The 144,179-nt window shown below is 39.4% G+C and overlaps 4 protein-coding genes across 5 annotated transcripts; 2 read left to right on the forward strand and 2 right to left on the reverse strand.

The window, feature by feature from the left end:
- The first annotated feature begins 390 nt into the window (after positions 1-390).
- Positions 391-27,205, forward strand: LOC121381218 (zinc transporter 1-like). 2 transcript variants are annotated; one of them, XM_041510423.1, is made up of 9 exons: positions 391-585; positions 7,438-7,631; positions 9,229-9,469; positions 10,885-11,100; positions 15,123-15,264; positions 23,550-23,593; positions 24,452-24,531; positions 25,032-25,214; positions 25,795-27,205. In XM_041510423.1, the coding sequence occupies exons 2-9, from the start codon at positions 7,461-7,463 to the stop codon at positions 26,062-26,064; spliced, it is 1,347 nt and encodes a 448-aa protein (XP_041366357.1). In that variant the 5' UTR covers positions 391-585; positions 7,438-7,460; the 3' UTR covers positions 26,065-27,205. The 2 variants fall into 2 exon arrangements, with proteins under 2 accessions (XP_041366357.1, XP_041366356.1); XM_041510422.1 differs by having other exon boundaries at positions 393-898.
- A 22,930-nt stretch (positions 27,206-50,135) lies between these two features.
- LOC121381901 (zinc metalloproteinase-disintegrin-like MTP4) lies at positions 50,136-93,655 on the forward strand. Its single transcript, XM_041511303.1, has 18 exons — positions 50,136-50,462; positions 59,673-59,890; positions 75,825-75,917; positions 76,294-76,447; positions 77,308-77,428; positions 80,999-81,074; positions 81,863-81,940; positions 82,328-82,476; positions 83,371-83,414; positions 84,059-84,170; positions 84,678-84,848; positions 85,850-85,985; positions 87,345-87,464; positions 87,908-87,959; positions 89,656-89,805; positions 90,651-90,977; positions 92,328-92,591; positions 92,637-93,655. The coding sequence occupies exons 1-18, from the start codon at positions 50,390-50,392 to the stop codon at positions 92,684-92,686; spliced, it is 2,388 nt and encodes a 795-aa protein (XP_041367237.1). The 5' UTR covers positions 50,136-50,389; the 3' UTR covers positions 92,687-93,655.
- A 12,192-nt stretch (positions 93,656-105,847) lies between these two features.
- On the reverse strand, positions 105,848-108,754 carry LOC121381659. Its single transcript, XM_041510998.1, has 3 exons — positions 108,635-108,754; positions 106,437-106,575; positions 105,848-106,006 (listed from the first exon to the last, which is right to left on the reverse strand). The coding sequence occupies exons 1-3, from the start codon at positions 108,748-108,750 to the stop codon at positions 105,848-105,850; spliced, it is 414 nt and encodes a 137-aa protein (XP_041366932.1). The 5' UTR covers positions 108,751-108,754.
- A 1,128-nt stretch (positions 108,755-109,882) lies between these two features.
- LOC121380737 (A disintegrin and metalloproteinase with thrombospondin motifs adt-2-like) lies at positions 109,883-111,711 on the reverse strand. Its single transcript, XM_041509695.1, has 3 exons — positions 111,596-111,711; positions 110,778-110,827; positions 109,883-110,176 (listed from the first exon to the last, which is right to left on the reverse strand). The coding sequence occupies exons 1-3, from the start codon at positions 111,688-111,690 to the stop codon at positions 110,058-110,060; spliced, it is 264 nt and encodes an 87-aa protein (XP_041365629.1). The 5' UTR covers positions 111,691-111,711; the 3' UTR covers positions 109,883-110,057.
- Between the last annotated feature and the right edge of the window lie 32,468 nt (positions 111,712-144,179).

Raw genomic sequence — 144,179 nt, forward strand, 5'->3', positions numbered from 1 at the left:
ATATATATATATTGTAGGGCCTATAGGGACATCTCGAGCAAGTAGGCCTAGCCACGTAAGCTTAACATTTATAATCACAAATGCTGGTAAATGCTAACTTTCTTTATTTCATTAAGAGTTCCCGCTGCCTGAATATTTGAAAGAAGCCCCCTCCACTACCACGTGGCTTCGCACCTGTTGTGCACGCGGTGTCGGGATTCGCCCGGCGCCGTCTTAGTGTTGACCCCCCCCCCCCCCCCCCCCCCCATAAATCACTGCACACGCGCCTTGATTTATGTCCAACTGTGGTTGGAGGGCTATTAGCCTAAACAAGTATACTAGTTCACACCGTCTATCACAGCAAAATAAACAAGAACAAGAATGAGAGCAAAACGACCCACGCAGTCACGCATAAAGGAGAAATAAAACACACCGACAGGCACAGTGCGGGTGCAAACGTGTTAAATTAATAGGTGGGAGACCTACAATTGGAGTTAGTTCCCCTGACAATTGACGTTTGGTACTATTACTACTACTACTAGGCCAATCGTTCGGAGAGACCTGTTTCCAAACTTCCTTTTGATAATTCTGTTTAACGTTTTTCTGGTAAATGTTTTTGTGCGTGTATTAACTAATTATGATCGGGGATTCATCACAAATCACAGCATAATGAACATTCCGGATATTGATGTTTTTAATTCAACTTTGCACACAGACCTTAATTTTTTGGTGTGCCGGGTGCAGACACTGAGACAGTTTTGTTATGGTGACTTTTGTAGACATTTTGGTGTCGCGTGAATAATCTTGTGTTGTGTGCAAAAGAAAACGACTTTATATTTTTTTCGTTAATCCAGTTTTCAGATGGTCATTTTACGTTATTCAGGAAAATAGATTAGACGTCTTTTTTTCAGCCTAGAAGGTAAGTGCCGAGTTTCAAATAGGATATCATATTGGATGTATTGTATTATGTATAGCCTACAGCGTCAGGGACGGTTGTAAAACGTGTGTAACTTAGGCCTACATGCTACACTGTTACTGTAGAGATGTGGTGAATAGACTAAAACGATGACCATCATGTTTCTAAATTAAAAAACTAAAAACACTAAATAATTATAATCGGACTGCTTAAAAATAAACAAACAAGCGGTGTGTGAGTGGGTAGGCCTAAGTCACAAGTGCCAAATCTGAATGCTGGTCAACTCTCCCCAAAACCAACTCGCCCCAGTGTTCGCACAACTTGTCCCAAACTTTACTGTCCATAAGGAGTCCGGTGATTTCGCCACCGGTCGATCTCGCCCGGGTGATCTAGCCGGGTGAAATAGCCGTAAATTCCATATACTGCTGGGCGAAATCTCCGTACTCTATATACATATAAGCAGATGGGAATGTCACTGTTTATTACAATAAATTGGTTATTATAATAATATTTAATTAATGTTTTGGGTTTGATACTGTTCTTTATTCCCAAGCTTTTGTTTTTTCTGTCATTGCTTTTGTTCAGTTTACTCCATATCAGCAAGGTTGGGCGAGATCGCCGACGTTTTGTGTACCATTTCATTGTACACTTACTTTATTATTAATAGACATATCACATAGGCCTACATCATAGTTCCCTACGTCAAGCTTAATTGTTTAGAACATTTATTAAGCAGAAATAGCGACAGTCCCTTCAATTTACATACACTATATGTATATACACCCCAAAGTAGCCTAAGTCCGGACAAAACTACGGCGATTTCGACCAGCTTTAACCAGCAGGGGCCTTACGGCGATATACAGCGATTTCGATCGGCAGAATACAAACACTAGCTAACACTTTAACAGGCAAAGACAGAAAAAAAGGACACATCACACATTGTTCGTATCATTTCATGCAGTAAATGATAGTAATATAAACATTTTAAATAATAAAATTCCTCTTTAGTTAGATATATATAGTACAGCGATTTCGCCTAGCAGATATGGAATTTACGGCGATCTCGCCAGGCGAGATCGCCCTACTTCGTCCATAAATAATGGTAATGAAATTAAAAATGGATGTCTACAACTTTGGTGTCATTTTATTGGGGATGCAGTGAACTCCTAGATGCAAACTAATTCGTATGAACTGAAAACTCGTATTGGAATACGAACTCGTATGTAAAAAAATAACGGTAAACTTGTATGGAGATGTATGGATATGCAGATATACTTTGATATTTCTCTTAAATGTGTATTTTGTATGTACATGCTTCTTATTTATGTCACCATCAGTCAACTATTTGCATGTCGTCTTGTTACTGGTCGGCGACAAACCACACAAGGTGTGTCTGCCATGGTTCCGAGTGAAGGTTTTTTTGTATTGATTTCAACTTATTTTCGTGCTTACATCCAATTACGGTTCAAACATGCTGTCCTGGGCACACACCTCAGCTATCTGGGCTGCCTGTCCAGGACAGTGGATTAGTTGACCAAGTTGTTAGTTTGTTAGTAGTTAGTGAGAGAGAAGGGGTGTAGTGGCCTTACAATTACCCATTGAGCCCTTAAGTTTAAGCTTAAGAACTCGCTCTAGGTTGGAGCCGGTACCAGGCTGCGAACCCTGTACCTACCAGCCTGTAGTCCGATGGCTTAACCACTGCGCCACTGAGGCCGGTCTCCGAGTGAAGTTAACTGGGTGGATTTTGTAGCAACTTTTTATAGTTTTAGTTTTAAGCATTGAATTCAGTGTTATGTTAAATTACTCTGATCCGCCGCTGGAGCATAGGTGTCAATTTAATAAGTAAACAGATTAGTTTAGGTAGAAGTGCTCAAATACAGGGCATCATCTCGTGTCAGACTGATGTCAAAAGAATATAACGGCGATGTGTAATCCGTTGTTACCGGTAATTGATGAACAAAAACGGTAATAAAAACCAATCAAAACACACATGTCATTAGACTTATTTTCTGCGACAGAAACCGTAAACAATGCATGCATCTTTTGCGTTTCTCACTAGCTCGAAATTAAAAACCACTAGCCATGGACGTCGGGCTTACGGATTTGTCAAACTCTGCATAAAAACTACACACAAGTTGCTATACAGTATTGGATATATATGCATTAACCTACACACTGAAATGATACACAGAGTGGGAGGTGTAACCTGATCACTGTGTACCTGTGTTATTGGTTGTCTCCCATTTGTTACACACCTGCATAGTCCCAGTTCTTACATAGTGAGCTTACGTTCTAATCAAGCAAACCCCTATAACCTTAGTAGAACAGTCTTGTCCAATTCACCTGTTCAGTTCAATTAAACTTTATTCCATCAAACCAATCACATTGGTACATAATACATGTATGCATTTCTAAATTGATATGCATACTGTAAATCAGGGAAAAAAACTAAAAAAATCTAAGCACATGTGATAAATGTTTACAGTGTGAATATCACATATATATATGACCATAGTATGCCGTAATATTGTTAATGTAATATCTTAAAGTGTTTGGGGAATATGGAATTCTTTCTGTGGTAGAACTAAGATAGTAGTAGGGGTACAGCTTTCAAGCCATTTCGGTCTTGGACGTTTTGGCCCCTGTCAATTTTTGGTCCATAACCATAGTTGTTTCATATTTAATCAATGTTTGTTTCATTATTTATTTTAGATATTGTTAATTACTTTGTGTGCAATGCTTTGTGCTATTAATTATCAATTGATTTCTGACAAAGGTGTGTGTGTGTGCGCTTGCATGTGTTTAAGTGTAAAAAGAGTTTACAGATGTACATTACAGATCTTTGTAAGCAAACAATTCATATTGGCAGGCCATTTTAATTATTACATTAGAAATAAACAAAAATGTTTCTTTGGTAGGTATTAACATGCATATATCCCAATTATTATTTTATTTTCCATAACATATTTATCTTAACATTACTGACATTAAACATAACTTAACCCAATTAATTTAGCCATTGTGTGATAATGAATTAAGAGGCCATTTAGCATGTTAAGAGTAATCATGTTTTTAAAAGGTAATTAAATATGCCAACTACATAATTACATACATTATTTAGCAATTACAAACAATAATGCTTCAAATATTGTATATGGGGCCGAAACGTCTGGGGCTGAACATGCACCGGGGCTGAAATGACCTGATACCGGGGTACATTATAAGTGACTGTTGAATACCTTTTATAATCTTACAAAGATTTGTTTTAAATCATATTTAATGAGCAAAGGTGAGTTGGATGAGATAAAATGCATCTAACAGTGACACTATATTCTGTCCCATCATTCTATAAATTTTTGTTGTTGTAAATAACCTGTTTGATTTGACGTAAGAAGAAAATTAAAAGTGTTTTGGAAATAAAAAACACCTATTTTTGTGTGCAATTTACGAATCAATCAGCTCAGACATAAATAACTTGTAAATTCCATAGTATGAAAAAAGGCATTTGCTGTGGGACGGACTATATAGTAACAGACACAAATGTAGTAATCTCTTTAATATATATATATATATTATGTAAGTACTCTTATAACAAACTGCATGGGACCAGGATTAGCAGTTCGTTATAGCAGTAGTTCGTTGTAAACATTTACAGAAGTTAGCAGTTTTCATTCAGGAAGTCGGCCACTTTGGATTTTTCAAATTTAAACACCATAAACACAAGAATTAGTGGGGTGGGTTTTTTTAATATTTCATTTATTATCACCAATGGAGGCAAATATGCAAATAAATACAGCATGATGAATCGGCCGGATTCAATAGCTGATATAATTTGGAAGTTGTAAATTGCCTTCATGCCTTTCTTTTGAAGGAAACATTTGCCTTGGCATGACTCAAACTTAAGAATTTGTGTTCTATGGCAATTTTTAAAAGAATTGCTATAGGTGAAACGACCCACCAATTGGCAGTTTTTAGCCTGCCTGTGGCAATTTAAAAAAAAGTGACATTTACATAAATCAACATGACTGAAAGGTTATTTTGCTGTATGTAGACATATTTCAAATGTGCAAATTTATGTTAAATATTAGCAGATAATGTACACCAGGTGTATTTTTTTTTCCGTTGTTGAGGTGCTTTACCGACGACACAAAGGTGCCGTAGCTGATGCTCTCTACCTATGGCAGTTTATATCTTAATGGTGACAATTGTTAAGTTCGAACCCTGCCTTGGTGTCATTATTTCTATTATTAAACTGAAGGTAACATTTGCTGTGCCCCCCACGGAATTAAAATTTGACCCCTGGTGTTCTAGGCTAGACTTAAAATAGGAAGTAAAATACATTTAGTAGGCAGAAATATATCTGTCTTGCTAAGAAAACAGCCTGCTGAAAATGGGATGAGAGGAGGTTTTACTTTTAGGATTAAAGCCTCTAAGAAAGTTGTAAACAGATTTTCGCTTTACGCATTCACTATTTTGAGCCCTGATGCAGGGTTCCTGCCAAAGGGTACTGAGGGTAAATCATGTACAGTAAAAATCTTGGAAATTAATAGCTGTATTTACTTTTTTAATAAGATAATTGCTGTTTAAAATTTGCCAAAGGGCATGAAATGCAGTGACTTATTTGAAAGCATTTCAAACTTGATCTGTTTTGTTTTTATTGCGTACCGTACTGGTACTCTTAAATTATTTTTTGCCAGAAAGCCTGTAATGTACATGTATGTACACATGTGCATGCATTTGACCCACATGATGTAGCTGTATCCAAATCTGTCAGTCAGTCTACTGACACATAGCAGAGATGAGTGACAAAAGCTGTCACCAAAGGGAAACTCTGAATCATATAAAATGTCTGAGGGTGGGGGAGAATTATGACCCAAACAAATGAAAAAGGATGTTATATACATGAAAAATATATATCAGGTACATGCATGTATATGTCAAACATTTATGCTACATGTAGCTGTAGCTGAGGCTACCTTACAGGTACCACACACATATATTATTGCCTGGTACTTTGAGGCATATAACAATTTACAGTATATATTATGTACATATATGCAGGCATTTGGACCAGAGGATTCTGTGCTCCTAAATAAACATTTCCCTTTGCAAAGTGCATTACACACAATCATCTCTTGCTTAAAGGGATAATCAGGCAAGGGTTTTGGACTGATATGCATATATTCAACAATATTTACTCAATTGCTTAATATCAACAAGTATATTAATAGTATGTTTTAATTAATAAAACAGTATATGTATATGTATAACAAGTGCAGCCATTTTTCTTCATCCCATTGAGGGAGCGGGATTTAGCTCAGTCGATTGTGTGCTCACTTGAGGTGCTTGTGTCGCAGGATCGAACCACCTTGGTTCCATTTAACTGATTTTTTTTTTTCTTGTTCCAACCAGTGTACCACAACTGGTCAAAGGGCATGGTATGTGCTTTCCTGGATGTGTGAAAGTGCATGTAAAAAAATCCCTTGAAACAAGAATACCGGTATGTTAATTTTTGTGGAATAATGAAACAGACTTGCATAGTGGCTACAAAACTAAATGACTCTCCATTGATATAACGTACAACAGTGATATAGTTCAGAAACCGACATGACTTTACTTAGTTAATTGGTCCATTCTTTCAGTTGTCGTCACGTGTGATTTCTGTTTGAAAGGTGTGTATTTGGTAACTTATATTACCAGTCTTTGCAGTTGTCTGGTACTTCAAGGGCAAGACTTAACTCAGTGGTAAAAGTGCTCGCTTGATGCACGGTCAGTCTAGGATCAGTCCCTGTCGGTGGGTCCATTGGGCTATTTCTGATTCTAGTTAATTGAAGACACAACAATGGTTATATGCCATTGATTAAACCAAAAGGATAGCAAACAATAATAGTTAGCATGCACTTTACTGCGATTTTCTAATAAATTCAAGATTTCTGTGAGCTGCATAATGTCAAGATTTGGCAAAAACATTATTTCATTTGTTTATACACTTAAGCTTATATATGTTTTTTTTTCTTCTGATATGATGACCTCACTAAAGTTCTGTCTCTAATATGTCACTTATTTGTTTGCTAATATTTAAAATAATTTTATCATTTACAGTAATTGAATAAAACAATTGATTGAAATGTATGTTGTATATATGCTTTTGTTTAATCACATGTCGAGAATGAAGTACTTGATTCTCGACAACATGTGATTAAACAAAAGCAAATATACCGCATACATTTTAACTTACATTCTAAAATGTTGTTAATCCATTGTCATAAATATATTATGAAAATAAATAACGGCCATACCCTGATCAAAATCCTGGGGGGGGGGGGGGGGGCACTACTACTTTTTATAAACAATGAAACACTATACAAATTAAACCCTGAGATGTGTATGCTATTTTCTTGAGTTAAAAGGGGAAAAAGTGAGATTCTTAGGGGGACAACTGCTGCCCCCCAAAGGGTACGGCCCTGAATAATTTACATACATGAATGTGATCTTTGTAACTTTGTATATATTTTTATACTTGTTTTTTTTTTTTTTTCCAGATTGTAATACACATTGAACCACAATGGCTTTGACGAAAACATGTCGTCTTATCACAATGCTGGGACTGACAGCCAGTTTCTTTCTGGTCGAGATTATAGTAGGATATATTACCAACTCTGTGGCACTGATTGCCGATTCATTTCACATGCTGTCGGATGTTGTAGCACTGATTGTTGGATTTTCCTGTGTCAGGGTGAGTGACCACTGTAGAACAAGGATGTGGTGGTTTTCTGATCAGTTACAATTAATTGTTCATTAGTCAAACTTTGTACAGATATTAACCCAGTCTTCAATGTTCTTTTTCATCCCTCTAAATCGGCGCCCAATGTGTGCTTTCACAGACCTGCATGGATTTAAAATGTTATGGGAAACGCTTATTTGGTTCCTAGCTTTGTGATAAATCAAAACCTCCGGAAACTGGTTTTGTTTTTGTAAATATGGTAATAGAGGATTATGTTACACGATACTAGAACTGATCATTTCCTTGAAATTCAGGGACCTGCTTTCATGTCCATGGGAAAGTTGGCAAACAAAGTTGAAAGATTTCAAATAGAAAGATGCCAGATTGGCAAGAAATAGATGGAATTCAAAGGAGAGAAAGGAAAGGGCGGAGTTGGATAAAAAAAAATACCCCCCCCCCCTCCCAAAAAAAAGCATGTATCTACTGTTGTAGAATAAGTATTTTCCGTATGTATTTTGTTAGGAATTATTGAAATATTGTATTGGCTATTTTATTATAATACCCACCTGGTAAATGTATGTATGTCCGCACAGTCGTATCAATTGCAATTTAACATCATCGTCCCAGGTCTTAGTCTGTGCATTCCCATGCCGTTGAGTTATGTTGGAAGTAATTGCAAGATTTTACATTATTTGAAGGTGGGTAATAAATAAAATGCTATGTACACTTGTTTTATCTGGATATCATTTTTTATTAAATTCATAAACATTCCATGATATGACCATTTATACACACATACACACATGGATGGAATATTAAGAAAAAGTATATAATTTTAGGGATAATGTTGTGGTTTAGTTGTTGTTTTTATGTGAGTATATTGACAGGTGTCACCCATCTATTATAATTTTCCACCAATGAAAACAGACTAGGATTTCAGACATCATGGGAAACACTTTTTCAGTTCCATGCCTTGTGATCATAGGAACCCATCGGAAACCGTTTATATTATTTTTGTTTAATAGTTGTACTCATATAATAAACATGGGAAACAAACTGTCTGTTCCGTGATTTTACCGACACAGTATCGGAAGCGATCGTTACTGTGAAAACATGCAAAATAGCAGAATAATATGTATGATAAAGAAAAATTATCCTATAAGTTATCCATAATATCCACGCCATTTGATATTTACATGGATATTACAGGGAAGTTATAGCCCAATATAGGATCATACATACTTGGTTAATAATGTTTTGCTGTCGATGAGTCATTTGTTTACAGCCAACTTGACTTGTATACCTCCTTGAGTGTAACATTTGTACCAATCGGGATGACGTCATATTACTGATGAGATGACTTGAAAACTTATTTACTAAATATAAAATTAAAATGTTATTTTAGAAATGTTATAGGATAAATAAGAATTCACTACTCATGTTTTTTAATATATATAAAATATCAACCATGTCTAGTTAATCAGTATTTGCCGAGGCTCTGCCGAGACAAATACTGATTACCATAGACGATGTTGATATTTTACATATTAAAAAACATGAATGATAAAGACTATTTATTATTATTATTAATTTTTTTTTTTTTGTGCAGATAGCAAAATGGCCAAGCAAACGCAACACATTTGGATGGATACGAGCAGAGGTGCTAGGTGCCTTGGTGAATGCCGTGTTCCTATTGGCTCTTTGCTTTTCCATTTTGGTGGAATCTCTGAAGAGGCTGGTTGAACTTGAGAAAATTGATAATCCCAAACTGTTGCTGATCGTGGGAGCCGCTGGTCTGCTGGTCAATCTAATCGGCTTGGTCCTATTCCATGATCATGGACATAGCCATGGTTTGTAGTGTTTCTATTGTTGGTTCAGTTTTATTTTATTTTAGAAAAATTCCTTGTTCTTAAAGTAACAAGTAATGTATAAGCAGCATTCTGCAGCTAGAACTAAGTTTACATAGTTTCTTCATTCAGTTCAGACTGGACATTTTGAACAGTTTGTACAAACACTGACCTGCTTAATGCTCTGTGTTTGTTTTTGGCCAAGAACCGTGTTCACTATGCACTCAACTACATGTAGTTGAGATGTGCAAAACTAATGTAAAAACCCATTCTCGACTACAGTCGAGACGCGACCAGTTTTCCTAAATGCAGCTGTCAAAATTCACAGTAGTTATGTATTTTGATTCTGTAAATGATAGAACCTGTGTTGAACATGTCCAGTGTATTATAGTCTGTTCCAAATTACATATGTTTTGCAGTAAAATTGTAAATACATCTCATATTTCTATCTGTAACAGGTCGTTTATTGTCATTTTTTCTACCGGTTGTTTGAATACCATAACAGGTCATGATAATACTGACACATTTTTATGGTTTTTATTCCAGGGATTTTCATAACTAATATATAAGATTGAAAAATCACTTGGGTATAATTTTGGTTAGTACTTTAGTACTCACTCGATTACACGTGTTTCTCTGTAACCTAACTAGCGTGCCATGTGCAAAAATTACATATTCAAACAAGGTCGGATCAACCTGGATATATAGGCCAGTGGCAGTGAACCAAAACTATTGTTTACAAGTTTCGACATTGTTTTATAATTTATAATTTTATTTTTATAATTATATATTATATATATAATTACATGTAATATAATGAAATACAAAAAACAAGATATGCACAAAACATTAATATGGTGTAAAGTTATATAAAATATGTACCAGCATGTATTGTTCACGTGACACCTAGCACACCTAGAATTTTCCAAAAGTTGTCAGTCACGATTCCTTATAAATTGCAAACTTGTATTATACTTGCATTTGCAGCTAGCAAATGCGATGTCCACTAAACTTCCCCAGTTAGCGATAGTAGGAATTTGATTTGTTTTAAGGTAAATTAAGACTTAAAAAAACCTACAAGTAACAGCCTAAAAATAAAAACCAACAAACAAAATTGCTGAAATATTGGTGTGGTGACTCCCGCTCCTGATGCCCCAGTTCCAACGCCTCTGGTTCCATATTGAATAACAATAGTGATTTTCTTCCGAATTCTCTATACAACATGCAAGAATTTTCCCCCCCGTTTCGGCACCCCTCTAGAATATTTTCTTCATCAACCTACATCTACATGGATATAGTTGCCTCATCCTGAGATGTCATTTGTAACAGTTTACAAAACTGATATAAGTGGGCCTTTGTTCATGTGTTCATTAATATTTTTTATTATTTTATTTTAATTTTTTGTTGAACATTTGCAGGTCATTCTCATGGTGCAGGAAATGACCATTCCCATGGGGGCAAGAAACACAGTCATGATGCTGTCCACAATGGAGCTGACGAAATCAAGGGAAAAGATGAGCAAGTGTCTCTTGTTATGGACCATGTCGGTGATGTCAGACAGGCCGATAACATTTTAACCATTGACACAGCCCATGACGATGATATTTCTATAGAGATAGAATCCCCCAAATTAGGTACATTTAACAAGTTAATACTTTGTTTTCAATATTGGCCGGTATCTCACACCCACAATGCTTATATGTGGTTTCTGCTAAGTTTTATTTTTCAGGCCAAAATCCTGTCAAAACCCCTCCCAAAAATCCTAACTTGGTTTGCATGGTAATGTTTCGTGTGTATTTAAAAAAAAAATATATCCGCATAATCCCGATCATATGGTATTTACAAAAGTAATATTCATTAGTTTTTTTCTTATAGTTATCGCAGATCTGTTATTTATTTACTCAACTTTTTTCTTTTTAATGCTTTTTTACTTCCATAAAAAAAACCCATATAAACAGTTTTCATTTGCATCATGTAGGGAAAAAATATCTAAACTGATTAATTATTATTAATATAAAATACTATATATATACATGATGAAAATAGAAAGGCCAAATTGAACATAGATGCAATTAGAAATATTTATTATTATATTGGAAGAGTTGAATATGAAAAAATCCATATTTTATAAATTTGTAATTACAAAACATTGGTCACCAAGGTTCTCGTTCATCCAAAAATATTGAGAGTCCATTGACTCACGACCTTATATTTTGAGAGTCCATTAGGAATGTAGGAGAGTCCACATTTGAAGATGAATTGATATATCCAATAAAATATCAAGTGAATTGTATAACAACTGACAACACAGAAACATTGACATTTAAATGGTTTTAGCCCATGTCGTAATAAAAAGTACATGAACATGAATATTTTTTTTAATTAAAATGTATGATCAATATAAAACAAATACTAGGTAACTCATATATATTCAACTAATAATGACACAAAAGAACTCAAATACATATGTATTTATATATTATATATAGAATGCCCCACATCCAAAATATTTTCACTACCACCTTACCAACATCTTAAAAAAAAAAAAAAAGCTAAAATACAATTTCATCATTCTATCAAGGTTACTAATTCAATCCACACACTAAAATGTGTTGTATTAAACTTTTGTTTGTAATTATAGCAACAAGTATCTTCAACCAGATCGATATAACAAAACATAATTGGTGACTATTATTAACATTTTGCCAATTGCGAAAAATAAAATATTGTGAAAGAATTTTTGGCTTGGCGAAAAAAAATTGCGAAAGATAAGCGCTGTTTGCATGTCCACGTGGCCAGTCTACTATTCAGTAGTGTACTGCCAGCTGCTTGTCGTAAAGCTAGAAAACGTGATTAAATAAAATGAAATACTGTTTAAGACAAGTTGCATTTTTTATATTAAATGTTTGATTACTAGCAACAACAAGTTTTACTTTTTATTAGTCATGTTTTGTTGTACTGGTTAATGTTGTAAATCTGGGTCACGTGATTGAGTTCATTTCCACGAAGTGGGTGCATTGATGAGGAATACATATTGTTTCTCACTTATATACAACCGATTGTACCAATTAACACTAATTTCCAAGAATTTTTATTAATGTTGCCGATTTACTTTACAGTAAATTCAGATGTTTAAAAAAAAATCGTATTGAAGTTAAATAAAAATAAAAATATACTGCTTCCACAGGGACGCACGTGTATGTAATATGGTGCGTCCCATCCTTCATCGCTGCATCAGGGACCCGGGACTCCGGGTCCGTGAGAACCCTGGGTTTTATAAAGAAGTACTTAAAAAGGATGTAGTGTGGTTGCAGAGGAGGACAAAATATCCCTACTGAATATATGATTTTATCCCACAATCACTGTATTCATTGGCATGATATAATGACTAGATAAACGTCTATATGTTTGGTCACTGACCAAAAATATAGGTCACATGACATAAGTCTGACTCAACTCAAGTATTTCAGACTAGATTTTCAATAAACATACTCTTTAAATCATTTGTTTTAGTACAGTAAATGAAAATAAATTTAAGTCTTGTGACAACAATACAAAACTTATATATATGTTTATGAATTGGAGTTTAGAAACGCTTTTTGAATGTGACAGAATGTAACTAGCGTCTTACAAAGAATGACATCATGTATCTTGTATGACGTCATACGGCAAAAGCCTTGCTAGGTTGATGATACTTAATTTGCTTACACAAAAATGGAATAAATAATGATTTTCCGACTATTCCTGTAGAATTGCAGGATGACATAAATAACTGGTTACTGTCTTAAGATATCGGCTTTATCCTGCTCAGGTCGAATGACGAATGCAGCTCGGCAGAGCCTCGCTGTATTCGCCATTCTAACCTTCGCAGGATAAAGCCGATATCTTAAGACAGTAACCAGTTACATGTATTCTCTATTTATTATTAAAAATTTTAAACTAATGGCAAGTGTGTTCTGTATTGTGATTGATTAATTACATTCTTTTTCCGGAATCAAATGAAAATAACACCCGGAAAGCTAATAATGTCATTAGAAAGTGACGTCATTAGCAATTGGAACAAACAAAGTAGACGGTTCAAGGGTCTACAGTTAGATGGTAGCCAATTATTTTTTTCAAGAAATACCAAATATACAGTTAGTACTGTAGAAAAATGATTCAGTTTACAATGGACTTGACCATATCAAGTTTTTCAATTTGCAGGTGTTATTGTCTATTTGATGCCCGCAGATGTTTCCTTTTTGACTGAAAGTTGTTTCCTAAGTGTATGGTTTAGCAGTGTGCGATTTTGGTTTAAAAAATTTAAGTGTCGTAAGGACTCTTTGTTCGCAAATCTTGAGAGCCCGCCACCAACCCAGCAAGCCATACATATGACCAGAAAATACACTAAATGTTTTGCATGAAACCATGAAAAAGATTGCTATTCAAGACTGGTTTTGAGATATATGTCGACTGTGTCATTTCGAAGAATCAATGTAATTTGTACAAATAACTTTTATGAGCTATGCAGCCAAGCTAACGAGTTTTATATGACTTGTGCAAGCTTCGGGCTCCTGGACTCCTTAAAATCACAGACTGTTTAGTATATGTGTATTTGTACATGTATGTTTGGATAGATCGATATGCATATATACATATACGTGCAGGGCATAAAATTTGGCATGTACAATTTTGTCGTTCATCTGCCGGTTTTACAAAACCAATATCAACATAAATGACAGATCGTTCGTGCAAATGCTGTAATCGCTCGTCAGAAAATCCAAACAAACGTGTGTTTGCTAAAATGATCAATGTTTTGGAAAATTATGTGCAGTGGGAAATCCCTGACCTAGATGTACGTCATAATATGTGCTTGATGGTAATGTTTTAACCAGCTTTTCCTCAATTGTTTAACGTGTCCAGCTATTTTCTTCATGACCACTGTCAACTTTCTTTACAAAATGCTACCTACGTTAACACGCCACCAACATATTTACAATTTACTGACGTCATGATATGCAGTGTTTTCAGCAAGTCACAGAACTTTTATGAGGAGTTTTTTAGAATATTATATTATATACTGATGCAATTTAATGACACTGATGAAAACAAAATATGTTTAAAAAAGACCCAGTAGATGCGTGTCATGAAAATCTGTCTCACTGCTGTTCCCAGCCAATGGAAATAAGTCGGCCGATTACATATTTTCTGCGGAGTTCGACACTTGTAGACTGATTCGGGTCTATTTATAGTAAACGCAATCACATTCTAGCGACTATACCTAGTGTCGGACAAAATGACCACTAATATTAACTTTGTGACTGTCAAAGCATGCCAATACATAGCCTCATCTGGCTCACACAAAGGTACATATACTTGTGCAGCTAACATCAGATTGATTTAGTTTAAAACCCATTTTGTCTGTCTCAAGAGCATGTACCATGTATGCACTGTGGTGTGTGAGATCCCATGCCAACAAATTAAAACTAACATTAATAAATTTTGGTTAAATTATATAAAGGTTTTAACATGTTTGACAAATATCTACAGATCAGTATTACACTAGTTTAAGCCTAAATTGAATTTTTTTTTTTTTTTTTTTTTAAAAGCTTCTCCCAATTATTTACACTTGCTGGTCTATAATATGGAAGTTCTTTATGATGATTATATATTTCAGCATCAAGTGGCCATCTAAACATGAAAGGCGTATTTTTACATGTTCTTGGAGATGCACTGGGGTCAGTAATTGTGATCATAAGTGCCCTTGTAATCTGGTTTGTAGAAGATGATTGGCGATTTTATGTGGATCCTGCTATGAGGTAAATCCATTACGGTTGAACTTTGTGAATATACTATAAATTATGAAATGTTAGGAACATAAAAATATTAAGTAAGGTATCATAAAAAACCGACAGGGCTATGACATTTGTCACAGTGATGTCATAGCCTACAGTGGTTTATATCGTAGCGCTATAAGATGACTGAGTATATCATTCATTAGTATATGTGGTTATATTTCTAAAATCTAACAAACAACTGAAGACAATAAACACCACTACTAACACTCATGTCATGTATATCCCATCCAATTTCCGGGGCACAATATTTTTAATCTTGTATATTGAGGTACACCAAATAGAAAAAAACAAAGTATCAGATGTAGGCAGTTTATTACTTTTGGCAGCCCATATATATAACATAATATTTGTTTTAACATAAAATGTTTATTTAAGAATTGACTGCAATTATATTTTGTTTCATGGAAGTATGAATTGACCGCAATTATGTTTTGGTTCATGGAAGTATGATCTAAACAAAATTATGTGCACACTTCATACTTGCATGAACCAACAAATAATTGTGATGAAATCTTGTAATAAAATATACTCAACAACGAAAGTTTAGCTAATGTTAAAAGAAATGGCATAACATTTATAAATTAACCTATTTTTATTAATTAGTATTCACATCTCAAATGTTCACCATTTACAAACAATATAAATTCATCAACCTTTGCCTTAACACAACAGGTGGACCTGGTTTTCTTTTAAGTTTATTCAACCATGGCAAATTTAGACGTCATAAAAGGTATTTGCTAAACTTTCGTTGTTGAGTATATTTGTGTATAATTTAACGAAACATATCTCTTATTTTTGTATTGTTTGTGTAAATGTCATTGACATAATATGGAGTAGAATACAAACATTGCTTCATATTATTTGAATGATGTCATTTGGTAAATGCATTTTGACCACAGATTTTGTTATATTGGAAGGAATTGCCCAATTTGTGTTATTCATATTAAATCTCAGGAATGTGAATGAAACTTAAAGAAAACAATGCTTTATAAAAAAAATTATGGGAACTTTCCTGTAATGTCTACATTTCTTTGACCCACTGAGTGTCATTTATTCGCGATGATTTTTTTCATCAGTGCATATGGAGTACTGTGCTGAAGTATTTTCGATTAATTTACTTTATTATAAAAAGTCCAGTAAGTTGTATTATTTAATTGTTTTGGTTCATGGATATATGAATGCAAAAACGTAAGCACCATTCAGCATTAGTCTTATTCAACTTACTGTGCTAGCACAACAAATATGCTATTCAACCTGAGTCATACCTACACACTGCAGAATTCTCTCCCTTGCCGGATATGCGCAATGCTATCCTTGCACGGGCTACCTGTAACTTCATTCTCAATTCTGCACCTGTTAAGCTTTGGCAAAAAGTTTTCTTTACTTGTAATTTTGTGTTTGTTTTTTTGGTTGAACTTGACATACGGTTGGTAGTTGGGAATTCTGTGTTGAATTTACCATGTCCGACGCGAGTTCGTTGACAGCTAGCGCACGGAAAGTTTGTGCGCGAGATGGTTGTCCATTTCCTTTACGACGTAAAGACACACACGTGTTGTGTCCGGACTGTCGGTCTTGTTCTCAAGACCGTCAGTGTGAGATCTGCGCCACGTGGTCTCCTGACCAGTGGGTTCGGTTCGGTTCGCAGACTCAGGTTTCGGGTACCAGCAAAATCTTGTCGTCTGCTTCGGCAGTAGTCGGCAAGTCGGACTTAGTGGGTAGGTCCCATAAGTCTGTAGACACTTCGAAAAGTGTCCGGAAAGGGGGGAAACACAAGGGTGTTTCTTCTTCGGTCCGTGTTACGAGTACAGTTACAGATACTTCGGGAGCGCCCCCCCGGGCTCCTATTGTGACCGTGGTACGTGAGCCGTCTTCGTTAGTGACGGCGCCTTCTTCTGTTTGTTTGGCTTCGTCGCGGGCGTCGCCATCGTCGTTACGGTTACCTTTACAAACAGAAGGGGGGCAGGGTGGAGTCGTCGCGGCACCGGTTTTGACGACTTCATCGGTTACCGAGCACATGCACTCCGTTGTGCATAGGTCCACTGCTTCGTCCGCAGAGCAGGTGGCCCCGACTTTGCCTTCGATTGCTGACAGTCGCTTCGGCACCTCATCATTCTCAAGGCCCGAGGAGAGTTCTGCCAGTTTGCTTCGAACTGAGCCAGTTGTTCCGATGCCGGGATCCGTCTCTGATGGCATCCCGACCGATGTTTACCGTTGGGTGGAGGACTCATCCCGTTTGGGTCCTCCGTTTGCATATGTTTACCCCAAGGGTCCGGTGACTTCGGTAGCAACGGACATCTCCTCACAGTTTGCACCGTCTTTGGTCCCTACCTCTTCGACTTTACTCGATAGAGGACGAGGTTCGCGCAGATACCCCTCGGCTGGGGGTACTCTGTGGCCGCAAACTCCGACCGTTCCGCACTTGGCGCAGGAACGACCGTTAGGCTTTCAGGAAACGTTGTTTCGGAGTTTTGTGGAATTTTTGAACGCTTCGCCTCAGTTGGGATCATTGCTTTCGCAGACGGGACCGTCGGGTGCGGCTCCCATTTCCCCCCCCCCCCCCCCTGGTTTTCCGCCAAAACCAGCAGAAACTGCGTCTCGACAGCAGTTTGACGATGCAGTTAGGGATTGTCGTTCGGTTCCTATTGTTTCCGTCTCGGGAGACGCTGCCCCAGGGGCGTCTCGATTAGGGGGAGGAGTCCATATCGATCTTCGGGATCCAGTGGACAGTGACCTGGCTTCAGAGGAAGCGTCGGTTGGACCGGATTCTGTCGCTGACCCAGCTCTCTCTCACTTCGGTTCGGAGGTAGAGGAGGAGTGCGATTATCCGGCGGTTCTGGCTTTTGTCAGGGACCAGGTCCGACAGGTATGCGGGGACGCTATACCTCAGGTTGAGGCCCAGCCTACATTCAAGGGTGTCTCCTTCGGGAACCGTTCTTTGAATTTGGTCACTCCTCGTGAGGAGTCGGGTTTACCACTTGCACAGGAGGCGCACAGTTCACTTTGTGACATTGATGTGTTGATCACTGGCAGTGATCGTATCCTGGGAGTGGGTGTTGATGAGTACCCAACGGCACTGCCTACGGGGAAAATCCTAACGGGAGCGCGCATTTTTCGTGCCGACTCCTATGAGACGTTGGGGGCGGATTTTCTCGAACATCCGGCGGTCGTTCCCGCTAGTGTCCGAGCCGCTTGTTCCCCATCGCCGCATGTGTCATTGCCAATCGCGGATCTGGAATCGTTCGAACGGCTGGCTAAGTCGATGTTCCAGGTTAATAACCATTTAGGTACGTTCCTATTTGGCTTGGATAAGGCTGTCGAGAGCCTTCCCGCGATGGCGAAAGGCTGTTTGGAGGCTGCGTCAAAAGCCTCTAAGCATATCGCTCAGTTATCTGGCCGATTGTTTGCGAACAGTCTTTTGTTACGGCGTGACCATTACCTGGCGGGTTTGAGTGCGTCAAACGTTGCGAAGACGTTTTTTCGTACACGTTCGGTACGGGAAAATTTACTTTTCGGTCCCGATTTTAATATTGTCCTAGACAAGGATTTGTCGCGACCAGTCCCGAACACTCGACCCTCAACCTCTGGTAAACGTCGGTCCACGTTTTCGGGGTTCAAGCCTCCTCCTGTAAAAAAGGCTGCTTTTTTACAGTCGGCTCAGATCCCTAGGGTTCCTGACACTAGGAGGCAACCAGGTAACAACCCGTCTTCCGCTAAGCGAGGACGCAAACGTCGTACTGCGTTCCGTTCTCAGTCCACCAAAGGCGTTGCGCCTACGGGTGGTAAGCGGTTGGGGTGAGGGTATGTGAACGATCGGCAGTTGCTTTCGGAGGTACCGTTAGCAACCATACCCGTGGGGGGCAGGCTCCGCCATTTCCTTCGAAATTGGTGCAAGCTGCCTGGTCTCGACCCCTGGGTTCTGTCGGTCGTTCGACACGGTTACAAAATACCCTTTTCTTCGAGCCCCCCTCTTACTTCCACTCCGAGAATGCCGCCGTTACCGTCCGCGGATCGGCGCGTTTTAGTGGAGAGTATGATTGCCGAGTTTCTCGACAAAGGGGCCATCCAGAGAGTCAGTCTGGACACTCCGGGATTTTATTCTCATCTTTTCTTCGCCCGGAAGAAAAATGGGGAATGGAGACCAATCCTAAATTTGAAGCCACTGAACGTCTACGTCGATGTTCCTTCCATGAAAATGGAAACGGTTCATTCGGTCCGGAACCTGCTTCAAATTGGGGAGTGGGCTGTGTCGATCGATCTGAAAGACGCATACCTCCATGTCCCGGTGCACAAGGCGTTTTGGAAGTTTCTGCGCTTCCTGTTCGACGGGAAAGCGTACGAGTTTCGTGTGCTCCCGTTCGGTTTGGCGACGAGTCCCCATGCTTTTACACGTGTGGTAAAAGCGGTGGTAGGTCATGTTCATTTGTTAGGGGTTCGAATGCATACCTATCTGGACGATTGGTTGATCCCAGCTTCGTCGCAACAGGAGTGTCAGACCAATGTCGGGGGTTGGTTTTGGACACGATCCTCCAATTGGGTTTTATTCCCAATTGGGTGAAATCGGAGTTAACGCCGGCTCAGATTTTCACATATCTCGGAGTGGTCTTCGATCTTGTGGTAGCGTCGGTTCGTCCCACCGATGCGCGTATCCACAATTTCCAAACGTCGGCGCGACGTTTGATGGGGGAGCAAAGTACTACGGTACGATCTCTCCACGTGGTGTTGGGCCACCTCGAATCTCTGGCCTCATTGATCGTGCGGTTCAGACGATTCAAACGACCACTCCAGTGGCATTTGTCCCCACGGTGGGACGGTCACAATTGGGACACGATAGTGCCTCTGGGCCCATGGTTCACTCATCCGATACAGGAGTGCCTGTCGGACAAGTGCATGTCCCTATCGGTTCCGTTGCACCCCCCTGCTCCGGATCTGATCCTGTTCACGGATGCGTCGCTGCACGGGTACGGGGCGCATCTGTTGGATCAACACATTTCAGGGGTATGGAATCTCTCCGAGAGGAAGCTTCATATCAACTGTTTGGAGATGGAGGCAGTGCATCGTGCCTGTCTTCATTTCCGGTGTGTTCTTCGACACCGTCGAATTCTGTTGAGATGCGACAATACGTCGGTAGTGGCATATCTCAATCGTTGGGGTGGAACCAAATCGGAGACTTTGGGTCGCAAAGCTCTTGCGATTTTGGAATTCTGCGACCAACTAGGGACCACTCTGTGGGCGAAACACATTCCTTCATCGGTGAATGTGTTAGCAGATGCCCTCAGTCGACATACCCCTGTTCAGACGGAGTGGATGTTGAACAAAGGGGTGGTCGCAGCGGTTCTTCGGGTGTGGGGCAGTCCACAGGTGGACATGTTTGCCACACGGTTGAACAACCAATTGCCGGTGTTCGTGTCCCCGGTACCGGACACATTGGCGTTGGAGTACGACGCGTTAAGTATGGATTGGACGGGACTGGATTTTTATGCCTTCCCTCCTCCTGTCTTACTCGGCAAGGTGTTGACCAAAGTGGTCCAGGAACCTTGTCACGTGACGTTGATAGCTCCTCTGTGGGTGGCGCAGCCCTGGTTTCCACAGCTCCTGTCACTGTTAGTGGCAGTCCCGTTCCGATTACCAGTGTTGTCCGATCTACTCAGCCAGCGACTGAGTCAGACGGTGTGGCATCCGAAGCCGGAGGTCTTCCGGTTTCACGCGTGGAGGTTATCAGGGCTTCCTTGCGACGCAGAGGTTTTTCGACAAGAATTGCGCATCTCGTCTCTTCAGCAAAGCGCAAATCTACCGAGTCGGTATCAGTTTATCAGTCACTGGCGTATGTGGGTTCGTTGGGCGAACGCACGGGATTTCGATCCCTTATCGCCTACTGTCAACGATTTAGCGGAGTACTTTCTGGCGTTGGTCCAAGAAAGGAAACTTAAAGTCACGACAGTGAAAAGTCACAGAGCTGCGATTTTCACTACTCTTAAACAGTGTGGATGTCGTGACTTTTCTACCAACTTGGTGTTGCATGATTTACTTAAATCATTACAATCCACGGTTGAACGACCTTCCATTATTCCGAAATGGAATGTCTTTCTGGTGTTGCATGCTCTTAAGGGTGCGCCTTATGAGCCGTTGAGGTTTGCTAGTCTTCGTGCCTTGACGTGGAAGACTCTGTTTCTGGTTTCACTGGCAGCTTGTCGTCGGATCAGTGAGATACATGCTTTTTTGCATGACTTGGTTGATTACAATTCGGACGGGTCTGTCACTTTACGTACCGACCCTATCTTTGTTGCTAAAAACCAGTCTCCAGGGGAAGAGTTTCCACCTACTGTCATTCACAGTTTATCTCGTACACTGTCATCTGATAACTCGGATAGACTTCTTTGCCCGGTGAGAGCATTGAAGTATTATTTGCAGCGTACGAAAAACCGGCGGCAGGGTAAAAAGAGATTGTTTATTTCTTATACCATTAGGCCGGGTGATGTCACAAAAAATGCTTTGTCTCGATGGATAGCAGCTACCATCAAGCTAGCATATGAGATGGCGGGTGATCATGTGTTACGGAATTTCTCTGTTAAACCACATGAGATCCGAGCCATTTCTGCTTCCCTGAATTTTCATGACTCTTTAGATATTATAAAGGTCATGAATGCAGGGGTTTGGAAAGGACGGCACACTTTTGACCGTTTCTATTTCCGGGATATGGCGGTTGGTCCTGACGGTACGCGTAGGATCCAGACAGTCATTGCGGCTCAACACGTCGTGTCTGTGCGCAGGGCAACGGAAAGGGGTCGACCTCTTTTCCGTCCGACTGCCATCGATTCACGCTTCGGACATGTTTAACACTCCACTCTTTTCTGAGGGATGGGTTTTTTTTTTGTAGTGTTGTCTACCGTTTCCTCTCCCTGGGGAGATGTTTTTCCTCCTTTTCATGGGGATGAGTTTTTCTTTTGGGAAGCCCCTTTTTATTCCCAAAAGTTTTTTGACTCCTTGTTACCGTATGTCGTGGTTCGTCCTATCTCCATGTCATTACTTCAAAGGAGCTTTTTGGGTACGGGTAAGTCCTCTATTTTCTTACCTCCTCCCATTAATGTTGAATTCACGTGCTCTAACGGTGTCATTGCACGTCCGTTATAGCATATTTGTTGTGCTAGCACAGTAAGTTGAATAAGACTATTAGAAAATTTGTTTCTAATTTTCATTATTATTCATACTTACCTAGTGCTAGCACAACAAACTATACCTCCCACCCACCCCTATGAGGCTTTCCCTCGGTGGGTGGACTTTGAACCGAGAATGAAGTTACAGGTAGCCCGTGCAAGGATAGCATTGCGCATATCCGGCAAGGGAGAGAATTCTGCAGTGTGTAGGTATGACTCAGGTTGAATAGCATATTTGTTGTGCTAGCACTAGGTAAGTATGAAGAAACCTTCATTATAAAAGCTATTTTGTTAATTTGTAGTAATAAATAAATTATTTAACACATGAATCAAACATGGCAAATATGATAATTAATGTAGTTTAATTGTGATAAAATGGTCAAATAAAAAAGTTACTTGTTCAGCCATCTTTTTCTGTTTGTGTTAATAGTTTATTTACTGAATGAATGAGAGAAAAAGACTCCATCGTATGCAGTAATATGGGATAGAAAAGTACACCCTCGGTGGTGAACATTTCGACCTTGGGACTCGGCAAGTCTTGTACCAGGTCGAAATTTCCACCACCTCATGTATACTTTTTCTTTTCCACATGACCACATATCATGGAGTCTAATAATCCTACATGACCGTGTATGGTGGAATCTTTTTCTCTCATCCATTTGATAAATGAACTATTATTTTAGATGCACAAAGATGTCAGAAAAAGTAACATCTTTATTTGACTATCTTATAAATAAATTACACTATTATATTTGCAGCATCTGTTTCCAACAAATTAACAAAATAGCTTTTATAATGGAGGCTTTAATGACAAAAGATGTATCTAGAACTGTTGTTTGGTTGACCTCGGATCACCAACTCTCATTAATATGACATCATATATTACCAACAACTTAATACTGCCTATGTTAAATGCAGTGACATAGCCTATGCATGATAGATTTATTCCGTATGGGTTGACATCATGGAATGAGTCTGTCTTGCATAGCTAGGGTTGGGTGAAAAACAAGTCTTATTACATGTATGTATTTCATTGTAGATTTTACATTCTGGTAAACGGCTTGATTTTATACCGTTTTAAAATTCTGTTTTCAGCATTATTCTGGTGATGATCATATTGTGTACTACGATTCCACTTTGTAAGTATTCAGCAGAGGTTTTTTTTTTCATTTTACAGTTAGACACTTATTAAATCTGGTATAAAATTAAAAACATTTTTTAAAAACTAAATATTGATTTTTAATACTGGGTTTCATTTGCTACAAATTATTAATTGTTGTTAAAATCAATGCAGTTAAAAATACTTTTGAAACAAGTTGGGTGGGTTTTGGGATTTTTATTTTTTAATTTGTAATGTCTAAGTTTCTTGAGCCTTTTAAAAAACCCTTTATAATGTATGTGTTATTTCAAATTATTATAAACAAAACTTTGTATGCATTTATTATAACAATAAGTTAAAACTATCTTATGCTTATATGTAGTTTCTTAGACACAGGGGTGCAGAAAGTACTTGCCCGCTTGCCATATGAGAGTAAACATTCTGACAGACGAGTTAAAAAATACAACTACTAGTCCGACGGGCGATCTGTCTTTTTCTGACGACTGTAAACCTCCACACACACCCTCTATAATTAACTATAATTACAAACTTTCTGCTTAACACAATTTACCCTATTATGAATGGACTATGTCACTAAAAACTTAATGTTATCCTTCGATAAACCTCAGAAATAGACATCATTATGTAAAACAGGTAATGGAAAGTATATTACAAACTGATTTATGGATATTTTAACTATATAAGTTGTGCAATTTGTGACTGTTATACATCAATAAATGCACAAAAATTGATAAACAATTTTTATATGTTGACAAACTTGCACACAGAATCATGTACGTGGAAAGTGGACCTACAACATGATTATTTAAAAGTCGTTTTTGTTTTGTTATAATGCCTTGATGATATGAATTTTTATTTTGACATTATTTAATTTCAGTTAAAGAATCAGCATTTATACTCCTTCAAGCAGTGCCATCACACATACGAACAGAAAGAATTCGATGCAAGTTGGAAAAGGTTTGTAGTGATATTCTTTTTGTTGAGTTGTAGGGCATTAATCGAGTACAAAATGAAGAGAAACTGAGTACAGTAGAGCAGTTACTTCCCTTCTAAGTACCTAAGGATTGTCTGTTATATATTTTACGTTCATCGGGGTATGAGCAAACAAAATATCTGAATCGAGGAGCCGTTCACACACAACTATTGGGATAATTTCTTTTTGTTCATACCCAGATGAATGTAAAAGAAATTACAGGCAATTCTTATAATTGAGTTTAAAACATTTAATAATAACACTAAAAATTAATTATTATTTTTATTTATTTATTTATTTTTTTGCTTCTAAACAATGCTCAATAAAACAAGATATTAGTGTAAAGTGATGTCAATAGATAAGACGTTCCTTGATGTTATTTTTCTTTGATCGATATGCTCTTTGATTAGTATTTAAATTTAGAATTGAAGACCTATTAGAAGTATGTAAACATTTAAGAAATTTATATGAATTTTATTTACAGCTTGAAGGTATTCGAGCGATTCATGAGTTCCATGTTTGGCAGCTAGCTGGAAACCGCATTGTGGCCTCCGCACATGTTAGTTGTCTCAATGTTCATGAATACATGATTCTTGCTAACAAAATCAAGGTGTTATTCCACGATGAGGGAATACATTCGACAACGATTCAACCGGAATTTATAGAGGTTTGTATTGATTTTAATCTAAAATTATGAATCTTTTTATGTAAGAACTGACGGTTAATGGATGTGATAAAGTCTTTATTTTTATTTTATTAACATTATTTATTTTTAATCTGATGTCAGCTTTTTTCTGAATAAATAATATGCTGCACAGAGTAGCTAGAATTTAATATTAAATGCTGAAAAATCACTGTGTTATGTTACGTCATAGAGTTTCAGCTTTGTAAAGATGATTTCCACTTTAGAAATACTGGAACTCACATGAGGATTTGTTAACCAGATGAAAAGCCGTTTTAAAATGACGCTACACGATACAAGTGCCTTGTATGAGAATAGTTGTGACAAGACTTGTATTGATTGCTATGCAATCAGCTATCATTGTACGAGGCAAATGTATTGTGTGGTGTCACCATTACCGTATTGAACAGTCACTTGATGCTTTATAATTTTTAAGTATTTTTTTTTTTCCTTTATAAATTTTCCCTTGTAATGTTTAATTTGCAGTTTAAGTAAATAACATTTTATTGGCTTCACCTTTTACATGAACTTGATCTCTCACTTATTTTTCTCTGATAACTTTCAGATTGATGAGATAGCAAATGGCAAAAACTGTGCTCTTGAATGTGGACCGGACTTAAAATGTTTCACGGACACCTGCTGTGGTCGTAAGCTACCCAGTAATAATGGTACTGGTCCAATGAAAAAAAGTGACAGTTTTCCCAGACGATCCTCGATCGATAATTCCTGTTCAAATGCAGTCACTGCCGAAAACAATGCAGATAACACCATTGCTAGTAATAATGCAGATAGCAGTGCCAATGTAAAATCCATCAGAGAAACAGATATGGTGTGATATTTACAATCGACAAAATCACCATCAGATAAACAATCATGGTGTGATAATTTACAGTCAACAAAATTACCATGAGAGAAACAAATATGGTGTGATATTTTAAAGTTAACAAAATTACCATCAGAGAAGCATGGTATGATGTTTCAAGACTGCAACATTCATGCTTCAGTATTTCTACTCAGTAATTATTTTTATTACATACGGAGCTATAAAATATATGTCTACTAAACCATAAAATGATATTTGGTGAAAAGTCATATTTTCACTGTATTTTAGTTACGGTGAAAATATAGAAATCATATTTATATTTTTGGGAACAAGTTCCTGATTCTGTTATCTCCTTTGTAACTTACTACGATTGGGCCCAGATTTTCGAAGCTGTCTTAGTGCTATGGTATCGTAAAACTATTGTACGATATGACATGCATTGATATGACTTGGCTTACAACAGTTTTACAGTGTCGTAGTGTTAAGATTTGGCCTGATTAGGTTAGTGTTTCTTCATCATATTTTAGTTTTATAATTACCAATGGAACTGATCGTATTTGAATAGTAAAAAAATATACTTTCAACAATACTGTTAAGTGCAATGATGGTAAAATATCTAAAACTGATAGAGTACAAAGCCAAATAATGGTGACAAAGTCCTGTCATTGGGTGTAACTTCGATTCATAGTTTGTTTTTGTTTTTTGGACTATTGCTTTGTCAAGTATTTTTTCACAGCAGTATTATTAAATAATTTTTAATTTAATAATTAAAGGTAATTTTTGTTTTCATTTCTTTTAAAAATTCCATGGTCAAAAGTCCTTAGTGACCAGTTCACTGTCGGTAGGGAGGGCGAGGATAATGTATTTACAAATGCCACAATATGCTCTTTAATTAGTATTTAAATAAAAAATTGAAACGCTATTAGAAGTATGTAAACAACATTTAAGAAGGCTGGTGTGGATAAAATAAAACTGATAAATCTGATCATGGCCTTACAGTCAAAGCATAAGAAACTCTGAAAGTCTTGGTCTTTTTTGTTTTTTTCCCACCTGAAGTACTTGCATCGCTGGATCGAACCACTTCATTGGATCCATTCAACTGAATTTTTTTTCTTGTTCCAACCAGTGCACCACAACTGATCAAAGGCTGTGGTATGTGCTTTCCTGTCTGTGGGGAAATGTATATAAAAGATCCCTTGCTGCATTAGAAAAAAATATAGTGGGTTTCCACTGATGACTGCAAGTCAAAATTACCAAATGTTTGACATTCAGTAGCTGATGATTAATTAATCAATGTGCTCCAATGGTGTCGTTAAAAAAAACCTAATTTAAAAAAAAAAAAAAAAAAAAAAATTCTTCATTTTCCTGTAACCTGATGGATCCATAAAAAACTGCCATATTTATATTTTGTTCTCATTATACACTGACTGACTGACCTAATGAACGTCTTAGTAACCTAGCATTGCATTCCTGCCATCTGATGCAAATATGAAATAAATTGTAGATATACATGTACAGCCTAAGACGTGTGCGTCTTTGCAGTACAGTTTTTTCCTTTTGTCACATATATAATTTTCCATTCATAAAAGCTTATGTTTCTAATACAAACACTTACATGTATTTGTGTTACTAAACAAAGTATATTGTGATAATTCATTTACATTTAAAATAGCTGTATGAATGCCTAGGAAAATGTGATTTGAAAAAGTATTGAATGTTAATTAATGCTTGATTAGTGAGAAGCAGATCCTGTTACAAGGACCAGTTTGTTGGTCAGGGCCCCACTTTACGAAGCAATCTTTGCGCTAAGATCACCTTAGTGCATACAGTAGTTGTGCACTTCAGGTGATTTTGGTGCTAACATCGTTTCGTAAAATAGGGCCTAGAACTAATTTGTGTTAAGTTAGTATTGTGGTTCTTTATAATAAAACTAAAGAGTGAAAAAACAAAACAAGTTTAATGTTTTTATATTCTCTAATTAATTAATTAAACAAACCTACAATGTATTCAGAAATTCTACCAATAGAAATTCCATATGGTTCATAAATAAATTATTTTATATTAAGTGTGTGTGTGTGTGTGTGTGTGTCTCTCTCTCTCTTTCTGTGTGTGTGTGTGTGTGTGTGTAGCATGGTTATCTATGTACACAGATTGGTTCTTGTCTTTTTTGTCATGAAAAAATGAGATACAGCTATTTGTTTATTAATGTAACAACATTGGTTGACAGTGGTAATTGAATCAACTTAAATGTTTTTGTATATATTATGGTTTATGCATAAACCATAGTGGGTTTTAAAAACCGTAAGTGCTAGCTCAACAAAATGTCACACACTCCATTGGTGAAGAACTTCACTAGTCAATTATGTACATAATTTAAAAATTTGTATCCTTGTTAGAAAAAACTGTGTGTGTGTGTCAGTTTGTGCCTATCCAGTCACATTCCAATTTATGTAACATTGTTTATCATTGGAGTAAAGATGTGGAACACTGGAACTGCATTCTGTGTATTTATTAAACCAACATTATTGGCATAGTAACTGGCAGTAACGTTTCTAGCTTCATCTAATTTGATGTATCATATTGTTTCACAGTAATGTGGACCAATTCCTAGAACTGTGACCTTAATCTGAAACATCACACATTTATTCTAGGTTTTCCTTTTCCAGATTCTTTGTTGGATAAATGTAGTCATGTTTTAATGGCAAATCCTTGCTAGACATGGTTTAAAGAGACTGTCCTGATTTGGCAGTAATTGTAAAATATTTCCAGCTGACGGAAGCATTTTAATGACTATTACAACATGTGAAATACTTATTTTTTTTCTTGTTTATTAAAAGCAGTGTCATTATATTTTAATGTTTTTCTCTTCCTAATATACATATTCGTATTAGTGAGATGTAAAAGCAGCTAGTCTACTACAAAGTGGACAGTCGGAAACACCCTTGTATAGACCGGTTTATCCGATTGTTGCCCATTAGTATAAGATGATGTTTATAGATGGTGTCACAGTATGGCTACCATTAAGGGAGTGAAATTTGCACGACAATAGCATGTGGATATATTGCATCTCTGCATCCATGAATTTTTAAAATACATTTTCTGAAAGCAAAACCAGTATCTTGGATAATTTAATTTCATTTAAAGACTATACTCATTACTATCAAGGGTGCTAAAACTCATTACTATCAAGGGTGCTAAATGTACAGTCGTCCTGAAAATTAGTAATTTAACACAGCTCCCAAATACCAGTTACAAAATCCTACTTGAATCCCACCTCTCCAAATACTCTTGGCAATTGTTTTTCATTTATTTATAGGTGAGGTTTTTTCTGTTTTATGAAATGTATACCCGTTGGACATGGTTTGGTGTGGACTTGGTAGACTTGATTTAAGGGTAGATTTGTAATACTTTTTTTAAGAGCATGTTCAGGCAACCATGTAAAATAACTGGCTGTTGTGCAGTTAACCCTAATGGCTGGGGACCATTTTACACTGATACTTCTTCACAGTTGATGCTTGCAAAATTCCACAAAACACTGACTCATGATTAGGGGTAGTGTACTTGATGTAAACTGAAATCCATATATCTATATGATTACATTTAGCTAAATGAAACAAAACAATCCAATTGAAAGATAGATCTAATGCCAAATTATGTGGTTCTTAAATTATTATTTATTTTCATTACTAAAAGCTTCCATTATTAAAAATTTTGTCAAATTACTCGCCTGTTTTGTTCGATTTTTTTTTATCAACTGGGAATCAAATGTATATAAATGTATACAAATATATTAATTGAACAAAATACAATGCTATAAATTGTGGGGTATTATATTTTGTTGATGTATTTGTATATATATTGTTTTTACGTTTAACCGAGTGATCCCATCAGTGTTTGACAGAAAATTAAAACAGTATAATTCAGAATAGTGTTTCTTCAGTTTTCAAGACTTTTGGGAAGTCTGGGAATGAGTTACAGCATCCTCTTTCTCAGAAAACTGAGGTAACCACAGTATACATGTTGGCACTGTTTATGTGACTATGCTGTCTGGTAAAATGAATATAAAAGATAGCTTGCTGCTAATTGGTAAGAGTAGGTTCTCCCTCCAGATCATCTGTTGCAGTTATTACGTTTAAAAACTCAGTCACATGTAATAGCCTTACTTTATAATATGCTTGATTTTCACAAAACAAACATTCCTAGCCTGTATTGTGGAAAGCACTAACTTACAAATATGTAATTCTTTGAAAAATATGATAATTTTAGTCAGCATTGTAGATAGAACTTCTTTTAACAACAGATTGTTGTTAAATGCTTTTAAACAGTATATACAGTTGACTAATTCTTTTAAATTTAAATAGTATGAAAGTCTAATCTTGCCTCAAAACAAAGTTACTGATGCACTAAAGTACACAGTTCCTGATTTGATGTCATGTTCTTGCCAAATGTTGTTTTTTTTTTTTTTGGGGGGGGGGGGGGGGTGGGAGGGTGTTGCTATATTTGGTGACTTCTGTCAGTTTGTCATCAATACACATTTATATTTACAGTCTTTGGTTGATAGGAAGATCTACATAATATTTCATTCAAATTAATCCATTCTTATTTCAGTATGCTATGTTGTATTGTTGAAAGCAGGGTTGGATAGCGATTGACATACTAGAAGGCAGACTTTAAATATACAAAGTCTATATTACACCATTTTGCACATGAAGAGTTTGTTTCCAATACATGATATATGCCAATTCCCAGATGTTAAAATCAGTTGGAATTAGTAAAAGTTTGTTTTGTTTAATGACACACTTGAGCACATTGGTTAATTAATTATCGGCTATTGGATGTCAAACATTTGGTAATTCTGACACGTAGTCATCAGAGGAAACCCGCTACATGTTTTTTTAATGCAGGAAGGGATCTTTTTTTATGCACTTTCTCACAGACAGGAAAGCACATACCACAGCCTTTGACCAGTCGTGGTGCAATGGCTGGAACGAGAAAACGGATATTAGTACAACTCAACAGTACCACATCAAAGTTTCCGTAAACATGCTATCTATGACCACTGAACAGGATGTTAAAATGGCTTCCTGTGATGTACACTGTCCTGTTGCAGCAAAACCATGTTTTTCTCAAAACTACCTAAATGTATGAATGGTGTTTTTGGAAATGAAGTTTTCATTATGTTTTAACAATAAGTATTAGCTAAAAATGGAAACTGTTGCTTTTTTATTTAGTACTATTATATAGGATCAATTAATTTTGAGTTATTTATCACAAATAATGTTTTCTTTCTTTCTTATTTTTTTTTTAAATAGTGAAATGTGGCTCTTACAAATTTGATAACTCACTTTTAACAGCAGTTTCACAATAATTGTCTCATTTTTGTCCCATCCAGAACAGTTTGTTTATTGCAGATGAGTGTCTGAAGATTAGAAAGAACCAAGAGCTCTTTATGTATAGCACTAGTCCTTGGAATAATGACTAAATTACACATGTCAAGTATAATCATTGTTGTTAGTTTTTAACTGCATTTGCAATAAACAGTGTTCCAGATGAGTCAAAAGGAAGACCCTTATAAGAATTGGCCTTTAAATGTATTTATTTTCAGGAAATGTTTTATTGGCTATTTTAGTAAATCAACTGTTATGCAAGCTTGCCTTTAATGAGATAAAAACACAGCAAAACGTTTGTTTTCCAATGACTGCCAGTCTCATAACGATGTCCTCTGTTGGTGTGATGTCACATAGTGGTACACAACATTTTCATCACACTTCATGGAGAATGAATAGAACTACAAACCTTGTTAATATAAATTGAATATTATCAACAACATGGCTGTCTGTTAACTGTTATGTTTGTTGTGTTGTTTGTTTCCTGTTGTTGTTTTTTTTGTTGTTAATTTTACATAGTAACTTTTAGTAGCCTCTTAATTGGAATATTTTTAATAACATGTTATTTTCATGTATCATTGAAATAATTGTTGTCCCATATTTGGGGCTTCCATATCTGATGAAAGCCATTTTCTGTTTCATTGTGTTTATTATTTAACCATCAAAAGATCAAAATTATACTACAGGTTATATGTCTATGTAATTTCTGTTTAATAACAACTCGATTACTGGTGTAATTTCTTAAGACATATAATTCGCATGTTTTTATCATATTTTATTTATTTTTATTTTTTATTATTATTTCAGTGCTTACATATATATAGAAACTGTTAATCAATGTCAATGGTATATCAATTCACACTTGCTCACTCTCTAGTTTAAATACACACTAGATGTCGCTAGTTTAAATACACACTAGGGCTCACTCCAATTTAAATACACGCTAGATGTCACTCCAATTTATATACACACTAGGGCTCACTCCAAAAAACCCCACACTAGATGTCACTCCAATTTAAATACACTGGGGCTCACTCCAATTTAAATACGCACTAGATGTCACTCCAATTTAAATACACACTAGGACACACTCCAGTTTGAATACACACTAGAATATTATTTACTTGCAGTACGAGCCATTTGTGTTCAGAAATGTTTGGTTGTATGAAAACTTTATTAATTATGGGTCTGTTAATTGGGAGAGAAGAATTTTGTTGAATTAGTTTTCAAAATATTGGAATGGCAGTCTGGACTCCTGCCAGATCTCCTTTACACTGCACACTTACTGAGTTAATATCTACACCATAACATAACACGTTGAGCACTCACTGGATACATTGCTTCCAGGTCTCTTATATAAATACACACTGAGCACTTACTGAGTAAATATCTACACCAGTCTCCATAACACATTGAGCACTCACTGGATACATTGCTACCAGGTCTCTTTTATAAATACACACTGAGCACTTACTGAGTAAATATCTACACCAGTCTCCATAACACATTGAGCACCCACTGGATACATTGCTCCCAGGTCTCCTTTTTAAATACACACTGAGCTCTTACTGAGTAAATTGCTATGGGGTCTACTTTATAAAATGTGTACATTAACACTTAAGTTGTCTGTTATAAAACCATAAGTACCTACTGTGTACACCGCTACATATCTGGTCCGTTTTATAATCCTTAAATTTCACCCATGTCTTTTACAGTACAGTTTAGTTGGGGGTTTGTTTGGGGGTTTGTTTGGATTTTTTTTTCTTTATTATTATTATTATTAGTCCCCTACTGGTTCACCCGGAGGGAACTATCGGTTTCATCTCCATCCTTCTGTCTGTCTGTCCCACTTATAGTTTTCCAGATGTATTTTCCCCCAATGCCTCAGGATATTGAGCTGAAATTTTGTATATAGGTTTATCAAGTACTGTTACAGATCAAAATTGACTTCTCATGGCGATTTACCCATTTTTGACAGAGTTGGGGGACACGGAAATTAGTTTTCCAGATTTTTTTTTGCAATGCCTCAAGACACTGAGCTGAAATATTGTGTATAGCTTTATCATGATCTGTTAAGTTCAAGTTTGACTTTCATGGTGATTAACTAATTTTTTGCAGAGTTATGGCCCATGAACTTGGGAGATATGAAAATATGTTGGGCCTGATAAGGGACATGTATTGTTTTAGCATTACTCTCAGAATGCTTGTTTTATTATTATTTTGTGTCTCCTCCTCCTCCCCCCCCCCCCCCCACTGCCCCAAAAAAAAAAAAAAAAAACCCACAAAAGAGACAAAAACAAAAAACCTTTGTTTGACACCAAATTAGTAAATGAGTATATGACACATTAACATGTTCACATTTTAGATTAAAGAAAAACAAAACCTACCATAAAAACAAAAAACAATTGGTTCATTTATCAGGTAGGATCAGTGCAACAGACAGTGTAAATGTTTCATTAACAACAAAGTTTTTACTTGGTTATTATTATTTTAACTTATTACTGGCAAATATGCATTATTCAAGTTTTATTTTATATTACCCAGTATGTGTGATTGTATATCCCTCATTGACTTACTACCATGTTAAAATTGATAATTATTTTGTTATGTGTATTACATTTATATATCTATACTTGTAATGTCTTATTTAGAATATTCATTTGTACATACATTTTTTTGCCTAAATTATATACATGTATGGGTGTTTGTTATTTTACTTGTGATTGATTCATACTATTTTGATGAATAATAAGTTTGTAAACAATGCAGTTTGTTTTGTTTTTGTTTTAAAATAAGAAATAAGAAATAACTGATGAAATTGTAGTTCTGTTATATTGACAGCATCAGTGTTTTGTTATTTTGCTTTGGGTCTGTTTACTATAAAACATGTATCATTCTTTGATTGCAGCACAAAACCTGCACTCGTATTTTTTATTTCGGTAATACATATTCTGCATATATATATACCTTACGTATCATTGGATATTAAGTAACCAGTAGGATCATGGTAGTTGATAACTTGGCCCGGTGTCGACCATATCCCCACCCCCCCCCCCCCCCCCCCCCCCCCCGACGTCCCGTCACATGTACTTCCGGTCCTTATGAAAATATCCACAAATTCAACAGCGCTTTTCCTGGCGTGTATTTGTTTTAAGTGCATCCTTAGATTATGTAGTGTCAGCAAATTTTTCTTGATATTTATGATACATTGTCCATTTGTCATGATACAGCATTTGATTGATTGATTGAAACATATTTTATTGCGCATAATGTACAAATGGATTGGGCACAAGTTATCCAACTTACGAGGCCCTCTCCTTATAACATACAATAATGACACTGACAATAAGTAACAGCGACTACAACTATTACAAGAATATACAAGAAATTAAATATTCAAAGAGAAGTATATACATGAGAGAAAAAACAAAACAGAATTTTTTTTTTTTTTAAATGAACAAACAAAATAATAAATAAATAAATAGATAATGAAAAATGAAGAAGGGAAGCAAACGAAGGTGATTTATTTTCCAATCAGACAACCCAATTTATAAAATATTCTTAGCAGACAGGTTCCAGCATAACTGATTTAGAATTAATTAGACTATTATTATTATTATTATTATTATTATTATTCAAAACGGTGTGTTTGTTTAATATATTTATGTACATGATAGAATATTTGTTTATTAATAGTATCATTTACAACAGTACTGCCATATAACACTAATTGCAGATTAACCGGTGCAAACGTTTTCAAAGAATCTAAAAGAAGTCTCTGTTTGGTAAAAAGAATACATTCAAAGAAATAATGGTAGCAGTTTTCAGAGTGGGATCCGCAATTACAAGAGGGATCTGGTACAAGTCCACAGCGATATAAGTCGGAATTTAAAGTACTGCAACCATGTCTTAATCTAGTGTGGGAGATATTTTGGGAATAAGAGGGACATGCCCTTAATACTAGTTTCCCTGTCTTAAAGGTTTGATGGGTATCGGAAAAAATTTACATACTTCCACCAGAAAACTTAAAGCACGCCTGTCGTGAGCAGGGCCGGATTTAGACCGGGGGGGGGGGGGGGGGGGGGGGGGGGGCATTTCAGGTTCGGGGGCCCCTCAACATAGAAATTAAATTACCTGACAAATAAAAAAAAATGAACTAATTTTATAATTATTACATTTTTTTAAATAAAGGAAGTCCTTAGTCTGGGCAGGCCCCTCTAGCAGGTGGGCCCGGACAATGGCCCCCTTATAAATCCGGCACTGGTAGTGAGCACAACCTCTGAACTCGCCAGAGTTTTGTCCAAGTATTCGCTAAATGGTAGCAAACCTCCAAATTGACGCCTTCATCTAGAAACATAATTTTCTTAACGTAGGAGCCTGACCCATACACTCTTATAATTAAATTTCCATGGTGGTTTTGGTGGCAGGCCAACTTCTAACTCTATGAACTGCTGGTTTGGTGACAGGACAACTTCTAACGCTATGGACTGGTGGCAGGCCATCTTCTAACGCTAAGGACTGGTGGTTTTGGTGACAGGCCAACTTCTAACACTATGAACTAGTGGGTTTGGTGGCAGGCCAACTTCTAACTCAATGGATTGCTGGTTTTGGTGGCAGGCCAACTTCTAACGCTATGGACGGGTGGCAGGTCATCGTCTAACACTATGGACTAGTTGTTTTGGTGGCAGGCCAACTTCTAACGCTATGGATTGGTGGTTTTGGTGGCAGGCCAACGGTTAACGCTATGGACTGGTGGTTTTGGTGGCAGGCCAACTTCTAACACTGTGGACTGGTAGTTTTGGTGCAGGTCAACTTCTAAATCTATGGACTGATGGTTTTGGTGGCAGGCCAACTTCTAACGCTATGGACTGGTGGTTTTGTTGGCAGGCCAACTTCTAACACTGTGGACTGGTGGTTTTGTTGGCAGGCCAAGTTCTAACACTGTAGACTGGTGGTTATGGTGGATCGACTTTCTCAATAGTTAATGATGTTGACTTTTTAGAAATACCAAACACTTGGTCCCTTCCCATAAATAAATGACTTCTTGTTCTTGGGCCATATCTGGATACTCGCTGCATTGACACTATTAAAATTTAAAGTTTGTTTTGTTTAACGACACCACTAGAGCACATTGATTTTATTAATCATCGGCTATTGGATGCCAAACATTTGGTAATTTTGATAAACAGTTTTAAAGAGGAAACCCGCTATATTTTCCCATTTGTAGCAAGGGATCTCTGATATGCACCATCTCACACAGGCAGTATAGTATATACCACGGCCTTTGACATACCAGTCGTGATGCACTGGCTGGAACGAGATAACGAGATATATTAATAGTGTTAATACTTTATACATAACAACTGCCTTCTCTTCAACATCATTGACTGTACAGCAATACTGGACATTGTTTCTGTTAATCACCAGTTATGAAATGGTACCACGAACATAATTTACCAAACGTGTTTGAGTTGTAGAAAAAAACCCTACAACCCCCCCCCCCCCCCCCCTCCCCCACCCACCCACCAAAATAAATAAATAAATAAATAAAACAAACAGCCGTCCCCCACCCCCTAAAAGAAAAGATGGTTCATTTCCGATAATTTTATCTAAAAATACGACGGTGGCCACCATTTTTCTATAATGACACCATTGACGTCATTGTGCCCTCCTCCCACACCCAACCTCTCTGTTCCAGATATTGTTCCTACAGGTCAGGTTTACTTATGTATACGCTTTGTCCTGTTCCAATCACTCCACGCTACAACGGGTTTTTTTTTTTTTTTTTTTTTTTTAAATGTTGAATTGATTTTAAACTCTGTGGCATACCAGCTGATCCTTTGGCAATGTGGAAAAGCAAATTGTCTGGATTTGAGAGCCTTGACTTCGAGTTTTTTTTTGTGTCGTCTGCGCATTCATCTACAGTGCGCCGTAATCTTTAATGGAACAAGTTGCGAAGCCGTCCCAGGTTCACAGGAAAGCGTGGCAATAGAATGGGTTCAACAAACACAGCCGTGTTGACAAATTATACAAAGTTTCTGTGTACAGACTGCTTATCTAAATGTTCCACTTAACTAACTGCACAGGTACATAAATGTGCGTTATGATACAACCGGAGTGCGCTCGGTGCTGTTGAACGTTGTGCCCTATTGGCACTTCTGTTCGTCAGTTAGATTTTCTAAGATTAAGCTAATTTTATACAGAAATGATGGATACAACATTTATTGTTAAGAAAAATAATGCATGTCTATTGACAACCTTAGTACACATGATAATATGCAACATAATGTTCAATAGTATGACAGAACATCCACCCCTCGTGTAAATATATTAAGACCAAACAAAATAAATTTCTGGTCTCTGGTCGGCGCGCGCGTCGATTTTCACCCTCGCGCGTCAGCATTAGTTTTAAATATGTCCCTTATTTCGTATCAAATATACCCATCATTTCTGTGCAATCCATGCTTTTTTAGTGGAAAAAAATTGTCAACAGTCAAAATGTCAATTATTAAAGTGGTACCCAGGTCAAAATGTCAACTTTCAGATTATACATAATTTATTACAAAAATACTATTGTATAACCTTTCATTTGACCAATCAAAACACTGTTTGCATACATTTGATAGCACTAAACAACAGAACATGGGTTTTTGTTACTAATCAGCCATACAACCAACAATGAAACATCCTCTAATTATTCCAAAATAGTTTCACAACCCTAATACATACATACATCTCTCTCTCTCTCTCTCTCTCTCTCTCTCTCTCTCTCTCTCTCTCTCTCTCTCTCTCTCTCTCTCTCTCTCTCTCTCTCTGTCTCTTAAGGTAGTACTAAACCAAATAACTTCCGGCTGGATCACAGTTCGAGGTGCAGCGAACTTTTGATAGAGAAGTGAACACCACAAGTCCTGTGATTGGTTACAAATGTGAGTGTGTTGGTTGTAAAAAATAATAGTTTCATCTGGGTAAAAAAAAATTGCAATTTTATTTCATCTAGTACCAATGTGTCAAGTAGCCTTGTGCTTGAAACATGTATGGGGTACCTGTAAAACAAAGTACTCGAATTTTGTGCGAAACTAGGGTAGTCATAGACGCTACCCGTTATCTCAGAAACGAGCAGCTTGACCCCCATTTTTTTCTGATTCACTTTAAGTGTAAGGGGTGGTAATATTTATATCCGTGGTGGCGTTTATGTCGGTTGATACATTGCAGGTAGGAGTTTTATCCACATATGTTACTATTGTCGTCTATGGGATTTGATTTGGTAGTATCCACCCTCAAACACGCACACACACACACACACACACACACACACACACACACACACACACACACACACACACACACACACACACACAGAGGTTGACATTTGACCAAGATACCACATTAATGGTTGACATTTTGTCCGTTAACATATTGACCACCGACATTTTGTCCGCTTACATTTTGACCGTTGACATTCTGTCTGCTTACATTTTGTCCGTTTACATTCTGTCTGCACCAGATTGAAAATACCACACGACACTATTATTCAACGTGAGCTGAGGAACTATTCAGAGTAATCTCATTCTGATTGGCTGCTCTGAGTAAGTCCTCTTTGATATAGTATTTGTTTTGACATTATGTGCACTATTTTTAAAAATAAGCCATGTATCAAAATGAACAGTACAGCATCAGTACACAATATAACAAACTGCATTCATTTTGTGCAAAATGTCAATGTTCTGCTTTGCATACTTTTATCGCAATTCACTTGGAAAAGGAAGATTAAAAAACAAAATCATTCGATATAAGTTAACTGTGCAAGTGCAAATAAAAAATATTATTTTTGTTTAAAAAAACAACCCAAAAAGAAAACCCAAACAATTTCTTTCTTTTCTTTCTTTCTTTCTTTCTGTTGGATGGTGCATATAAAATATCCCTTGCTACTAATTGCAAAATGTACCATCTAAGACTATATGTCAAAATTACCATGTTTGACATCCAACAGCCGATGATTAATAAATCAATGTGCTCTAGTGGTGTCGTTAAACAAAACAAATATCGATAGCATTTGCCACTCTTATGTATCCTCCACCACTCCTTGGTGTAAAGATATAGTCTTTGATTCGAAGGTAGTAGCGTCAGTCAAGTTGTTTGACGTGTGTCGTAAAGTGACCCCTGTCGGTTGATAAAAAAAGAGAAAGAAATGTTTTATTTAACGACGCACTCAACACATTTTATTTACGGTTATATAGCGTCAGATATATGGGTAAGGACCACACAGATTTTGAGAGGAAACCCGCTGTCGCCACTACATGGGCTACTCTTTACGATTAGCAGCAAGGGATCTTTTATTTGCGCTTCCCACAGGCAGGATAGCACAAACCATGGCCTTTGTTGAACCAGTTGTGGATCACTGGTCGGTGCAAGTGGTTTACACCTACCCATTGAGCCTTGCGGAGCACTCACTCATGGTTTGGAGTCGGTATCTGGATTAAAAATCCCATGCCTCGACTGGGATCCGAACCCATTACCTACCAGCCTGTAGACCGATGGCCTAACCACGACGCCACCGAGTCCGGTCTGTCGGTTGATAATGTCCGGGGCGGGACGTAGCCCAGTGGTAACACGCGGTCGCCTGATGCACGGTCGGTCTAGGATCGATCCCCGATGGTGGGCCCATTGAGCTAGCTCTCGTTCCAGCCAGTGCATCACAACTGTTATATCAAATCCGTGGTATATGCTAACATGTCTGTGGGATGGTACATATAAAAGATCCCTTGCTTCTAATGAAAAAATGTAGCAGGTTTTCTCTCTAAGACTATATGTCAGAATTACCACATGTTAGACACCCAATGATTAATAATTCAATGTGCTCTAATGGTCACTGTAAATTAAGTCGAACACAGTACCTACCAATCTTAAGTACGATGGCTTAACCACTAGGCCTACACCACTCAGTCGGTATCTCACTGTCCACGTTCCCCGAAGGCCTCTCTGAATCCATTGTCAACATTGCGCATACACATGCTCATACAATGTGGCCCAGAAACATCTATAGTATCCAACTGCAGAGGATTAGTGGAAAATCTGCAAATTTACAAACTCGAGAATTGCTGCATATTGTTCATTTGTACAGACAATTATAAATGTTACGCTAATGTAATGGTTGTTAACGACATTTCTAGCAATAGCATCATCTTTTAGAACTAATGTTTTAAAAAGGCAGATTATTCGGTAAAGCCTGCCAAATATATATTCTTCTACAGACATCGGGAAAATAATGTTTAAAATTAGATTCTGTATGAATAAAACACTATTTAAAAGCATTTTTCCATCGTACTTTTCATTAGTCATATAAGAAAGGCTATGTATTATAAATATTGTGCATACTATTTGAAAGTTAAAATATTGTTTTATTTAACAACACTAGAACACTACTAGAGCACATTGATTTATTAATAATCGGCTATTAGATGTCAAACATTTGGTAATTCTGGCATATTAAGTATATTAAGCACATACCACTGCCTTTGATATACTAGTCGTCGTGCACTGGATGGACCCACAGACCGGCCTCGGTGGCGTAGTGGTTAGGCCATCGGTCTACAGGCTGGTAGGTACTGGATTCGGATCCCAGTCGAGGCATGGGATTTTTAATCCAGATACCGACTTCAAACCCTGAGTGAGCGCCCCGCAACGCTCAGTGGGTAGGTGTAAGCCACTTGCACCGACCAGTGATCCATAACTGGTTCAACAAAGGCCATGGTTTGTGCTATCCTGTCTGTGGGAAGCGCAAATAAAAGATCCCTTGCTGCTAATCGGAAAGAGTAGGCCATGTAGTGGCGACAGCGGTTTTCCTCTCAAAATCTGTGTGGTCCTTAACCATATGTCTGACGCCATATAACCGTAAATAAAATGTGTTGAGTGCGTCGTAAAAGATAACATTTCTTTCTTTAGATGGGCCCACCGACGGAGAAATATATTTTTGACGGCACGTTCTTTGAAACTATTTTTCTGCGTCAGTATATTGCAGACACATGGTCACAAAAGCTTAATGGGTGAAAATTAAACAAAATGACACAAATGTTGAAAATTCAAAATGGATCATACAGCACACTTGACATATGTAACACCATATAGAGTGGAAACCCGCAGCAGTTATGGCGATATACGAATACTGTTAGTTATGTGGGGTTTTGAGGGGCGTACAATCCCGTAAGCCCTGACAAAAAACGTGTAACGGATTTATTACCTTTCAGATCTGTTTTATAATTCAAAAAAATTTACAGTAACAGAACTGTTAAACAAGTACACACGTATTTTAAGTTGTGATATATTTTACTAACATATCATGTCATCAAATTCTGTAATATATTTTACTAACATAACATTTAATCAAATTCCTAAACAATTATTGATTTTTTTTGGTGACAAAGAAACTGCAAGATATTTGCAGCTTTTTGTTAGCTGCTTGGGTATTAAGAGTGTCAACATTCTAAAGTCAAAAGCAGACGATCTGTAAACAAAGGGTGGACAACTGTTATCGCCTTATTATCTTGTATGTTTTAAACGTTCATGATTATTCATGATTAATCTGTAATCGTGTTGGGGAAAACACCGGCAGCTGAAAAAAAAATTTGTAGGCTTATACTAACTTTTTGAACCTGTAAAAAATTAAAGTTAATACTTAAAAATATTTTCGTGATAATTACAGACACGGCGGAGCACCCCCCACTCTGAATCAAAAATATTTTTTGGTAGTAAATCGTAAGGCAGAGATGAATGCAGGGCATTGCATTTCAGGACATCTAGTTTTCAAAAGTCCGAACCAAATTGTTAACAACTACGTTAAATTGCTCTGCTGCCTTTAATTACCGTTAGATTCCCCCAAAATTTTGTCCAGACACAAATCGTCGGAAAAACCATTACAGTGACAGAGATTCCACATACGAGACTGTAACGATGTCACCGATATCCACTTCGCTGAGATCGCATAGGGCAAAATACATGCAGTTTTCTGCCGTCTGACATTTTGCTGTTTATGGAATACTCTTCCTTGGGGATTTAAATGTTTTAAAAACGCAGTCAGTAAATTTACAAATATTATTTTGTAACTTAATATTCGTACTACAAAACAGCTCACTGTATTTAACAATCTTTTATCTAGTAAAGAAATACTTTGATATATACAAGGAAGGAAATGGTTTATTTAACGACGCACTCAACACATTTTATTTACAGTTATATGGCGTCAAACATATGGTTAAGGACCACACATACATAGAGAGATGAAACCCGCTGTCGCCACTTCGTGGGCTACTCTTTTCGATTAGCAGCAAGGGATCTTTTATATGCACCATTCCATAGACAGGATAGTACATACCATGGCCTTTGTTACACCAGTCGTGGTGCACTGGCTGGAACGAGAAATATCCCAATGGGGCTACCGATGGGGATCGATCCTAAACCGACCGCGCATCGAGCGAGCGCTTTACCACTGGGCTACGTCCCGCCCCACTTTGATATATAGATGCATCTTGCTTTATTGAAAAAACCATGGATTGAAACAAATAGTGATGTTCATCACAAACGACATCATCATCATCATCACAAAAACAACATTTACGTTCATTTCTAGGAATATTCTCCCACCTTCCAACTTCGACTGGTAGCTTGTGGTTGATAGCACGATACTTAAAAGTAGATCTATTGTTTTTATTTAGTAATAATAAATAATGTTCCAAGTTAATGCTGTCTTTAAAAATTCTGGAATTAGTACCTTTGCTTGAATAATAAACAGAATCTTTCCATGTTTGCAAATACTGGTCCTTCAGTCTCTCTAAAATAACGTTACTCAAATTACCTTAAACATAATTTTGGTATAACCATACAAAACTAAATCCAGTTTCACTAAAAATAGTTTCAATAAATTTAAACCATTTATATGTATAGGTTCCTTTATCATAATCAGATAGTAATGTCATATATATATTCTAAGAGATAGCTTATTAACAGTATTACCATATACCATATTACACCAAAAACTAACCATTCTAGCTTTCACATAGATGATAATTGGAAATCTTCCAAGCTCACCATATATCATATACAAAGGTGTTCTACGTTTATGCCAAGAATACTTCTTAGGAACCTAGTATGTACACATTCGATAATAGAACAATTTTCAAAACCACACATCTCACAACCGTATAATAAAATAGGTAAAATGGTTTGGTCAAGAAGTTTAACTTGTCAGTCAACAGGCAAATTGTGGTTACATATTCGAGATTTAAGCAAAAAGATGGCTTTTGTGGATTGTTCCACGATACGTTTCTTTGCGAATGAATATATGTGGTTCTTTAAAAAAAAAAAAAAAAAAAAAAAATGTCCAAGGTACTTATAACAATCAGTTAACTCTAACATGCTGTTATCTATAGTAAACACAGGAGGTCTACGAGTTTTTGACTCCAAAATAACAACTTTTGTTTGTGCTGTATTAACAGTCAGTTTTCATGTAATACAATAATTATGGAATACATTTAACACAATATTATTTATTAAATAAACAGAAGACAATTAGACCACCCATACGTTATTCTATTTCTATGGACATCCGGATGAGTCCCATGTGCTTATTTTATATGCACCGCATACAATTATATTGGGTGAGGATTAAACAACGTTCAAGTGCATATTACATCTTAAAATAATATCTATTAGCATGAAATGTATAGTGGACATTTTTGAAATTAAATAATAATAATAATAATCAACAAAGAAAAACACTGGAAGGTCTGACATAAGCGTACAAGACGGGCAGAGGAGCAAAACGTCAAATTCGAGCAAAAATTGTGTATATATATATTTCGGCAAAATGTGTTAACCTAAGACCTTTTTATCATGTATTTTCATCACTCTACCCTCAAAATTAGTTGTAATCCATGTACAAATACGTAGTGATTCGTTTGCAACCCTATATAGCTATTTGGTAATAATACTAATATGAATAAATGTTGTTATCGAGATTTGAGTATTTTCGTTTAATTCGGGCAAAAACGTTCAGCCTGTCACCTAGAAATATCGGAGCCCGTACGCCTGAGAGGGCTGTTAAATTGACCCCACTACGCCTTTTCAATGTACAAATAGTGACTATGTTGCCACTGGGCTATATATGGTTTACATGTGACAATAGGGTTAACATTTTATTTTAATCTTGTTATTTTAGACGTATATTATTAATATCGAATTTATGGACCACCACTCACCGTTTCCAGTTGTTTGGAGTTATTTGTCTTGAATATTCGACATTCAGAAGTTATTTGGATATGCCGCTTCAAAACCTATACCGCATCAAAAAGGTTACAATATTACAGTATACACAAAAAAACTAAAACTCAAAATAAAAATCGCACTATATATTGAATTTAATGTTTATATTTTAATGATATATATATATATATATATATATATATATATATATATATATATATATATATATATATATATATATATATATATATATATATATATACATTAGGTTATGTCTCTGTCAATAATAACAAGAAAAACTTCGTTATTTCTACGCTACGCGAGATCTTTACTTATCCGCTTCAACACCCATACCGCGAATGAATGAATGAATGAATGAATGAATGAATGTTTAACGACACCCCAGCACGAAAAATACATCGGCTATTGGGTGTCAAACTATGGTAATGCAAATAAATAAAGTGATGATCAACATCAATATAAAAATTCAAGTGTAAAGAACTGTGCAAAAATACAAATACAAATATCACAGAATTTTACGGATACTGAATTTTACTCTAAACTTCAATTTGTGCTGTATTAGCCATTCTCAAAGAGAGTGTTACACCCCTGCACCACGGTGAGGTTACGGCACGCGCAGGGGCCCATACCGCGAAGATATTGGCTAGCATTAGCTTTTAATAAGCGAAAAACTACAATCTAGCGCATTTTTTTTTTGCCAAACGTCCAGCCAAAATCTTCAAATAGACAGAACAAATTAAATTTACTTATATGTGGTATTCCCATTCATAATGAATTCAAGACTTTTAACAAATTTATCCAGTGAGGCTGGATCGCGGTGGAAAAAATATGGCCGGTCTATTCCGCAGTTTGTATTTTTGTACAACCAGTCAAGCAAATCACGTGATATCTCGTACACCCCGGCAAATCCTTTATTTTAAAAGAAATCCTGTATTTTTCCGCAAATGACAAGGTGTACTTTTGGTATGCATTAGCTATTGACCAATCAAAAAGCATGAAATTTATCTAATAGGTAATAAAAGAAAAACCCCGGATTTAACCCCAAAAAGGAAAAGCAAATCACAGCACGTCACGGGGCAGATAGGAGCCTGGAGTTGAGTTGAATGGAAAGTCTTCCAATGACGTAGTATGTTTGATGGTTTTGAAACGTCTTTGGACATACGGGACACGATCTTCTGTTCATGACATGTTCTGGAATAAACCAGTTCTGATTCATGATGTTGACTGTTGAAGTGCTCGACGTGAACTGGCGATGTTTAAACTGTCACGCCTCCTTTTATAGTCTTTTTAGAAATGCTTCTGCCGTTTTGGGTCTTTCCAACCCGTACCAATTTGTTGTTCTTGTTGTTTCCGTTTTAGATCGGCCTTGGCTTGCTCTACCACCTTTTGTGTGGGGGAGACCATGACCATATTGGGTGCCGGGGACTTGCTCTGTTCCTCGTTTTTCTTTTTCCACGTGGGATCGTAGAGTTCTAGACATCGATCCACACTGATCTCACTTTTCCCGCCTCGCTGGATTTCGTCGTGAGACTGAAGTTTGCCGTGTGCTTGCAGCTTGTAGAAACAGGTCCACTTATCCACGTCGGATACATGCAACTTGTACTGATCTGATATGTTGCTTCTCCGAAGGTCCCGCCTCAAATGACGAGTTTATAAAACTATTTTACTTGTATACCAGAGTATGTTCTTTTCATAATTTGCATATTATGACCACCAGGTTCGGCACAGTATACAAATTAGTGGTACGGCTCGAGGTTGCCAGACTATCGTATCAAATTCACCTGTGAAGAACATTTTTACAGATACAACAAATAACACACACACACACACACACACACACACACACACACACACGTTGCCGTACCGCCTGCAAACATCTGTAGCCAGTGCCATTGTCTCCTACCAAGGTCACACACCTGCACCAAGGCCATTGTCTCCTACCAAGGTCGCACACCTGCACCAAGGCCATTGTTTCCTACCAAGGTAACACACCTGTACCAAGACCATTGTCTCCTACCAAGGTCACAAACCTGCACAAAGGCCATTGTCTCCTATCAAGGTCACACACCTGCACCAAGGCCATTGCCTTCTATCAAGGTCACGCGATCACGGAAAGGTAGGTCATGACCCCCTGTAGGCCCTAATACTACTTAAAAGTAGTAAATACTGATAGTTGTTGGACGTTTAATTTTTAAGAATCCTGCACTAAAAGTAGTCACATACTGATAGTTGTTGGACATTTAATTATTAAGAATCCTGCATTAAAAGTATACAACACTAAAGAACGACCGAAAGCCTCATCTGTGTAACCCCATATAACTGATCCCAAATAGCGTTATCCCATATATATTATTTGATGTTGTTGGCGATGGGCGTTGGGAATTGCTCCCCCACCTGAACTTAAAATGCCCAGAAAATCCAGTATTTAACAGAAGGCAACGCACTTACTGATCATATATACAATTTATATCTCATTATGCTTAGCTGCCTTTAAGAAAACGTTTAACCCTCCTTAGAAAATCCCGTGATGGAAGTTTATAGGATGGGGGTGGGTCGAATCATGTTCTTCCAGAAAATATATTAAAAAAAATAAAGAAAATTTGCTTGAGCGTGTGGGAGTAGATACCATATGAAGTCAAACGATTTTTTGTTTTAAATTACCTTAACTTAACGGGTTTATTTGATAACAATCTTGAAGATACTAATTAATATTTCAACACTAACCCGAACTCAAGTTATTTCAATTTTTAAGGCTCCTCATCATTTGTATTTATGTGAACATATCCTCCGTTTCTTAGGGTTACAAGGTAATTATTAACATGAATATTGAAAGAAAAATAATATAACTACTACTGATTTGTGTGAAGAATACACCAGAATTAATATATATATATTTATATATGGTATATGGTAATTATGGTGTACTCTTCACATAAATGTATCTGTAATCAATAGTAATTTACGTTATGTTTCTTTCTTTTCATATTCATATTAGCAGTTGCCAACATAAAAAACAATACGTCTACAGTCACACAAAACAAATCAGTTTGGGTTTTAAACTCCCCCACACCATAATTGTATTAAAACAAGTATTTCCAGGCAAATATATCACGATCTGTAATCCCAGTCCCTTCTCAGTGTTGTTGAACAGCTCTGAGAATAAAATTGGATATTATAACAGCAGTGTAAATGTTTGCGTGCCATATGTACCGCCCAACATCGTAACAAAAATATGACATAGCAGCTTGCTAGTGATTTAGAGGTACTCCCGATCAACTCCAGACTTAGCAAGCAATTTAGAAGCTTGAAACTACTAGAAAGGTTTTATAAATACGAGCAACAACCTAGAGTTAGCGGGCAGCGTTAGCAATCAACTAGTCTTATCAAGGAAGGAAATGTTTTATTTAACGACACACTCAACACATTTCATTTACGGTTATATGGCGTCGGACATATGGTTAAGGACCACACATATATTGAGAGAGGAAACCCGCTGTCGCCACTCCATGGGCTACTCTTTTCGATTAGCAGCAAGGGATCTTTTATATGCACCATCCCACAAACAGGATAGTACATACTACGGCCTTTGTACACCAGTTGGGCGGGAACGAGAAATAGCCCTAGACCGACTGCGCATCAAGGGAACGCTTTACCACTGGGCTACGTCCCGCCCCAGGCTTAGCAAGGTTTTATGAATTTATGCCCAGGAGACTTAGGTTTGGGTCACCAAATAGTAAAATATTACAATTATGGTAATCTGACAAATGGGTTCATGCACTGTTTTGCACCGGCCCAAGATGTCCCAATTGGGACATCTTGGGCAGTGCAAGAGATGCCATATATGCCATATACAATAAAGATATTAAAGGCATCTCTGTTACATTTACTTAAATCGTTCAATTTTTTAATGACACCTCTAGAGCACATTAATTAATTAATACTCGGCTATTGGATGTCAAATATTTGGTAATTCTGACACGTAGTTTTGAGAGGAAATCAGTAACATTCTTCCATCAGCAGCAAAGGATCTTTTATGTGCACTTTCCCACAGAAAGGACGGCACATACAACAGTCTTTTATATACAAGTCGTGGAGCTCTGGTTAAACCATTTACATGCATGTGAACATTTTGAACTTGTGCGTACCTAAACGAGTGGGATTTTCGCTCGGTTGTAATCTGTTCGTTTGAAATGGACTATGAAGGGTCAGTCCTCTCGGTGGAGCTATTGAGTTTTTCCTATTCCAACTAATGATCCATGAGTGGCATATTATAGGAAATAGTATGAAATATGCTGTGTAAATATGTAGATAATTCGTGTGTGTGTTTGTGTGTGCTTGCGTGTGCGTGTGTGCGTATATATGTATGTATCTTTCTTAATTTCTTTGTTTTCTGTTTTGTTTGTTTCTTCTTTTTTTGATATGTAGCTTTTCTTTCTTTCTTCAATTTATTTTCGTGTTTATATCCAATTAAGATCCAAGCATGCTTTCCTGGGCACACACCTCAGCTATCAGGGCTGTCTGCCCAGGACAGTGGGTTAGTTGTTAGTGGTTAGTGAGAGGCTCTGGGTGGGAGCCGGTACCAGGATGCGAACCCTGTACCATTCAGCCTTATGTCTGATGACTTAACCACGACACGACCGAGGCCGGTGATATATATCTAATATGTTCTTGATTTTTTTTATTTTTTTTTTATTGCTGCTTAATTTCTAGTTCTACTTTTCTTCTTTCTTTAAAAAATAAATAAAAAATAATAATAATAATAATAATAATCACCCGATATAAGTTTTAGACGCAAATAACTTTTTCTTTTCTTTTCTTTCGTTTCTGACTTCCTCTTCTTACTTTGTTTCATTTAGGGGCGGGATGTAGCCCAGTGGATGTAGCTTGATGCGCGGTCGGTTTGGGATCGATCCCTGTCGGTGGGCTCATTGAGCTATTTCTCGTTCCAGCCAGTGCACCACGACGGGTATATCAAAGGCCGTGACATGTGCTATCCTGTTTGTGGGATGGTGCATATAAACGACCCCTTGCTACTAATGGAAACATATAGCGGATTTCCTCACTAAGACTATGTCAAAATTACCAAATATTTGACATCCAATAGCCGATGATTAATAAATCAATGTGCTCTAGTGGTGTCGTTAAACAAAACAAACTTCATTGTTTTAATTTTTGTTTTCTGATATAGTTACCATGTTCTTGATTTTTGTTTAGAAATTTTACTTTTTTAACTTTTAATATCATAGTTCAAACATGTTTTTACCGATTTAATGTTATGAGTGCATGCGTGTCACACCACTTACAGAGGCTCATTAATACTGGTATCTTTCATATACACGTGTATGTCGTCTTGTATTTATAGCCAAGAACACGCGCGGACCATATATCTTCTCAACTGTGACCATAAAATACATGTGCTTAAAAGGGCGACACTCTGTTTCTATGACCATTCATCCAGGAAAAGACTCTTCGTTCTTCCAACTGTCCATAACGTTGATCTCCGACACGCGGAATGTGAATCGACCCAGCCCGAAGTCCGCGTCAGGCTTTTCGCTGACTGACAGTTGCGAATGATTGACAGAACAAACTGCGGGAGTGAAACCCAGTTCATCCCGGGTTTCCATTCACGGTCCGAGTTAGACAGAGTTTGATGTCTCAATATAGACTTTTCGCCAATGATGTTCGGATCAAAATATGTCTGTGTTTGTTTTATAACCTGTTTATTTGGAATAGTTTGCGTAATACCAGGTAGGTGGTTTTATTTGTTAATCTATAAATAACAAATTAGTATTATTTAATGATAAAAATTAATGAATAAACGAACACAAAATAAACAAAAGGTAAATAAAACAACTGCAATAATAACAATAACTGAAGAGTTGCAAGAAATATTTTAGGTCGCCGATTGGTGTCCAATATATATATATATATATATACACACACAGATACATATACACACACACACACACACACACACACACACACACACACACACACATATATATATATATATATATATATATATATATATATATATATATATATATATATATATATATATATATATATATATATATATATACATATTAATACTTGTTTTGTTTTTTTTCTTTGTGTAGATTGTAAGGTTTTTTTTTTTAAATTGATATGCGTTAGTAATTGTGTATTTTTGAATTAACGCTTTCACAGCCGTTTACAATTAGCCGATTTTTTTCAATGATTATTTTGTTTGTTATGTGGTTTTTGTTTGTTCTTGGTAAAAAAAATTGTGTTTCTTTGTGCTAGTCTCGTTAAATATTTGTTTATTAAATGTTTATTAAAGTGCCAAATGACAATACACATAAAATTATACAATACAGACATAAACTATATTGCCACCTAGCATAAATAGGCTTATTTGACACCTACAAATTTTTATTGCATGAATTTAAATATTAATTTAAAGGGACATTCCTGAGTTTGCTGCAATTTTTAAGATAAGATGTTATCGACTAGCAGAGACTTTTTAACGATTGTAATTACATATAAATATATTTTGTTCTCCATAAGATATTAGTGACTGTATATTAAACGTGTTTCTGATCGTTCTAATATTTGATAGGTTAAATTTCATGTTACTTCTTTCTGGGTGTTTTTTTTGTACGTACGAAATTATTTGAAGACAAAATCCAGTTTAGGCTTCTTACAAATATTAAGACGTCCAGAAGCACATTGAATATACAGAGACTAATATTCTAAACAAAAAAATATATTTAATGTGTAAGCTTAATCGTATAACTATTTTATTAATCGGAAACATCTTACAATGCAGCAAAGTCAGGAATGTTTCTTTAATTCAATTCATTAACCAAATGTTTTTTAAATTTTTATTATTATTATTATTTTTAAATTTTTGTTGATAATTGTTACTTTTTATATGGACATTATTGTGAAGTCCCTCTCCATCAATGTGTCCCATAAGGAACCAAAGTATCCCTTCTCCCTCATTCCAGTTGCGCCGCAGTATATTGTGGTTCTAATTATTGTTGTTTTTAATTTTTAAAATAATATTAAAAAACCCACTTCCAATGGATCATACGTTTCTAACTTTTAACTTTTGCTTTTCGGTCCTTGGTTTGTTGGACATTTTGGGAGAAGAAATCAACGACGATCGACACTTAGGTGGTGTGTGCTCTTCGCCAAGGTTGCCGTCAAATGGCGCTCTATCACAAACCGATAAACTTGTTGTTTGTACAGGAAATAACTTAAAGTTTCCTCACGCCTAGAAATAATTCGATTTGTCTTCACTTGAAAGACATCTTTAGGTGTCCAGTAACACTTTTAAGAGACATTCAGCTTCACTGACAACATTTTTAACAGCCGGATTTCTATCATTTTATATCATTTCATATCTAAATGCATTTTGAGTATTTCTACTAAAAATCCTTTGGTTTAGAAAATGCGTATATGTTTAATGGCAGCCAACGTGTTTGATTTCTTTCTTTCTTTCTTTCTTTCTTTCTTTCTTTTTTTTTTCTTTTTTCTTTCTTTCTTTCTTTTTTGTTGTAAAGGGGAGCGACGAAGAGAGGGAGTTAGCCAAGTTAATATGCTCTCGCCTGATGCGCTATCGATCAAGGGTCGATCCCTGTCGCTTGGCCCATTGGGCTATTTCAGTTGGTGTTAAATACAACAAAGCCTGCGGTGTATATGCAGGATTGTGGATATAAAAGAGCCCTTATAGCTAATAAAATAGAGTAGCCCATGTCCGACGCCATATAATCATAAATAAAAATGTGTCGAGTAAAATAAATATTTAACTCATGTTTACACTTGTAGAAAGGTCTCAACCAATACCACCAGCACCACCACCAGCATCATCACCACCACCATCACCTCCACCACCACCATCATTATCATCACCACCAGCACCACCACCATCATCATAACCATCACCATCATCATCATCACCACCATCACCACCATCACCATCATCATCATCATCATCACCACCACCACCATCACCACCAACACCATCACCTCCACCACCACCATCATTATCATCACCACCAGCACCACCACCATCATCATAACCATCACCATCATCATCATCACCACCATCACCACCATCACCATCATCATCATCATCATCACCACCACCACCATCACCACCAACACAACCACCACCATCACCATCATCATCACCACCACCACTACCACCACCACCGCTACTACTAATCGTACTACTACTACTACTACTACTACTACTACTACTACTACTACTACTACACCTACTACTAATCGTACTACTACTCCTCCTACTACTACTACTACTAATCCTACTACTACTACTAATCCTACTACTACTACTACTACTACTACTACTACTAACCCTACTACTACCACTGATATACTACTACTACTACTTTTACTACTACTACTATTACTACTGCTACTACTACTGCTGGTAGTAAAAGTATTATTATTATTAGTAGTAGTAGTATTAGTGTTAGTATTAGTGTTAGTAGTAGTAGTAGTAGCAGCAGCAGCAGTAGTAGTAGTAGTAGTAGTAGTAGTAGTAGTAGTAGTAGTAGTAGTAGTAGTAGTAGTAGTAGTAGTAGTAGTAGTAGTAGAAGTAGAAGAAGAAGTAATAGTGAGGGTTGTGGTGGTGGTGATGTTGGCACTAGGACAAGTAGAAATGGCAGTAGTTAGAAGATTTCAAACCGTAAGAAAGCGTACTGACGTATGCTCTGTGGACCATGAGTTACTGGTTGCGTGTTTGACGCATGACGTTACGGGCTAAGTAAAAGGAACACGAAGTACAATCTTTGATGCAGGTCTTGTGAACGCGGACACATGCATTACTCATGTACGTGCATGGATATGTCACTTACGTTATATTTTATTTTCATTTTATTACATGTTAAAGGTTGTAGCAAGTGTAAAAAGAACACATTTGCATGAAGTTTGTAACAAGTGAAGGTTAGGTTTTTTTTCTTTCTCCTTTTTTTTTATTTAAAAAAAAAGAAGTTTTGTTGGTTTGTTTAGTTTTGTTTCGCTGTTTTTTTTGTTTTGTTTTTTGTTTTTTTTTGTCTCTCAAACACGAGTGTGTCGTATGTAGCTCAATGATAAAGCACTCTCAGGATCCCCTCGGTTAGCCAGCACCACGCATGCGACTGGTATACATGTCCAAGTTAGATATGTATGGACTATCCTTTCTATGGGAGGGAGTACGGGACATAGCCCAGTGGGAAAACGCTCGTTCGATGCACGGTCGGTCTAGGAACGATCTCTGTCGGTGGACATCTTGGGCTATTTCTCACTCTAGCCAGTACACCACGACTGGTATATCAAAGGCCTTGGTATGTGCTATCCTGTCTGTGGGATGATGCATATAAAAGATCCCTTGCTACTAATGGAAAAATGTAGCGGGTTTCATCTCTATGACTGTCAAAATGACCATATGTTTGACATCCAATAGCCGATGATTAATAAATCAACGTGCTCTAGTGGTGTCGTTAAAAAACCCAAAACGTCTTCTATGGGAGCGTTCTTCGCAAAGACACCTTCCTGCAGCATGGTATGAGTGGACTATGTGACAACAGTGGGTTTCTTCTCTCACTATTTAGCCTTTGCTTGTAATGTGCTCCAGTAACTTTTCTTATTCAAGGTGATACATGTTACTGCCAAAGATTGTATATGCTTTGTTAAAGTAATCGAAAGGAACGTTTGTTTAACAAGATGTCGGCACACTTTTAACTATGGATATGTGGTGTCTAGGATTACTATGACATTTGGTGTAAATAATGAGCCAACACTCCCCGGAGATACACAGGTTACTTCCACCGAACATCGTTCCAACCAGTGCACCACGACTGGTATATCAGAGGCCGTTGTATGTACTACTCTGTCTGTGGGATGGTGCATATAAAAGAACCCTTGTTGCTAATCGAAAAAACTAATAGCTCACGAAGTGGCGACAGCGTGTTTCCTCTCTCAATATCTGTGTGGTCCTTAACCATATATGTCTGACGCCATATAACCGTAAATAAAATGTATTGAGTGCGTCGTTAAATAAAACATTTCTTTCTTTCTTTTCCACCGAGCATTGTTTAAAGTGAGTGGTCCCCCCGTGCAGATTTTCATCATGTACTAACAAGGATGTTTGGGTAAACCAGTGTTAATAAATAAAAAAAAAAAAAAAAAAAAAAAATAAAAAAAAAAAAAATAAATAAATAAATACAAAAATAAATAAATAAATAAATAAATACAAAAAAAAATAAAATAAAATAAATAAATAAATAAAAAAATAAATAAATAAATAAATACAAACATAGCGACATAAATAATAGACCTTTAAGGAATCTCTACATTTCTCGGTAACAAAATTGGTGCATGCCCCATATATGATATAGTTGTGTGTACAGAGTAAAGTCAGGATTAAGGCATGTGGTGTCCTGCCGTATCACCGATCAGTCATTCGCCTGTCAGCGGCGACGAAGTCTTGATTACTATATCGGCAATTACTTGACAGATCAGGTAGGCTAGGTGTAAAAAAAACAAAAATACAAATCGTAATTTCGTGAGACATTCTGTCTTCGTATATACGAAGACGTTGAATAGTCCATTGCTATCGACAGCGACAAAGATGACAGATTCCTAACTTTCTGTCGTTGTTATGTCAGTCGGTTTAACACTAGTAGGCCTAGGTACCAAGTTCGTGTCCTGTTACCGCCTTCGCCCCACCCCAACCAATGCTCCATGACTAGTACGCCAAAGTCTGTGGTATATACTGTCCTGTCTGAAGGAAAATGAATATAAAAGATCCACAGCTGTTTTATCTGTTAGTTGAAGTTTTGACAACGCTAGAGCACATTGATTTATTAATAATCGGTTATTGGATGTCAAACATTTGGTAATTTCGACATATAGTCTTAGAGAGGAAACCCGCTACATTTTTTTCATTACTAGCAAGGCATCTTTTATATGCACCATCCCACAGACAGGATAGCACATACCACGGCCTTTGATATACCCGTCGTGGTGCACTGGGTGGAGCGAGAACTAGCCCAATGGGCCCTCCGACGGGGATCGATCCTAGTTCGACCGCACATCAAGCGAGCGCTTTACCACAGAGCTACGTCCTGCTCTCACAGTATTCAGAGACCTGCCTGGCTTCAACTCAGTAGTCAGTCCGGATGTGTGTCCAGCACACGGTACTGAATGGATGAATGAACGAATGAATGAATGATGAATGAATGAATGATGAATGAATGAACGAATGAATGAATTAATGAAACAACGAACAAACGGACAAGAAAACGAATGAATGAATAACTGAAGGAATGATTTACTAACTGACCGACTGTCTGAACGAACGAATGAATTAAGCATAATGAGTGAATGAATGAATGAATGAATGAATGAATGAATGGCATTTAAATCATCTATCTGTCATAGCAATGCTCCAGACATCTTGTCCGTCAAGCGAGCACTAATTTCAATAGACATACCTAATTAAGATATTTACATATTTCCTTTCATTGCCTTGCTTAGGCGTGGCAACGTCGAGTTATGAGCTGTCAAATCGTTGCCTTAAGCCTGAACACTTGCATACATGTGTGAACAAATTTAGACTGCTTTAGACAGCTTTAGTGTTGCATGCACCGATAAAATAAAAATATTCTTCAGATATCCAAAGCCCACGTCTGAATTTAATCAACTTAGAAGTCTTTTGTTAATGAATTCGAATTTTTTATTTTTGATACGTATGTCGTTAAATTTACCTGACCCACGCCTCTCCCCAAATCGTAAACAAGATGTATTTCACTGAGATAAAGCGCGGATCCCATTGGATTGATAAACATCAACAATCGAGTGTAATAGTCCTTTATGCAAGTCGACAACAATGGCTTCGGAACAGATTCAATGGCAATGATGAACAGTAGGTGTAAATAAAAAAGAGAAGTTGACAATGTCAATTACGACATCACAAGATAGACTGCTAAACAGATATTATAAAAGTGATTATCCAAAACGCTCTTACTTAACAAATGAATGAATGAATGAATGAATAAATGAATGAATGACTATTTAATGACACCCCAGTAAATGTAATTTGACAACTTGGACTACATATTATAGTATAGTGTAGTGTAAAGTGACTCATACTCAGAGTAATCTGTGGAATCCCAAACATAGCATTTGTGTGTGCTTTGGTTTTGTTTGTGTTCGATCCATTCAGTGCATCACGACTGGTATATGAAAGGCGGTGGTATGTGCTATCCTATATGGGATGAAGGACATTTTGTATCTGTCCAGACACAAATCGTGGAAAAAACCATTACAGTGACAGAGATTCCGCATACAAGACTGTAACGATGTCACCGATATCCACTTCGCTGAGATCGCAGTTTTCTGCCGTCTGACATTTTACTTGTTTATGGAATACTTTTCCTTGCGGATTTAAATGTTTTAAAAGCACAGTCAGTAAATTTACGAATATTATTTTGTAACTTAATATTCGTACTACAAAATAGCTCACTGTATTTAACAATCTTTTATCTAGTAAAGAAATACTTTGATATATAGAAGGAAGGAAGGAAATGTTTTATTTAACGACGCATTCAACACATTTTATTTACGGTAATATGGCGTCAGACATATGGCTAAGGACCACACAGATATTGAGAGAGGAAGCCCGCTGTCGACACTTCATGGACTACTTTTTTCGATTAGCAGCAAGGGATCTTTTATATGCACAATCCCACAGACAGGATAGTATATACCACGGCCTTTGTTACACCAGTCGTGGAGCACTGGCTGGAACGAGAAATAGCCCAATGGGTCCACCGACGGCGATCGATCCTAGGCCGACAGGCGCATCAAGCGAACTCTTTACCACTGGGCTACGTCCCGCCCCCTGTCTATAAGATGGTACATACAAATTATCACTTGCTACAAGTAGAAAAATGTAGCGGGCTTCCTTTTTAAGACTATATTTCTAAATGACCAAATGTCTGACATCCAATAGCCGATGGTTATACATCGATGTGCTTTAAAACTTTAACTTTTGTTTGCGCGTGTTGTATGTGTGCGTGTGTATGTGCGTGCGCACTCTTGGTTTTTGTTGTTGTTTTGTTTACCCCCCCCCCACCCCTGGTGTGGTGTGGTGTGTGTGTGTGTTTTGTGTGTTGTGTAGGTGTGTGTGTGTGTGTTGTGTAGGTGTGTGTGTTGTGTAGGTATGTGTGTTGTGTGTGTGGTGTCTGTTGTGTGTGTGTGTGTGTGGTGTAGGTGTGTGTGTTGTGTTATGTTGTGTGTGTGGTGTATGTGTGTGTGTATGTTGTGTTCTGTGTTGTGTGTGTGTGGTGTAGGTGTATGTGTGTGTGTTGTGTTATGTTGTGTGTGTTGTGTGTGTGTGTGTGTGGTGTATGTGTGCTGTGTTGTGTGTGTGTGTGTGGTGTGTGTGTTGTGTTGTGTGTGTGTGTGTGGTGTATGTGTTGTGTGTGTGTTGTGTGTGTTGTGTTGTGTTGTGTTGTGTTGTGTGTTAGAGAAACCAGTTTATATTAGTAATAAAAAAAACATGTTTTCAAATAATAACCAAATTATTAGGACAACTTGTATTATTTGGATTAAGTTTGCACAAGTATTCTATGTTGTATATTTAAAACAGTTCATAATGACAAACTAAAAAAAATAATTGTGAAACTTCATTTTACCTCACATTTCCAGAAACCATGCACGGCTATAAAAGATGACCAATTTTGTTTTTGTTACGCAATGAGCGCGTGTAAACATACATCATTGTAAGCGACGTGTCTGCTATATTTAAGCGATCACGTATAGCCCAAGGGTGTACGGATGAATAAACACGGCTACTGCACACTGTCGTAGCGCCACTCTCTACCGATCAGTCAGTCACGCCGGTTTCAGAAATGATCACATTATAGCGAAGACTACAAAAGAGCATTAAAATGAAATGTTTTTTTATTTAACGACGCACTCAACACATTTTATTTACGGTTATATGGCGTCGGACACATGGTTAAAGACCACTGGGCTACGCCTCGCCCCGAAAGAGATATAAAAGTACTTTTTTTTAGTACAGACTGGCCCTAATGGTTTCATTAGCCCCTCAAAACCCCCAGACACACACAGACACACACACACACACACACACACACACACACACACACACACACACACACACAAGTTGCCGTACCGCCTGCAAACATCTGTAGCGTTTTCTGCTACTTATGTTTTTTACGGGAAATGGTTTTTTTTTAATGATTATTGATTATTTTTGGTGTCAAGTCAACTGTACTGTGAAAAAACACCCACGTGTATGTCCACCGTGAACACAAAAACAACAACACAATAGACGTTATACAATAAAGTCTCTCTCTCTCTCTCTCTCTCTCTCTCTCTCTCTCTCTCTCTCTCTCTCTGTGCCTGCTTGCCTGCCTGCCTGCCTGTCCCTCTGTCTGTCTGTCTGTCTGTCTCTCTCTCTCTCTCTCTCTCTCTCTCTCTCTCTCTCTCTCTCTGTCTGTCTGTCTGTCTGTCTGTCTGTCTGTCTCTCTCTCTCTCTCTCTCTCTCTCTCTCTCTCTCTCTCTCTCTCTCTCTCTCTCTCTCTCTCTCTCTCACACACACACACACACACACACACACACATACAATATATCTCTGTCTGCCTGTATCTGTCCGCCCGTGGGTATCTCTGTGTGGTGTCCGAGTTCACCTTTCCGTGTGTTAAATTCATACAGACATCACTTAATTCCTCCCATCTCATAATATATCTCTTAAAACCAATTGTCTCCAATAAAGCTTGTCCTGCCACGTATTGTTGTCCTCATACCGCACACTAACCTAACCCTACCCGCGTGCCATCACTGACAAACGACAAAGCTTACTTAACAAGCTCTAACGTTTTCTTGACAGGTCATTAATTTCATAGATTTATATGTATCTTTTTCGCTATGTAGGTAAGGTGACCTCGGTGACATTTGACCCGAGCGTCTCGGGTCACGAGATGTGTCAGATGCCACAGACTCTAAAGCTGAACGTATCTGTACTCAAGTGGACAATCACCCTGCACCTGCAGAAGACCAAGGGGGTGGACCTGAACGCACCCTTGTTCTGGATCGCGAAGAGGAGTGGCCAAGAATACACGATCACCAAAGGGAGACAACCTAGAATAAACGTGAGGAGAACTGACACATTATTTTATTACTATAGGCCTGTTTAGTTGTTTAGACCCTACGTTTCTTTTGCAAATGTTACGTTTAATTCCTATTCAATCCTTGTTTTCCAAACATTTGCATGAAAACAAACCCAAACCCCGATAGGTTTTATATACATTTACAATTCATTATCTAAAATGCACGAAGTTGACTTACTTCCATTTTACAAAAATCTCTGTATGTTTTGAATGCAGGTTCTTTCTTCTATAAATAACTAAGACTATTTACATAACAAAAGATCAGGATACGAGGCTACGTGAAGGCCATTATAGCTTGTTTCATTGAATCAAGGTTATGAATGTTTTGGAATGTAAAATGTGTACCAGCTTTTTCTAACCTTTTCTTTAAACATATACGTAAAAATACATGTAACCATTCCATGTACATGCAGTATATTGAATCAATTTTGCCAATACATTATTTATTTGAATTTTATTTTATAAATTATATATTTACATACCATACCTAACCTAACACAACTAGGGTGTAGTAACAAACAAAAATCAGCTTACACAAGGTCGGGTGTTACAGAGTTCACAGTGTTAGGTCTGGTAAGTGCTGACCTTTCCACACCTTTTTTCCTTTAATTGGGATCCCTTGTGGTCAAATCTATATTATTTATGGTGGTGTCTAAGGTGGAGGTGTGTGTGTGTGTGTGTGTGTGTGTGTGTGTGTGTGTGTGTGTGTGGTACTTTTGTAATGCACAAACCAATTTTGTAAATCAAAAAGCTATTGTTGAGACTTTTTCGGGGGTTCCACCACTTGCCCATCCCCTAGACACGGCTCTGAATGGCCAAAATACGATAACATTGCTTGTACATATCAAGTCGATGATTAATAACATATTATTTTCGAAGTATAATCTATGATTGCACGTGCTGTTGTAGCATTGTGTAAACCACATGAAATACAAGTATAGAAGGGTATATATGTTCATAGAAAATGTATTACTGGACATTGCATACATTATTATTATTTTAGTAAAATATGGGTAAATCGAAAAGCATTTCAGTTGATGTAAAATCTTGTATTAAGAACGTTTTTGATTATTTTAAAGACTAATGTCAGCGTGGTAGACCTAGATATGCCGCTTATCGAATTGTTGAACGAGTTGCCGCTGCACTTAAAATTTCGGCTTCAACAGTGAAAATAAGTATAAAAAATCTAAACGCTACCAATCCGAGCACAGAATGCATTGTTAAAGAACCTGACCGAAAACTCATCGATTATAATTATTTGATAAAGATGTTATTAGACGACAAGTATATCGATTTTATAGAGAGGCCGAACTACCTACATTACATAGATTAATTTGGCTTTGAGGAAGGAAAGCGGAATCAACATATCGATATCAACATTACCTAGAACACTTCACGACCTCAATTTTAAATATCAACATATTTTTACAACTGGGAAAGTGATTTTTGAGGACGCCAATGTATCAGACAGGAGACTCTCCTATCTCCACGAAGTATACAGTTTACGAGAACATGGGTATTTAATAGTATATCAAGATGAGACGTGGGTGAACGTTAACCATACAACATCCCAGCACTGGACAAATATCTATCCGGGCACAAGCACCGCCAATCACCTGCCAAAATTAGACGCTACTCATCGAGTTCCTAAACTCTGTTCGATGATTGGGAAGGGAAACAGAGATTATTATACGAGCTTGTGTGTCGTACTGATTTTACGAAACGAGTGTCAAGATTTTTGTATTGCCCGATCGAGAGCGAAGGTAATATATGAATCCTGCCACGAATTTCGTAAAATCAGTACGACTCACACGCGAGTGTAATAATTTCTTTATTATCCATATTTTATTGTTATTTTCTTTATGAATAACAAGACCCAACTCAAAATGTTTCAGCCATAACTAGGAGATGACGAAATGACGTCATATTTCAAAGGCACAGTCTGAGCTAGGGTCTCACTACACTTCCGGGTGAGAGTTCATTCATCACGTCCACTATAGTTCCTAATTGTGACACAAGTTATGGTTCACATATTCACTTCTTGGAAATGGTGAAGAATTAAAACAATATGTATGTTTAATGGTTTGCCTTATGGCTGTATTTTGCCCATGCTAATTTGTAATATTGTGCATTGACCTTTTGGGACATGGATGTATAGTGCAAGAGACAGCCGGAGTAAATCGGTTAATGAACCACCTGTTCGGACCGGTACTACAGCCAAATGCGGTCATACAGCAAACAACTGAGACGGAAATGTTCTCAGTTTTGGAGTGAAAATAAACGCTTATCTAATATATGTTCGCAATTGTGTATGTTGTTAGTGCCAACGAGAACCCGTTCTATTGGCAATCTTCATTTGAAGTGTGCTTCGTCTGATTATTATTAACTCGGTTATGTTGAACCATATGGATAATAAAACGACTTATTATCTGTAATGCTGGCTGTGATAAATATAGACAGATAGATGGTTGCGACTTGGTATTTGAAGCTAAAAAAACACAGACGGAGACTACCATGAATCATGAAAATGTTATTAAATGGTTTGAAGAACAACTTATGCCTTCTTTACCAGAGCCTTCTATCATCGTCATTTATAATGCTAGCTAGCACAACAAAGTAACTGAGATAACACGATGTCCTACATTTAATGCCAAGAAGGACGACATACAGTCGTGGCTACGAACCAAGAAGATACCTTTTGAGAATAACATGACAAAACCAATTGTTTATGATCTTGTGAAAAGTAACAAATGTGCACCGCAGTTTGTTACTGGTGATATATATTATTCGTGGACATACGACCTGACAGTCATAATGTATCAACCTATCTTACAGTGTTTACAGTGTTTTATCCCCATTAGCACTCAAACTTATTTATTTTTGTATCAGTACATTACATAAATGACATAGCAGGCGCGGATCCAGATGTTTTTTTAATAGCGGGGCCCAAAACCCGTTGTTGCTTTTGGTGTATTCTGTAATATATATTGTTTTACAAAAACAGAGGTGGGGGAGAGGGGGGGGGGGGGGGCGTGTCACATGGACTCCCTGCCTGAATCCGCATCTGAATGGTTTATTGACTTATGTTTCCAAATTGTTTCTTAAATATAGGTCATACTACAATATATTCCGCTAGAAAGGTGAAAAAGAACATTAGTTTGAAACACATTATAGAGTGATGATTTATGTTATGCAAATAGTCTTTGTTATTTATAGGAAAAACAACCTGCCTTCAAATTTTGTAAAATGGAAATACGTCAACTTCGTGAATTTTAGATGACGAATTGTATATGAAATATGTCGGGGTTGGGTTTGTTTTCACGCGTATGTAAAGAAAACAAGTATTGAATAGGAATTTAACGTACAATTTGCAAAAAAACCGCCACTTAGCGTCTAAACAATTGAACAGGACTTTAGTACGTGCGTGCATATTTCTAAATTTAAATAAGCCTCCTTTGGCGATTTTTTTTCAGTTCTTTTTGTATATTTTATGTTTATATTTTGATACATAAACTGCATGTATTGTCCTATATGTAAGATAACAGACCCGTTGGAAGGTGGAGGAGCGGGGACAATGTTTCCAATTCATTTTAAAAAGAAAAACCTGTAACACACGAAACTAGCTAGATATTCCTCTCTGTAACCACCGAGCCAGCGCGGCCTGTTGTGTACCTTCCTGTAACCACCGAGCCAGCGCGGCCTGTTGTGTATCTCCCTGTAACCACCGAGCCAGCGCGACCTGTTGTGTACCTCTCTGTAACCAGCCAGCCACCGCGGCCTGTTGTGTATCTCTCTGTAACCACTGAACCACCCCGGCCTGTTGTGTACCTCTCTGTAACCAGCGAGCCACCCCGGCCTGTTGTGTACCTCTCTGTAACCACATAGCCAGCGCGGCCTGTTGTGTATCTTTTTGTAATAACCGTGCCAGCGCGGCCTGTTGTGTACCTCTCTGTAACCACCGAGCCACCACGGCCTGTTGTGTACCTCTCTGTAACCACATAGCCAGCGCGGCCTGTTGTGTACCTCTCTGTAACCAGCGAGCCACCGCGGCCTGTTGTGTACCTCTCTGTAACCAGCGAGCCACCGATACCTGTTGTGTACCTCTCTGTAACCACCGAGCCAGCGCAGCCTGTGTGTACCTCTCTGTAACCACAGAGCCAGCGCGGCCTGTTGTGTACCTCTCTGTAACCACCGAGCCAGCGCAGCCTATTGTGTACCTCTCTGTAACCACTGAACCACCCCGGCCTGTTGTGTACCTCTCTGTAACCACAGAGCCAGCGCGGCCTGTTGTGTACCTCTCTGTAACCAGCGAGCCACCGATACCTGTTGTGTAACTCTCTGTAACCACAGAGCCAGCGCGGCCTGTTGTGTACCTTTCTGTAACCACCGAGCCAGCGCGGCCTGTTGTGTACCTCTCTGTAACCACCGAGCCAGCGCAGCCTATTGTGCACCTCTCTGTAACCACTGAACCACCCCGGCCTGTTGTGTACCTCTCTGTAACCACATAGCCAGCGCGGCCTGTTGTGTACCTCTCTGTAACCACAGAGCCAGCGCGGCCTGTTGTGTACCTCTCTGTAACCAGCGAGCCACCGCGGCCTGTTGTGTATCTCTCTGTAACCACTGAACCACCCCGGCCTGTTGTGTACCTCTCTGTAACCAGCGAGCCACCCCGGCCTGTTGTGTACCTCTCTGTAACCACATAGCCAGCGCGGCCTGTTGTGTATCTTTCTGTAATAACCGTGCCAGCGCGGCCTGTTGTGTACCTATCTGTAACCACCGAGCCACCACGGCCTGTTGTGTACCTCTCTGTAACCACATAGCCAGCGCGGCCTGTTGTGTACCTCTCTGTAACCACAGAGCCAGCGCGGCCTGTTGTGTACCTCTCTGTAACCAGCGAGCCACCGCGGCCTGTTGTGTACCTCTCTGTAACCAGCGAGCCACCGATACCTGTTGTGTACCTCTCTGTAACCACCGAGCCAGCGTGGCCTGTGTGTACCTCTCTGTAACCACAGAGCCAGCGCGGCCTGTTGTGTACCTCTCTGTAACCACCGAGCCAGCGCAGCCTATTGTGTACCTCTATGTAACCACTGAACCACCCCGGCCTGTTGTGTACCTCTCTTTAACCACAGAGCCAGCGCGGCCTGTTGTGTACCTCTCTGTAACCAGCGAGCCACCGATACCTGTTGTGTACCTCTCTGTAACCACAGAGCCAGCGCGGCCTGTTGTGTACCTCTCTGTAACCACCGAGCCAGCGCGGCCTGTTGTGTACCTCTCTGTAACCACCGAGCCAGCGCAGCCTATTGTGTACCTCTCTGTAACCACTGAACCACCCCGGCCTGTTGTGTACCTCTCTGTAACCAGCGAGCCACCGCGGCCTGTTGTGTATCTCTCTGTAACCACTGAACCACCCCGGCCTGTTGTGTACCTCTCTGTAACCAGCGAGCCACCCCAGCCTGTTGTGTACCTCTCTGTAACCACATAGCCAGCGCGGCCTGTTGTGTATCTCTCTGTAATAACCGTGCCAGCGCGGCCTGTTGTGTACCTCTCTGTAACCACCGAGCCACCACGGCCTGTTGTGTACCTCTCTGTAACCACATAGCCAGCGCGGCCTGTTGTGTACCTCTCTGTAACCACAGAGCCAGCGCGGCCTGTTGTGTACCTCTCTGTAACCAGCGAGCCACCGCGGCCTGTTGTGTACCTCTCTGTAACCAGCGAGCCACCGATACCTGTTGTGTACCTCTCTGTAACCACCGAACCAGCACGGCCTGTGTGTACTTCTCTGTAACCACAGAGCCAGCGCGGCCTGTTGTGTACCTCTCTGTAACCACCGAGCCAGCGCAGCCTATTGTGTACCTCTCTGTAACCACTGAACCACCCCGGCCTGTTGTGTACCTCTCTGTAATCACAGAGCCAGCGCGGCCTGTTGTGTACCTCTCTGTAACCAGCAAGCCACCGATACCTGTTGTGTACCTCTCTGTAACCACAGAGCCAGCGCGGCCTGTTGTGTACCTCTCTGTAACCACCGAACCAGTGCGGCCTGTTGTGTACCTCTCTGTAACCACTGAGCCAGCGCAGCCTATTGTGTACCTCTCTGTAACCACTGAACCACCCCGGCCTGTTGTGTACCTATCTGTAATCAGCGAGCCACCGCGGCCTGTTGTGTATCTCTCTGTAACCACCGAGCCACCACGGCCTGTTGTGTACCTCTCTGTAACCACAGAGCCAGCCCGGCCTGTTGTGTACCTCTCTGTAACCAGTGAGCCACCGCGGCCTGTTGTGTACCTCTCTGTAACCACCGCGCCACCGCGGCCTGTTGTGTACCTCTCTGTAACCAGCGAGCCACCGCGGCCTGTTGTGTATCTCTCTGTAACCACCACGCCACCGCGGCCTGTTGTGTACCTCTCTGTAACCACAGAGCCAGCGTGGCCTGTTGTGTACCTCTCTGTAACCACAGAGCCAGCGTGGCCTGTTGTGTATCTCTCTGTAACCACAGAGCCAGCGTGGCCTGTTGTGTACCTCTCTGTAACCAGCGAGCCACCGCGGCCTGTAGTGTACCTCTCTGTAACCACAGAGCCAGCGCGGCCTGTTGTGTACCTCTCTGTAACCAGCGAGCCACCGCGGCCTGTTGTGTATCTCTCTGTAACCACAGAGCCAGCGCGGCCTGTTGTGTACCTCTCTGTAACCACCGCGCCACCGCGGCCTGTTGTGTACCTCTCTGTAACCAGCGAGCCACCGCGGCCTGTTGTGTATCTCTCTGTAACCACCGAGCCACCACGGCCTGTTGTGTACCTCTCTGTAACCACAGAGCCAGCGCGGCCTGTTGTGTACCTCTCTGTAACCAGCGAGCCACCGCGGCCTGTTGTGTATCTCTTTGTAACCACAGAGCCAGCGCGGCCTGTTGTGTACCTCTCTGTAACCACCGCGCCACCGCGGCCTGTTGTGTACCTCTCTGTAACCAGCGAACCACCGCGGCCTGTTGTGTATCTCTCTGTAACCACCGCGCCACTGCAGCCTGTTGTGTACCTCTCTGTAACCACAGAGCCAGCGCGGCCTGTTGTGTACCTCTCTGTAACCACAGAGCCAGCGCGGCCTGTTGTGTATCTCTCTGTAACCACAGAGCCAGCGCGGCCTGTTGTGTACCTCTCTGTAACCAGCGAGCCACCGCGGCCTGTTGTGTACCTCTCTGTAACCAAAGAGCCACCGCGGCCTGTTGTGTACCTCTCTGTAACCAGCGAGCCACCGCGGCCTGTTGTGTATCTCTCTGTAACCACAGAGCCAGCGCGGCCTGTTGTGTACCTCTCTGTAACCACCGAGCCACTGCGGCCTGTTGTGTATCTCTCTGTAACCACAGAGCCAGCGCGGCCTGTTGTGTACCTCTCTGTAACCACCGAGCCACCACGGCCTGTTGTGTATCTCTCTGTAACCACCGCGCCACCGCGGCCTAATGTGTACCTCTCTGTAACCACCGAGCCAACACGGCCTGTTGTGTATCTCTCTGTAATAACCGTGCCACCGCGGCCTGTTGTGTACCTCTCTGTAACCACCGAGCCACCACGGCCTGGTGTGTATCTCTCTGTAACCACCGAGCCACCACGGCCTGTTGTGTACCTCTCTGTAACCATCGCACCACCGATACCTGTTGTGTACCTCTCTGTAACCACCGAGCCACCGCGGCCTGTTGTGTATCTCTCTGTAATAACCGTGCCACCGCGGCCTGTTGTGTACCTCTCTGTAACCACCGAGCCACCACGGCCTGTTGTGTACCTCTCTGTAACCACCACGCCACCGCGGCCTGTTGTGTACCTCTCTGTAACCACATAGCCAGCGTGGCCTGTTGTGTATCTCTCTGTAACCACCGAGCCACTGCGGCCTGTTGTGTATCTCTCTGTAACCACAGAGCCAGCGCGGCCTGTTGTGTACCTCTCTGTAACCACCGAGCCACCACGGCCTGTTGTGTATCTCTCTGTAATAACTGTGCCACCGCGGCCTGTTGTGTACCTCTCTGTAACCACCAAGCCACCACGGCCTGTTGTGTATCTCTCTGTAACCACCGAGCCACCACGGCCTGTTGTGTACCTCTCTGTAACCACCGCGCCACTGATACCTGTTGTGTACCTCTCTGTAACCACCGAGCCACCGCGGCCTGTTGTGTATCTCTCTGTAATAACCGTGCCACCGCGGCCTGTTGTGTACCTCTCTGTAACCACCGAGCCACCACAGCCTGTTGTGTACCTCTCTGTAACCACCACGCCACCGCGGCCTGTTGTGTACCTCTCTGTAACCACATAGCCAGCGCGGCCTGTTGTGTATCTCTCTGTAACCACCAAGCCACCACGGCCTGTTGTGTACCTCTCTGTAACCACCGCGCCACCGCAGCCTGTTGTGTACCTCTCTGTAACCACATAGCCAGCGCGGCCTGTTGTGTATCTCTCTGTAACCACCGAGCCACCACGGCCTGTTGTGTACCTCTCTGTAACCACAGAGCCAGCGCGGCCCATTGTGTACCTCTCTGTAACCAGCGAGCCACCGATACCTGTTGTGTACCTCTCTGTAACCACCGAGCCACCGCGGCCTGTTGTGTACCTCTCTGTAACCACCGAGCCAGCGCGGCCTATTGTGTATCTCTCTGTAACCACCGAGCCAGCGCGGCCTGTTGTGTACCTCTCTGTAACCACCGAGCCAGCACGGCCTGTTGTGTACCTCTCTGTAACCATCGCGCCACCGATACCTGTTGTGTACCTCTCTGTAACCACCGAGCCACCGCGGCCTGTTGTGTATCTCTCTGTAATAACCGTGCCACCGCGGCCTGTTGTGTACCTCTCTGTAACCACCGAGCCACCACGGCCTGTTGTGTACCTCTCTGTAACCACCACGCCACCGCGGCCTGTTGTGTACCTCTCTGTAACCACATAGCCAGCGCGGCCTGTTGTGTATCTCTCTGTAACCACCGAGCCACTGCGGCCTGTTGTGTATCTCTCTGTAACCACAGAGCCAGCGCGGCCTGTTGTGTACCTCTCTGTAACCACCGAGCCACCACGGCCTGTTGTGTATCTCTCTGTAATAACCGTGCCACCGCGGCCTGTTGTGTACCTCTCTGTAACCACCAAGCCACCACGGCCTGTTGTGTATCTCTCTGTAACCACCGAGCCACCACGGCCTGTTGTGTACCTCTCTGTAACCACCGCGCCACTGATACCTGTTGTGTACCTCTCTGTAACCACCGAGCCACCGCGGCCTGTTGTGTATCTCTCTGTAATAACCGTGCCACCGCGGCCTGTTGTGTACCTCTCTGTAACCACCGAGCCACCACAGCCTGTTGTGTACCTCTCTGTAACCACCACGCCACCGCGGCCTGTTGTGTACCTCTCTGTAACCACATAGCCAGCGCGGCCTGTTGTGTATCTCTCTGTAACCACCAAGCCACCACGGCCTGTTGTGTACCTCTCTGTAACCACCGCGCCACCGCAGCCTGTTGTGTACCTCTCTGTAACCACATAGCCAGCTCGGCCTGTTGTGTATCTCTCTGTAACCACCGAGCCACCACGGCCTGTTGTGTACCTCTCTGTAACCACCGAGCCAGCGCAGCCTATTGTGTACCTCTCTGTAACCACTGAACCACCCCGGCCTGTTGTGTACCTCTCTGTAACCACAGAGCCAGCGCGGCCTGTTGTGTACCTCTCTGTAACCAGCGAGCCACCGATACCTGTTGTGTAACTCTCTGTAACCACAGAGCCAGCGCGGCCTGTTGTGTACCTCTCTGTAACCACCGAGCCAGCGCGGCCTGTTGTGTACCTCTCTGTAACCACCGAGCCAGCGCAGCCTATTGTGCACCTCTCTGTAACCACTGAACCACCCCGGCCTGTTGTGTACCTCTCTGTAACCACATAGCCAGCGCGGCCTGTTGTGTACCTCTCTGTAACCACAGAGCCAGCGCGGCCTGTTGTGTACCTCTCTGTAACCAGCGAGCCACCGCGGCCTGTTGTGTACCTCTCTTTAACCACAGAGCCAGCGCGGCCTGTTGTGTACCTCTCTGTAACCAGCGAGCCACCGATACCTGTTGTGTACCTCTCTGTAACCACAGAGCCAGCGCGGCCTGTTGTGTACCTCTCTGTAACCACCGAGCCAGCGCGGCCTGTTGTGTACCTCTCTGTAACCACCGAGCCAGCGCAGCCTATTGTGTACCTCTCTGTAACCACTGAACCACCCCGGCCTGTTGTGTACCTCTCTGTAACCAGCGAGCCACCGCGGCCTGTTGTGTATCTCTCTGTAACCACTGAACCACCCCGGCCTGTTGTGTACCTCTCTGTAACCAGCGAGCCACCCCAGCCTGTTGTGTACCTCTCTGTAACCACATAGCCAGCGCGGCCTGTTGTGTATCTCTCTGTAATAACCGTGCCAGCGCGGCCTGTTGTGTACCTCTCTGTAACCACCGAGCCACCACGGCCTGTTGTGTACCTCTCTGTAACCACATAGCCAGCGCGGCCTGTTGTGTACCTCTCTGTAACCACAGAGCCAGCGCGGCCTGTTGTGTACCTCTCTGTAACCAGCGAGCCACCGCGGCCTGTTGTGTACCTCTCTGTAACCAGCGAGCCACCGATACCTGTTGTGTACCTCTCTGTAACCACCGAACCAGCACGGCCTGTGTGTACTTCTCTGTAACCACAGAGCCAGCGCGGCCTGTTGTGTACCTCTCTGTAACCACCGAGCCAGCGCAGCCTATTGTGTACCTCTCTGTAACCACTGAACCACCCCGGCCTGTTGTGTACCTCTCTGTAATCACAGAGCCAGCGCGGCCTGTTGTGTACCTCTCTGTAACCAGCAAGCCACCGATACCTGTTGTGTACCTCTCTGTAACCACAGAGCCAGCGCGGCCTGTTGTGTACCTCTCTGTAACCACCGAACCAGTGCGGCCTGTTGTGTACCTCTCTGTAACCACTGAGCCAGCGCAGCCTATTGTGTACCTCTCTGTAACCACTGAACCACCCCGGCCTGTTGTGTACCTATCTGTAATCAGCGAGCCACCGCGGCCTGTTGTGTATCTCTCTGTAACCACCGAGCCACCACGGCCTGTTGTGTACCTCTCTGTAACCACAGAGCCAGCCCGGCCTGTTGTGTACCTCTCTGTAACCAGTGAGCCACCGCGGCCTGTTGTGTACCTCTCTGTAACCACCGCGCCACCGCGGCCTGTTGTGTACCTCTCTGTAACCAGCGAGCCACCGCGGCCTGTTGTGTATCTCTCTGTAACCACCACGCCACCGCGGCCTGTTGTGTACCTCTCTGTAACCACAGAGCCAGCGTGGCCTGTTGTGTACCTCTCTGTAACCACAGAGCCAGCGTGGCCTGTTGTGTATCTCTCTGTAACCACAGAGCCAGCGTGGCCTGTTGTGTACCTCTCTGTAACCAGCGAGCCACCGCGGCCTGTAGTGTACCTCTCTGTAACCACAGAGCCAGCGCGGCCTGTTGTGTACCTCTCTGTAACCAGCGAGCCACCGCGGCCTGTTGTGTATCTCTCTGTAACCACAGAGCCAGCGCGGCCTGTTGTGTACCTCTCTGTAACCACCGCGCCACCGCGGCCTGTTGTGTACCTCTCTGTAACCAGCGAGCCACCGCGGCCTGTTGTGTATCTCTCTGTAACCACCGAGCCACCACGGCCTGTTGTGTACCTCTCTGTAACCACAGAGCCAGCGCGGCCTGTTGTGTACCTCTCTGTAACCAGCGAGCCACCGCGGCCTGTTGTGTATCTCTTTGTAACCACAGAGCCAGCGCGGCCTGTTGTGTACCTCTCTGTAACCACCGCGCCACCGCGGCCTGTTGTGTACCTCTCTGTAACCAGCGAACCACCGCGGCCTGTTGTGTATCTCTCTGTAACCACCGCGCCACTGCAGCCTGTTGTGTACCTCTCTGTAACCACAGAGCCAGCGCGGCCTGTTGTGTACCTCTCTGTAACCACAGAGCCAGCGCGGCCTGTTGTGTATCTCTCTGTAACCACAGAGCCAGCGCGGCCTGTTGTGTACCTCTCTGTAACCAGCGAGCCACCGCGGCCTGTTGTGTACCTCTCTGTAACCAAAGAGCCACCGCGGCCTGTTGTGTACCTCTCTGTAACCAGCGAGCCACCGCGGCCTGTTGTGTATCTCTCTGTAACCACAGAGCCAGCGCGGCCTGTTGTGTACCTCTCTGTAACCACCGAGCCACTGCGGCCTGTTGTGTATCTCTCTGTAACCACAGAGCCAGCGCGGCCTGTTGTGTACCTCTCTGTAACCACCGAGCCACCACGGCCTGTTGTGTATCTCTCTGTAACCACCGCGCCACCGCGGCCTAATGTGTACCTCTCTGTAACCACCGAGCCAACACGGCCTGTTGTGTATCTCTCTGTAATAACCGTGCCACCGCGGCCTGTTGTGTACCTCTCTGTAACCACCGAGCCACCACGGCCTGTCTGTGTATCTCTCTGTAACCACACCGAGCCACCACGGCCTGTTGTGTACCTCTCTGTAACCATCGCGCCACTGATACCTGTTGTGTACCTCTCTGTAACCACCGAGCCACCGCGGCCTGTTGTGTATCTCTCTGTAATAACCGTGCCACCGCGGCCTGTTGTGTACCTCTCTGTAACCACCGAGCCACCACGGCCTGTTGTGTACCTCTCTGTAACCACCACGCCACCGCGGCCTGTTGTGTACCTCTCTGTAACCACATAGCCAGCGCGGCCTGTTGTGTATCTCTCTGTAACCACCGAGCCACTGCGGCCTGTTGTGTATCTCTCTGTAACCACAGAGCCAGCGCGGCCTGTTGTGTACCTCTCTGTAACCACCGAGCCACCACGGCCTGTTGTGTATCTCTCTGTAATAACTGTGCCACCGCGGCCTGTTGTGTACCTCTCTGTAACCACCAAGCCACCACGGCCTGTTGTGTATCTCTCTGTAACCACCGAGCCACCACGGCCTGTTGTGTACCTCTCTGTAACCACCGCGCCACTGATACCTGTTGTGTACCTCTCTGTAACCACCGAGCCACCGCGGCCTGTTGTGTATCTCTCTGTAATAACCGTGCCACCGCGGCCTGTTGTGTACCTCTCTGTAACCACCGAGCCACCACAGCCTGTTGTGTACCTCTCTGTAACCACCACGCCACCGCGGCCTGTTGTGTACCTCTCTGTAACCACATAGCCAGCGCGGCCTGTTGTGTATCTCTCTGTAACCACCAAGCCACCACGGCCTGTTGTGTACCTCTCTGTAACCACCGCGCCACCGCAGCCTGTTGTGTACCTCTCTGTAACCACATAGCCAGCGCGGCCTGTTGTGTATCTCTCTGTAACCACCGAGCCACCACGGCCTGTTGTGTACCTCTCTGTAACCACAGAGCCAGCGCGGCCCATTGTGTACCTCTCTGTAACCAGCGAGCCACCGATACCTGTTGTGTACCTCTCTGTAACCACCGAGCCACCGCGGCCTGTTGTGTACCTCTCTGTAACCACCGAGCCAGCGCGGCCTATTGTGTATCTCTCTGTAACCACCGAGCCAGCGCGGCCTGTTGTGTACCTCTCTGTAACCACCGAGCCAGCACGGCCTGTTGTGTACCTCTCTGTAACCATCGCGCCACCGATACCTGTTGTGTACCTCTCTGTAACCACCGAGCCACCGCGGCCTGTTGTGTATCTCTCTGTAATAACCGTGCCACCGCGGCCTGTTGTGTACCTCTCTGTAACCACCGAGCCACCACGGCCTGTTGTGTACCTCTCTGTAACCACCACGCCACCGCGGCCTGTTGTGTACCTCTCTGTAACCACATAGCCAGCGCGGCCTGTTGTGTATCTCTCTGTAACCACCGAGCCACTGCGGCCTGTTGTGTATCTCTCTGTAACCACAGAGCCAGCGCGGCCTGTTGTGTACCTCTCTGTAACCACCGAGCCACCACGGCCTGTTGTGTATCTCTCTGTAATAACCGTGCCACCGCGGCCTGTTGTGTACCTCTCTGTAACCACCAAGCCACCACGGCCTGTTGTGTATCTCTCTGTAACCACCGAGCCACCACGGCCTGTTGTGTACCTCTCTGTAACCACCGCGCCACTGATACCTGTTGTGTACCTCTCTGTAACCACCGAGCCACCGCGGCCTGTTGTGTATCTCTCTGTAATAACCGTGCCACCGCGGCCTGTTGTGTACCTCTCTGTAACCACCGAGCCACCACAGCCTGTTGTGTACCTCTCTGTAACCACCACGCCACCGCGGCCTGTTGTGTACCTCTCTGTAACCACATAGCCAGCGCGGCCTGTTGTGTATCTCTCTGTAACCACCAAGCCACCACGGCCTGTTGTGTACCTCTCTGTAACCACCGCGCCACCGCAGCCTGTTGTGTACCTCTCTGTAACCACATAGCCAGCACGGCCTGTTGTGTATCTCTCTGTAACCACCGAGCCACCACGGCCTGTTGTGTACCTCTCTGTAACCACAGAGCCAGCGCGGCCCATTGTGTACCTCTCTGTAACCAGCGAGCCACCGATACCTGTTGTGTACCTCTCTGTAACCACCGAGCCACCGCGGCCTGTTGTGTACCTCTCTGTAACCACCGAGCCAGCGCGGCCTATTGTGTATCTCTCTGTAACCACCGAGCCAGCGCGGCCTGTTGTGTACCTCTCTGTAACCACCGAGCCAGCACGTTCTGTTGTGTACCTCTCTGTAACCACCGAGCCAGCGCGGCCTGTTGTGTACCTCTCTGTAACCACAGAGCCAGCGCGGCCTGTTGTGTACCTCTCTGTAACCACAGAGCCACCACGGCCTGTTGTGTACCTCTCTGTAACCACCGCGCCACCGCAGCCTGTTGTGTACCTCTCTGTAACCACATAGCCAGCGCGGCCTGTTGTGTATCTCTCTGTAACCACCGAGCCACCACGGCCTGTTGTGTATCTCTCTGTAACCACCGAGCCAGCGCGGCCTGTTGTGTACCTCTCTGTAACCACCGAGCCAGCGCGGCCTGTTGTGTACCTCTCTGTAACCACAGAGCCAGCGCGGCCTGTGGTGTACCTCTCTGTAATCACAGAGCCAGCGCGGCCTGTTGTGTACCTCTCTGTAACCACCTAGCCACCGCGGCCTGTTGTGTACGCACACTTCGATACCAGAGAACCAATCAATTTTAAGCTATGTTAATGCCAAACTTCACATCTATATATTGACAGAACGTTGACGCCTTAGCTAACTGACATCGTTGTTGGCCTAACGAAACAAATATGGACTTCGGGGAAAGGGAAATGAGAAGGGAAAGCAAGTTAAACCATAAGATAAGGATCAGGGACTTATAAGATTTTAACGAACATTTTTAACTTCTCTGTCGTGGACAGAACTCTCTGGCAAAGCGAAAGGTTGTGCCCACGACATGCGTGCTTGAACAGTTCTTTGATGGAAGCATGCCAAAAATTACCCACAGCCATATCTTTAACTTTACCTTCGTATTTTAGTGATAATATTATGTGCGAGATTTTATTAACTAACGCCTCGAGTCTAGGTTTTGATGTTTATAAGCAGGGTCCAATTTGCACGGTTTGAAATCGGGTAGGGGTGACAACTTTGTTTTTGCAGCACGCACCCAGAGTTACTGCACCGTTTCGTATCACGTGTGGGGACCGGATGTAGCTAGACATCCTATTTACCCTTTCTCTTTCGAATTAAATGCGTTTTGAACTAATAAGCAAACACTAGGATAATAAAGTAACACACACACTGACCTTGCCAAGATTTGTAATTTAATCAAAACATTAATATATATGTATGTATGTATGTATGTATGTGTGTATATATGTATGTCTTAAAATTAGTGTCGGTGTTTTTAAAGTTTTGCTTTTTCATCCTTCAGAGTAATTATGAAGATATGACGAAGTGAGTTTTGACGAACATGAAGGTTTTCATTTTGTTTTTGTTTTCAGAGTTTCTCGGAATACCAAGATAATATATACGGCGCCTCCATAGCTGTGAAGTGTTATAGGTTGCAGAAAGGGGGCAGGAAACTATTTCACCTGGTAAATGAACACTGTCTGATTTAATAGGAGTACCTATGACTCGGTGTATCTCCGGGTCAGAGGAAGTACGTTAAGTTTACCAGTTTTAATGTTAAAAAACCCATATAATATACAGGTACATAAAGAAAAAAGATGAAAAACCAACAACAAACAAACAAAATCGAATATGAAACAAACAAACACACAAACAAGCAAATAGACAAGGACGCAAGCGAGCAATTAAATAAGTAAAAAAGTAAGTAAATAAGTACGCTAATTAAATAAATTCGACTAATTGGTGGATTAAATTAAAATTTAAAATAATGTATTTAAATTATTGAATGTGTATGAAGATATAAAAACTCCAAGTACTATATAATCACTACAACCACTTTAGGAAGGCACACTGTACATCGAAGGGAAGCAATACCATCTTCAACCAGTGACAGTTACAGATGGCCCTCGACAAAACTCGCACCAATCCACTATCAGTAGAGAATTTTTCTTCAAAGAAGAATGGCAGTTATCTCCCTTTATCAACAAATCATCAAGTAAGTCGAAGAGAATAACTATTTACCTACCGCAGCTTACAGCAAGTGGGATGGTAGTACTATAACCATGGCACAGTAAAATATACTTTCCCCCATGTTACATAAATAGGACACCGGTAAAGCAAAAGAGCGCTTCCTTTTTGGATTTTTTTCATTTTTATTTGTTAATTTATTATTAATTAATTAATTAATTATTATTATTATTATTATTATTATTATTATTATTATTATTTTTATTTTTATTATGATTATTACTATTATTGGGGGGGGGGGGATGGTGGGACAATGCCCTCTTGTCCCTTTAATTACGGCCCTGAAAATCTAAACATGTAGGCTTTATACAGAGACTAATATACATGGAGATTTGCTTGCAGAAACGAAATGTGTACAGCAACTACCAATTATAAGCAGATCAGTTTGCTGTTAATTCTGTTTAGTTCGAATATAGGCCTATATAGAATAACTAGTTAATGACGTCGGATATCCTGTGAAGGTAGGAATGGGAATTTCTCATTCGGCCTGAACAGGATAAAGCAGATATCCGACGTCCATTAACTGGTTAATATTTTTATCCTGCAGACCATAAAAAATAAGGGGAAAACTATTATTTCTGTTATTTCAGCCAACGATGACCTAGAGGTCAACTGAGCGATTTTGTAATGTAGCTATGCGTGTGACGTCATATGAGTAGTAGCAGAATATGACAATAGAAACGGTGGTTGCAGGATAAAAGACAAAACTGTTTACCAGGTTAATTGCGGGACGTAGCCCAGTGGTAATTTTCTTTGCTTTTATTGCAATCGTTCAGGTCAGTTGATAACAACAAGTAGTAAACCAAAGCTATTGTTATTATTCCACAGGGATTAACAATTTGATAGGTCCTCAGCACGAACCCGGGTCTCGTGTCCGCCGAGCTGGTGACAGAGTTCCTGAATACAACGTTGACGTGCTTGTCGTGGTCGATTATTTAGTCTTCCGTGAGTGAGTATTCATAATGAACCCCCACCCCAGATCCGCCACTGTCCACCCTGTAGATAGATCTCCGCTTTCTCCCACCCTGTAGATAGATCTCCGCTTCCTCCCACCCTGTAGATAGATCTCCGCTTCCTGCCACCCTGTAGATAGATCTCCGCTTCCTCCCACCCTGTAGATATATCTCCATTTCCTCCCACCCTTTAGATATATCTCCATTTCCTCCCACCCTGTAGATAGATATCCGCTTCCCCCCACCCTGTAGATAGATATCCGCTTCCTCCCACCCTGTAGATAGATCTCCATTTCCTCCCACCCTGTAGATAGATCTCCGCTCCTCCCACCCTGTAGATAGATCTCCGCATCCTCCCACCCTGTAGATAGATCTCCGTTTCATCTACCCTGTAGATAGATCTCCGCTCCTCCCACCCTCCAGATAGATCTCCGCTTCCTCCCACCCTGTAGATAGATCTCCGCATCCTCCCACCCTGTAGATAGATCTCCGTTTCATCTACCCTGTAGATAGATCTCCGCTCCTCCCACCCTCCAGATAGATCTCCGCTTCCTCCCACCCTGTAGATAGATCTCCGCTCCTCCCACCCTGTAGATAGATATCCGCTTCCTCTCACCCTATAGATAGATCTCCGCTTCCTCCCACCCTGTAGATAGATCTCCGCTTCCTCCCACCCTGTAGATAGATATCCGCTTCCTCCCACCCTGTAGATAGATCTCCATTTCCTCCCACCCTGTAGATAGATCTCCGCTCCTCCCACCCTGTAGATAGATCTCCGCATCCTCCCACCCTGTAGATAGATCTCCGTTTCATCTACCCTGTAGATAGATCTCCGCTCCTCCCACCCTCCAGATAGATCTCCGCTTCCTCCCACCCTGTAGATAGATCTCCGCATCCTCCCACCCTGTAGATAGATCTCCGTTTCATCTACCCTGTAGATAGATCTCCGCTCCTCCCACCCTCCAGATAGATCTCCGCTTCCTCCCACCCTGTAGATAGATCTCCGCTCCTCCCACCCTGTAGATAGATATCCGCTTCCTCTCACCCTATAGATAGATCTCCGCTTCCTCCCACCCTGTAGATAGATCTCCGCTTCCTCCCACCCTGTAGATAGATCTCCGCTTCCTCCCACCCTGTAGATAGATCTCCATTTCCTCCCACCCTGTAGATATATCTCCATTTCCTCCCACCCTGTAGATAGATATCCGCTTCCCCCCACCCTGTAGATAGATATCCGCTTCCTCCCACCCTGTAGATAGATCTCCATTTCCTCCCACCCTGTAGATAGATCTCCGCTCCTCCCACCCTGTAGATAGATCTCCGCATCCTCCCACCCTGTAGATAGATCTCCGTTTCATCTACCCTGTAGATAGATCTCCGCTCCTCCCACCCTCCAGATAGATCTCCGCTTCCTCCCACCCTGTAGATAGATCTCCGCTCCTCCCACCCTGTAGATAGATATCCGCTTCCTCTCACCCTATAGATAGATCTCCGCTTCCTCCCACCCTGTAGATAGATCTCCGCTTCCTTCCACCCTGTAGATATATATCCGCTCCTCCCACCCTGTAGCTAGATCTCCGCTTCCTCCCACCCTGTAGATAGATCTCCGCTCCTCCCACCCTGTAGATAGATATCCGCTTCCTCCCACCCTGTAGATAGATCTCCGCTTTTCACACCCTGTAGATAGATCTCCGCTTCCTCCCACCCTGTAGATAGATCTACGCTTCCTCCCACCCTGCAGATAGATCTCCGCTTCCTCCCACCCTGTAGATAGATCTCCGCATCCTCCCACCCTGTAGATAGATCTCCGTTTCATCTACCCTGTAGATAGATCTCCGCTCCTCCCACACTCCAGATAGATCTCCGCTTCCTCCCACCCTGTAGATAGATCTCCGCTCCTCCCACCCTGTAGATAGATATCCGCTTCCTCTCACCCTATAGATAGATCTCCGCTTCCTCCCACCCTGTAGATAGATCTCCGCTTCCTTCCACCATGTAGATATATATCCGCTCCTCCCACCCTGTAGCTAGATCTCCGCTTCCTCCCACCCTGTAGATAGATCTCCGCTCCTCCCACCCTCCAGATAGATCTCCGCTTCCTCCCACCCTGTAGATAGATCTCCGCTCCTCCCACCCTGTAGATAGATATCCGCTTCCTCTCACCCTATAGATAGATGTCCGCTTCCTCCCACCCTGTAGATAGATCTCCGCTTCCTTCCACCCTGTAGATATATATCCGCTCCTTCCACCCTGTAGCTAGATCTCCACTTCCTCCCACCCTGTAGATAGATCTCCGCTCCTCCCACCCTGTAGATAGATATCCGCTTCCTCCCACCCTGTAGATAGATCTCCGCTTTTCACACCCTGTAGATAGATCTCCGCTTCCTCCCACCCTGTAGATAGATCTACGCTTCCTCCCACCCTGCAGATAGATCTCCGCTTCCTCCCACCCTGTAGATAGATCTCCGCATCCTCCCACCCTGTAGATAGATCTCCGTTTCATCTACCCTGTAGATAGATCTCCGCTCCTCCCACCCTCCAGATAGATCTCCGCTTCCTCCCACCCTGTAGATAGATCTCCGCTCCTCCCACCCTGTAGATAGATATCCGCTTCCTCTCACCCTATAGATAGATCTCCGCTTCCTCCCACCCTGTAGATAGATCTCCGCTTCCTTCCACCCTGTAGATATATATCCGCTCCTCCCACCCTGTAGCTAGATCTCCGCTTCCTCCCACCCTGTAGATAGATCTCCGCTCCTCCCACCCTGTAGATAGATATCCGCTTCCTCCCACCCTGTAGATAGATCTCCGCTTTTCACACCCTGTAGATAGATCTCCGCTTCCTCCCACCCTGTAGATAGATCTACGCTTCCTCCCACCCTGCAGATAGATCTCCGCTTCCTCCCACCCTGTAGATAGATCTCCGCGTCCTCCCACCCTGCAGATAAATATCCGATTCCTCCCACCCTGTAGATAGATCTCCGGTTCATCCCACCCTGTAAATATATCTCCGCTTCCTCCAACCCTGTAGATAGATCCCTGTCTAAATGACAGTGTGCCAGCTAACACAGCTAAACTATCTATTTCTGAAGCTTCAAATCCTAATGTGGCTTCGGTCTCATAAACTCCTTTACTCACATGACTGTGCTTCCTTAGACTTTCATATATTTCCATGGTGTCGTGAAACAAAATAAACTTTCATATATTTCCAAAAATAAAATCCGAAAAACAGGGAAGAAGATTTGGTTCCAATGATGACCTTGTAGCTGCTACTAAAGACCTTTTTGGGGTCCTGAAATAGAATAATCTATCAGAGCTACAATGGCTGAAATAAAAGTAGGTTATCTCACGTATAAATTTAGTTTTTTCGATTTATTATATTTGAGTACATGTTCAACTTAAATGTTTTGTCATTTTGACAAATATGCAAGACTGCAAATGGTTTATATCGTGGAGGATTTGAAAACACACATACATTGTCATTGTGATTATATTATCCTTCTGTTAAACGAACATACGGTTTTGATTTATGGTCTTTGACATGCCGAAATATGTTTTATTTGCAGTTGGCTGTCTCGGACCGAGAATGTGGAAACCACATTTGTAAAAATCAGAGAATATTTTGCTCACGTCATGAATGGAGTAAGCTTATTTATCAGCATTTTAAACATAGAATATTTCCCTTTCTGTTCTGTTCAGTCTGTCTGTCTGTCTGTCTCTCTCTGTCTCTGTCTGTCTCTCTGTCTACCTCCCTCCCTCCCCCCTCCCCCTCTCTCTCTCTCTCTCTCTTTTTTTCTCTCTCTCTCTCTGTGTGTGTGTGTGTGTGTGTGTGTGTGTGTGTGTGTGTGTGTGTGTCTGTCTGTCTGTCTGTCTGCACTGATCCTGAACGACGAAAAGCATTACGATTAAAATTCAGCACGGCTTAATCTCAAATTGTTGTTAGCATATAAAAACGCAACTTAAGAATGTTTTTTTGACTACAATGTAATAATGTGATTGTATGAAAGAGGATGAACTGGAGGTATATTTTTCTGGTTCAGTCCTACACTGATGGTTTGTTTTTGCTGTTGTGGGGCGGGACGTAGCCCAGTACCAAAGTGCTTGCGTGATGCGTGGTCGTCTAGGATCGACCCCTGTCGGTTGGCCCATTGGTGTATTTCTTTCTCGTTCCAGCCAGTACACCACGACTGGTATATCAAATTCCGTGATATGCGCTATCCTGTTTGTGGGGTGATAAATATAAAAGATACCTTGCTGCAATGGGAAAAATACAGCAGGTTTTTTCTTTTATGTAAAAATTATAAAATGTTTGACATTCAATAATAGCCAATGATTAATAAATCAATTTACTCTAGTGATGTGTATATACAAAAACAAAACAAACTTTAACATTTGTTGTTCAAGCCAAACTATCTTTACCGTTTTTACAGGTGAATTTGAGGTATAAAAGTGTTGTGATTGACGGCTATAGAATCAACGTCCATTTAGTCGGGTATATCGTTTCCCAGGTACGTATATTCAGAGATTTTGATTTTATTGTAGTAATCTAGGAGTCACCAGTTATCTAAATGTGAAGTTACAAACAAGTAGAATATAACGACCATGTTGCTGACGAAATAAAGTACTATTAAAACTAGGTGCAGATCTAGCATTTTCTATAGAGGGTGTCTATACTGTTAATGTAGTTGAGTGGCTTTGATAAACAAGACTCCCAATCTTATGCAAAATCAAAATGAATTACTTGACCAAAAATAGGGGACCGGGCCCAAACCTGTATCCGAGCCTAAAATGTATATATTTTGAGATAATGAATTGTTGGATATTTAGTAGAAAAGTAATGATCCATGCGATTCTGTCTTTAATGCATATCATGTTTTATTTTAATTTTAACATAGTCTCCAGACACTTCTCCGTGGACGGAGCTGAACAAAGAGGTTGTGAACGACAAACTTCAGCTGAGTGCCGACAAAGTCCTGGAGTCCCTCAAGGACTGGGTGAACAAGACTCAACTTCCTGCTCACGACCATGTGATGCTTTTCACAGGGTAAATACTCACGACCCTCTGATGCTCTTCGCAGAGTAAATACTCACGACCATGTGATGCTTTTCACAGGGTAAATACTCACGATCCTGTGATGCTCTTCGCAGGGTAAATACTCACGACCCTGTGATACTCTTCACAGGGTAAATACTCACGACCATGTGATGCTCTTCACAGGGTAAATACTCACGACCATGTGATGCTCTTCACAGGGTAAATACTCACGAAGACGTACTATCGTGTTCAGAAGGAAAGGTTAAATGCTGGATTTTTACACTGATATAATTTATTCATAATTTCATATTCCCAGTAGCCATGTTTTTCGTGCTCGGATGTTGTTAAACAATTAATTAATTAATTCATCCATTCGTTCATTCAGAAAGGAAGGTACTGGCATGGTTTCGCGATCGTTTTAGTATGAATCATACTGATTTAATACAGCATAAACTTTACTGATTCAATTCAGATATAAAGTACTGATTTAATTCAGTATATACCGTTCTTATTCACGACAGTATGCCCCATACTGATTCAATTCAATATATAAAGTACTGATTTTATTCAGTTTACATCATGCATATTCAGTTCAGTATTCATTGTTTACATCATGCATATTCAATTCAGTATTCATTGTTTACATCATGCATATTCAATTCAGTATTCATTGTTTACATCATCTACAGGACAAAAGCTTAAGACAGGAAAAAAGCAACAGCAAACAACAATTAAAGACAAACATAAAAACAAAAATATATACTTGATGATACAATAATGTGTTGTATAAAAGTTTTATTTTCTGTTAGTTTCAGTATGTAAATGATTATACCTCTGAATATCTGCTGGTTTCAGTATCTAAGTAATTATACGACTGAATCTCTTCTCTGTTTTCAATTGCAGATATGATCTGTTTGGTGATGACGGGGGATCCAATTACACCACAGGTACAATGTCATGTTTTGTATGATCATATGTACATCGATTCTGAAGAGCTTAGCTATTTGAGCGGGCCTGGGTTTAAATAACAAGGTGTATTTGCAAGACAAGACAAGAATGTTTAACCATGAAATGATATTTGCGAAAATGCTTGCCGCTCCAGGCACGTGTGCAGATGGGGTTTTTGGGGGTCCACCCCCTCCCTCCCGCTTCAAGCAGATTTTCTTTTCTAAACATGTATTTTCCAGAAAAGCATGACCCAATCCAACCTAAAAACTCGCCACAGTCTAAATCCAACTCTGCACAATTTGCCGCACACGCGCCTGCCCTCTACTTCCATATAATACAACAGTGATATGTTTTACCAAAACCAACAGAGAAAGCAAAGCGTCAGATATCTATAACAGTTTCAGATTTGTTGAATGTTTTCAAATAGTAACAATAATAGTGACAACAAAAACAGCAACTAGGGCCGCACCTAGCGGGGAAGGGGGGGGGGGGGGCTTTTAAAATAGGACAAAATACCCCATGTTTTGTAAAATGCCATTTTTGTCAAGTATTATTATACTCTGTTTTTATTTTAACCACCTTCCCCTTGTTATTTAGGCTAGATACGGTCCTATAATGTGAAAAAGGTTTTGGGATTTTACAGGTTTAGCTTTTATTGGTACAATGTGCCAGGGACGGGGACGGAGCGTGTCAGTGGTGGAGGACCACGGCGGGTTCCAGAGCGTGGGAACAGCGGCGCACGAACTCGGTCACAGGTAAATACTTAGTATATACTTAAAATGTACACTTCACGCTCCAGACGTCAGCCGCATGTTTATTATTTGTTTGGGGGAAGGATATGCTCAAGTTTCGCGAACACATAATATCATCACTGTTTTGAAAGTGATTCATAAGTACATTCATTTACAGCTGTCTATAAATATATATATATATATAAATCGTTGTTAAATAAAATAGTTCCATCCTCCCTTTTTCCTTTCTATTTATAAAATGGTTTTGGCGTTGTTGTTTTTATTACTTTTTTCTGTTTTCATATAGCCATTTTATTATCACTAAGAAACAGGAACATAGTCAGATGGTGTACCTATGGAGGGATATACCTGATTAAGGCACGCTAACAACAGCATCTAGGGGGACGTGTTTTTCGGGAGGGGGTTCGATGCCTTCATGTCAGATACGCACACCCGAATCTGTGTATTAAGACATACAAAACACAATTTTCTTAACAGAATGGAGTGTAAAATCTGAATTTTCTTTTCCAGTTTAGGAGCCGAACACGACGGGGACAACAACACGTGTACACCACGTGACCGCTACATCATGGCGGGAGCCTCCTTCAGCGCAAACGTGGCCAACCGCTACAACCCCTGGCACTTTTCACCCTGCTCCGTCCGCTACTTCACCAAGTACATACACACTATGCTCAACAGAACGTGAGTAACTTATAGTGCAGTTCAACAACAATAATTACAATTACAATTACATATCGCAAAACGCGGCCTCCGTTTTGTGACGCTAAAACCAATCCCTCTCTAAAATTGCGTAGGGTAAACTGATCGTAAGTCTTACGATCAGTTTAATACTCACAATACTGTTTTTTTTCTTCTTCTGAAAGTTTTGTTTCAAAAGTTTCATATATACAAATTGTTTTATTATGTAACTTACATCCACCGATAATGTGTGTATTCATAGACCCTTCTCTGAATCATCTTCGCAATTCAAGGTACCATTCCGTGTGGTATACTGCATTTCGTACATTGACATAGTTACCCGCATAAACCGGTCTAGACTACTAGCGCATCACTGACGAATCACATTGTGCATAATATTGGACAAAAAAGAAACATGGCTTCCCTCATCTACAATTTGGTAATGTGGATTAGTACCTTGGCTTGCAAAGACTTCTCAAAGTCAAGAAGTCTGGGTTCAAAATTGACAGATCCTCGTCTAAGGAACCCATCTTCTCTCCGTCTACTGCATCTTCTCTATGCTAAAACCCCTGCGCGTGCTGTAACCTCACCGTGGTGCAGGGGTGTAACATTCTCTTTGAGAATGGCCAATACAGCACAAATTGAAGTTTAGAGTAAAATTCGGTGTCCGTAAAATTCTGTGATATTTGTATTTGTATTTTTGCACAGTTCTTTACACTGTTTTTGTTTAAACCTTGAATTTTTATATTGATGTTGATCATCACTTTATTTATTTGCATTACCATAGTTTAACACCCAATAGCCGATGTATTTTTTCGTGCTGGGGTGTCGTTAAACATTCATTCATTCATTCATTCTATGCTAAAACAGTTATGATATTAATAACGCAGTTAACATCCAAACACCTAAAGGCTTAACATGGTTTATATTCTTAAATTTCGTATAAGTTTACATATTTTATTACATTTCCTCGCAACTTTATTAACTGACGTTGTGATTGTTAGGGCAGAAGCTGCTTGTTTGAAAAATAAGATCGACCCAGTAGAAGTACCAGACGTATCCAATCAGATGCCAGGACAGTTGCTGAAACCAGACGACCAGTGTAGACAGATGTATGGGAACCAGTCCTACATGTGCAGGGTATATACTTCAGAAAATACAGTTTGATTTAGTCTCTAAACAGTTTCCACCAATAATGTTTTGGTTTTTTTTAAATGACCTAAAATGTGTACTGGTATGTAATTTGAAAAGAATATGAAGGACATGCATGCTTGTGTAACGACACAAAGGCCCAATGTATTGTGTTTCCAGGAACCCGACAGTACCTAGAAAAAAAGGCCGATCCTAAATGTTTTTGTATTTAGTTTATTAATTAGTAGGTGAACAGAGTATTTATCAGGATGATTTGTAGGTGTGAATGTTTTTTTGGGGGATAAATGTTTTATTGCCCCAAAATACATTGGTAATGTTAGGATTGGGACTCCTAATTCATCACCTTACAAAATAAGTGCTCAAAAGCTATACTAATACATTTAGCTAATAAAGACATGTTGAAAACACAATATTCTGTACAACAATTTGAAAAAAAATATTTGCTACTATAAAAACACACACTCATGTACGATTACGTCATTAGATGTTAAGCTTAATTTTTGAAAATATATTGTGAGATGTATATTGGGAGCAAGTAATACAGTTAGATTTATAATATACCATTGGATTCCAGAAAACCAGAAACAACAACAAAAAAGAAGAAGAGAAAAGACAACATTATTTTCAACCGAATAAATAAATAAAATATAGATAAAAGAAAATAAATAGCTTATAAATCTATACTTGCATAAAAATTAGACGAAAGGAGAGAGAGAGAGAGAGAGAGAGAGAGAGAGAGAGAGAGAGAGAGAGAGAGAGAGAGAGAGAGAGAGAGAGAGAGAGAGAGAGAGAGAGAGAGAGAGAACTGTAACTAATGAAAGCCTTTTCTCTGTATTGATACAAGTTGATTCTTAAAAAAACACATGTCTCGTCTTTGTAACCCAAAACAACAACTATTTAATGAAATGTTTCTAGATCGACCAATTTTGATCAAATTTGGTCCAGTCACAATTGCGAAATGCAAGAAACTTTTCTGTATTGTAATTAATTTTTATTTTTTTAAACGATTGTACATTTGGTACTACCGCAATATACTTCATCCTGTATATATACTGCTTTGCAAGTAATATAATTAAATTTAACATATCACCTGCCCTGTGATTATCATGTATTTGAAATATTATATCTGTAACTGTACAATGAAGATGTGTAATATGACTACATTCCCCTTTTTAGCAATCCTTGTAGGAGTGAATGTTGGTAATAAGCCGATAAACCTAATTTTTGGCAGTGTGCCGAAAATGCATTTTTTTTCAGGCCTTAGTGCATTTTCATCTACGAATATTTCTATATATTAAATCAAACAAGTTCATGTTAATCACGACATTCTGTTATGTTGTAAAACAGGGTAAGAGTTTCGGAGGTCAGACTGATATCTGCCGAGCGATGTTCTGTCGAAATCCTGCAACTTCCAACAAATGTATTCTTCACACAGCCGCACGGGGGACAACGTGTGCTGACAAAAAGGTATTCAACATTCAAACATTAATCTCCATTGGATAATAGAAAGGAAGAAAGAAATGTTTTATGTAACGATACACTCAACACATATGGCGTCAGACATATGGTTAAGGACCACACAGATATTGAGAGAGGAAACCCGCTGTCGCCACTTCATGGGCTACTCTTTTCGATTGGCAGCAAGGGTTCTTTTATATGCAGCATCCCATCCATTGGATAATAGTCAGGCGCCATGATTATAATTTGACTAAAATTAAATACAGAAATAGAACACGTAATATGTAGGTGATCATTCGGGTTCTTCACTAACAAATATTTGGACTGATCTGACTTATTGCGTAATGGATTTGGTTACTGCTATTATTTCATGATGAAGACAAGCAAAATATATTGGTGGTAAAACTACCAGATGTCTGTCTCTAATGTGAAACATTTGCATTCTTTCACAGTGGTGTATTGACGGCATGTGTGTGTACAACGTAAACGCACCTCCGAGAAATGGTAAGAATAATATTTACTATTACAAAATAACAAATCTTATACAGGCTTTGTATAACCACCACAGAACAATTATATGACATTTTGTGCACAACTGACCAAACATATAGAATATCAGGTTACTACATTTCGATATCGTGGTTACTTTGCGAGGTTTAGATAACGGTGCAACAGGCGAGCTTTAGCGAGCATGTTACACTGTTATCGAACCAAGCCAAAACACCATGATATTAAAACGTAGTAACATGATTCTTTTTTTTTATCATGCAACCCCTTTCAAGTTATATTTTTGTAATATGTTTCAGTCTAAAGCGTTGTAGAAAATAAAGGTATTATCGTGTAGAATCTACTACAGGAAGTCGGTTAATAGCAGGTGCCCGAAAGCATCTTGGGAATGCCATAGCCAGCCAGAAAGTTATCTTTCCAAATATTAAATAAAAATTTAAAATACTTTGATTACATTTCAAAGTCTTTTATGTCACAACATTACAATTTTTGTACCCTTTTCTCTGAAAATAAATGCACGTTTGTGTGTGACCTGAAGAAGATCTGCATCACTGGCTGCTAGTGACTGTCACGTCAGGCGCTGTTCCATTGTAAACATTCTTTGCAGGAAGCTACTTGCTTTTTTGTTTCAAAATGTTTGATTCAAAACGCTGGCTTGTTCCGAATGGGAGCAAATAATGGATAATTAAAAAATAAGAGGAGATTTGATGTTACGGGAAGTATGGATGCTATATTTATTTATATAGTTCAACAATTATTGCATTAAATGTATGTTTGAAAAATTAGGGAACGACATGTCTGAAAAGTGAGCAAACATCCTTCATGCACATAACTCATTTCCTAGTGACCTGATAACACGTAGCAACGCCAAGGTTATTATGCTAGCAACGGATGTGTTATCGGGCAGTAACACAATAACACTTCGAATGATCAAGTAGGGGTTATCACGTCACAGGAAGCATGGTTGCATGACAAATATAATTATTAGTATGCGCAGTGGTTCTGTTTACTTGTATATAACTATGTGGAAAGTCAACATGGAACTGATACAGTGGAGAGGTGCCAACACTGACGTCTTCCTCTCTAACCACTAACAACTCAGACATATGTTTTTGCAGTGGGTGGTCTAGACTGTACATAGACGTTTCAAGGAGGGTTGAATCATGCACCCCGGAAAAAAACATATAACAAAGAAGAAAATTCTCTTTCAGCAGGAGGGGGTGTTTCGAACCCCAGAAACCCTCCCCTAGCGCACACGCCTGCAACTAATATTTAACCCTGTCCTGAACAGATGGCCGAAGCGTGTGCCCAGGCTACAGTACTTGAACCTTAACTGGATATAAGCATGGACATAAAGCTACAATGATTAACCCCTGTTCTGGACCCACAGCACAGGATATAATCACGAAAATTAAGTTAGAATAATTAACCACCGGTCCCCTGTGTTGATCAGACAGCCCAGATAACTGATGACACCGAACTTCAATCTTGACTAGATATAAAAGCGAAAATCAAGGTACTGTAATTAACCCTTGTCCTGAACAAACAGCCCAGATAGCTTAGACGTGTGCTCAGAACATCGAACTTGAGTCTTAATTGGATATAAGCACGAAAATTAAGCTACAATGAATGAATGAACACAAACAAGATGTGATCCCTGTACTGTGCTGAGTGTAGACTGTTTACGTTTCAGACCACTGTCTGTTCGGAGACCGGACTGGGGTAGTGATGAAGAACAGGACCTGTCGACAGATGGTGTCCGAGGCGGCGGGCTACTGCTACATGGACGACTTCAGGACGCGGTGCTGCGACTCGTGTAGTACCAAGTTCACCGGAGTACCAGGTCAGCTAGATACGTCGTAAAATCTTACCAGCTAAATTTAATATAGACATCATACTGTTTTCATTATGTTGGGTGTTACCCACTTGGCAGGACACAAGGTCATTAGTTAAATAACTGGATCATTAATTACTCAGAGCAGAGTTTAAAATGTTTACTAAACTGGATTTTAAAAATATTTATGAATTTGGACTGGCGGCCTGGAGTGTAGTATAGTACTATAATACAGACCGTGTGCAGTTTGAATATGAGCTTTTATGTCATACCCTCGGTGATTTAAAATTCTTACTATGTCCATTGCTTTAAGGTTCTTACTATGAATGAGACTTTAAGAACTTTAGTCTCAAGTCTTTAGAGTCCTAACTAGAAACGAGGATGTGGAACCCTTAATAAGTTTGAGGATTTAGAATCCAAAGTATGAAGCTTAGAGGTCTTAGCTAAGAATGACACATGTCTATTTGGTATCTAAGATGAGGCGATTACGACACTTGGTCAAGATAATAATGAGATTGACAGAAAACTCGCTGCTACCACACAGACTGTCCCCACTAAATCACACTACGGTAACCCACAGACGAGACAGCACATGTCACAACATTTGATATAACAGGCCCATAGGAACAACATCGGGAGTGGGAGGCAAAATATTAGGTGATGAGGTCACAATGTCTAGTTTATTTATAGAGTAGTGCCCCTCTAACCTTCCTGTCCGGTTTCTACGTGCATGCAATACATTCCAGTTTTGATTGGGGAACGACCTTTGGGTATCGATCTCCTGATCTATATCATGTCCTTAATACTAGATTTCGCGATTAATGACTATTTCAACATGATCTTTCCATACACAGGCTGTGAGTTCGGGGATCGAGTCCTTCAGTGCAGCGCTGCTTACTGCGGGCGCAAGTTCGACGACGGCAGTTTGTACGACGTCAACTGCTGTGGAATATGCAACTACAAGCCCAACGTGACAACGACGTCTACACCCATCACTGAAGACACGCCGGTCACGCCAACGGCGTTGCCAGACGGCGATGACTGCATGGACTATTCGCTCATCGACAACAAACCGTGCATACAATACGTCAATAACATTGGACGGAGTGCGTGCTATAACAAGGACATACAAAAACGATGTTGCAAAACCTGCGAAACTTTAAAGATAAACTTGAACAACGGTAAGATGAATCACAGCCCGTTTCTTGATGATGGGTATGATTTAGTTTTGTCTTCATTTCACATGATGTTTTTCCCATTACCATAGTTTGACACCCGATGTACTTTTCGTGCTGGGGTGTCGTTAAACATTCATTCATTCATTCATTCATTCATTTCACATGAATAAATAGATGAGGCATAAATGAATGGATGAACAAATTAATTAATAAAGACATCAGTGAATGGACGAAGTAATGAATGGATAGGTCGATGGATAGACAAATGAGTGACTGAATGGATGGATGAATGAATGAATGAATAAATTAATGAATGAATATTTAACACTTAAAACTGATTCGGCTGTTTGGTGTGACTGTGGTTATATGCAGTTAAAGTTGACTTTAGACACAACTCAACTACGGTATCGTACATGAGTTAACCATTTTACCATCTTGGTCTCTTCACTGTAATATCCATTATTTCCAAGTTGTCTTGGCCATAATGGTCCCGCGGTTGAAAGGGATAATGATTTAATGGTACCTATGTCTCATGTTGAGGGATCATCAGAGATGCTCTTATAAAATCAGTTCTACAGGCCTGGGCCCATATTTTCGAAGCCATCTTAGTGCTACGAAATCGTAAAACCATCGTAAGCTATGACATCACAACGTACGATGATTTTACGATTTCGTAGCGCTAAGATGGCTTCGAAAATATTGTCCCTACTTTACATAGGCGTGGAAAATGTGGGATGGGATTTGGAAGGAGATGCACTGGTTCGATCTCTGAAAATTATGCATTTCCTGTCGGATGGAGAGGAGATTAATATATAACTTTCCATCCCCTCCACAGTTACAGGCATTTTTCGACTCCCATGCCATTGTTAGTTTTCGAGGTGGGATCTTGCTCAGTTGGTAGTGTTTGCAGAGGTGATTGTATCGTAGGATCGAATTACCGCAATGGACCCATTCTCTGACTGTATTTTTTCCGTCCGAATCAAAGTCTCATGGTTGGTAAATCAAAGGTCGCGTACGTGCTGTCCTGTGAGAAAGTGTATATACAAGATCCTTTGCTGCTAATAGAAACATGTAACAAGTTTCCACTAAGACCAGTGGTGTTACGAGAGAGGGGGGCACGTGGGCCATGCCCCCATTAGACCTTTTTTCATTTTGTTTTTACTGTATTAAATGTTATAAAATTATACATACATAGTATGGGTTGGCCCCCAAATAGTGGGTTACCCCCTCCCCCAATATAAAATTCTGGCTAGCCAGTGACTAAGACCACGTATCACAATTAATGTACTCAAACAAGCAAATGTTTTTGTAAGTTTTTGGCACTGATTAAGGACCTCTGTTTCCTTTTACCAGACTGCCCGTGGGGAGATCAGAATCCAACACAGTGTAGAGGTCTTTCAGATAGGAAGCTGTCTGCCTGTCCAGGGACGTTGAAGAGCATGTGCTGTGCGTCTTGCGCCGAGAAGAACCAGCTAGCACAACCTCCTACTACAGATATCGAGCCAACGAAACCCAGGGGACACAACTCGGGATCGGATTCTTCTTTGTGCTTATTTACCTTGATAGCTTCTCTTTCGTTGAATATTTTAAGCAGCATTCAGGATATAAATATAATAAATCGATTTAGATATTAACGATTAAAATTAATTAAATAGTGAAGTGTCCCACCTAATTTTGGAAGTGAAAATAATAGAATATTCAATATATACTGACGTCAAAAAAACCCTTTACATTCATAAAATTCAAGAATAATACAAGAAATATTGTTGGTAATGGAAAAGAACCAATTTAGAAACCACCGTACAAACATTTTGCATGTATCACGAAGAGCACTGTGACGTTTAGATGTTGGAACTTCATCATACTTTCATATCCCACCGTACCATTTGTTGGTTTTCTATAACATAATTTCAAGCCTTGTAATGTATCGTTTGGACGTCAGTATATGTTTCAAATATTGCTATTTATATTTATTAAAGATTGGACCAATCTACAACGTTACAAAGTAATCCCAGTTAACGATTTTAAAAATGTTGTAATCACTCCAGAATTGAAACATAATCAAGAAAATATCAAATTGAAGAAGATTTGAACACCGCAATTTGTTTTGACATTTATTATATAAATGTTTGGATACTGGTATGATAAGAATATATATAATGTTTGAACAGATTGACCACAAATGTTTTAGAGGACGTGTTTTAAACAAATGGACATGTATAATGGTTTACTGGTTTTTGTCAATGAGCATTTGCATGTATCCTGCAGGCGCTTTGGGGTGTTAATTGCCATTGAACGTTTGCTAATGACCAAAACATAGTGGAGACCACATTTCTAGAACATGCAAAACCTTTGGACTATATTATCGTTCCCTATATCAATTAAAGGAACTATGTGCTTCAATGGGGAACAAGTAATGGTTATACAGTGACAACACACGCAGTCTTGAAGCTGAAGGAATATTACTACAGAAAGGATAAAGTACTAAGACTAATATAACACTAGCTGTATGCAGACCTTGTTATGATATCGTTTGTTTGCCTTGTAACATTGTTAAAACTGACCAACCCAATCATTCCTAAGCATGACCATATACACTATTTGATTTTACGAGTGATAATTTTTGATATTTTGTTATTTTAAAATGTATTTAATTCTAATGTTAATAACAAACCACGTTGCTTTTTCGTTGTTCGTTCGTTGTGCTGGAATGGAATAAAAAAAGTAGTCAGTTTTCTATACAGTGGGTGCGCACAGAGCAAGTCGTAACCCGCATAAGAAATAAATATGGTTTAAAGGCTAGCTCCGTAAACTAGTCTGGGAGTGGCAATCCTCTTTGTAGCGGTGCACGAGGGATGAAATCACCAGTAAAGGATATCCTCGGGAGTGGCTGTCCTCTTATTATATAGACGAGGCACTAGGTGGAGAATCATAGAATCATACATAGTACACGGCGCACATTAAGTCAATACATGTATTAATGTGCAGGGCGAGTTGCTTCCCTCTATTTAGCAAATTTAAAATGGAGAGGAAGTTTTGAAGGTTGTCGTTGGAAAAATGATTTTGTTAATAATGACGCAAATACTTCAATCGGGATTTAATGAGTACGGTAGGTTATGTATTTTTGGTTTGTATGTCCATTTGTTGCATTATTTCGGTTGAGAAGCGGTTGAAACATAGTGCCAAACGTTTTGAATACCAGCTATATACAGAAAGAAAGAAAGAAATGTTTTATTTAACAACGCACTCAACACATTTTATTTACGATTATATGGCGTCAGACATATGGTTAAGGACCACACAGATTTTGAGCGGAAACCCGCTGTCGCCACTTTATAGTGCTACTCTTCCGATTAGCAGCAAGAGATCTTTTATTTGCGCTTCCCACAGGCAGGATAGCACAAACCATGGCCTTTGTTGAACCAGTTATGGATCACTGGTCGGTGCAAGTGGTTTACGCCTACCCTTTGAGCCTTGCGGAGCACTCACTCCGGGTTTGGAGTCGCCTACCCTTTGAGCCTTGCGGAGCACTCACTCCGGGTTTGGAGTCGGTATCTGGATTAAAAATCCCATGCCTCGACTGGGATCCGAACCCAGTACCTACCAGCCGATGGCCTACCACGACGCCACCGAGGCCGGTAGCTATATTATATAGAGTAATGTGAGCTATATATATATATATATAGAGTAATGTGACAATTTTCGGACGTAGAAATAATCACACTTTCTATGTCCGTTCGGACTAAATCAAACACTATTTTGCCAAATACTCACTGGACTCTATATTGTGCAGAGATACGGACTGATTATGTATTACAATTTTGTCGTTGAAATCAGGACAAACTCGATTGACATTTTCTCAAGCGATTGCGATTGTTCAACGATCGTGTAGGACAGATACGTCGCCAATCCAGTATGATCTCAACGTTCCTTTGATGGTGTTAAGATTTCCCTGATTTGTGACCTGACCGTACATTTGTATTGGTTCCGACTGCCAGGGTCTAATCTGTGTAATTGCAACCCTTAAAGGCTCTTAAAGACTGGTCCGGTTGTTAGTCTGCGGCTTGCGTTTTGGGCCTACACCACCTACGCATGCGTTTGTAGACGCGCGCAACTATTGTAGACACACCGGCCTCGGTGGCGTCGTGGTTAGGCCATCGATCAACAGACTGGTAGGTACTGGGTTCGGATCCCAGTGGAGGCATGGGATTTTTAATCCAGATACCGACTCCAAACCCTGAGTGAGTGCTCCGCAAGGCTCAATGGGTAAACCACTTGCACCGACCAGTGATCCATAACTGGTTCAACAAAGGCCATGGTTTGTGCTATCCTGCCTGTAGGAAGCGCAAATAAAAGACCCCTTGCTGCCAATCGGAAAGAGTAGCCCATGAAGTGGCGACAGCGGGTTTCCTCTCAAAATCTGTGTGGTCCTTAACCATATGTCTGACGCCATATAACCGTAAATAAAATGTGTTGAGTGTGTCGTTAAATAAAACATTTCTTTCTATTGTAGACACTCTGACTGAAGCTAATGTGTTTGGATTTTTAGCCGCATCCAGTCTATATTTGTCTGAAGGGTCATGAAGTGATGACCTATTTATGTTATAGTGATCGATTATAATTGCATACGACGTGATTATCGATTATAATAATTCATAATCGACTGAGTTGAAACATTTATTGTTTCTACAGCTAAGAAATTGGTATTTGGATTTTTTTCACGTGAACGAAAAAAACCCTCAACATAATTATATTGAATAGATATTAAAGGTAAAAATTGCGATTTGTAGTGCATAGAGCTAACAAATCAAATCCTTTTTAAGTCCATATAATTCTAACCGATTGTATAATGAAAACTTCATAGGTTGGTGCAAACCGATTATAACCGATAATCGATCATCAAATTCCAACCGATTCTCAACACTAGGGTCTAAGGGTCACTGAGGGAAATATTAATATAGTGTATGGGTTATGGACTGAGGTTGCTAGGTGTCCACGTTAAGGTTTGTTTTGTTTAACGACACCACTAGAACACATTGATTTATTAATCATCGGCTATTGGATGTCAAACGTTTGGTAATTCTGACAGTCTTCGAGAGGAAACCCGCTACATTTTTCGAATAGCAGTAAAGGATCTTTTATATGCACAATCCCACTGACAGAATAGCACATATCTTTGATATACCAGTCGCGGTGCACTGTCAAACATTTGGTAATTTTGATATATAGTTTCAGACAGGATAGAAGATGCCTTTAATATACTAGCACAGGTTATGGTGCACTGGTTGGAATGAGAAATAGTCCAATGGACCGACGTAAATCGATCGTAGACCGACCACGCATCAAGCGGGCGCCTTGCCACTGCGCTACGTCCCTTGCCGACAGTACACAGTGTCATTAACTGATGGTTCTTCCTGTTAAGGATTATGGACTAACGTCACTGTGGGTTGTGGGTTTTTGACCGGACTAGGAAGTTACATGAGGTCACCTACTAATTAAAGGAAGTTGCCTAGTAACATAGACATTGATATATAATAATAGTATTTGATTTCCTCGGACTGGATTCAGAAAGACTAATAGACCGGATTCAGAAAGTGCCACCCGGAGAGGACATTTTGTAGACCTGCTTTTTTGTATTCCTCATCATATATGTTGACAAAAACGTTTTGGTAAACGGACTTCTGGTGGTGTGTGTGGCAAATATGGGGGTCGAAGTAGCCCCCCTACCCAAAACAGGGTCAAACACTAATAGCACTATTGGGAGAACCTTTCAAATGATGATAGAAACATCAAACTTGGCACAGATGATCACCTTGGGGCGTTCGTCAAATCCAATCACTGAACCACTTCAATTTTTAATATGGCGGCCATATTTCATGATAGCCGCCATATTGTCCTACAAGTCAGTAAGGTCAAAAGAACGATGGATTCTAGCTGCCATTACCTGAACTGAACTTTATTTACACTCGTAATTCAACGGCATATGAGGTACACTGTAAAAATAATTAAATAAATAAATGACAAGATGGCACATTCGTCATAATAATGTACATCAGATAAAACAAGTGTATATCTATGGATTCATACTTGCATTTGAAGACATACATTGCATATACAAATAAAATGAAATTGTAAAAACAGATTTCAGCCCTGGGACTTAAGAAAATGCATAATTTGTTTACAGAAAACTGCTATCTTCCTGAGAACACCAGTTTTTTTTACTGTCAAATAGCATTCTAAATTTATAAACATTTGGTCTAGACTGACAACACTTTGGCAGAAGTCTTGTTCTTTCATCTTTAAAAAAAAGGACAACACATTATATAATGAAATTCATCACCAATTTCGTTATTTGTACACAGAAAGCATGTTCTATTTGTTAAAGTTATTATTTTCCATCTGCCTTTTTCAATGGGAAGATAATGATTTGAGAGTCGAAAATGTAATAGTGGTAACCAATATTTTTTCTCTAAATTGGTCAAATATGTCTCGAACACAATATTTGATTTAAACAGTCTGTACCAAGATGCTTTAGATGAATTAACAATTTCATTGTTCCATGTTTGTAGAACTGATCCTGTAATCTTAAAATAATTCTTTGTTTTAATAGATTTACATCTGGTAGCCGATTACACTGTGCAGTCATACATTGCTATATCCAACGTCATCCAAAACAGATTTGATAAACTTTAACCATTTATGTTCACATATTCCATTTTTATAATCATTCAGCAATAATTCATATATCAAGAATGATAACTTTGTGTGTTTCCCAGTTATTAGTTTAAACCAAAAAGTGATCATTCTTAATTTGACATCAAGGGAGACTGGGTAACGCCCCAGTTCTCCATATAACTTATTCACAGGCGTTGACTTCTTAACTGACAACAGAAACTTCATGAATTTATTTTGTAACGTTTCTAAATAAGACAAGTTTTCAAAACCCCAAATTTTGCAACCATATAACAAAATAGGTTGTACCATACAATCAAACATTTTTAAAAGGACTTGTACAGAAAGGTCATACCGTCTTCCTTGTTTTAAGATAAAATACATGGCTTTTTCGGCTTGTGAAAACAAAACTTTTCTAGTATTAGTAAACTTGTTAGACTTATGAAAAATTATCCCAAGGTACTTGTAGATTTCTACATTCTCTAAAATTATGTTTCCTAAATTAAATTGTTTTTTATAGTCCTTCTTGTTACCACCAAAAATTAAAACCTTAGTCTTCGTGCAATTGACAGTTAATTTCCATGTACTACAATACACATCAAAGACATCTAATAAATGTTGCATATGATCATAATTGTCTGCGAGGAGTACCATGTCATCGGCATACAATAAAACAAATAAAACAGTACACAAATGTAGCATATCGTCAGATATGGTTTTTTCAAGACTAAGTCCATTGCAGCCATGTGCTTTGAAAGTATCTTCAATGTCATTAAGAAATAATAAAAACAGAAGAGGTGATAAGTTTTCACCTTGTCTCACGCCCATACAACATGGAAAATAATCTGTATAAACACCTTGAACAGTCACACATGATTTAATATGTTGATACATACTGTGGATAACATTAAAACATTCACCATTTTTCACTACTTTATCCCATAGTCCAACTCTCAACACAGAATCAAAAGCTTTTTTAAAGTCAATAAAAGTACAGTATATATTTTTCTTTCTAGTTTTTAGCAGTTCAATAAGGCCATATAATGTAAAAATGTGGTCAGCTGAGAAATATTGGTTTAAACCCGGCTTGAGCTTCAGATAATAGCTCATTTGTTTCTAGAAATAAAGTAATACGTTTATTTATAACAGGGTTATAGGTCTGTAATTTTCTGGGTTATCTCTATCTCCATTTTTATAGATAGGTCTAATAATACCAACTAACCAGGACTCTGGGAAAATACCCTTATCAAAAACGATATTAAAAAGTTTAACATATATATCAATCATAATATTAATTGTTTCTTTAATATATTCATTTATTATTCCATCTATTCCAGATGCTTTATTGTTTATAAGATTTTTAACTATGATCAGTATTTCTTCTGTTGTTACCGGTGTATTTAACAACGTATCAGTTCCTTCGTTATCATTATTCGATGGTCCATCGTGTTCCTCCGTGTCGTTATTTGTGCTGTTGTTATCTTTATAATATTCAAAAAGTTTATCCAGTGAGGGTGTTTTTCCGTCAGTCGAGTTTTTTCGCATAAGTTTCCAGAACGATCGAGAATCATGTTTATGTAATTCTGTAAACTCTTTTTCCTTTCTCCATTTATATAAATTTTAATATTTTAAAATAGTGTTTTTATAACATTTGCTGGCATTTATAAGTCTCTCTTTATTTTCTGGTGTTTTTCTATTTCTAGATGTTTTTCTTGCTTCAGTATATTTTCTTCTGAACAGTTTACACTGACTACCAAACCAGGGCTTATGTTTTCCGCCATTATCTTCATTACAGCTGTGTTGAGTTGTGTAGCCAAACGTTTCCGTAGCAGTTTCAACCAGTAGCTTGCTTATTTTATTCACAGTGTTGTTAAGAAGTTCTGTGGAGAATGTTTCACTGAGTGAGTCAAGTTCAGAAACAATGGTCGTTATTGTCTGTCTGTTCAGTGCATCGCTGTAATCGGTAGCTTGGCTTTTGTTCCATCGACGCGGTTTAGGCTCGTGCTGTTTGTTGTTGCTGCAGTCTCGTTGAACACTGGCTTCTGTGTTCATTTTCAAAGAAATAGTTAGTGAGCTATGGATATCGGTATGTAAACAATGCCTATAACAAAACCGGATAACATAGCACCACACAAATTTTGATTTTTAACACTAAACCAGAGTATATATTCTGAGGTATTTTTGTGAACATGAACTTGATTTTTTAGTCTGTTTCTCACAGCAAGGCATATACTTCCAGATTTAACATGTGATTTAAGCTTTCTGTTATTAGTAAAAACACTGTAACCTGGTATATTTACAATATCAAAATCGTCACGTTTTGTTTCTACAAAACATAGAAGATCATAATGACTAATAAAATCTAAAAATTCTGGAATTAATAGTTTTGTTTAAGTCCGCAAACATTTAAATACACAATATTAATATTATCACAAATAGTGAAACAGTTTGTGGCTGCAACCAGATCACTACCGGTATTGTTATGTACACTGGTATGTTTACCACTGGTGTTTGTCCCTTGGCATCCCTATGCATGACGGTCACGGGATTCCCTCGGTGGCTGTTCATGATGCCTCGGTCTCTTGCTTGGGTTATCTACTGTCGGGCTTCTCGTCTTATTTGCTGATGAAGCTCGTTCGGAGTCCGGATACCAGCGTCTCCCTTCAATAAAAAGCTTATCAACCACAAGTGAAGCCCTAACACCTCTTCGTTTCGCCTCTTTGAATTTTGGCCACAATTGTTTACAGCGTTCAACAATCCCGGGTGCGAATTGTTCATTGATTCCGTAATGTGTATCTTTCAACACTCGCGAGCTTCTCCTGACTGTTTCTCTGTCTTTAAAACATTCAAATTTTGTGACAAATGGGCGTACCCGGTCAGTTCTTGTGTCCCTTTTCCCAAGTCTGTGAACACGCACAAACGTCATGCACTTTTCTATTTTCATTTGATTTTTTAAAAAGTCTTTCAAAACATGTTCCGTGTCCTCGTCATCTGTCTCGGGGATACCATTAAAAAGAAGATTGTCTCTCATATATCGAACTTGTAAATCTAAAACTTGCTCATGGAGTTCGTCATTATCAAAATGTAAGCGTTTCGTTTCTTCTAAACAATCGCTCACCTGTGAGACTATAGCAGTGGAGTCTTTTTTCAGAGTTTCAACATTTTCCGCCATTTTTTTTTCTTTCAGCTCGAGCTTCATCAAAGCTTGCATTAACAAAATTAATACATTTTTCCATTTCTGCAATTTTGTTGTCACTTTCACAAAGCTGCCGTTTAAACTCGCCAACACTGAGTTCACTGACCGAAAGGTTGCTAATTACACCAGTAAACCACAAACAGGAATAAGATGACGTTAACAGATTTTAGAAAGGTCACTAATTATACTAGTAAACCACAAACAGGGATAAGATGACGTTAACAGTGTTTAGAAAGGTCGCCAATTACACCAGTAAACCACAAACAGGGATAAGATGACGTTAACAGTTTTTAGAAAGGTCGCCAATTACACCAGTAAACCACAAACAGGGATAAGATGACGTCAACAGATTTTAGAAAGGTCACTAATTACACCAGTAAAACACAAACAGGGATAAGATGATGTTAACAGTTTTTAGAAAGGCCACTAATTATACTAGTAAACCACAAACAGGGATAAGATGACGTTAACAGTTTTTAGAAAGGCCACTAATTATACCAGTAAAACACAAACAGGGATAAGATGACATTAACAGTTTTTAGAAAGGCCACTAATTATACCAGTAAAACACAAACAGGGATAAGATGACGTTAACAGTTTTTAGAAAGGTCACTAATTATACCAGCAAACCACAAAGAGGGATAAGATGACGTTAACAGTGTTTAGAAAGGTCGCCAATTACACCAGTAAACCACAAACAGGGATAAGATGACGTTAACAGTTTTTAGAAAGGTCGCCAATTACACCAGTAAACCACAAACAGGGATAAGATGACGTCAACAGATTTTAGAAAGGTCACTAATTACACCAGTAAAACACAAACAGGGATAAGATGACGTTAACAGTTTTTAGAAAGGCCACTAATTATACTAGTAAACCACAAACAGGGATAAGATGACGTTAACAGTTTTTAGAAAGGCCACTAATTATACCAGTAAAACACAAACAGGGATAAGATGACGTTAACAGTTTTTAGAAAGGCCACTAATTATACTAGTAAACCACAAACAGGGATAAGATGACGTTAACAGTTTTTAGAAAGGCCACTAATTATACCAGTAAACCACAAACAGGGATAAGATGACGTTAACAGTTTTTAGAAAGGCCACTAATTATACCAGTAAAACACAAACAGGGATAAGATGACATTAACAGTTTTTAGAAAGGCCACTAATTATACCAGTAAAAACACAAACAGGGATAAGATGACGTTAACAGTTTTTAGAAAGGTCACTAATTATACCAGCAAACCACAAACAGGGATAAGATGACGTTAACAGTGTTTAGAAAGGTCGCTAATTATACGAATAAACCGCAAACAGGGATAAGATGACGTTAACAGTTTTTAGAAAGGTCGCTAATTATACGAGTAAGCCGCAAAAAGGGATAAGATGACATTAACAGTTTCTAGAATTGACAAGTTGCTGCTCGCCGCTCGTGTGGTTGCCGCTGTGTTTGTCTCTCCATCTCGCAGGCTGGTTGTAGTAGTTGTAGATGTAATGAGGTACACGCCACACGTCTCGCAGCAGACTCTCTCCACAACTCGCGTGCAGGCAAACCCGGGCGACATACCTTTCAAACTGTCGCACCGGTTCGGTTCTTGGTCACCCCAAGCACAATCTGTAAATAAAGGTCAAGTTTGCTCTGTTTAACGACACTACTAGAGCACATTGATTTATTAATCATCAATAGTAGCATAGGACCTTTTATATGTACCACCATCCTATATACAGGATAGGTACATACTACGGCTTTTGATACACCAGTCGTGGTGCTCTGGCTAGAACTAGAAATACCCCAATGGGCCCACTGAAGGTGATCGATCCTAGACCGACCGCGCATCAGGCGAACGCTTTTACCACTGAGCTACGTCCCGCCCCAATCTGTTAATGATGCTAGTTAATGATTAAGTACCATTATGTTGTGTCGTACCTAGTTTCAAATGACTAGAGGAAGATACAGTAAAAACAAGAACCCGTGCACATTAATACTGTGTCTTCTCCAATTGAAAAAAGGGCATTTTCGAAAATTTAAAGTGTCTTTTCCTGCTAGAATGAGGGCACTTTAATAGGTAGGATTGTTGTTTACTACATTTACCTCGACAGATTCCGATAAAATCTTATGTATGTACTCTTTTGACCTACATATTATTATTATTTTAAAAAAATGATACATTGGGGAAAAATGGTTTGAGTGAGCCCTTGTGTCTAGGTAGGATTGGGTTCCCTTAAAACACACAATGGCTAGTGGATTGTAAAGACGAGACAGCTGCGACGATCAGTTTCGAAACCAATTAGCAGCAAAAGGTCTTTTGCATTTTCCAAAAAGTAATACCGGGCTTTTGATACATTACTTTTAAAATCCGTCGATCGAGGGTGTTCTACCCTGAAGCCCATCACGCCTCAAGCGAGCAGTGTACGGACGACCCGCACCCTTCTGTAACGTGTCACAACTTACCTTTGTACATTTCGTTCTTCAAGCCAGTGCATGTCGCACAGCACTCGCTGTATACTTTGGCATCATAGCACTTGAACTTCCCCCAGTAGCGCAAGTAGTCAGAACAAGACTTGGATTCCTCCGACACGACTGGTACGTCAGCACAACCTGGTGATGGTGTGTGTGTAGTTGTTGTAGTTGGTGGTGTTGTTGTTACGCTATAACACGTTTTGCAGCAGTCATGGCGCATTGTCGAGTTTGTACAGTGTGCACGTACACATCCACTTTTTCTGTCACCATACATACAATCTGAAAGATACAGCGTACATATATGTGTTATTGGCATTCTTGCCCGCCGTTAACTATATGAACCATACCGACCGAGTTTGAAAACTCATGAACTTGGCCATTACACCGCCTGTTTAGTAGATCGTGGATTCGTCTGTCCCAACTTTTGTACTTGAAGACCCATGTCATAATGAATTTACCCATCCATCCACCCACCCTCCCATTTATGCATTCAGTAATATATATATATTACTGAATGCATAAATGGGCAAAAGTATATATATATATATTTCTTGTTACTTGAACGATGAAACCGAACAACAGGAAGATGGAGAAGAAGAAGAAGAAGAAGAAGAAGAAAGAAAGAAATAGGAGGCAGACTATGAGATGGTGGAGAAAACGTTGCATATTGATTATGGTCACACTTAAGGTATAAAACGACATGGCTCGAAACATAGGTGTACGGGCTCCGGTATTTCTAGGGGCGCAGGTGGTGTTTGCCCCAATTAAACGAAAATGTCAGAATCACGATAACAACATTTATTCATAGTATTAGTACCAAACAGCTATATTATAGGGTTGCAAGCGAATCTCTACGCATTTTTATATGTATTACAACTAATTTTGAGAATAGAATGATGGAAATACATGGTATCTCTATCAGTTTTGCCCGAAATTTGAAGTTTTGCTCCATAACTAGGGGGAGTGGAAGGGGGCAGTTGCACCTGCACCCTGTCTCGTACGCGTATTGCTCCAAACGTATCATTTAACTTCTTTAAAAAAAAAGTAACATATCAGTATACAGTCAAGGCCGGTTGTACATTTTACGATACCTGGAACTAATGTGGCCACGCAAGATTCGCAGCAGAGCTCCCTGAACGTGTCGTCATAGCAACTGTAGTCTTGACCGTCCACTAGTTCTTGACACGTTTTTCCTTGCGCTAAAACACCCGGATGTTGTCCAAGAGGGCAGGTTTCTGAAAGTTGATTAAAACCATTGTTTACACTTCTGCACATTACCATGCGATAAACAGCGCATATTATACGTTTTATAAACACACACGCATACACACACACGCACGCGCAGACACCCCCCACACCCCCCCACTATATATATATATATATATATATATATATATATATATATATATATATATATGTGTGTGTGTGTGTGTGTGTATATATAGTGTGTGTGTCTGTGTGTATATACTATACAAGTTTTAATGGCGTCAGTTACTTGGGCGCACAAGACGTGTGGTGTTTCAGTTTTGTCCTCGTAGAATATCAAATCATTATGTTGTGGTTTTATGCTCATAACGCACTGGACACTAAATAGGATGAACAAATAATATGAGAGTACATGTTCAGTGTTAAAACGCGTTTTAAACATTTCATACATTAATTTCTTCTAACTAGTTTAAAATAATATAATTACACATCTTTATACAATGGAACAATTAGCGTATAATCCTTACCCTGCCTAGGTGGAGCTTTATCATCCCGTGTGCATTCGCCATTCAAACACCACTAGAAGTAGATGATAATTAAAACAAAATCAATACAAAGCTACTTCGAAAAAGAACAAAACCCACAACTGCAATTTAGGCAATTTAGTGGTACACACGCAGACCTACACCAACAAAAATAACTGGAGGAATTGTAGCAGTCAAAGATCGAGATCACAGAACGTCTTGAAGCATAATGGTGACGTGACAGTTGGACTTGCAGGCGCGAGATAATTAAAAAATTTCACCGCTTTGTTTTGGAATCTGTCGTATTTCGTAATCGCTACTAGAAGAGCGGGGGAGGGATGACTGTAATTTGTAGTCACTACTAGAAGAGCGGAGGAGGGATGACTGCAATTTGTAATCAGTACTAGGAGAGCGGGAGAGGGATGACTGCAATTTGTAGTCACTACTAGGAGAGCGAAAGAGGGATAACTGCAATTTGTAATCACTACTAGAAGAGCGACGGAGGGACGACTGTTCCTACTCGTCCACTAGTTACATCCAATATCAGAACAATATTATTTTTTAATAAATCAAAATTAATATGCAGTTATTAATTTATTAATAATCATAAAGTGGTCGTGTACAAAACAAAAATAAATCAAAATAAACAATAAAACATTTGAGCATAAAAATTCTCAAATAGTTATTTTAAATCAGGTCCAAAGACATTTGACCCACTTTTATGTGGTTGCAGTTAAAATATAAACTGTCAGTGTGATATCAAAATTAATTATAGTAAGTATCTAAAAAAATGTCAATGATATCTGGGGTCAGGCATTCAAATATGTTTTGACGAAATTAGGGGTACCCACCTTCTTATTTCCACACGACGTTCCTCTCACAGAGTTGACCTGGACACATCTTTGACTATCCCCTGGTTTCGAGCAGAACAGGGATCTACATATTTCCTGTATAGGAAAATTTGGTCCCTACAACATACAAACAAATCACACACAATCTGGTCTGTGATAAAGGTGAATTGCTTCAAATGAATCATTTCTTCTTTCTTAATTTCTTTCTCTCTTTACTTTCTTCCGACGCCATATAACCGTAAACAAAATGTGTTGAGTGCGTCGTTAAATAAACCATTTCCTGACATTTCCTTCCTTTAATTTTTATATGCGTACTGTCTGTATCTGTCTGTCTGTCTGTGTCTGTCTGTGTGTCTCTCTCTCTCTCTCTCTCTCTCTCTCTCTCTCTCTCTCTCTCTCTCTCTCTCTCTCTCTCTCTCTCTCTCTCTCTCTCTCTATATATATATATATATATATATATATATATATATATATATATATCTACGTGCAGTGTACTTTATTGTCCAAGCTCATGTTAGTTAATTTTCCGAAATGCATGTATACTGACCCTACACATATAGGACTCGTCTCCAAAATACTGCTTGCACAGCTCGTCTGGTTGATTCAGCTGTCCTGGCATATCTCCTCTGATGTCGACCACTGATTTATCCTGCACAATCTGGTTCTGTAGACATGCCAATCCAGATCTGAACACAAGACAACACCTTCTTAAAGGTAGACCAATTCACCCAGGACACCCTGGTTCTGACGTTGCAATGGGGTAAATTAAAAGCAGCATTGACTGCTGAACATGTCTTCCGATTGCCTTTAATGCCAACATGGCTAGGCACCAAACAGAATATGACATCTTTATTGGCAATGGATAAAGAGAAACACTTCCGTGTCACCATCCCCACCAAGGGAATTTCTTGCTGATTCACCCTGCATAATCTGGTTCTGAAGACACGCCAATCTGCACATAAACACACAACAACTCTTAAAGGCACACTGATTCACCCTGGTTAATCTGGTCCTAAAGACACGTCAATCCAAATCTAAATACACAACTCTTAAAGGTACACTGATTCACCCTGCATAATCTGGTTCTGAAGACACGTCAATCCAGATCTAAATGCACAACTCTTAAAGGTACATTGATTCACCCTGCATAATCTGGTTCTGAAGACACGTCAATCCAGATCTAAATACACAACTCTTAAAGGTACACTGATTCACCCTGCATAATCTGGTTCTGATCTAAATACACAACTCTTAAAGGTACACTGATTCACCCTGCATAATCTGGTTCTGAAGACACGTCAATCCAGATCTAAATACACAACTCTTAAAGGTACACTGATTCACCCTGCATAATCTGGTTCTGAAGACACGCCAATCCAGATCTAAACACTCTCTCAAAGGTACTTAGTCCTATAAAACCATTGTACAAGACCTTTGGTTGAAACGCACTCTTATTTCAATAAACTCAGTATGTTCTTGACTGTTCTATTGGTCGCTTTGTGCGCCAGAGGTTTGACTATTCTGAGATTTGGTAAGTACCTTTCAGAAAAAACATTCTGGCGCAATTCAAAATATTTCAAATCACCACAGACTCTTATATAAAATAGTTCTTATACGATTTGAAACGTCTGTATTATTTATATCTGCAACTACATATTTATAAAAATATCACGTGACTTGTGAAAAAAGGACTATGTCAAGCACGAAACTAAGTGTAGGAAATAGCCGGTAACAGTGTATGAGACGAGTCTATTATTTGACAGTGAGTGCGAGATGTAGCTTAGAGGTATTGAACAGCGACTCGATGGTTTGCAGGTCGATCACCCGCCCCCTTTCTTTTCCTCGTCTTGACCAATACCCAACGACTGGTAAATCAAAGGCCGTGGCATGTACTGTCTATGGGAAAGTGTATATAAAACAAACATTGCTGTTTTATTGGTACGAATAGTCTATGTGGCAAAAACGGGGTTAATATATAGTTGCCTCCCATTGTTTCTGGAGCGAGATGTAGCCCAGTGGTAAAGCGCCCGCTTGGTGCGCGGTCGGCCTAGGATCAATCCCGTCGGTGGGCCCATTGATCTATTTCTTATCCCAGCCAGTGGACCACGATTGAGATACCAAATGCCGTGGTATGTGCTATCCTATCTATGGGATGGTGCATATAAAAGATGCCTTGCTACTAATGGAAGCAATGTAGCGGGTTTCCTCTCTAAGACTATATGTCAAAATTACCAAATGTTTGACATCCAATAGCCAATAAATCCAATAATTAATAAATCAATGTGCTCTAGTGGTGTCGTCAAACAAAACAAACTTCTGTAATCTTCCGACGTCTAGCTTAAGTGCATGTATTTAGCTATGGTAGGCATAATTATATCTGATATTCAGGGCTGTGCCTGGTATAAATATATACAGGGGGTGGGGGAAAAATGATGGAGTCGTTTAGAAAAAATTAGTTGGCCTGAAGCCTTTTCTCCATCTTGTTACAAAAATCAATTTATAAATGAATAGCGGTTTGTTTGAAACCCTATAATACCTGTATGCTAGCAATGCCAATATGAATAAACAGTGTTATTCAAATTTGGTAACAAAATACACCAAATAAAAAACAAAACAAAAACAAAACAACAAAAATGACCCACCCAAACACCAACAGCAACCATACAAAACAAAGAACCTCCCCTACAACAAACACAACAAAATAAACGAACAAAATGGGCACTGGCACAAAAATATCATACGTACTGTGTTTGTGAAATATTTGTGAGAAATTCCGTTATTTCTGCCACAGAACACTTTGAGAAATGGAAAGGGTTGAGTTTGTTTTCTTCTGTTTTAGTGTCGCCGAATGATGGAGACATGATGAAGCGGTCGTGTGCTGGACACAACGGGTCTGCGCCATCGTGATTCGCGCCCAAGCTGAAACACACACAAAAAACCCCAACCCATAGTATTGATATGCTTATACAAAACTGTATTTTAGACCCCCTCCGCCGAAAACAAACATAAACACACAACCCCAACACCCCCTAAAAACCCCCAACAAAAACAAAAACAAACAAAAAACAAAGCAAAAACAACAAGAAGAAAACAAAGTATTAAAACAACAACAACACTTCCCAAACCCAAAACAAAAGAAAGCAAAAACAACAAGAAGAAAACAAAGTTTTGATTTGTTTATACAAAACTATTTAACAACAAAAACAACAACAACAACAACAACAAAGAAAGCAACAAAAACAACAAACAAACAAGACAAGCAACAACAACAAAAAACCAATAAAAGAGTAAATACAAATAAAAAGAAATGAAAACAAACAAACAAACAAACAAACATTTCTGGGTGAATTTACGAGAAGTGTATACAATGTATACTTTAGTCACGTTCAATTTTCATAAGCAATCGAACATTATTAATAATTTTCGTGGTATGTGCTTTCCTGTCTGTGGAAAAAATGAATATAAAAATCTCTTGCCGCATTAGGAAAAATATAGCGGGTTTTCTCTGATGACTACGTGTTAGAATTACCCAATGTTTGACATCCAATAGCCGATGATTAATTAATCAATGTGCACCAGTGGTGTTGTTAAACAAAACAAACTTCTTTTTTAAATAATTTATTAATAACGTAATACAGTAGATTTTGTCTTTAAAATAAAAGCGAAAGGAGTACTTTATAAATTCTGGCCAATGGTTTTATATTTTATATTAGCTGTTACGTATAACGAAACAACAGCTTTTTATTGGCTGATTAGTAAAACAATGAGAAAAAAAAGCCATAACAAAAAACAAAAACATTATTATTATTTTATATAATAATAACAACAACAACAACAACAACAACAATAATAATAATAAAATACTACTACTACTACTACTACTACTAATAATAATAATAATTGTTATTATTATTAACCAATTTGACAATTTCAATTTTAGAAGAAAATACAAAACATCATTTGATAACTATATCAACGACTTGGTTAGAGAGATCGCTGATTAAACCGTAATTCATGTAAAACATTTTTTTCCCCAAAACGCAGAGTTTCAAATGGCAGGATTCGAACCTACTACTCAGATTCGCATGACAGTTGACGGATCGGCCAAACGTATATATCAGTAACCTCTCGACCCCACTCCCAGTTATTGACGTGCTTAAAATGACCGTTACCTGTGGCCGAGTTCGTGGGCTATTGTTCTAACACTCTGAAAGGCACCGTGGTCCTCAAAAAGTGAAGAACTGGAACCGTCGGTCGTCTTGCACATCCCTCGGAAGTAGGCCAGACCTGTCGACATCCCATACAGCTTTTTAATAACAGATTTATACAAGTCATCACAGCTGTCTGTGGATATATCCATGGCGATACTGTAATTAAGATGCACTACTTGTGCTTTCTGAACTCCGGTTTACAAAGCGATCTTAGTGCTAAAATCATTTTAAGTACAAAGCTACCAAATGCACTGAAGTTGATCTTAGTGCTAAAATCATTTTAAGTACAAAGCTACCAAATGCACTGAAGTTGATCTTAGGGCTAAGATCGCTTTGTAAAACGGGCCCCGGTGATTAGTGTAGAAATAGTATAGCACCCGGCTAAAGGGATTAAAACACGAGATTCTATAATTAGTTTTGCTTGACGCTTTACAAACATTTTATAGGGTCTTCCATGTTTCAAAACATATATGCATATATGAACCTATGTGGAGGGAATTGGTTTCCTCTCTCAGTCTCGTTCTCCGTACCACGTGTCGAAATACACTGTACACGTGTTGGACACCACAATCTTTATAATAAGCTGAGGTGTCATTAATCAAACACTTCTTTCCTATCCTTATTACCAGTGGCGAAAATATATAAGTGAATAACATCAGTGAATGATGGCAACTTACCCGTGGTAACGTTAAATCGGTAACCTCTGTCTTCGCTGAATAAATCGTACCTAAAACAAACAACAAACATACATTCTTGGAGTATAGAGTGGCCATCACTATAAAGCCACCACTCGTCTCGAAAGTATATAGGTCTGGAAATCGCTTGAAATGGCTTGTACAAACCAATTAACATTCGATTATAGGAACGGTGAGAATATAATAAGAGAGAGAGAGAGAGAGAGAGAGAGAGAGAGAGAGAGAGAGAGAGAGAGAGAGAGAGAGAGAGAGAGAGAGAGAGAGAGCAGAGCAGAGGATTATATAAACCCATGAGTTCAATTATACATTAGGACCAATTACCATGTACACTAGCGTAGCCCTAAAATTATGCCAAGTGTACCTATATACTCATTCAATAATTGTTTCTTTACGTACGAACACAAACACAAACACAAGCACAGTTCGCATGCATTTCATCATGTAGTTTGCATGCATAATAATTATAGTTAACCTTTTCCAGAAAAATCGATTGTGGATTTCATAATTGATCAACCAATTTATAATCTATCATTGGAACGCCACTGTTTTTAATGTCAACTTATCATTTTATGAAGCTGGTTGGTACAAATTAATCTATCCAAAACCCGTAGGTCCATAGGTGGGCAAGTCATTATTTATCTTTAGGTCGTGGCATCAAAATTGGTCTACATGTCTGCTTCCATTTTTGCTTGAACCGTAATTGAACATAGATACGCCAAGTACTCATAAGTATGTGAGTAAGTAAGTAAGTAAGTAAGTAAGTAAGTAACCTAGCAGACAATGTGTAATCGCCTACATACCCAGTAACGAGCATGGCGTGGTCATAGTCAGGTAGTCGAGAATTGTTCGTCAGCCACGATCGAAAGTTGTCCAACGTCAGCTGCGCGTTCACCATGACGACAGAGCCGTTTCTGAACTTGTTCAACTCCGTCCATGACGACGTGCTTGCGTTCTGAAACACAAAAGAAAGGAATGTTTGTTTAAAGAAATTAAAGTTTGGTTCTTTCAATGTTCAACAATTTTGGAGCGCATTTAGTTATTTATATTAGACAAGTAGTCTTCAGAGGATACCTGCTACATGTTTGTATTTGTAGCAAGGAAACGTTTATACAAATTGTCTCACAAAGAAGACAGCACATACCACGTCCTTTGATATACCAGTCGTGTGGCACTCGTTGGAACGGGAGGAAACCAATCAGGCGAGAACTCTACCCACAGAGCTAAGTCCCACTTATTTTATCTTTCTTAATTAGCGGATTTTTAAGACTGTATATATAACTAAATATAACAGTGTATATTCTTCCACTTCTTCTGTCACTTCTGTCATGTTTTAACTGTAACCCACTAATTATTTATAATTTGGGGCTTTTTTTTTTAATATCAGCACTTAATGCTGTTGTTAAAATCCACCCCTTAATACTTGTACCCAACTCCCTTCCCACCCCCACCCCCCTCCTGTCCCGGAACTGACTCCTGTCGAGGTAAAAAATCGGATCCGTGATGGGTGTGCCTGAACCTTTTTTGAAATGGGCACGTAAATAGAGTACCCAGCACCCAGCACTTCTATCTTTAAAGGGAAAGATGGCGGCTTCCATGGAATTCATCTTCATACGCATTATTTACACGATGTGTACACGGTAGTCGACCGCACAAAGAGCTCAAAACGATGCAGTGCGGCATCGTGTTCGTACAAAGACGGCTATCAGCAGTATAAATACAAAGAGAAGTGCTCAGAACAATCGGCATCTAGCCGGGATTGGAAAACACATTCTTACCGTAGAAAAGATGTAGCCGATCAATCTAATGGTGATGTTATACGAAGAACCAGTCATGCTCTTGAACCTCAGATCTGCCTGGTAAACACAAGATAAAAACCTTAGTTTACCGACACATTAAATCATGGTCAAAGATGGTGGTTTAGTAAAAGCAGCCACTCAGGATGATACACCACTGACAATTTTCTGAAAGGCTTATTATACAAATATGTAAATAATTATATTGTTTTGGAATTAGGACAAACCTTATAAGAGTAATATAACAATATTTTTGCTGACACATTATGCAATGAAATAAAGTTATAGTACACCACCAGAGCACATTGATTTATTAATCATCGGCTATTCGATGTCAAACATTTTGACATATAGTCTTAGAAAGGAAACCCGCAACATTTTCCCAGTACTAGTAGCAAGGGATCGTTTATACGCACCATCCCACATACAAGTCGTGGTGCACTGGCTGTAACGAGAAATAGCCCAATGGGCCCACCGACAGGGATCGATCCTAGACTAATCGCGTTACCAGTGCGTCCCACCCCCTATGTAATCAGTTAATGCATAGGCGTCAGAAGCAGGGATGGGGTGGGGATGACGACCGAGGGGCACTGGCCTCCCAACTCTGACGCGTTTTTTATTAACAATTTTGAATAATTAACCAATGGACCTACCGTTTTCATTGAATGTGGCAAATATACGCATACATATGTGTGAAATATTAAAATTAGTCCCTAGACTTTTTTTCATTCCGCTGCTAGATCGAGATAAGACAAGACGTCGTCAGTTGCGCTCTCCAATTACCCCCCCCCCCCCCATCTTGGGGGATTAACTGACAGCGACGGAGTTCTGTTGGAGTACCTTGTCGCGTACACCGGGTCACGGGCGACCGTGACCTTGATGTCTGACGACTGGGCACGGAAGACTAGAAGAGGAAGGAGGAGAAAACGTAGAAGAGGACGAAGACGTCACCGGCAGAAACGACCAGCGACCTTCTGCACCCGGGAATGGCCCAGTCGCCGCTGCGCTGCCCCTCTTCTACACCAAAGCCGACTCCGGTGAAGCGGTAAATTATACTGGCCGCACCCGTTGAGCAGCCTGTTGTTGTTGGTGCCTTGGTGACTGGGAAGAGGAAGGCAACATCTCTTACCGCCCATCCGGATAAGGTTAGACAGCTCCCCCACCCCCGTCTGCCGACCCGGAAGCAGACTGGCACTTAGCCGTTGGAAAAATCAAGAGGCGCTAATGGAGGTGCGTGCAGGGGGATACAACGGACCCGACGACTCTGAAGGGTAGATTTTTGAACCAAGCCTGGAGACCACTACCAGATGGAAGCCACTACGAGCTTCACACACACTCAGGCAGCCTAACAACCGCTCGGGACTGATAGTGACACATCGACGCCAAAATGTCTACAGACAAGCGATCCTGGTTGTTGAGATGGATAGCTACAACATCCACAGGATCGTCAAGACCGATTACCAGCCTGTCATAACAGTCAGCTTGGCAGGAGGAATCAGCTTCCGAACCCGATAGCCACCCTACCCTTCAGCTCGCCGTAGGCGCCAACCTCTCTTAGGACAGGTAACCTCCATTTTGGGCTTAGTTGGACTTTAACTTTTTTGGCCGTGGTTAAAAAAATTATGCTTATTTTTTTGTAAACAATCCGACGCACTTTACTTTGGCAGCCCGTCTAAATTGCTCAAATCACCTTAAAACCTTTTTGGTCGAGCACTCTAATGATATTTTTTGGGACTCAAATATTTTTTTGTCCAGACATCAGTAGAATGAATCAACTCATTTTGGCCTTAGGTCTCTGACCTAACTTTTTTATTGCAAATTCCACTCACTTCAAATTTACCCCCTCCTGGCCCGGACTTAGTCACTGGTTAGAGGTTAAGCCCGTGACAGGCGTGTGCGAAATCTTAGTGTTATATGCGCACGAAAAATAGGTCTCTCTCTCTCTCTCTCTCTCTCTCTCTCTCTCTCTCTCTCTCTCTCTGTTCATATCTCTGTCTTTCTCTAGCTTGATGCGCGGTCGGTCTAGGATCGATCCCCGTCGGTGGACCCATTGAGCTATTTCTCGTTCCAGCCAGTGCTCCACAACTGGGGTACCAAAGGCCGTGGTATGTACTATCCTGTCTGTGGGATGGTGCATATAAAAGATCCCTTGCTGCTGGTCGAAAAGAGTAGCCCATGAAGCGGCGACGGCGGGTTTCCTCACTCAAAATCTGTGTGGTCCTTAACCATATGTATAACGCCATATAACCGTAAATAAAATGTGTTGAGTGCGTCGTTAAATAAAATATTTCCTTCTCTCTCTCTCTCTCTCTCTCTCTCTCTCTCTCTCTCTCTCTCTCTCTCTCTCTCTCTCTCTCTCTCTCTCCCTGTCTACTTTTTAGACAATTCCATATTCAGTGGAGTTATCGCTTTTTGGGAGCCATCTAGCTTTTGGAGTCGCATTTTGTGACTTACAATATTGATTCTGTTGCTATTTTAACAATATTTGACCTATAAGCCCACAATTTTCACTGAAAGTGGCAAATATCCATATAATATCAGAGTTACAATCCCAATACTTTTTAAATAATTCTATATTCAATAAGGTTATCGTTTTTGGGGGAACCACCCGATATATTTAATGTGTAATACTATGTTTTTTTTAGTCGCTAAATGTTTTATTAGCCGAACACATCTTATAACGCTGCAAACTCAGAATAGTTCCTTTAAGAGTCAAAATCCAGTTTGGGCTACTACAAACATTAAGACGATGAGACACACATTGAATAATCGAAATTGTTACCATGGCAACACACTCAGGACATTCTCTTTGAGCAGTAGTGTAATAGCGGTATTGTACCTCTAACATATTTAAACATAATGCCTTGTTATGAACTTTAGTTTTGTTCAACAAAACCTTTCTGATAACTGCATGCCATTTATGTATTTTTCTTTTGTTATTAGAAATGTTATACATATATTTACTCACTCCATTAAGCAGATGTGCAAAGTATTTTCGCATGTTAATGACTGTTGCAGTTTCGTTGTTTTCACTTCTTTTCTTCCAGCTAAGTAAAACATAGAGAAAAAACGTAGCATAGCATAATAGAACAATAAAATAAATATACAGTAAAAAACACGAAATGCAGTGCAGTGCAATACAACAAATGCTTATGTATAAATATATTTATACTTTGCATTAAAATGACAATGTTTTTGTTTTCAATTAAACCGAATTGTTCTCAGAAATAATTATCATAATCACAGCTATTAACATTTATTGTTAATGTAATTGTATGTAAAGGCACTGAAATTACTGTCGAATACTTACTAACTATAAACGGCATAGTCTGTGACGACCAGAACGTCAATATATACATCAGAAAGTGTTGCAGCTCGCTTTGTCCGGTGGCTGACTTTCTCAGTAACGGACAACTCGTGCAGAATCGATCGTAGACGACCTAAAACCATCATCATTATCATAGTCATGATTAACATTATGAGACAGAAAGAGACATAGACATAGACAGACAGAGAGCGAGGCAGAGAGAGAGAGAGAGAGAGAGAGAGAGAGAGAGAGAGAGAGAGAGAGAGAGAGAGAGAGAGAGAGAGAGAGAGAGAGAGAGAGAAGGAAATATTTTATTTAACGACGCACTCAACACATTTTATTTACGGTTATATGGCGTTATACATATGGTTAAGGACCACACAGATTTTGAGTGAGGAAACCCGCCGTCGCCGCTTCATGGGCTACTCTTTTCGACCAGCAGCAAGGGATCTTTTATATGCACCATCCCACAGACAGGATAGTACATACCACGGCCTTTGGTACCCCAGTTGTGGAGCACTGGCTGGAACGAGAAATAGCTCAATGGGTCCACCGACGGGGATCGATCCTAGACCGACCGCGCATCAAGCTAGAGAAAGACAGAGATATGAACAGAGAGAGAGAGAGAGAGAGAGAGAGAGAGAGAGAGAGAGAGAGAGAGAGAGAGAGAGAGAGAGAGAGAGAGAGAGAGAGAGAGAGAGAATAATGACTTGGATTTGCAGTAAGCAACACTCAAATATTATACTACTTCTGATTTTGTGGCCTGTTTTAACACGACCAACAGATACCTGACAGAGGATCGGTAGCGGAAGTCTGCCTGAGTTCGGTGACGTAGTGTGAAGGACTTTCCGGATACAGCCGACGAACGGGCTGCAATCTGTACTCTTTTCCTTTATGACGAACAATTCCTTCCTAAAATATAATACTTAATCATTGCCGTCTGTAAACACACCATTTTATGATCACATAATAGTTATAATCATCATCGTCGCAGGTACATCATTATTAATATCATCATCATCATCATCATCATCATCAACAACATTCTCCTCCTCCTCGTCGTCGTCATCGTCATCATCATCATTTTATTTATAGTTATATGGCGTCAGACATATGGTTAAGGACCACACAGATATTGAAAGAGGAAACCCGCTGTCGCTACTTCATGGGCTACTATTTTCGTTTAGCAGCAAGGGATCTTTTATATGCACCATCCCACAGACAGGGTAGTACATACCACGGCATTCGATATGCCAGTCGTGGTGCACTGGCTGGAACGAGAAATAGCCTAATGGGCTCATCGACGGGGATCGATCCGAAGACCGACCGCGCAATGAGCAAGCGCTTTACCATCGGTCTACGTCCCACCCCTCATAAAACAAAGAAAACCACGTTAGTACATAATTCTGAATAACATCGCTATCGTTCATATAGCTGACTAATAGTATGATTCATGAATACAAGTCAGACGGCCACATTACCACGTGATGCTGAATAACATCGCTATCGTTCATATAGCTGACTAATAGTATGATTCATGAATACAAGTCAGACGGCCACATTACCACGTGATGCTGAATAACATCGCTATCGTTCATATAGCTGACTAATAGTATGATTCATGAATACAAGTCAGACGGCCACATTACCACGTGATGCTGAATAACATCGCTATCGTTCATATAGCTGACTAATAGTATGATTCATGAATACAAGTCAGAAGGCCACATTACCACGTGATGCTGAATAACATCGCTATCGTTCATATAGCTGACTAATAGTATGATTCATGAATACAAGTCAGACGGCCACATTACCACGTGATGCTGAATAACATCGCTATCGTTCATATAGCTGACTAATAGTATGATTCATGAATACAAGTCAGACGGCCACATTACCACGTGATGCTGAATAACATCGCTATCGTTCATATAGCTGACTAATAGTATGATTCATGAATACAAGTCAGACGGCCACATTACCACGTGATGCTGAATAACACCGCCATCGTTCACACAGCCGACAATCAAGGACGCTCCGTGTTCTACAGACTGATATGCCACGTTGGTCTGAAACAAAACATTAGTGATGTTCAACCTTTCTCGAAATTTATATACAATCATAATTACGCTATGTATACTCTATCTTTTCTTTACATTAATAGAACTCCAAGGGCGTGTCTATCCTATAATTGTTTGGCGAGTAGTAAACAAATACCGGGTAACGTAGTATATAATAGTTTCCAACTAGACAAAATGGGCACTTTCAAACTAAAGGGGATTGTTGTATTTTTCTGGGGGTGCTAAATAGTCCGCTTGCCACACACTAGGTACCTATCTCTTTTAGATACATGTAAACGTGTACTACATCGAGTAATGGCGTAGTGGTTAAGCTATCGGACATAAGGCTGGAAGATACTGGGTTGGCACTCAATGGGTAGGTGTAAGGTGACTTCTCTCTCACTAACCACTAACAACTAACCCTCTGTTATGGACAGACGGCTCAGATAGCTGAGGTGTATGCCCAGGACAGCGTGCTTGAACCTTAATTGGATATACTCACGAAAATAAGTTGAAATGAATGAATGAATGTAAATTGTTGAAAAGATTCGACTACAGTTTTGGTTTTGGTTTTATAGGACATGTATGGTGATCGTGGTATATGTCATCTTAGATGTGCAAGGCCAACAATTTTCTTTCTCATTAATTAAGAAGATTTTTCAAATATTAGACCAAAAAAATCAATCAAATTAAACAAAAGTTTCAAAAATAAACAAAGGTTAAATACCTTTATTTACATCTGGTAATAAACATGATGTTAAAACAAAATTTTAGACATAATTGATTTAATATCAGTGACCGATTTCATTTCAAGAATTGTGTGATAACAATACACTGACGAGTCTCAAGCTGGCTTTATAGAAACATTCTTATTATTTTACAACGGATTATATTTTTCGTTGCAGTCTCATATACAAAAATGTACGTCTGATTTTATTGTCTTTTTGTAGTTTTTAAGGTGTTTAATAATTTTAACCATAAAGGTTTTATTTAAAATTATGTCTGAGTTTGGAATATACGATAAACATTTATTTAATCAATATATTCTAAACTATTGCATGAATATGGACGTCAAATTACTTTCACTGTAACATTGGTATCTGGCTTGGCGCTTATAAAACGTTTAGCGTCTGACCTCAAGACTCTAATAGAGTCTGAGACTTTATCGTCATGGCAACACCATACACATTTAAAGCGTGTGACGTCATTTGAGATTCAGTCTAGACTTATAAACACGAGCCCAAACAAGGATGTATATTCAGTCCAATAGTCTTATTATAAAAATGTAATTGTTTTAAATCACTACTTGCTTTTATATTTTAAAAAGTGCATTAACAGTCGTTTTACTACTATAGGTGGGGTTTTTAATGTTATGACATGAACTAAAACTCAGTATGGGCTAACATGGGAGACGTGTGATGAAATGACATTAACTGAAACTCAGTATGGGCTAACATGGGAGACGTGTGATGAAATGATGTTAACTAAAACTCAGTATGGGCTAACAGGGGAGTCGTGTGATGAAATGGAATCCAAATCCGTCAGTCGCGATCCGTCCTCGACTGCATAGACTGGTGTGGTTGTGTTGATATGTGGGTTATACGTCAGCGTAACGGTCAAGTTCAGATGTGTAGACCTCAGTCTCACGAGGAGGGGCGTGTGTATGGCGCAGCTTTTGATTGGCTCGATATCATGATTGACAACTTCCAAGTGTATCACGTCACCTGTAATAGTAATATCATTGTGTATTATTGCTGTATTTGTTTTTTTTTCTGGGGTTAGTAAATGTTTTTCCATTAAAGGGTCAGAACCTAGTTTTAGCCCGTGAAAATGGACCCTAAGTTTGGTTACTCTACAAAGCTGTAAAACATCTGAATAAAGTTATAATAGAGTGAAATTAAAGTCTGTGAGGTTTAAACGGGGATATAACGTCTAAAACTAGATTAGAGTTTGGCTCGATAACCGTTACTTCTCTGACGAACATGCGTTTTTAAAATTATGAAAATTGGTTTCGTGGTATTGCAAAACCCTGGATGACCAGAAACCACTTCAGGTGTCCCAAAATAGACAATCTAAACAATAAAATATAAGTAACTTCTAATTTTAGTATAAAAACGGCTCTACTAGTGAAAACTAAGTCATAGTGTTTTAGAAATAGCGATCTATCCTGAGTTTGTAACCTTTTAAAAATGTTTTCGGCAAATTATTGAAATTAAAATAACAGCTCTATATCTGCAGAAAGTTAGTAAGATTAAACAAATACATTTTCTGTTTTGTGTCGATCAGCGACTTCGTTCATCCATTAACAGTATTTAAATATGCTTAGCCTTAAATAATCCATATTTTTTAATGCAGTGAAACCATGTTATTGAGATCATTTGTGTTACTTATAAAAAACATTCTTAATAGGGTGGTGGTCATAACACGAAATTACGTTCAGTAGGTATTGGTATTAAAAAGTCGCTCCATTCCACATGATATTGACACAATGCTACCCATGTATATACATATAATAAACGTTTAATTCAAACGATATATCAATGATTGCAAACAAAGTTGAAGTTGTCGTGTGTGTATGTGTACGTGCGTGTGTTTGTGCGCGTGTGAGTATATGTGTGTGTGTGTGTGTGTGTGTGTGTGTGTGTATTGTATTCTTTTGTTTGTGTTTGTGTTAACTCATAAAACTTTTTCATGGCCACTAGTCACAAAGCAAATATCTTTTCTTACACCCCGCCACCATTATGTTATACCATTTTAGATAAACATATTAGTTAACATTTTGTTCCTATTAGCATTACACATCACAAATTTCGAAAACAATCAGGTCATTTTAAATTTGCTTATATTATCTGTTAAAGTAAACTATATCAAATAAGAACATTTCATTTTAAAATATTAATAGTAAAAAAAAAATTGCCCCAAGAAAGAAAAACAAACATAATAATTTTGCTTTTGTAAAATAAAATTCTGCAATTAAAATGTATTTTGATTTCAAGCACATTTTATATTATACCAATTTTGACTTTTGAAATTTAAAATATTCTATGAATTTAAGTAAAATTATATCAAGAATTACAAATAGTAGTTAACGTTATTTAAATGTTATCTAATGTTCATGAATTTAGTATTTGACAAAGATATAATTATTAGCAAACGGCATGATATCATTGTATATATGAAAGAGTTTCTAACAATTCGAGTTGCACAATTTTATAACAAAAATTTGTTTGTGGATTTTAGTTAGTGCTCCACGACTGGTATATGAAAACCGTGTTTTATATAATGTTGCCAATGCAGTGCCATAGCCAGGAATATGATGTGTGTGTGTGTGTGTGTGTGTGTGTGTGTGTGTGTGTACGTGTGTTTGTGTATGTGTGTGTACGTGTGTTTGTGTATGTGTGTGTGTGTGTGTGTACATGTGTTTGTGCTTGTGTGTATGTGTATGTGTGTGTTTGTGTGTGTATGTGTGTGTACGTGTGTTTGTATGTTTGTATGTGTGTGTGTGCGCGCGTGTTTGTGTATGTGTGTGTGTGTATATATTTGTGTGTGTACGTGTGTTTGTGTATTTGTGTGTGTTTGCGTATTTGTGTGTGTGCGTGTGTGTTTACGTGTGCTTGTGTGTGTGTGTGTTTGTGTGTGTGCGTGCGTGTGCGCGCGTTTGTATATGTGTCTGTGTGTGTGTGTGTGTGTTTTATGTGTGTTTTATGTAACATTTAAAAGGGACTATCCCGAGGTTTGCGCCATTTTCTTACACACCCGTTGCTGAGAACACCATGCGTTATTTATGATTACACATAGTTCTTTACACGTGTGTTAACAATTTCAAGACATACGACTGGCTGCTCCTAGGTGATGAACATATTACCAACGCCATACGTCCAATAAAAAACCAGCGCGACGGAAATCGATTACACTGCGACATATAGTTAACCTGACAATCATGTGTCTGTGACGCGTAAGTCAGCAACAAGTGCAACGGCTGTAATAACTTTTAGTCGAAAAAGATGTTAACATTTGCTTAAAACCTGTTTTTTGAGGATATGTAAGAAATAGAATAATACATTCGTGTCGTTAGATACTGGTCACTTATCTCACAACTCGTTGTTCAGAAAAATGTATCAAACTCGCTTTCGCTCGTTAGATACATTTTCTACCAACTCGTTGTGAGATAAATGGTATTTAACTGCCACCTATGTATTATTCTCTATGTTACATACATGTATGCACGACATTCGGAGCCTTTTTGGTGACGCAAAACATATTAAAGATGTTTTCTTGCGTAAGAATATAGGTGCTTGTATAAGCAAGGTGTTTGGTGTCGTACTAACTTTTTCATCTTCCAATAACTGTGTACGTACAAAACATATATATTACGAAGTTTAAATGAAAAATGACTTCTACAAGCATTACAAACACAAACTACAAACACATTAGATATTCAGACACTATAGTACTGTCGGAAATAGAATAAAAATGATTTTCGTCGATTATTTCTTACATATTAAACTGACAAATGAATATTTTGTAAATATCTATTTAATGATAGTCTACCTAATTTAGCATTTACTTGTCTGGGCGCTCATTGATGTTCAAGGTGGTGTTTACTCTTGAAATAAAAAAAAAAAATGTCAGTAAACAGGTGATTTGTGCACTTTATTGGAACAGATTATAAAAAAAGTTTCGTCAATGTGTCAATTTCATTGCTGTTACAGTATGTGAGGGCCTGTTTCTGATGATGATTTGCCCCTATCCTTCTCCAAAACAAAATATTTGTAGTCATTTATAAGTAACTTTTGAGCAAAACTGTCAAGGGCCATTATGAATGATCCATTATACTGGTATTAAAGGTGCTATCTCAATGTTGCCCAATGACAGCTATTGCAAATCTTTTCTCTCTTTTTTTCTTTTTTTTTAAAATAAAATTTTGATTTAACATTTAAAGAAGACACCTTTAATAATATGCCCATAAATGATTATAGGAAATAATTTTATCTACTGATAGAAAATACATTTTTATTGGAGAATCTTTATCACAGCTCGCATTATATAGCACCTTTAAATTATTGCAAGATTGTGTAAATTTCTAATGTACTTATATTGAATTTATATTCAATAAATATGTTTGTCATAATTAAGAATTTATGCTGCAATTCAAAATAATCAGTTAACTTGCAGTTTTAAATTAAAAGTTTGTTTAAGGGTAAATGAAATTGACACATATCGATCAAAATGTTTTATAGTCTGTTCCAGTAAAGGTCACAACTCGCCTGTTTACTGACATCTTTAGTTTAATTTCAAGAGTAAACACCACCTTGTACATCAATGAGAGCCCAAACAAATAAATGCTAAATTAGGTAAAGTATCATTGAATGGGTATTTACAAAATATTTACTTGTCAGTTTAATATGAAAGAAATAATCGACGAAAATCATTTTTATTCTATTTCCGACAGTACTTTAGTATTCAAAACAAGAAAATATAATTGATATGTAATATTTAAAGTGATATACCCTAGTTTTTAAACACTGAGGCATATTCTTGACTACTATAGTCGTTTTTGACAATTTAGATTATCAATTTCCGTACATTCGAAGTGTTTTTGGTCATCCTGGTGTTTTTAATATCACAAAATTAATTTCTCATATTTTTAAAAACACACGTGCGTCTGAGAAATAACAGTTATGAAGTCTAGTTTTAGTCTAGTTTTAGGGGGTATTTGACCATTTCAAAGTCATAGACTCATGTTTCACTCAGTTGTAACTTTATTCAAATGTGTTACAGATTTGTAGATTAATTAAACTTAGTGTTAATTTTCATGGGTTGAAACTAGGGTCTGTCCCTTTAAAAACTAGAAAAAGTCAATTGTCAGGATTCGAACCTACATCACCGATTCGCATCACAGAGTACACGCCGAAAAGGCTCTGTGAGTGAGAAAGATTTTACAATGGCTGCAAATTCGCGACAGTCGCTTTAAACCAAGCGTATAGAACGAAGACACGTATGTCACAGACGACACAGTGTATTGTAAAGTATTCCGAGGAGTCCATAATGAAAACACACTTCTTCCTCTTTATAAGAATGACTTAACCAAAATCTCGTATACGAGGTTGACACATGCGGATACAGTCCTTTATTTAATCAATAATCCTAACCGGATCTGTATTGCAGGCGAAAGGCCATAGATTCAAATAGCGACATACATTATACATTAGTTTATTCAGAGCACACTGCACATTAAGATATTTCTACCCTGGATACAGCGTTTCTAGGATTTGTTTTTTGTGTTCCTTTTAAACAAATATTAACAACAATGTGGACACACACGAACAAATGCACACACAAACACATGATATAAATATTCTAGTAAAGTCTAATTACACCATGTGTAAAACAAATTTGAAGATGAACACGAAACGAAAAGCATTTTTAAAAAACACCAAAGAAAAAACTTCCTAGCACCCACGCATCGGACTACAATAAAATACACAAAGACCTGACATACTCGCCGCAAGAAAGAAAAAAACCACACACAAAAAAACACCAATAACAAAACAAAACAAAACAAAACAAAAACGCCTTTCTTTTTTTTTCAATGTTAAACTTGTAATGCAATGCAATGTAATGCAAATCATTATAAGCTTTAAAAAAATAATAATAATAAACAAAAAATAAAAAATAAAAAAATAAACAAAACTTTTTTAATAATTATGTCTGTGAACCGTGATTAAAATATAAAGTTAAAGTAATACCCAGAACAGCGTGTAAAGTGGTTTACACTGACCGATGAGAAATCATCTGCTAGTCGTAAATATTATACAACGGCAGCAAACTCAGGTCAGTTCCTTTAAAATGTTTTACTTTATAGTTGCATAATGACCAATATACATAAATAGATTTTTGTGAAATGTAAAGACTATACATTGAATTACATAAAGTTATATCCATTTAATTTTATTTATTACTATTTATAAATTTGTATAATCACAAAGATCCAACGAGGGTGGTAAAGAACTGGATATGCGAGGAAGATTTTCTACGTACTTTACATTTTTCACAAATAATTCTTGAAGAAACCCACTGTTTAGCAGCACATCACAATTTAGATATAGCCTATTTCAGTTAATTATGCAAATAGTATATGTCAGCTTATATTGATTTATGATTATTTATTACAAATAAATGTAAAAATTGCGGTGTAATATTTTCAAGTTGTGGGATAGATTACTTTGTGGTATTTTTGTTTTGTTCGTTTTGTATCTTTGGTGGGTTTTCGGTGTTTGCTTGTTTGTTGTTTTTTTGTTTTAACAAATTTGATATAGCCCACTTGAGTTAATTAATTTGTAGTTATTAATACAAATACATGTAAAACTGCGAAATATGACATTTGCAACTTATGGGATCGATTACTTTGTAGGTGGGTTTTTTTGTTATCTTTTTTTTCTTTTCTTTTATGAACGAAATAAAAGTCCGAGAACGTATATACGTATATTATTAGTTAGTTAGGCATAGTTTTATCGTATTAAGTGACTTTCAACTTTTAGATACATGTAATATAATGGACCGAATTTACTAAGCCTGTTTTTCTTTAAACGCAGGTGTTTAAGCATTGTACCTGTATGTAGTTACACGCCTGGAAGTCTAAAACAGGCTTTGTAAATTCAGCCTAAAATGTTTATTGTTTCTAATATACCTAGGTGATAATATATTTTATGTCAGGATTGTACAATTTTATGTGTTGTTATTTCACCCTTTAATAAATAGTTAAATCATTATCATACACATATATTATGAGGAGGGCTTAGTGAGTTTATTTTTGAAAGCTAGAAAATATACTTCAATCAAACATCAAAAACAATAACAACAACATTTAAAATTAACAAATGATTTAAAAATAAAAAATAAAAAACGTTATACAAAAAGAGACAGCGGGGAATATTTAAAACAAATAATAAAAGAACGAACGAACGAACGAACGAATGAACGATTGCTCCTAAAATATGTATTTAAAACTTACCGTAAACTGTAGATATGTTGAGCAGAACGGTAATTAAAATCAAATATCCAAACATCTCACAAACCGTCGACTGGCCAACTGTTTTGCGAGTCAGATGTACGTGTATGACAGAATATATAATGGCAAGTTGATCTCGACACTTCCCGGTACAACCATTGAATGACACACTAAACAACTTTGTGCTTACAAATTGACGATCGCAAAACGATTTATTTTTGTATAACCGTCAAACTTTCTATAGGTATTGTAGTCTTATTCTGCTCTTTCGGAGCTTTACTGTTTAACGACACCACTACAGCACATTGATTTATTAATCATCGGCTATTGGATGTCAATGTTGACATATAATCATAGAGAGGAAACCCGCTACATTTTTTCATTAGTAGCAAGGGACCTTTTATATGTACCATCCCACAGACAGGATAGCACACATACCACGCCCTTTGACATACCAGTCGTGCACTGGCTGGAATTCATTAAATAAAAACCGAGTGGTACTTTTGTTCAGACAGTTATTAATTTCTAATATATTAAAACTAGAGAACGAACAGATCCAGCCTCACAAATAACTGTGCTCTGTAAACCCAAATTCACTGCCTTCGATATTAATTTTACCAGTCATACTGGCGGATCCAGAGGGGTTGGGGTTGAGTCATAGGGGTCCCTTAACCCCCTTTCCATTTGAAGTGCCCTTTTTAATCATTTAAAAAAAAAAATTCAACATCGACTAAATACAAAACTAAATTGTCCCGAAAATGAGTCTCTTGGCATCTTCATTTTAAAAATAATTGCTCATTTGCCATCGACAAACTCACAAATAGCCTCTTTACAAAATCGTGGATTCGCTCCCTACAGTCAAGGCCATGTTGATGACAACCAGATAGGAAGGTTCACAATCAGTGTGCAGCAAACATTCATTCTAACTAGAGGGACAATCCTGAGTTGCCAGCATTAGAAACAACCCCTTTTGTGCCCCCCCCCCCCCCCCCCCCCGAAACAAAAGAAACACACATTGCTTTTTTTTGGGGTGACACTATCTTACCTTAACATTTTTTAAATATAAAGCGTTATTTAAGAATTGAACGGTATATTTTTGACGTTCATGCGATGATAAACACCAAAACCGTTTTACACACTGTATGAATGGCGTAGCGCGTTAGCGCGAAGCCGTTCATACATAAATAATTACATTTTCTTTGCGTTAATACACTTTACGGCAATCTGATTGGTCCAGAGTAGCTTACTTTTTTTCGTTAATATCTTGATGAACCGAAAAAAATTAAGGTGCCATTTTTCGTTCCTACTACCCCCCCCCCCCCCCCGACCGACTCGCACTACTTTTGTGCAACAAGCCAGATTATTCTGGAAATCATATTTAGATATTTTGAAGAAAACACACGTGAAAGCTACAATAAATGTATACGATAAATTAATGGAAAATACTATAGCAGAGTAGACATGTAGATATATACGCAACCTCTTCCCCAACCTCTTCGCTAATCATGACATGAGACTCGGTCGGTGGCCAAAGAAATCATGTAGGAAACTTCACTTCTGTAACTTACTTGTAAGCGATGTTCTACAGCTGTTGGCGAAAATTAAACGGTTCCACCAACAGCATAAATGTTAGACACGTTCTCTTCGTTCACTTTCATAAAATATAAACTAAACACGAATAGGACAATTCCTTCCAATATAACTAAACGATCCGTAAAAATGCACAGAAGCTAGAGGAAATGACGTCATTTACAAAAAAAATCACCTGATTCAAATCATAGTGAAAGAACGTTCGCATTCTTACGCGACATAAGTATCAATGAAGTTTACACAAACAATACTACAGCCGTATTTAAAGCTAAACAAAATAAAGAAAGAAATGTTTTATTTAACGACGCACTCATCACATTTTATTTACGGTTATATGGCGTCAGACATATGGTTAAGGACCACACAGATTTTTGAGAGGAAACCCGCTGTCGCCACTACATGGGCTACTCTTCCGATTAGCAGCAAGGGATCTTTTATTTGCGCTTCCCACAGGCAGGATAGCACAAACCATGGCCTTTGTTGAACCAGTTATGGATCACTGGTCGGTGCAAATGGTTTACACCTACCCATTGAGCCTTGCGGAGCACTCACTCAGGGTTTGGAGTCGGTATCTGGATTAAAAATCCCATGCCTCGACTGGGATCCGAACCCAGTACCTACCAGCCTATAGACTGATGGCCTACCACGACGCCACCGAGGCCGGTCTAAACAAAATAAATTCAGTTATGTATTGTTAAAGTATGCATATAAATTTAATTATAAGATTTGACCGCAATTATTTTTTGGTTCATGCAAGTATGAACCGAAAAAACGATGTGCACACTTTTGTATGACCCACTACGCGGGATCATACAGTGTGCAAATCGTTTTTTTCGGTTCATACTTGCATGAACCAAAAAATAATTGCGGTCAATTCTTAAGTGATTTACAACTGCATCAATATACAAATAAGGGAATTCCCTTAGAAAGTTTCATTCGTTTTTTCCCGTCAAATCTCCGATTCATTATATTGATTTACATAAAGTTTTATGAATTTTAATCAAATGTGGATAAAACGTTATAATTAAATTTTCTTTGCGTCTATACACTTTACGGCAATCTGATTGATCCAGAGGTGCTTTTATTTTTCGTTCATATCTCGATGAACCCAAAATTATTAAGCCACGCCTACTACTCCTCCCCCCCCCCCCCCCGACTCGCACTACTTTAGTGCAACAAGCCGGATTATTCTGGCAATCATATTTAGATATTTTGATGAAAACATACGTGAAAGCTACAAAAAATGTATACGATAAATTAATGGAAAATACTATAGCAGAGTAGACATATGGATCTATACGCATTGATTAAAAAAACCAAACAAAAAAACCCCAACCTCTTCGCTAATCATGACATGAGACTGTCGTTGGCCAAAGAAATTCTTGTAGGAAACTTCACGCCTGTAACTTACTTGTAAGCGATGTTCAACAACTGCTGGTGAAAATTAAACGGTTCCACCGACAGAATAAAATATAAACTAAACACGAATAGGACAATTCCTTCCAATATAGGCCTAACTAAATGATCCGTAAAAATGCACAGCAGCTAGAGCAGCTACAAAAAAATCACCTGATTCAAATAATAGTGAATTAACGTTCGCATTCTTACGCGACATAAGTATCAATGAAGTTTACACAAACAATACTACAGGCATATTTAAAGCTAAACAAAATAGATTCAGTTATGTATTGTTAAAGTATGCATATAAATTTAATTATAAGATTTGACCGCAATTATTTTTTGGTTCATGCAAGTATGAACCAAAAAAACGATGTGCACACTTTTGTATGACCTCCTACGCGGGATCATACAGTGTGCAAATCGTTTTTTCGGTTCATACTTGCATGAACCAAAAAATAATTGCGGTCAATTCTTAAATACAATTTAAAATAACAGAACATCAACTGATAACGCAAAATTTTTTTGGATGAATTTTGAACTAATTAACATGAGGGAGAGCGTCAAATTATTTAGATTTATCTACTACCTATATTAAAATTGCAGTTGTCAAAAGTTGAATTAGTGAAAATGAATGTGAAGACTGACATGAAAGAGATAGAATGGTTTCAGTGTTACTGTGTGTGTGGATTTCAGAGGAAGTTTGTGATTGTGTGATATTATTCTCGGAAAGGACATGTCGCGGAATTGTGCACGAAGGCGTATGTGTTTTCGCGCGTGTAAGTTGTCGGTTTGGTATTTTTGTCAAATGTGACAGAGCTGCGCTCATTTCTCTCTTTTGATTTGTTGAGCATTCTCTGCTATAACTTCTAATAGAAGCTTCGTATTTATGGCCTGGCATATACATTATGTGTCTCAGTTCAAAACCGGAGTCGTTTAAAGCCTGAATTGTCACCGTCACTCACAATGCAGACGAACTTGGGATAAAAATAGAAACGGGGATTCTGTTGTTTAGCAAAAAAGTACAGTTTTCACGTTCATGGAAGAATGAACGTTTTTTTTTTTTTAAATCACGTGATAGCATTTTAACCAGTCTATTACAAAACAGTAATTATAAAATGGAATTATACGAAAATATACATTCGGAATGTCCTTCAGCCGAATTATTTCAAATTCCGTTTGACAGTTGGAAGAAATAATAAATTCGTACGTTCGAAATTATTTTAGACTATAATCGATATTGAGGAAGAAAGGAAGGAAGGAAGGAAATGTTTTATTTAACGACGCATTCAACACATTTTATTTACTATTATATGGCGTCAGACATATGGTTGATGACCACACAGATATTGAGAGTTGAAACCCGCTGTCGCCACTTCATGGGCTACTCTTTTAGATTAGCAGCAAGGGATCTTTTATATGCACCATGCCACAGACATGATGGCACATACCACGGCCTTTGACATACCAGTCGTGATGCACTGGCTGGAACAAGAAATAGCCCAATGGGACCACCGACGGGGATCGATCCTAAACCGACCGCGAATCAAGCGAACGGTTTACCATTGGGCTATGTCCCGTCCCCAGTATTGAGATACAAATCACTACGATGTCCAGCAATGCATAGGTTATAGAGATATTCATATTCTAAGCAAGAAAATTGTAATTTTGTTTGTCAAAACAAGATGACTATAATCCCTATAATATCGGAGGCGGGACGTAGCCCAGTGGTACAGCGCTCGCTCGATGAGCGGTCGGTGTGGGATCAATCCCCGTCGGTGGGCCCATTGGGCTATTTCTCGTTCCAGCCAGTACACCACAACTGGTATATCAAAGACCGTGGTATGTACTACCCTGTTTGTGGGATGGTGCATATGAAAGATCCCTTGCTGCTAATCGAAAAGAGTAGCCCAGGAAGTGGCGACAGCGGGTTTCCTCTCTCAAAATCTGTGTGGTCCTTAACCATATGTCTGACGCGATATAACCGTAAATAAAATGTGCTGAGTGCATCGTTAAATAAAACATTTCTTTATTTTTTCCCCCTATAATATTGGTAATAATTGGTACGGATTATTCGGTACTGGGGACCACCTGATTGTTAAGACCAATTTTAATAAGTTCTACGGATTATCTCAATAGCTTGGTTTCAATGAATTGAAAAACAGAGATTATTTATGATTTATTTGTTCAGCCTTACTAACCTTTTGCAGGTATAGCAATTGTTATTGAGTTATCTCCGAGCTCCAGGTATTGACAAATAAAGATGGCTTAGGGCTGGGCTCGTATCAATACGTCTTAAAGGATGAAAGAGTGGCGATGGTTAAGAAGTGAATTTGTATCGGTGTTTGTTCGCTTTAACCTACCGCTATAACAAACATTCAGTGCACGTATATGGGCGTTTGAAAAGTGAAAACAGTATTTTACCGAGAACGTAAAATATATTATAAAGGAGAATACACACGGGGTTTACAGTTAATGGACATAATACAGAGTTGCACGTGTATAAAGCTTTAGGCGTGGCTCTCTACATTCCCTGCGTATCACTGCAAAATTATCACATTTATGTGTGCAGGCGCGGACCCGGGGATGGGGGTGGGGGTGGAGGGAGTCTGAACTCCCAAGCTCACAACAAAAAAGTTAAAGTTAAAATTAAAGTTTGTTTTGTTTAACGACACCACTAGAGCACATTGATTTATTAGCCATCGGCTATTGGATGTCAAAGACTTGGAAGTTTTGACATATAGTCTAAGAGAGGAAACCCGCTATATTTTTTCATTAGGTCAGGTGATAGGTTTTTAGGTGCACATTTAGAACAAGCTGTTGTAGCGCACGCCTGTCACGGGCACAGGTGCCGGCTCCTCTATCCAAGACAGGGAAATGTTTTTTATTTTTTTTTTTTCATTAGCAGCAAGGGATCTTTTATATGCACTTTCCCAAAGATAGAAAAACACACACCACGACCAGTTGTGGTGCACTGGCTGGAACGAGAAGAAACCCAATCAGTTGAATGGATCCATCGAGGTGGTTCGATCCTGCGACGCCAGCACCTCGAGCGAGCAGCACTCAACCGATTGAGCTAATTCCCGTTCCAAGCAGATATCAATGCACAACAAGACGCGTGTGTGCAAGGTTCGGGCTAGAAACCTCTCCCTGCTACAGCAATTGTTTTCTGAATATATTTTCCAGTGGAGCATAAGTCGACCCCCTATACACGTCGGTCGCCACAGTCTAGACCACCCTGCAAACATTCCTGCACACACGCCGTTAAACGTTAACAAATACTGGTTCACTTTTTTTTTTTTGCTTCAAAAATAAAATAAGTAAACGTTTTACAATTTGCATGTCAAGAAGTCTCCATTACAAAAGTGGCCGTATTGAAGTATTTGCGTGCGTGCAAGCTGATGTAATTCTCCAAGTCATGTCTTGTGTGTTTTCCTGAAAAAAGAAAAAGATATTTTGCTTTTGAAAAGGTCGAACTCACTGCCGGAGTCATTTTACAGTGAATGGAAGACATTATTTCCCCGTTTGCTTGCTGTGCAAACTGATGTCTTCTTTTCCTTCAAAAAGCTTTTGAATATGTCAATCTCTCTGCAGTAGACGTTTTACAGTGAATGAAAGACATTGCCCGTTTTCTTGGTGTGCAAACTGATGTCTTGTTTTTCTAAACAAAAACATTTGACTATGTCTGTCTCTCTACACCAGACGTTTTACAATGAATTAATGGGGTGGGGTTGGGTGGGGGAGGGAGGAGGTGACATAAAATGTAATGAAAGGAAAGGAATACTTTGATAACAACAACTGAGCACATTTTAAACTACGGCCATTTCGTATCTTACACATAATTATTCGACATAATTTTAGCAAAGAGAGACCAGAAAGAGAGAGAGAGAGAGAGAGAGAGAGAGAGAGAGAGAGAGAGAGAGAGAGAGAGAGAGAGAGAGAGAGAGGGAGGGGGGGAGGGAGGGAGGGAGGAAGGAAACCCGCCGCCCCACATAGGCTACTAATATACAATCCATAAACATTCAGTGATCTTTTATGTGTACATTCTCAAACTGGAAAGAAGCCGAGTCCATCGACGGCGATCGATCCTATGACCAATCGCGCGTGTGGCTAACGCTCTGCCTCTGGTAACAGCAGTATACCAAATTGCATGACACGGAGTCAAAGTTGGAATGACCAATCGCGCGTGTGGCTAACGCTCTGCCTCTGGTAACAGCAGTATACCAAATTGCATGACACGGAGTCAAAGTTGGAAGGACGTTTAAAAGGCAATAATAGTGTTTTAAGATTTAGATTTTTGTTTTGTTTAACGAAATCACCAGTGCATAATTATTATTTAAAGGGACTGTCCTGAGTTTGCAGCCATTGAAAGATGTTTGCGATAACAGAGCCTTGTTGGCAACTACTATTTCATACTAAACACATTTTCTTGTTTAGAATACCAGTGTCTGTATATCGAATGTGTTTGTGGTCGTATACTAATGTTTGTAGCACTCAGTTTTTACTTAATTCGTGATCTATATATTTTTGTACGTACGAAATTATTGGGAGGTAAAATCCGGTTTGGGCTACTACAAGCATTAGGACAACAACAACCACTGTGTAAATACAAACACTGATATCTTAAATAAGAAAATGTATTTAATTTGTATGTTATGTCATCGAAAAGGCTCTATTGGTCGGAAGCATTTTACAATGGTTGTAAACTCAAGTCTGACATGACATTTATCCTTAGAGAGGTAGAGGATATTTTATATGCACCATCCAGCAGACAGGACAGCAAACTACCAGCCGTGCTATTCATGATAAATACTATTGATGATAAATACTATTGATGATAAATACTATTGATGATAAATACTACTCAGGCGAACGATCAACCGACTCAGCTAAACCCAGCCCCATACAAAACAAAGGTAAAAGAGCATTAATTACTATAGTCCTGTTCAATTGTTTAGACCCTACGGTTTTTGAAAATGTTACGTTTAATTCCTATTCAGTCCTTGTTTTCTTTACATTTTCATGAAAACAAACTCAGAGCCAGACAGGTTTTATATACAATTCATCATCTAAAACGCACGAAGTTGACCTATTTCCATTTTACAACAATCTCTGTATGTTTCGAATACAGGTTCGTTCTCCTATAAACAACTACGGCTGTTTGCGTAACAAAAGATTAGGCTACGAGGCTACGTGAAGGCCATTATAGCCTGTTTCATCGAATCAAGATTATGAATGTTTTGGATTGTAAAATGTGTACCAGCTTTTTCTAACCTTTTCTTTAAACATACATGTATACGTAAAAATACATGTAACCATTCCGAAAACTACACCAAACAAAAATCAGCTTACACAAGGTCGGGGTGTTACAGAGTCCACAGTGTTAGGTCTGGTAGGCCCTCCCTTTTCCACAATTGTTTTCTTTTAACTGGGATTCCTTGTGGTCAAATCTATAGTATTTATGGTGGTGCTTGGGGAGGTGGTGGTGTGTGTGTGTGTGTGTGGGGGGGGGGGGGGGGGTACCTTTGTAATGCGCAAAGCAATTTTGTAAACTAAAAGGCTATTGTTCAGACATTTTCGGGGGTTCCACCACTTGCCCATCCGCTAGACACGGCGCTGAATGCCCAAAATACGATAAAACTGCTTGTACGTATCAAGTCGATGGTCAATAACATATTATTTTCGAAGTATAATCTATGATTGTATGTGCTGTTGTAGCATTGTGTAAACCACATGAAATACAAGTATAGAAGGGTATATAAGTTCACAGAAAATGTATTATTGGACATTCAATAGATTATTGCTATATGAGTAAAATATGGGTAAATAGAAAATTGCTTTTCACTGCCCATCACGCATATAACGTTCAATGCATTTATTAACTCTTTAACACTGGAAACAATTTATTCCCATGACATTCATTATCAGTCACTATCAAACAACCTATCAATTGAACAAATATAAACGTGTTTACAAGACACGGACAATCAATATAAAACCATATAAAATACATCTACATACGAAGCCAGAGGTGGGTGTGGGGTTGGCCAGAAAGCCACGCCTCCACCAAGTCGCGGGTATACAATATTCTGGCCACGTGTGTGTGCAATATGCGACAATAAACATCACGAGATTAAGACCTCACCCCAACCTCCTCACTAAAAGGGAACGTGGCGTTCAAGTGAACACTTGCCCGTGCATTAGTAAATAATAAATATATATTATTCATAGACATACAGCCTGACAGTCATAATGTATCAACCTATTTTATAATTACTTTACAGGAAAAGCGGGGACCCAAAACCAATTGTTGCTTTTGAACAGGTGGACGGGATAAGTTTTAATTTTTTGTGTATTCTGTAAGATATATTGTTTGATAAAAATAGAGGGGTCGTGTCACATGGACTCCCCGCCTGAATCCGCGCCTGAATCGTTTATTCACTTATGTTTCCAAATTGTTTCTTAAATATAGGTCATACTACAATATATTCCGCTAGGAAGGTGGAAAAGAACATTCGTTTGAAACACACTATAGAGTGATGCTTTTGTTATGCAAATAGCCGTAGTTATTTATAGGAGAACGAACGTGTATTCGAAACATACAGAGCTTTTTGTAAAATTAAAATAAGTCAACTTCCTGCATGTTAGATGATGAATTGTATATATATATATATATATATAGTCACACCTGAAAACGTGCTCTAAAACATGTTCAAGGTGAACCCCTCTGGTATTTTTAATAGCTTAGATATTCTGGATGGATTAATTGATCTGCAAGTCAATTCCTATTGCGAAAAAAATTATCCTATAGGGTGTACACTACCAAATCAAATCCCATAGACGACAATAGTAACATGTGTGGCTAAAACTCCTACAGCGTATCAATCGACATAAACGCTACCACCCCTCACCCTTAAAGTGAATCAGAAAACAAATGGGGGTCAAGCTGCTCATTTCTGAGATAACGGGTAGCCTCTATGACTACCCTAGTTCCACACAAAATTCGAGTACCTTTTTTTACAGGTACCCCATACATGTTTCAAGCACAAGACTGCTTGATACAGTGGTACTAGATGAAATAAAATTGCATATTTGTTTTACCCAGATGAAACTATTTTTTTTTACATCCAACACACTCACATTTATCACCAATCACAGGACTTGTGGTGTTCACTTCTCTATCAAACGTTCGGTGCACCTCGAACTTTGACCCAGCCGGAAGTTATTTGGTTTAGTACTACCTATAGCAACTGAAGGCATGTAGACCATAGAATTTTCACATAATGAACCGAATAGTGATTATATTTTGCTCTGAACTATTTTTGCTCTGAATGTGCGCGTTAAACTCTCTGACCTGACCTGACCTGATTAGCAGGTTTCCATGCATTATGCCAACTATTTACATTTAAAGCATTTTAATATTAGTTTAATCTACTTTGACAGAGCATGTATCTGGCAATATCATGTGATTTACACAGAACACATGTTAGCACACTTAATTACAGCTGGACAGTTACTATATGAACGAATTTTAATGTGATTTGGTATCGCAGGCTATCAACATAGTTGTCTTCCGTACGTACTACAGTGTCCACATACCAGGCCTCAAAGAACTGGTTTTAATCATTTGGTAAATGCATACCTATTCACAGTATTGTTTGTTACACCCGATGCATACACCTATCTTTTATATTGAAAATACAATGTAGTAGGTGTTAAGTAAGTTACAGTGTATTTTTATAAGACATATACAAATTTACCGGTACAACTCTTAACATGCATGGATACATTTATGTATGACTGCAAGTGTAAAATAAATTGTTTTAGTGACCAGCAACACATTGATGATCATGATATTTTGTACACATTTTTGATTCATTATTACCTGCCATAAAGTGATATCTATCATAATTAGCTTGACCTAAATTGGAGTGTACCCACAATTCATGTGTGTATCACAACAGTTTTGGTCATAAGGGTTCCTCGAGTGATGCCTCAGATTTCCCACAACACCACATATATATAGTTATTGATTTATACACAGTAGAAAGAGTAGGTATAACTAAAAGTTTGTTTTGTTTAACAACACCACTAGAGCACATTGATTTATTATCATCGGCTATTGGATACGTAAACGTAATACATACTGTAAAAACGAGTGGTGTGGATACTCAAAGTCTTAATAGGTATTTTGCTTAACATATTCCCCACTAGTAAAACATGAATTCTCTGACACTGTGCCTTTTAATGCGACCAAGTAACCTTGGCTAGGTATGTACCCCATTCCCAAGTTATCAAAATACTCTTCAGTACCAGATGTACCTCACTCAGAAAACTTTGATTGACACAAGGTTGGAGGAAGTTTGCTCCTACGATAAATCTGCACAACCACACACACTTATTAGATCCATATTTTGTAAAGGCAGGAAGTGAAAATGCTATCAGTCATGTACGACTAAAGTGACATGCTGTTGCATGTTTATGTGGAGCCGAAGAGAATCATAAGCGTACAAGACGGGGAAACCAGCAGTTCACGCCCCCCCACCCCCCCACCCCACCCCCCCCCCCCCCCACCCCAGTGCTGGAAAAAAATCACATTCGGACAACATGAGCCGGCACGAAGACCTTCGACTAAGTATTTTCATCATTTTTCTCATATCGTTGGTGCTAAGCCATGAAGTGAAACCATATAAACATAGCTGTTTGGTAGTCATACAAATATGAATAAACCTGGTCTACATTCGAGCATTTCATTTAAGCCTCAGTCACAAATGCACCGGTCGCCGTGCGGTATGGGGTAACCGTACGGCGTCCTGGCGTACGCGACGTCGGGAAGGAATCTTAGGGTTCTCCCAAAAATCTTTGCCATGGTCACATTAGATACGGTGTGTTTACGGGGACGCTACTGGCTGACATATTTTTTCGGACCATAAAATCTTAAGCACATCGTAAGGGCATCGTAAGTTGACCTTACGGCCACCGTAAGGTCACCGTACGATGCCCGTATGTTGTCCCGACATCGTAGGGGCATCGTGTGGCCTCCCTGCGATGTCTCCAGATACCGCAAGGTCACCTCAAAGCCGCCGTTAGGTCACCTCAAGGCCGCCGCAAGGTCACCTCAAAGCCGCCGCAAGGTCACCTCAAGGCAGCTAGGTGCCCCTACGATATGTCTGCGGTGGGTTTCTGATTTTAAAAATCGTACGGTGTTCAAAAAAATATAATTCCGCATTAAAAGTTTCCGATGACCCTACGATGCCCCAAAATCGGCCAAAAACTCAACGATGTCCGTAGGATGTCACCGATGCCCGTAGGATATTCGTAAGATATCGTCAAAAACACACATCGTACGGGTATCTTACCCACTTACAATGCATTTGTGACTCAGGTATTAATTCGGGTAAAAATAGGCCTGCCCCACACCGGAAATTAAAACCACAAAAATGTTAAATAATGAATAAGTGTATATAATAACAATAACAGCTGATGCATAACTATTATTACAAGCAGTATTTAAAAAGTATTTATACAACTGCATCATTTTCATATAAATAGTTCTTCAGAAATGTCCTATATGTCCCACTCTTCGTAACATACATGACACGTTTCTTAAACAAATGTTACATTTGAATCTTGACATCTACACAACAATAAAAAACTAGAATTTCTCGGAATTAAAATATATTGCTAACCTTACATTTATCCTGTATCGCTCATACATATTGTTGCATCCAGAGATATTCGTCCCAATGCACGTTAAAGGCAAATCAATTAACTTTTAAATTTTAACTTAATAAACTTCAAATTGTTTTAAAAACATTCAGATAGAAAAAGATGTAACTCTAAATTAAGATTTATTGATATAGGGCTTGTACTTTGCCAAAAAATGGGCATATATTAAAAAAACTCGATATAAGTTTGGAATCTTAACATTGAGCTAAATGCTAATTAATAGTACTTTAATAAAAAACAAAAATTTTGAAATAATGTTTTAAACATGCATTGTGATAAACATGCATAGGCACATCTATAACCCAAGATTCAATGAATGAATGAATGTTTAATGACACCCCAGCATGAAAAATACATCGGCTATTGGGTGTCAAACTATGGTAATGCAAATAAATAAAGTGATGATCAACATCAATATAAAAATTCAAGATTTAAACAAAAACAGTGTAAAGAACTGTGCAAAAATACAAATACAAATATCACAGAATTTTACGGATACTGAATTTTACTCTAAACTTCAATTTGTGCTTTATTGGCCATTCTCAAAGAGAATGTTACACCCCTGCACCACGGTGAGGTTACAGCACACGCAGGGGCCCAAGATTCAATGAACTAGGACTAAAAGAAATGGGCCTAAACGTAAATTTAACGTTCGAGCGAAATGTAACGGTTGACACTGTCGCCGACGTCTCCGAAAACGTAATAGATATATTTTGCTTTTTACTCATGTTAAGACAAAAACAAAATTTTCTCATGATTTATCTACTCTAAAAGATTATAATTATTTTATTATTTCGCATCATTTGTGATACAACTTTCCAGTTTACAAAAATTCTAGGAAATATGTACTCTATATAAAATTGGCAATGGATTTCACAGAGCAGACCACCATTTCATAACTTCTGAGGTACTTCAAATAAAAAATGGTTTAAAAAGTATAACAAAAGGGTTCACCTTGACCAAATATGTCAACCTTAGCTCCCTGACTAATAAAACCTGTCGGGTTTGGGTTTGTTTTCATGCAAATGCAAAGAAACCAAGGATTGAATAGGAATTAAACGTAACATTTGCAAAAAACTTAGGGTCTAAACAATTGAACAGGACTATAGTGCATTGTGAATATTTTATATTGATTGAAAATTGATTTGATTGAAAAAAACTTATTTTATTGCACACACACACACACACACACACACACACACACACACATACATACACACACACACACACACACACACACACACGCGTTGGAAGATGCCAAAAGATATATATTATAGTGCATGTACATTATTACAGAAATTTTGGGATTTTGGGAATTGTTTTGGGGATCACAGTGATGATCCCCTAAAATAACGTTCAATGAAACAATCGGACGACCCGATACTAACAAAGGGAATCTTACGCTATGCTAAAGGGATATTTACACTACTCAAACTTATTTCCCCAAAAATATGTAACTCGTACCAGATCGCTGCAGACTATCGCAGACCGTCGGAATAGCGGCAAACACGACGCAGATATTATGTTCCCATACATTGTAACATTCCCAGTTTACCACAGATCGCCTGCGACTAAACGTGTCTTTTGTCTGCGACGATCTTCGATGTGTTCCAGATTATATGGGAACCGGGCTTTAGCAAATTAAAGTTAAAATTTATTTTGTTTTATTTAACGACACCACTAGAGCACATTGATTTATAATTCATCGGCTATTTTGATGTCAAACATTTGGTAGTTCTAACGTGGTCTTCAGAGGAAATCCACTTCATTCTTCCATTTGCAGCACGAAAGTGTCTTTTACATGCACTTTCCCACAAAAAGATAGCACAAACCACGGCATTTGGTATACCAGTCGTGGGGCATTGGCTGGGACGGGGAAAATAACAATGAGTCTACCGAGAATTGGACTTTAGATTACCCCCAATGCAGAAACGCGATTCAATGGAGACAACTCTGTATGTACTACAGAATAAAATGTGTGCATGTGAAATGCCGAAGAAAACGACCAGACCAGCCTTGGTGTCGTAGTTGTTATACGCTATCATACTTAAAGCTGGTAGGTAATGGGTTCGCATCCCGGTACCGGCTTCCACCCATAGCGATGTTAACGATTCAGTGGGTAAGTTTAATATATGGCCACTACATCAACTTCTCTCTCACTAACCATTAACCGCTTAGCCACTGTCCTTGACAATTCAGATAGCTGAGGTGTGTGCCTACGACAGCGTGCTTGAACAATAACTGGATATATGGATGACAATAAGTACAAACAAATCACTAAGTTTAATATATGGCCACTACATCAACTTCTCTCTCACTAACCATTAACCGCTTAGCTTATGGCCAGACAATTCAGATAGCTAACATGTGTGCCCAGGACAGCGCGCTTGACTACCATTTTATATAAACACAAAAAATAAGTGAAACTTGTGCGATTCGATTGCAAATGCTGTGGAAATCATGACTGATATATATAAAACAATGTATCACGCATGGTGAGATACAAAGTTAAAGTTATTTTGCTTAACGACACGACTAGAGCACATTAATGTATTAATCATTGGCTATTGGATGTCAAACATTAGGTACTAGCAGCAAGGGATCTTTTATATACACCAACCTCTGTAATAGTGCACTGGGGGTGAACGAGAAATAGCCCAATGAGCCCACTGATGGGGATCGATCCTATATCGACTGCACATCAGGCGAGTGATTTACCACTGGGATACATTCCGCCCCCTAACCGAATAGGAGCATCACCACATCGAAATTTAGATGAGGTACTCCTATATAGGCCTGACATTAAAATGGACACAAATAGTTCAAAGCAATAACTATTTTGTAACAAACAATAAGAAACCGACTACATTTTCCCATTCATAGCAAGGGATCTATGCACCATCCCACAAAGATGATAGCACATACCACAAACTTTAATATACCAGCAATGGTACACTGGCTGGAACGAGAAACACCCAAAGGGGCCCATTGACGGGGATCGATCCTGGACCGACCGCGCACCAGGCGAACGCTTTACCACTGAATTACATCCCTCTCCTCATGATAAGATAGGTACCAGTTTCAGGTCTGACCAGTCGGTGTTTAACACAGAACCTCAGATATGAAGACTAAACTGAAATAGCCAGGCAATATCTAGAATTCACCAAAGCGATTGCACCGCTAGGCTCAACAGGAAGGTGTTAAACGAGATTACCGACGTTCACGGACTTCACGGGCACGTCCAAGGGTGTATCTCACAATTATATGGTTGAAAAATAGTCGGTAAAGGAAAGGAATACAAAATGACAACACCCCCAATACGCATCGTTCAATCCACTGGCATTAGGTCTTCAACGTATGCAATGGAAATCAAAATATGTCTACATTTCCCCTTACGCATGATAGCACATACCACATCATTTAGTTTGTCAGTAATGAAGAACTGGCCAATGGAGTATTCAGAATGGTCTGGAACATGGACTGAGAGTGGGCAGATAGACACTTTGGCAGCTGAGAGAAAGAAGATGGGGAGGTCCGAATTATATGTAAAATACATGCAATATTTATATACAGATATATCATTCTCTCTCTCTCTCTCTCTCTCTCTCTCTCTCTCTCTCTCTCTCTCTCTCTCTCTCTCTCTCTCTCTCTCTCTCTCTCTCTCTCCTCCTCTCTCTGTCCGTCCCTCTCTTCTCTCTCTCTCTTGCTCCCGCTCTCGCTCTCACTCTCACTCTCTTTCTCCCCCTCTCCCTCTGTCTGTCTGTCTGTCTGTCTGTCTGTCTGTCTGTCTCTCTCTCTCTCTCTCTCTCTCTCTCTCTCTCTCTCTCTCTCTCTCTCTCTCTCTCTCTCTCTCTCGCTCTCGCTAGCTCTCGCTCTCACCCTCACTTTCGCTTTGTCTCTCTCTTTCTCCCCTCTCTCACTCTCCCTCTCCCCCTCTGTCTCTCTGTCTGTCTGTCTCTCTCTGTATCTCTCTCTCTCTCTGTCTGTCTCTCTCTCTCTCTCTCTCTCTCTCTCTCTCTCTCTCTCTCTCTCTCTCTCTCTCTCTCTCTCTCTCTCTCTCTCTCTCCCTCCCTCCCTCCCTCTCTCCTCTCTCTCTCTCTCTCTCTCTCTCTCTCTCTCTCTCTCTCTCTCTCTCTCTCTCTCTCTCTCTCTCTCTCTCTCTCTCTCTCTCTCTCTCTCCCTCTCTCTCTCTCTCTCCTTTCGTCTAATTTTTATGCAAGTATAGATTTATAAGCTATTTATTTTCTTTTATCTTGACCGGCCTCGGTGGCGTCGTGGCAGGCCATCGGTCTACAGGCTGGTAGGTACTGGGTTCGGATCCCAGTCGAGGCATGGGATTTTTAATCGAGATACCGACTCCAAACCCTGAGTGAGTGCTCCGCAAGGCTCAATGGGTAGGTGTAAAACCACTTGCACCGACCAGTGATCCATAACTGGTTCAACAAAGGCCATGGTTTGTGCTATCCTGCCTGTGGGAAGCGCAAATAAAAGATCCCTTGCTGCCTGTCGTAAAAAGAGTAGCCTATGTGGCGGCAGCGGGTTTCCTCTAAAAACAGTGTCAGAATGACCATATGTTTGACGTCCAATAGCCGATGATAAGATAAAAAATTATTGTGCTCTAGCGGCGTCGTTAAATAAAACAAACTTTTTTTTTTTTTTTTTTCTTTTATCTATATTTTATTTATTTATTCGGTTGAAAATAATGTTGTCTTTTCTCTTCTTCTTTTTTGTTGTTGTTTCTGGTTTTCTGGAATCCAATGGTATATTATAAATCTTAACTCCTCTTGGCGTGTGAATTGAAAAACATTTATATTATATAGTACTACAAAAGGATTAACTAGCTATCAATATAGGAACATCTTAAATGGCTCCCCATAATCTAAGGTAGGGAAGCATCTAACTCTCTCTCTCTCTCTCTCTCTCTCTCTCTCTCTCTCTCTCTCTCTCTCTCTCTCTCTCTCTCTCTCTCTCCCCCCCCCCCCCCCCCCCCCCGCCATCGTCTCGCACGCTTATGCTAAAATCTTGTGTCCGCGGCTTTTAACAGCAGGTTAGAGCCAAGGCTAACGCGCTAATGTGCATCCCATCATCAAGTGGATTAAACAACACCCGAGACAGAATAGCGTTTAATATACAGTCTCCGGGTATTATTATACACGTAATATGCACATATCGATTTATTATTATGCATTTAATGCAAATATTTAGCTTGCAGTGCCCCTGTTTATTATAATTATTTACACAGGTATTGGAATGCGAAGTCAACATTTATGAGCTATAAGAAAGAAAGAAATGTTTTATTTAACGACGCACTCAACACATTTTATTTACGGTTATATTCCGTCAGACATATGGTTAAGGACCACACAGATTTTGAGATGAAACCCGCTGTCGCCACTACATGGGCTACTCTTCCGATTAGCAGCAAGGGATCTTTTATTTGCGCTTCCCACGGGCAGGATAGCACAAACCATGGCCTTTGTTGAACCAGTTATG

The sequence above is a fragment of the Gigantopelta aegis genome, chromosome 9 (assembly GCF_016097555.1).
Source record: "Gigantopelta aegis isolate Gae_Host chromosome 9, Gae_host_genome, whole genome shotgun sequence".
Lineage (NCBI taxonomy): Eukaryota > Metazoa > Mollusca > Gastropoda > Neomphalida > Peltospiridae > Gigantopelta > Gigantopelta aegis.

Bases quoted from the DNA above. Each gene is read 5' to 3' on its own strand.
- LOC121381218 (XM_041510423.1), top strand. From the start codon at position 7,461: ATGGCTTTGACGAAAACATGTCGTCTTATCACAATGCTGGGACTGACA. The intron at 9,470-10,884 runs GTTTGTAGTGTT...GAACATTTGCAG, and splicing joins TGATCATGGACATAGCCATG to GTCATTCTCATGGTGCAGGA. The intron at 25,215-25,794 runs GTTTGTATTGAT...GATAACTTTCAG, and splicing joins TTCAACCGGAATTTATAGAG to ATTGATGAGATAGCAAATGG.
- LOC121381901 (XM_041511303.1), top strand. From the start codon at position 50,390: ATGATGTTCGGATCAAAATATGTCTGTGTTTGTTTTATAACCTGTTTA. The intron at 81,075-81,862 runs GTAAGCTTATTT...CCGTTTTTACAG, and splicing joins TTGCTCACGTCATGAATGGA to GTGAATTTGAGGTATAAAAG. The intron at 84,849-85,849 runs GTGAGTAACTTA...TGTGATTGTTAG, and splicing joins CACACTATGCTCAACAGAAC to GGCAGAAGCTGCTTGTTTGA.
- LOC121381659 (XM_041510998.1), bottom strand. From the start codon at position 108,750: ATGTCTCCATCATTCGGCGACACTAAAACAGAAGAAAACAAACTCAAC. The intron at 106,576-108,634 runs GTACGTATGATA...TCTTGTGTTCAG, and splicing joins ACAAATATTTCACAAACACA to ATCTGGATTGGCATGTCTAC. The intron at 106,007-106,436 runs GTCAGTATACAT...TGTATGTTGTAG, and splicing joins ACGAGTCCTATATGTGTAGG to GGACCAAATTTTCCTATACA.
- LOC121380737 (XM_041509695.1), bottom strand. From the start codon at position 111,690: ATGGTGAACGCGCAGCTGACGTTGGACAACTTTCGATCGTGGCTGACG. The intron at 110,828-111,595 runs GTATGTAGGCGA...TGTTTGTTTTAG, and splicing joins CACGCCATGCTCGTTACTGG to GTACGATTTATTCAGCGAAG. The intron at 110,177-110,777 runs GTAAGTTGCCAT...GGATGTCGACAG, and splicing joins CCGATTTAACGTTACCACGG to GTCTGGCCTACTTCCGAGGG.